The sequence below is a fragment of the Corythoichthys intestinalis genome, chromosome 1 (genome assembly GCF_030265065.1).
Source record: "Corythoichthys intestinalis isolate RoL2023-P3 chromosome 1, ASM3026506v1, whole genome shotgun sequence".
NCBI classification, from domain to species: Eukaryota; Metazoa; Chordata; class Actinopteri; order Syngnathiformes; family Syngnathidae; genus Corythoichthys; species Corythoichthys intestinalis.
In genome coordinates this window covers 11115751-11259929 of record NC_080395.1, presented here as the reverse complement: position 1 = coordinate 11259929, position 144179 = coordinate 11115751, and the positions used below count along the sequence as shown (strand labels likewise).

Sequence of the window (144179 nt, the reverse complement as noted above, 5' to 3'; positions counted from 1 at the left end):
CAGAAAATGACTAGATATCATTAGGACGTGTCCCCCAAATGTCCCCGATTGCATTGCCGCTTATGGGGGGTGATGCCATTGACGTCCATGGACGTCCAAACTTCCCATTCATTTCCAAAGGCATTTCTTCATGTTTGTTCATTATATTGATGCCAATGTACTTGGATTCCATTGACGCTTATGTAAGTTGATACCATTGACGTCCATGGACGTCCAAAATTTTTCCCATTCATTTTCAATGGGAATTTTTTTTTTTTCCCAAATCAACAGAAAATGACTAGATATCATTAGGACGTGTCCCCCAAATGTCCCCGATTGCATTGCCGCTTATGGAGGGTGATGCCATTGACGTTCATGGACGTCCAAACTTCCCATTCATTTCCAATGGCATTTCTTCATGTTTGTTCATTTTATTGATGCCAATGTACTTGGATTCCATTGACGCTTATGTAAGTTGATACCATTGACGTCCATGGACGTCCAAAATTTTTCCCATTCATTTTCAATGGGAATTTTTTTTTTTCCCAAATCAACAGAAAATGACTAGATATCATTAGGACGTGTCCCCCAAACTTCCCCGATTCCATTAACAATTATGAAAGGTGCCGCCATTGACGTCCATGGACGTCCAATTCTCCCATTCATTTCTAACGGCTTTTACTTTGTTTTTTGCCAATGACTGGCATTATGATCCATTCTATTGATAGACCTGAGTGGGGCTAAGATCTGTATCTCCACAGAGGAAAGACCAAGGTGTGTAATTTCTCCCGAAATTGCAGTTTCTAGTTATTATTATTATTCAATAATTCTCCGCGTTTTTTTGAGCCAACGCACAGCCCAAACCGTAGCACCGATCGGCACCGTTGAAGTATCGGCACGACCGGATTTTTCGCGTGACGATGGGAATTTTTCAAACCGCCACGAAAAATTTTCCGTTCGCCCGTAAACGGCAATTTTCCGAAAAATAAAAAAAGTTTCAAAATGTATCTAGTCCTACAATTTTTGACCAAATCACATAATTTGGGCATCAAAAATTCCGGGACGGTGAGGGGCATAAAAGTTGTATACAGAATTTGGCAAAAATTTACGGTTCCCCGGAAATTTGCCAAAAACTTTCCAATTCATTTTGAATGGAAAAAAAACGCGCGCTTCACAGCCCGAACCGTTAGACCGATCGGCACCGTTCAAGTATCGGCACGACCGGAATTTTTGCGTGACACAGGAAACTTTACAAATGGCCCCGAAAATTTTTCCGTTCGTCCGTAAACGGCAATTTTCCGTGAAAAAAAAAAAAGTTTCAAAATGTATCTAGTCCTACAATTTTTGATCAAATCAAATAATTTGGGCATCAAAAATTCCGGGACGGTGAGGGGCATAAAAGTTGTATACAGAATTTGGAAAAAAAATACGCTTCCTCGGAAATTTGCCAAAAACTATCCCATTCATTTCGAATGGGAAAAGTCCCATTCACTTCCAATGGGATTTCCAATGGAATTTACATTGCATTGATGCCATTGACGGCCATGCATGTCGAATCTACTGATGCCAATGTACTTGGATTCAACTGACTATATAGATGTCGATGCCATTGACTGCCATGGACGTCCAAAATTTTTCCCATTCATTTTCAATGGGGAAAAAACAAAATTTCCCCAAATCAACAGAAAATGACCAGATATCAATAGGACGTGTCCCCCAAACTTCCCCAATTCCATTGACGCTTATGAAGGGTGCCGCCATTGACTTACATGGACGTCCAAAATTTTTCCCATTCATTTTCAATGGGGAAAAAACTAAATTTCTCCAAATCAACAGAAAATGACCATATATCAATAGGACGTATATCCCAAACATCCCCAATTCCATTGACGCTTATGGGGGGTGCTGCCATTGACGTCCATGGACGTCCAAAATTTTACCCATTCATTTTCAATGGGATTTTTTTTTTTTTTTCCCAAATCAACAGAAAATGACTAGATATCATTAGGACGTTTCCCCCAAATGTCCCCGATTGCATTGCCGCTTATGGAGGGTGATGCCATTGACGTTCATGGACGTCTAAACTTCCCATTCATTTCCAATGGCATTTCTTCATGTTTGTTCATTTTATTGATGCCAATGTACTTGGATTCCATTGACGCTTATGTAAGTTGATACCATTGACGTCCATGGACGTCCAATTCTCCCATTCATTTTTAATGGCTTTTACTTTGTTTCGTGCCATTGACTGCCATTATGGTCCATTCTATTGATAGACCTGAGTGGGGCTAAGATCTGTATCTCCACAGAGGAAAGACCAAGGTGTAATTTCTCCCGAAATTGCAGTTTCTAGTTATTATTATTATTATGCAATGGTTTCTCCGCGTTTTTTCGGCGCGCCGCGCAGCCCGAACCGTACCACCGATCGGCACCGTTCAAGTATCGACACGACCGGAATTTTCGCGCGACGATGGGAATTTTTCAAACGGCCCCGAAAAATTTTTCGTTCGCCCGTAAACGGCGATTTTCCGATTTTTTACAACTTTTTCAAAACGCTACTTGTCCTACAATTTTTGACCAAATCACATAATTTGGACATCAAAAATTCCGGGACGGTGGGGGGCATAAAGATTGTATACAGAATTTGGAAAAAATTTACGGTTCTCCGGATATTTGCCAAAAACTATCCCATTCATTTCCAATGGGAAAAGTTCCCATTCACTTTCAATAGTATTTCCAATGGACTTTACATTGCATTGATGCCATTGACGGCCATGCATGTCGAATCTATTGATGCCAATGTACTTGGATTCATTTGACTATATGGATGTCGATGCCATTGACGGCCATGGACGTCCAAAATTTTTCCCATTCATTTTCAATGGGGAAAAAACTACATTTCCCCAAATCAACAGAAAATGACCAGATATTAATAGGACGTATACCCCAAACGTCCCCAACTCCATTGACGCTTATGGGGGGTGCTGCCATTGACGTCCATGGACGTCCAAAATTTTTCCCATTCATTTTCAATGGGGAAAACACTAAATTTCCCCAAATCATCAGAAAATGACCAGTTATCAATAGTACGTCTCCCCCAAACGTTCCGAACTCCATTGACGCTTATAGGGGGTGCTGCCATTGACGTCCATGGACGTCCAAAAATTTTCCCATTCATTTTCAATGGGGAAAAAACTAAATTTCCCCAAATCAACAGAAAATGACCAGATATTAATAGGACGTATACCCCAAACGTCCCCAATTCCATTTACGCTTATGGAGGGTGATGCCATTGACGTTCATGGACGTCCAAACTTCCCATTCATTTCCAATGGCATTTCTTCATGTTTGTTCATTCTATTGATGCCAATGTACTTGGATTCCATTGACGCCTATGTAAGTTGATACCATTGACGTCCATGGACGTCCAAAATTTTTCCCATTCATTTTCAATGGGAATTTTTTTGTTTTCCCCAAAATCAACAGAAAATGACTAGATATCATTAGGACGTGTCCCCCAAATGTCCCCGATTGCATTGCCGCTTATGGAGGGTGATGCCATTGACGTCCATGGACGTCCAAAATTTCCATTCATTTCCAATGGCATTTCTTCATGTTTGTTCATTCTATTGATGCCAATGTACTTGGATTCCATTGACGCTTATGTAAGTTGATACCATTGACGTCCATGGACGTCCAAAATTTTTCCCATTCATTTTCAATGGGAATTTTTTTTTTTTTCCCCAAATCAACAGAAAATGACTGGATATCATTAGGACGTGTCCCCCAAATGTCCCCGATTGCATTGCCGCTTACGGAGGGTGATGCCATTGACGTTCATGGACGTCCAAACTTCCCATTTATTTCCAATGGCATTTCTTCATGTTTGTTCATTCTATTGATGCCAATGTACTTGGATTCCATTGACGCTTATGTAAGTTGATACCATTGACGTCCATGGACGTCCAAAATTTTTCCCATTCATTTTCAATGGGAATTTTTTTTTTTCCCCCCAAATCAACAGAAAATGACTAGATATCAATAGGACGTTTCCCCCAAATGTGCCCGATTGCATTGCTGCTTATGGAGGGTGATGCCATTGACGTCCACGGACGTCCAAACTTCCCATTCATTTCCAATGGCATTTCTTCATGTTTGTTCATTCTATTGATGCCAATTTACTTGGATTCCATTGACGCTTATGTAAGTTGATACCATTGACGTCCATGGACGTCCAAAATTTTTCCCATTCATTTTCAATGGGAAATTTTTTTTTTTCCTCAAATCAACAGAAAATGACTAGATATCATTAGGACGTGTCCCCCAAATGTCCCCGATTGCATTGCCGCTTATGGGGGGTGATGCCATTGACGTCCATGGACGTCCAAACTTCCCATTAATTTCCAAAGGCATTTCTTCATGTTTGTTCATTCTATTGATGCCAATGTACTTGGATTCCATTGATGCTTATGTAAGTTGATACCATTGACGTCCATGGACGTCCAAAATTTTTCCCATTCATTTTCAATGGGAATTTTTTTTTTTTTCCCAAATCAACAGAAAATGACTAGATATCAATAGGACGTGTCCCCCAAACTTCCCCGATTCCATTAACAATTATGGAGGGTGCTGCCATTGACGGACATGGACGTCCAATTCTCCCAATCTTTTCTAATGGCTTTAACTTTGTTTAGTGCCAATGACTGGCATTATGGTCCATTCTATTGATAGACCTGAGTGGGGCTAAGATTTGTATCTCCACAGAGGAAAGACCAAGGTGTGTAATTTCTCCCGAAATTGCAGTTTCTAGTTTAGTATGTTGTTCTCTATTGTATTTTTATATTAAATTGCCTTTCAAGATGACATGTCTGTTCTATGTGTTGGATTTTATCAAGTAAATTTCCCCCAAAAATTCGACTAATACTCCGATGCGACTTGTATATGTTTTTTTTCTCTTCGTTGGGCATTTTATGGCTGGATCGACTTATACTCAGGAGCGACTTGTAGTCCGAAAAATACGGTACATAATTTTCTCTTGTAGTTTTCTACTTTTATAATTGATTACCTCCCAGGCCCATGGCTATTTCGAGCCGTGTGTCTCTACTATAGGCAACCATATTTGTCGGTTCTCTTCACAGCGTTATGTAGAAAGGCACGCATGTTTAATTTCTCGTTATGTTCTAAATTTAATATTTGCAATCTGTCCCTTTATTTCATTTTCTTAATATGATAACTTGGTCATTCCATTTCTATGTATTTTTTGGTAAAAATAAATATTTTTGTATATTTCCTGCTAGTCACCCTTGTTAAGTGTTCTGTCGTCTCTCTCTTCACAACGTTATTGTGAAAGAAATTAAGAAAGCTTTAAAAATAAAAGCCACCAGGGAATCTGATTTTTTTTTTTTTTAATTTAAGATTTATATTTCATTATGTAGACATGCCTCAGAAGGAGGTTGAGGGGTTAAAAAAAAAAAAAAAGCTGGATGAGGCTGTTAACTCATTAGCTCCCAAAAACGTATAAATACGTTCTATTTTTAATTATTATTATTTTTTTTTATAAAAGGCATCTTTAGGTTCCGATGTATCCAAGGTACAATGCACAAAGCTCAAAACCCATTTTAAAGCAATATAACTGACCACTGGAGCTCAGTAGCGCATTTGGTAAGAACACATCTCGGGCCAAGAAAGGAACTGAAGAAAAATAGGAAACGGAAGTTGGTGGGATCTCGTGAAGACACGTGAAAATTTGAGAAAAATGTGGAGAAGGATCGGGAAAAAAGGCAAACGACAGTGGAGTGTTTTGAAAAGAAAACGAAACCATCGTCAAAGAAGGATTCAAAAAAATCTATCTTGATGAGACAGACGGTGACGTCCACAACAGCGTCAGGTTCCACAAGCGTTCTGCAGAGCTCACGTTCTGTTACTCCTTAGCCCGAGGTTGAAACCAACGATGAAGATGATGAAAAAAAGTGAGACCGATCTTGATCCGGACTCATCAGATTACAGTCCTGGGAGTAGAGCAGGGCGGTAAACCGAAAATTTACCGGTACCGAAATTCTTTACAATGACCGACGTCATTTTGACCATGACGATAAATTCGGTAATTTAATAAAACAAGAAAATATAGTCTTTTCATCCCGCTTTGACGCTATGTTGTTCGGGTATGTTCATTCCCCTTTAAGAAAGCAGACAGTGTGCTTATGTATGGAGTCACGTGGTTACCAGGAAGCTAAACAAACGAGCCCGGTAGGCTAACGCTAGCGGCTAACGCTACAAGCAAACGTGATGGAGTGTTGCTTAAGGGAGGTTCGCCAAACTTTCACCCGACATTAAATAGACTCTTGGCGGCATCCAGACGGGCTTTCACCCGCTGTCCTCCCGATTTTCAAAGAGGATGCTTTAAATGCCTTCTACTGGTAGCCAAGCCACAGGCTAACGCTAGTGGCTAACGCTAGCGGTTAAAGCTACAAATGAACGTGATGGAGTCGGATAGCGGCTCTAAACTTGTCGAAACAGCTGAACTTAATGAGTGGATTGGTCTCGGACTAAATCTAGCAATTATGCTGCGTTCCAGAAAAGTGGGATGTCGGACTTTTCCGACCTCCGAGTAGGAAAATATCATTGGAACGCCACTCGAACGGGGAGGTCCAAGTCGCGAAGTCGGAGAAAAAATAACTACCCCGACTTCCAAGTTGTTTCAATCTGACGTCACTGGACAAAATGGCGCTCATGAAAACGTATTGAATGATATCACAATAATGAAGTAAATCAAGTTTATTTGAGACGCCATGTATTTTATTCCTCATACAGTGAATTATCTTTGTTGTGCTAGGTTTTTATATTGACGATCAGCAAAGGATGTAATTAAAAAAAGGTCGTTTTTCCTCTACTAATTGATCTCCTATAGGAAGGCAGGTTCGCTGGAGGTCAAAATGTCTTTGGCTGGCCAAAATAAAAAACACCTCATTGCGATCAGCCATCTTTGTTGTTTACATTTGCTTGGAACGCTTTGAGGTCGGAACTGGTACCATCTGAGTGGGATAAATCCGACTTCCCACTTCTCTGGAATGCAGCATTAGTTTATCACGTTATTGTGTATCTCTTGTCTGTGTGTGATTTCCCTGATAGCTTTTGTGATGGTAAAGCATTCAGCATAAAGTACAATCAAACAGTGAAAATTATAATGTAACTGTTTAATGGCCCCAGCTATTTTTCTGTATGTGCTTAATTCTGTGCCATTACATCAATGCAGCTTTAATGTGTGTGTGTTGTATGTATTAAAAAATGCACTGGGAAAAAAACCCCTTAAACCTTGCAGTAAACACTTGTGTTGAGTAATTATGTCACAGCAGCCATTAACAATAAGTTGTCTTTTTGAAGCGTACTGTTCAAGCTGTAAGTAATTTGTGTTACAATGACATGTTTGCACAGGCATATTGATTTTGACAATGTACATTGTTCAGGCCTTACAAACGGTTTTGAACGGTCATACTTGAATTCTTATTGTTTACAATAAATTTTTGTATACTTAATGTTTAGACTGCATGTACAATTGTTAAATATATTTAATTGAATGCTGGTAAATAAATCAACACTAAACGGTTAATCTGGGTTTCATGCATTGATTTAGATTTTCAAATTATATAACAGTCTGCTTGGGTGAATTTATCGTCATTTATCGTTATCGAGGTACATCTGCTCAATTTATCATGATACGTGCTTAAGGCCATATCGCCCAGCCCTACCTGGGAGCCACCTCATTCAACCGGGAGCAGCTAAGAGCCTTCCCCGTTGTTATGTGCGCAAATAGTTCAACAGTTCAATAGTTTATTCATTCATTCATTTTCCATGCCGCTTTTCCTCACTAGGGTTGCGGAGGTACTGGAGCCTATCCCAGCCAACTACGGGCAGTAGGCAGGGGACACCCTGAACTGGTTGCCAGCCAATCGCAGGGCACAAGGAGACATACAACCATTCACGCACACACTCATACCTACGGACAATTTAGAGTGTTCAATCAGCCTACCATGCATGTTTTTTTTGGAATGTGGGAGGAAACCAGAGTTCCCGGAGGAAACCTACGCAGGCACGGGGAGAACATGCAAACTCCACACAGGAAGGCCAAAGCCCGGGATTGAACCCTTGATCTCAGAACTGTGAGGCAGATGTGCTAACCACTAAGCCACCGTGCCGCCGTTCAATAGTTTAGTTATGTGTAAATTAGGGCTGTCAAACGATTAAATTTTTTAATCGAGTTAATCACAGCTTAAAAATTAATTAATTGTAATTAATCGCAATTCAAACCATCTCTAAAATATGCCATATTTTTCTGTAAATTATTGTTGGAATGGAAAGATAAGACAAGACGGACATAAACATTCAACATAATGTACATAAGTACTGTATTTGTTTATTATAACAATAAATCCACAAGATGGCATTAATAACATTCTTTCTGTTAAAGATATCTATGGATAGAAAGACTAGTTCTTAAAAGATAAATGTTATAGTTACAAGTTATAATAATTTGATATTAAAACCCCTCTTCATGTTTTCCTTTTAGTAAAATTGGTAAAATTTTCAATCAAAAGTAGAGTTGATATAATAATAATAATAAGAAGAAGAATAAAACTTACAATAATAAGAATAAAGTGACCAACGTCTGATTAAGTTTTATGTGTATTTTGCGTAGCTATTTTGATTGGGAATGCTAGTTCACTTTGCATTGTTGTTTAACTGTGTGAGAATAGGGCCTCATTACTACAGACTGAAGTGCTTTTCTTTTTGTGAACATTATTTTTTTTTGAGAGATAGGAATATTATTTTTGTTGTGCTTTCACTAAATGATACTTTTGTTTGTTGTGAAGGAGTTGCCGAAGCTTATGCCAATAAACGGCACGGTCCAAAGAACTGTGTCCAATCGCCTTTATAACATATACTGTATATCTCTATAGCTAAATATCTTACCCAAAATACAACAAGAGACACATAATTGCCACTAAAAGAAAGAAAACTTACAGAAATATGTGTGGAGCACAAATAGCACAATGCAACAGCATAAACGTCTCACAACTACTCATTCTCCCACTATTCGAAGGAATAACATTAGTATGGAACGGCGCTGCCCCCAAGCGGCCGGTGGCAATGTCTTCAATGTTAATGTGCATAAACGGCGATATTGTAATCTGTTTGAGGCAATGCTTGAGCGGGTCATTAAGTGCACGCGTTAATTGCGTCAAATATTTTAACGTGATTAATTTAAAAAATTACCACCCGTTAACGCGATAAATTTGACAGGCAAAAGGCAATGTTCAAACAAAACTTACTTAATAGGAGGGACTGGTACACGAGGACAATGACGCAACAAGGAATGAAAAGAAACTGGGACCTTATATACACACACGCAGACAAGGGGTAACGAGAAAACGAGGAACAGATGGGTGACACACAGGGATGCAGGTTGGCGGATACACTAGGAGGAGGTACAACAGGTGAAATCAATGGGCAATCACAGGGAAACACTCAGAGGGAACCAACACAAAACCTAACATGTTAAAAGTCCAAGTTATGTTTGAATTGTATGCTTTCACAAAAAGCTCAATTTCTCTGTTTTTTCATCAGAAATTGGAAAATTGCTCAAACTAAGCTATTTTCTAATGCAGATTTCTAAAGAATGGAAAAAGAAATGAACTAACCTTTTTTCTGCTGAAAGAAGAGAGTCTATTCTTTCTTTTGGTGGGTTCCATGTTTATATAACAATAGAACAGAATTTTCTATGGGCCTTGCAAAATCAGTCAAAATCCAGTAAAACGGCCGGGAGTGAAGGGCCTTGCTCCGGTGAAAATGACTTGGAGTGAATGAGTTAAAGGTAGATCCCTAATCAGCTGGGTGAAGAACACCATCAGTAAGAATAATACAGTTTGCAAGGATATTCAGGTATAAAATCCAACAATTACAAACACAATTACAATGTTATTGTTCTAAAACATTTTATATCATTATCATTAGGTGCTAGAGTTGTTAAATATGAATAATAATGAAGTAATACTTTTGAAAAAAACTGTGCTGATGTTGGCTCAGTGAACATCTCGTGGTTTGTTCTCAGATGAACAAGTTGAGGAAGTTTTGATATAGAGGTTGAAGGAAGAGGAAAAGACTGAGTCACAGCCAGAAAGTGTTGATGACAGTGTTGATTTCTATTCACTATTCCTACCACCCTCCCGTTAAAGTCTGTCACAGTCACAGCCAATTGTACTGCACAGCTGGTTAAACTGGAAGTTATGTTGTTGTAAAGTATTACATTCTTGTTCATGTACCCCTTTTGCATAAGCGGATTTTAAGAAGAGGTCAGGGGGGCCAGGCCCCCCCATCGTGGCCAAAAAGTGACATTGCATGTAATTGACTTTCCCATATATATAAAAGTTGTAAAGCAATAAAACTGTTACAAAAATGAATCAAATGAACAAAACAAAACAAAATTATAATAGGTCAAAATTATTTTTCGAACAGATCATGTGACTAGCACTTTAGACAGTCATTTTCTTTGCATATAATTTTTTTTAAAAAATTAGGGGAGGGCAATTTTATTTTTCAAATGATTTTTTTCTTTGATTGAAAATATTGATTGAAGCAACAGATTGAATGATTTAGACACAAATGCCTTACCCATAATATGGCCCAAACACGAAAAGGATTGCTTCAATCAATGAAAACTTTTTCAATTAAAAAATTAAGTGTTCAAATGCAAATTTTTCAATCTAAAATATTTTTTCGCATCCAAAAACTTTTTCTATGATTGAAATTTGTCTTTTTTTGATTGAAGTGATTTTTCTTTTTAAAAATATATATTTTTTGAAGCAACTAATTTTTTGATTGAATAATAAAGACAAAAATGTCCTAGCTAAAATGTGGCTCAAACACAAATCAACATTACTTCAATCAAAAAAGTTGCTGAATCAAAAAAAAAAAAAAAAAAAAACTTCAATCAAAAACAACAAAAAAATCAAAGAAAAATAGGTTTCACGTGCATTTTTTTGAGTTTCAAATTTATTTTTGCATTCAAACACATTTTTTTTTTGATTGAAGCGACTTTTTTTTGGTGAAAATATATATATTTTGATTGAAGCAGCTATTTTTTTTTTTTTTTATCGAAGTAACTTTTTTTTGATTGAATAAGACACAAATCTACCTCCATATGGCTCCGCCCAGTGGATACAATTTTTGACAGGGGTAACTACATTGGCATGACACCGGCGGGCGTACCATATTCAATGGATGACGATCTTGGCGTAAAGTATTGTCTAAGCAGCCTGATTTAGAATTCCCCTCAGGAATGATCAGAAACAAACAACCAAAAAAAAAAACGCTCATTTTCAACGTATTATTATAATTATTCTTGTAAGTTAATTTTATTGCTGACACTGCGTTTCGGGGTCATCAACATGTTGTGCCACCCCTGCCCCAAAAGTCAAACTCCGCCTATGCCCTTTTGTTCTTTTATTAAAGACCAAATGTGAAGTAATTTCATAAAATGCCAAATAGGGTCACAATTAAAGTAATTAAACATTGCCCAACAAATAAAGCATGAAAAAATAATTTATATGTTGTATATTTGACAAAATAATTGCGTTTCCGAAGTTTGAGCCTGAAAGGGGACGAACCCGGAAGTGATACGTCACACCGAGAACAGCGATGGCAGCGCTCCGTACGGCCACCATACAAAGCCCTTCAAACAATGATTCAAACAGCGATATAAGCGATAGATCGAGCGCAAGTGAGGAGATCCAAGTTTTTGAAGAGTTGGAGGAAGAGGAGGAGGTTGGAATTTTATGTTGGACCGTACATGTATTAGCCAGACGCTAATCAGGATGCAAACAGTGTGCCTAGACTACCTGACATGGAATGGAGACAAGACCCATCAAGATTACAAGATTGGTAAGATATAGGCTGTTATTATTTTTATGATTTGAATCATGTCAGGTAAATAAACCATCTACTATTGCCTTGGATAAAAGAAAAGTTATGACAAATCCCTGATCATGTTGTATAATGAACAGTAGAAGCAAGCGATGTTAGTTTTTATTTACCTGACATGTTTCGGCGAACACCTCCGCCTTCGGACCCTCTGACGAAGGCGGAAGTGTTCGCCGAAACATGTCCGGTAAATAAACCACCTACTATTGCCTGGGGTAAAAGAAAAGTTTTGGCGAATTTATAAGTGTAGGCAAAATGAACTCAATACAACTATGATCGGGATTGCCACGAGTTAGCTTTCGGCTAACGTCGCTAGCCTCTACTGTTCACTCCACAACACAATCGGGGTTTTGCATCGAGCTACCTTTCGGCTAACGTCGCTACCTTCTACTGTTCATTCCACAACAGCTGACAGCTCTGCTTTGACAAAGTCATCAGTCATCTATCCAAAAATCACACTTACTTTTTTGCTTATCCTTGATCATAAGCAGACCGGTTGAGGAACTAGGCATCTTCGAAGTGTTTGTAGCAGAGAACACTACTCGATGATGGCATGAAATTCATTCGCTTCATGCGAACAAAAGATGTCCATTTATGTGCCCTACTATCCTTTGGCCACTCATACAAGTTTCCTTTAGATTGAGAACAATACATCGCCACACACCGCCGTGGCATCTTACCGAGAAGCAATGCAACAATACTAAGGGTGCAACGGTACACAAAAATCTCGGTTCGGTACGTACCTCGGTTTTGAGGTCATGGTTCAGTACATTTTCGGTACAGTAAGAAAACAAAATGCAAAATATAAATGTGCTAGTTGTGTATTACACACTTTTGTGCTTTCAACAATAGGAACATTAGCCTATACAAAGCTAGAATTCTGCTCAAAAATAGAAAATACAATATTCTGAAATGTAGATATTTTGAAAAACAAAATAAAAATAAATAACATTGGCTAAAGGCCCAAGTACACTGCATGCGTGATCTTTGCGGTTCCGGTCCGGTTCAGTGTTGCCTGCGTGCCACGCAGTCCGTCAAAAACAGGCAAATCATACCCGCTGCTGCACGGCTGCAGTCCGCCAACCTCGTCCCCCCCGTGAGCTCTCGCGTGATCGCGCGCGATAATGTGCCATTTAAAACAACGAAAAACACACGGAGTCTATACTCATCAGAGAAGCAGAGAGAGAGAGCACATATTTTCTTTGCATATTGATATTTTAGTTAATCTGGAATTAAGAGACAGACATGACAGCATCATGATGAGATCAGGACAGAAAAACACACATAATAGGACACCTTGCAGCTTCCTTTTTTATATTGTCCTTATAGAAAGGATCTGCTGCATCATAAATGATTTTGTGGGTTTCCACCTGCATGATGAAGCGCTCATCAATCATCTTCGCTCGTGTTTAAACCGTGATTAGGCACCTGGGCTGTTACGTCCAGGCCCAGCTCCGCCCATTTTGTCGGATGCGTGTCCGGCAAAAATAGAAAATAGCCTATACCATCCGGCGGGCATGCGACACGCCGGAGGTGGTTCGCAGTCAAGCCGGAGCACTGACGTGGCCGGTATACGTTGAACAATAGGATATAATGGGAACGGATTGGCTCCGGCGCTATTTTTTACCGGAGTCGGACCGGAAACGCAACGATCACGCATGCAGTGTACTTGGGCCTTAAGACTTTTTCTTTAAAAAAATATCTGATGTGCAAAATTGAACAGTTGCAACACTGATCAGTTTCAAGTTTCTCATATTAACTTTATGACCACAGCCTCGAAAAGTAAGGGTGAGGTAAGGGCTTTCAAACGATTAAAATTTTTAATTGAGTTAATCACAGCTTAAAAATTAATTGTAATTAATCGCAGTCCAAACCATCTCTAAAATATGCCATATTTTTCTGTAAATTATTATTAAGACCGATATATACATTCAACATACTGTACAAAAGTACTGTATTTGTTGATTATAACAATAAATCCACAAGATGGCATTAACATTAACATTTCTTTTTCTCTGCAAAAACAAACACACAACAGAGCCTTAGAACAGTAACAAAAACAGTATTATTTATAATGTGTCCAAAGTGTTTGTAGTGTACACATAAATGTGGCCCTCTTCCCTACTCATCCTCTAACCAGTCGCTGAGGCAAACCAACTTATTTACATTTTCTGAGAGTTGTTCCATCTATATTCTTTTTTTAATTTGAATTCCCCACCCAGAGGGCCAACCTGCTTTTCTTTTCTTCCATGTTTACATTTAACTGTTACCCACGCTAAGCCTGTCGCAATATGCAATAATTCCATTTATCGCGCGATATATAAAAATGACGGCGGTAATTTTTCCGCTGTGATTTATCGCCTGCGGTAAACGGCAGACGTGCTGTTAAAAGTTCGGATTCCTCGTTACCAACTGCGCAAAATGCATCTTCGTTCCAGGTCCAGCAAAAACTAGCGCCGGAGCCAATCGTTTCCATTATATCCTGTTGTTCAACGTATACCGGCCGCATCAGTGCTCCGGAGTGACTGTGGACCATCTACAGCGCGCTGGTGTTGTTGACGTGTGGGCGCTCCCGTCAGGAGTGACATTTCACGCGGGTGGCTATTTTTCGGCACAACGCCAGATATTTACAACGAAGTCCGCCAAAACATTGTTACCGACTAGGCTGCTACGAACAACCTCGCTTTGACAATAAACAGCTGAATGAAATTAAGAGCGCTGTGTCATATGCTTGTGTTGTGTAGTAATGAGCAGACGTGACTTCAGCGGCGCTTGCTAACGTTTTTTAATGCGCGCACACACTAGATATCATGAAATGGCAAACTAGATGTGCTATGTTCCATGCCATTGGCTACGTGAGCACAGAGTGATTATGGGTTACGTAGTCCATATACTACATCGACGAATTCTAAACTGTCATGACTGAATGGAAGTTAAGAATGCCAAATCATTCCATATCAGTGACTATAGATAATGTTGCAAATATTGTTAATTCAGTACGTGACACAGATGGATTCGGACCACAAATAGGATGTCTTGCTCATGTCGTAAACCTAGCTGCTAAGAAAGCTGTAGCAATCAACAGTGTGCCTTGCCTCACTTTACAAACAGTAAAGATTGTTCTCAGCACTTTTGTACAAAAATTTTTCAGATCAGTAAGAAGTAAGCACATAAATATTATGCACTAAAATGCATGTTTATATGACGGCAATTTAATTTTTGCTCGCTAGCAAATAAATAAATTAATTAATAAAAAAAAAATATATATATATATATGTATATATATATATATATAAAATTGTTTTTTTTTTTTTTACAGAGCATTAAATGTATTGAATCGGATCGAAAATCGTGACCCCCGTATGAAAAATCGTACCGAACCGTGACTTAACTGTATCGTTGCATCCCTATGGAACAACATTGCAGAAGTTATGATGGGAAAAGTTTTCATTTGCCTAAATGCTTACGTTATTAAGTGCAATTTTTTTTTCTCTCTTTTTTTTTTTTTTTTAACACATTTTATTTATTCTGTGGTGCTGTGCGGTATCAATATTGTTGTTTTTTTACTTAAGAGGCATGGTCTATTGTTTTTAGTTGTGATTTCTTAAAATGTATTTTTGAATTTATTAATATATACTATATTCTCACTGTGTTATTGTAAATTGGTTAAAAAAAAATTGGGGGGGCGCAATAATATCGCATATCGCAATAATTTATGACTAATTATCGCCCACTAATATTTGTTATCGCGACAGGCCTAACCCACGCTGCTCACTGCACTTCTGAGTGGTGCGACGGCCCTGGCCGTGTAATTGATATCTTTTTTAAGACTGTCAGTCAGCTGATCGTGGCGTCCGCCAGCTGGCTGCCTCCCCTCCCAACGTTACGTACTCTGATTGACGCCGGACGGGCAGACGACGTCGCCGCCGCTGATGGGCCACCTGAGGAAGTGTGCCAACTTCAGAAACTCGCCGCTGTCTGCCATGTATCCATTGTGCAGCCCTTTGTTCACATTTGCGGCAATAACGACACTTGCTTTACGGCAGCTAAGCCGATACAAGGTAGTTTGAGCGCGCATCCCCGCGTGTGTGTTGTATTGTGCCTGAGTCTTGTTAACCAAATAAAGGCAGCGTTAACAAAAGTCATCTGACTGCTCGTCATTTTACAGTCAACACTCAGAGTTCGCATTTGACAGCATACAGTGCCCTCCATAATTATTGGCCCCCCGGTTAAGATGTTTTTTTAGCTTCTAATATTTATATATATTTTATTCAAATAATATGGGACCTTAATGGAAAAAAAGAGAAAAATCCAACCTTCAATACAAGTGCATCTATTCAGTGGGGAAAAAAATCCCACATAAAGAAATAATTATTTGACATCAAATAATGTGTGTCACAATTATTAGCACCCCTGGTGTTAATACTTTGTACAACCCCCTTTTGCCAACAAAACAAGGTCTGGGGACTGAGATGGCCATGGGATGAGCTTGATTTTGTGTCTGGTGAACCATTTCTGTGTAGATTTAGCCATATGTTTAGGGTCATTGTCTTGGTGAAAGACCCAGTGACGACCCTTCTTCAGCTTTCGGGGAGAGGGCAACAGATTTTGATTTAAAATGTCCTGGTATTTCAAAGCATTCATGACGCCATGCACCCTAACAAGGTTCCCAGGGCCTTTGGAAGCGAAACAGCCCCACAGCATCACTGACCCACCCCCATACTTCACAGTGGGTATGAGGTGCTTTTCAGCATGCGCATCTTTCGTGGCACGCCAGACCCAGATTGTTTGATTCCAAAAAGCTCAATCTTGGTCTCATCTGACCAAAGGACACGGTCCCAGTTGAAGCCTGGGAGGGCACTGTACGTGCCGCGTACCTCCTCGCTAACTGTTTGCTCGCCATTCCCCTGTGCCTTCGATCGCTATTTTGTTACAGTCCCGCTTTTTCAGTGAGGTATTTTGTGTTCATTCGTTATTGGATCGTTTTTTGTACACCACTGTAAATAAGAGCACCGCAGCGGTAGAGGTAAACTGCCGTTTTCGTTCAACCTGTTTTGTTTAGTGTAGAAGCCAGGGTGGTGGCTGTCTTTTTTTAATTTCCTTTTCAAGATCAGGGTTTTCTTAATGAGTGGGGGTTAAGTGTAGTTCCATTTTGTTTGTTGTTTTGGCCTGGGCTTAGGCTGACGCCAGCTCCTTCCGCATTTAGTATATTTTGTTCATTGCGAGTTTGACTGATTTGAATAAATTTGTGTCCACTTGCAACTTGTGTGTGTAGCTCGTTTTATGTTACGCCCTTAGCGAGCCGTCCGTGGGGCATAATTAACGGTGGGATTATGGGATGCATGAGCGGGCGTTCCGCGCTTGTGTTAAATGCAACAAATATCTTAACGTAATTGATTCAGAAAAATAATTTACCGCCCATTAACGCGCTAAATTTGAGAGCACTTTACATTACGTCAGAAACTCGTTCGGTACGCCTCCGTTCCGAACCGAGCACCCCGAACCGAAACGGTTCAATACAAATACCCGTTACACCCTTAAACAATACTGTTCTATGGTGGACTTCCGTCGCAGTTCTCTATGTGACGTAATTTCCGAGGATTGTCGAAGAAAAGCATTTTCGTTGTCAAGGGCGTTGCTATGGGTTAAACAAAAAATCTGGAAGGGTTGGGTTAAAAAAAAATAACGAAAATATGCTTATAATTGTTTAGCTATTGATATTATTCAAAAACATGGTTGGCCAACCTTACTTCAAATTTGGTCTTTAACAGTGTTGTCAGTAACGCGTTAGTTAGTAACACGTTACTGTAATCTGATTACTTTTTTCGGTAACGAGTAATCGAATGCGTTCATTTTTCTACACCAGTAATCTGATTAAAGTTAGTTTCCTTAGTGTCTCTGCGTTACTATTTTTTCATTGCCTCATAACATATGTAGAATGAAGAATATTGTAGTCATGTACGAAGAGCATTTTGAATAGAAAATGCTAAAATAAAAGGTTCCCGGTACGTGTTTCCATGACAACCTCTCAGCTGTTTCCTGTTTTGGTCTCGCGTCACGTGTTGTGGTACTGTGGCGGGTGGACATTCGCGCCGAGTGTTGAGACGTTGCGAGGGAATGTTGATCTGTGGATTTTCATGAATGAAGGTGAGTATTTTTCCTTCATTCTGGAGGGTATCAGCAAAAGGTTGGACCCCTTACATGCGCGGACGTTTCGTAGCTTTGCCGTAGCAACGACGGGCAGTCATCGCTCCAAGTTGGCAAGCTTTGTTTACATTTGTGCACATTTATACTGTGAGGTGATGTGTTCGTTTAGCATCTGTGGGATGTCTTGTAAGTCCGACTGAGTGTAAAGTGCTTAGTTGCCGCCACGTTTTGTGGCCAAATTGACCGCGTGTGTGTTGAGAGGAGTACTTCCGAGTTGTGTACGCGCATCCGCGCCCGTCGCCACCTTTGCAATTTTGTGCAGTCAGTTTGCATTGTTTTCCATTGGCACTGATATGCCATTAACCATAACCCAAAATTCAGAAGTTTTGACATTAGGCTTAATCTTAGAGTTAGCTGGGTTTAATTGGTCGGTGGAGTTGATTTCAACAAATTCCAAGCAGTTTGTTAAATATTTGTTAGTTTCAGGGTTCTGGAGTGGCTAAGCTAGCACAAAAATCTGATATACCCCTTTAAATTCAAGCATCGGAAAGTCAAATACATGTGATGACATTTTTCTGTTGTCATTCTTATGTTGAGGCAGCAAAGGGAGAAAAAAGGGTAAAAAAGTAACTGATAGAATACTTTAAAGTAACTTACTTTGTAACTTACTAAGTTACTTTGATAATGAAGTAATCAGTAAAGTAACTAGATTACTTTTTTGAGGAGTAATCAGTAATTAAATTACTTTTTCAAGTAATCCGTGACAACACTGGTCTCTAAATACTTTGTTCTTTCCATTGTTAAATATGCTGATAAAAAAGTCAAGACAAATGATCCATTAAAATCAATTGTACCAACCCATGGAGGCCTAGATTTAGAGTTATACTCAAAGACATTCCCAAGGAGTGACGACATCTGACGGATATGTTTAGTCTTTTTGAGGTTGCTGTGCGGTGGGGAGGCTAATCAGAAGGGTTATCAGGGCAGTGTCCAGGGGTGTCAGTCTTGAATTGAGCAGGAGAGTTCGTGACGGGAGTTACCGTGCCAATGAAATGCGACGCCATCTTTGAATGTTGTGATTGAGCTCTAGTACGTCTGACATCCAGGTTTGTTCCAATTCTATTTATTTTCGCACCAACCCGACAAGGGCGCGTACATTGTTGTCCTCACTGCTCTCCGCTATCTCGGCACCGTCCAGGCTAAGACACGTTTTTCCAATGGACTATGTCGCCGTCATTGCCCCCCGCCCCCAATTATTCCTCTCAGGCACTCAAATTTTAAATGTCTTCTGTTTATTAAAACCATAGTGTAATCAACAATCTTATTTTATGAGGTACTCCAGTAGTACAGGCAATAAAAGCAGGTGTGTTTAAGAATGATCGATGTTTAGCAGGTCGAGTAATTCTAAAAAAGTATTTTATAACGATTTTAAAGCTCTTCTCTGTTCAACATAAAGATCAACTTTTGACGAGAGTGTTATTTGGGGACATAGCTGATGTTAATTTCTTTTGGTATTTTCAATTTGTTAATTAAGTTTTTAATTACATATTTATCAGTTTATCAGTTCATTTATAGCATCGAATTTAAAAAATAAACATGAATAATGATTTTTTTAAAAATATATTGGCAGTTATAATCTGTATTTTTATTATCAGTCATGTGAAACAACCTGCTTTGAGTCGAGGCGTCTTGCCAACAGCGACCTCTCCTGGCCGTTCCTTCTCTTCGCCTCCACGTAGTTCTGCTTTGCACCCTTCTTCTTTCGTACTTTAGGAATGGTTAGCGAAGAACAAAAAAGTTAAATTAAATAAGCCTGAGAAGCTTCAATGTTTAAAAATGAAGCGAGTTCATTGTAATTGTTCCTTGAGTGAAGAAGTGCAGCGGAAGCAGGACAGTAAATTGGATAAAGTCAGTGTATACATTTCCGAAATATATTAATTCTGAGCCTTCAAATTGAGGTATTGATAGTGATGACTATAATTCGGATATGTTGATCATATTTGTTGAACATGTTTTGACTCAAGAGATGTAAAGTCTTGATGGAACTTCCAAACGCTTGATCATAAAACGCTGAAGTTTCAGCACCTGAACGTTTCTACTTCCGGTTCACATCACCTTTGTGTAACCATCCGAGGTTTGCTGTTCTTTCGTGTTCCCTTTTCCAAACCAAACGACCTCCATCAAAGCATTGTCATAGGGCAAGTACCGAAGTAAGAATTTAGTGGACTTAAAAGTCCCATTTTAACGGCTGTTTTTTTTTGTTATATTTAATGTATTTAGACCATTCTGAGTGGTATTAAGACAAATGTTTATTTTTTTGCATTCCTGGATACTTAAGAGATGATTAACAATTTTGTATTTCGTTGTATATTGCTATTCTGTACAAATTTGTGTTCAAATATGCTAATAAAATCCAGACATTTTTTCAAACTTTTTTTAGTAGTTTTTCCAAAACAAAGGTCTGAATCAGTGTAAATCTACTAAAGATAAGTGAAATTATTTGCCAGTGCTTCAAGTAAATTTTATGCAAATTTCTTGGAATAAGAAAAATAGCTTGCTCAAAATAAGCTTAACAGACTTATTTTAAGCAAAAAGCTTCTATATTTAATCTTTAAAAAAAACTTGTTCGTCAGAAATGTTCTTAATTCAAGAATAAATATTGTTCAAAACATTATTTTAAAGCATTTTTTCTTGATTTAGTTGAAAAATTACTTTTAGATTTTTGGGCTTAATAAGAACAAATGGTCATATTTACTAAAAGTAAGTGGAAGAATCTGAAAACTCAAAACAAGATGAAGAAAATTATTTGACTAGATTTAAGAAAAATTATCAGATTAACACGTTATACTGTAAAATGGCAGTGTGAAAGTACAAGTCAATACAGATTTATTTTGCATTAATCATTTAGCCTATCAATTAGTTAGGTTCTTATTGGTGAGAAATGTAGCCCTGACCGTCGTTCACCCAGTCTGTTTGGTCTTATTATTGTCCTGTCCCCAACAAAAAGTGTACGTTATATCGTCCCTACTAATATTAAGACCAAACCTACGCTAAATTTGGATTGAAACGGCTGTTTTTGGACAAGTTTAAAAAAAAAATTTTTTTTAATCCTCAGCACTCCCTGCTGTGACTTCCAGCGCCTCTGGCCAAGAAAGATACTAGTATCCATGTTTAAAAATTAAAGAGACTAATTGCAGCAAAAGATGTTGTACAACAAACCTTTATCATTGTCCCCCTCCAATAATTATTCTATAAAATTTTACTGTTTATTCTCCAACTGCAACTTTGAAAATGAATCTGCATCCCTGGCTGAATTGGATGTCCACTAGTGATATACTCATTGGAATTCACAGCAGAAAGATGAAAATAGCTTGGTTTTCTGTTTAGTACTTGCTTTGTAGAGCATCCTGGAATGATTTTCTGATAATTATTGTATCGCCATATTGTTATCATGAGCCTCACACCATAAGACAGACAGGCTAATTTATGAAATTACAGGCAAATTTTCTGAAACCAGGCCTAGCGCCACATAAACATATGTTCAGAACAAAGTAAAATTCAAATGAAAACCAAATTGAATGAAATCCGATTCACAGATCTGGCCTACTACATGACACCCCACTTGCTGATGCTACAGGGGAATATCAATTTCTGCTCCCTTCTTGCTGTACCACCAAGTTTTTGTGGTGTGGGTAGTTTTATACGCACATCTTCTCTAGGGATGACTCCTTCATCACTTTCTTGGAAAGTGGAGAGGTTCTTTCCATCCACAGACCTCTTATTACTTTGCCTTAGAAACGTGGCACTGATGTCGGCACCATCAGCCTTCTCAACCAATCCGATGTAGTTGTCGGATTTGGTTTTGCCTGCAAAGTTCACAATGACAAAGTCTCCAGCAGACAGATCCTTGTCAATGTCATCATTCTGCACATCTGAACTTTCATAGTCAGTGGTGTCGTTAAGTGGGATGGTAATGTTACTATCTTCTGAGCTACTGAAGACTGCCGCTTTCGTTTTAGGTTTGGTTGGTTTAGACCCTTTCAGAGTCCTTCTCTTTTTTTTTTAACCCCTTTCATTTTCTCTGCCGTGTGTGGTCTGCATGTCATCCTCTGCTTCATCATCGTCAGTGTTGTCATTAAGTGGAATGGCCACGGTGCTTTCTTCTGAGCGACTGTACACAACCGTTTTCTTCATTTTCTTGAGTTTAGTTTGATTTGATTGTTTTGAAGCCCTCTTCATCTGCCTTTCATTCTTCTTTTCACTTTCAGCCATTTTATCTTTTTCTTCTTCGGTCACGATTTTTGATTTTACGTTCTTTTTGACTCTGGGCCTTCTTGTTGTGGCTTTTGGCAAGGGAAGAATAGGTTCTGGAGATACATAACTCAAATGGGCAGAAGAACCAGTTTTATCACTTGAGGACTGCTCAGGATTTGGTTCTGGAGAAGTGGGTGACTCCCCTGGGTCTAGACCTGTGTCAAGACCTGTAGTTGGCCCCTCATATGATAGTCCAGGCAGGTCAGCAGGAGTACTAGTGGAGGGCTTCTCTGGGTTTGACCTGTCTGTTAGCATTGATGGGGCATAATCTTCATCTGGGAAGATATCCCTGTTGAATGGGAATATGTCCGTCACTCTGAAACCTGATGTAATGTTTCTGGGCGTCATTGCTGACATGAATGCTTAGTTTACAAGTCCTGGGATCTCATAAATTGTCACGGTTCTACCAGGATTAGTGCGCATCCATCCATCCACCGCCCTGTTGTAGTAAGTTTTTATGGAGTAATAGACTGTTTTGCCTAAAGGTTGCAAGCGGTGTGAGGTGTGGGGTGGCAGGGTGAGCATAACGACACCATTTTCTTTAGCAGTTGTGACTGCCTTCAGTGAGATGTGTGATTCATGGTTGTCCAGAATGAGCAGAACTGAATGATTGGAGGAGCAGTTGGTTTGACGGATGAAGTGCTTCATAAAGATGATGAAGGCTTCTTCATTCATCCATCCAGACCTCGTAGAATGACCTACGGAGCCTGCTGGTGACCCATTCAAGAACTGTTCTTTGAAACAAAACCGCAGGAAAACAAACATGGGTGGGATTGCATTTCCTGTGGCATTCACGGCACAGGCCACAGTGACAAGCTCTCCCCTTTCGGTTGATGTCACAGAACCCACTTGTTTCTTCCCTTTCTCTGTGACGATCTGCTTGGGGGTCTGCACCGTTGTCACACCAGTTTCGTCCATGCTGTAGATCTTGTGTGGAGGGAAGTTATACCTGAAATAAGATTAATGTTTTGTTGATCAGAGAAGTCTACAGCAGTTTTAGGTACTTGGATGTGTACATGTCAACTGCGCCAATGCTACTGCCTAGAGATGATATTCGCCCTCTCCTTCCCAAGCTTCCTGATCAATGTGTGTAAGAGAGAGGGAGGGAGAGTGTGTTTGTGAGAGAGAGGGTGAGTGTGTGTGTGAGACAGAGAGACTTTACAGGAGTCTTTCTCAGGCTGACATGTCTAGGCCATATGATTATTACCTGTCCATTACTTTAGATAGGTTATCAAAGAACTCATCCAAGTTGTGCCTGTTAAAGGCAGTAGCTCCACCAAGAGAGGTTGCCTCAGGAGTGTGGCATGACAAATGATGGCGTGTTTTACAGGCTGCAAACCAATCACGACCTAGAAAGATGAAAAGTTGATTAGAATTTTTCGCACATCTCTTAATTTGTCCCTTATTGAGGCATTGCCTTTACATAAGTTGAAGCTATACACTCTAAATAAGTACCCACTTTTGCTTCTCTGACTAACTACATGAGCATTTCCAGGGGAAATATTAAACTTCCCTTTTACTTTATTTTCCCCTTTTTCTTAATAAATGCACTCTTAAACAAACCTGCTTTTTTCTCTCTGATCCAGCTGACAGGGATAGGCCTATCGATGTCATTTCTTTGTGCATATTCAAAAGCAAGTTCACGGCATTTCATGGGACTTAGACCATGAAACATTGCTGCCAGTGCCTTTATATGTTCTACCAGCTCTTTCTCCATGTGTTCATCAAAGACTTGATTGGCAAGTCCAGTTCTTTTATATCCTGGTCTTATTTCTTCTCCATTTATCTTTTTCTTCTCCATGTATCGTTTTAATGTCATCCTGCATATGCTCATCTGCGTTGCCACCTGACGAATGGACTTGCCCCTCTCCACCTCTTTCACTGCTCTGTCCATGTCCTGTAGAGGAGTGGAAGTCCTGTCTGTCTTCCTCTTGTAAATTCGTGGCATGATAGTGTATTTCTATTTTTGGTCTAAAATTAAGAATGTCACCGTTTTAGTGATAAAATGTAGCAACAACATGCACAATTATAATAAATAATATGTTTAAAAATATTCAGAAGTGGGGTGAGTTGTACCACCGGCAAAACTTACCCCAGGCCCTGTGGCACAAATCACCCCAACCCCACCATTTTGGAAAAATTGCATCATCCATTAATTTTGAGCTAACATCATGCTAGCTGTACAGATTCATAGAGTAGCTTACCAAACCACTAAAACATTTGTGAAATTAGGCCTGCACAATATATCGTTTGAATAGTGCAATCGCTATGTGCCCATGTGCAATAGTTACATCGCAGGACATGCAATTGTTTTGTTTTTAACATATTATCTTGTTTTAGTTAATAAAAGCAGCACGTGTGAATATCCTGGATCCCTTTTAAATACAAGCCAGCCAGGATTAAACGGCATTTAATAAATTAGTGAGGTCCCCGATCCGATCACGTGATTGGAAATTGGGCCGACTGCACCATTTTTCAGAGGATCGGAATTGGGTGAAAAGGATCGGGTTTTTAATTAAAAATTATATTCATGTTTTGTACAGCACCACAACCTCTCACCCTCCCTCCTGCTAAGTAGTGCAACCAAACTGTTTGTCTTGTGAAAAATATGGGTGTGCCTACATTTTGTGTTGGTGCGCAAAAAAAAAAAAAAAAAAACACATTAGGTGAAAACAATGCAAAAAGTAAGTGTGGAGCTTTGGCAATATACACAACCATTCAAAAGTTTGGGTCCACTTAGAAATTTCCTCCTTTTTGTATTTTTTTTTCCCATGAAAATAACGTTCAATGAATTAGACAACTCACTATACATTATTAATGTGGTAAATGACTATTCTAGCTGGAAACGTCCGGTTGTAATGCAATATCTATGTAGTTTTGTTAAGAGGTCCATTTACAGCAAACATCACTCCAGTGTTCTAATGGTACATTGTGCTTGCTAGTTGCCTCACAAGGATAATAGATGATTAGAAAACCTTGTACAATTATGTTGGCACAGCTCAAAACCGTTTAGGTGGTTAGAGAAACTATAGGACTGATCTTCCTTTGAGCTAGTTGGGTATCTGGAGCATCATCTTTGTGGGTTTGATTAAACTCTCAAAATAGCCAGTAAAGACAACTTTCACGTGAAACACGACAATCTGTTCTTAGAAATGAAGACTATTAGAGAAATTGCCAAGAAAGATTTCCTATAACACTGTGAACCACTCCCTTCAGAGAGCAGCACAAACAAGCTCTAACCAGAGTTGAAAGAGAAGCGGGAGGACCTGCTGCACAACCGAGCAAGAAGACAAATACGATTAGGGCTGCAGCTATCGAATATTTTAGTAATCGACTGAAAATTCTATCAATTAATCGAGTAATCGGATAAAACATTTTTATTAGGTAAAGAGCAATTATACATATACATGAGAAAAAGACATTTAATCCAATATTGAACCATTTCCAGTCCCCCCACAAAAAATCACTGCTTTCACTCAAAAAACTTCGAGACCTTATGTAAAAAAAAAAAAAAAAAAAACGAACACATTTCTTACCTAAAAATGTAATTACGCTTAATGATAACACACATCACTTGAAAGCTATGTGTTTTTCCCACGTGTTTCAATTTAGTTTCCATTTGTGTCAAGCTATCTTTAAGTTAAGTTTGAAGTTAGTCTAAACTAAGTACTGGTAGGATTTTGAGTTTTTGCAGTGTTCAAAATAAATGTATGATACCTGCTCTATTGGAGCACATTTATTCAGCAATGACTACTGAGCTAAAACTGACAGTTAGCTTTATTATGTTTAAATTTTACACCCTCATAACTCTACAGCGCTGTGTTTTTACAGATTAAATAAAGCCTGTATGTAAGACACGTTAGCCACGCATCGACAATGGTCATAATCAATAGAAACCTAGCCCTCCGAAGGGCTAACGTTACGTGAGCGAGTGACAGTAACGTTATATTTATTAGCGATGAGAAGTCTGCTGCTTAACCCTCATGCTACACTGTCTACATTTTTTGTAAATTTTCGAATTTCTCACCTTTAAATCAAGGAAAAAGCATATTTAAAAAAACACCAGAGAGCTGCCATTTCCAGGGGGTGTCTAAAATGTCCTGAATTTCAAAATGCCACCTGCTGAGCTTTCTAAGGCATTGCAGCAATGAGATTTTAGTTTTGATACTGAAACATAGCATTTTTACATTTTTTGTAGCATAGACACCCATTATAATTCCAATTTTTAAATGCATTGTAAACCTAATGTGCAAAAATGCATTTCCCGCGATTACCACATCATTTGCTTTATTTACGCTTGTTCAGACGTATGCATGCCAAATTTTTGGGTTGAGAGCATTTACACCCCTTCACCGTTAGGTAACGCCAGAGGCTCGCAAATGATTTTGCCTTTTTGCAGCCGGCTCCAAAATTTTGCATCTGTGTTCAACAATTCCGGTCGGGACTTTAGTAGGGCTTGGTGGGGACCTCCAGAAATGACTGGCCGAGTTCTTTTTCAAAAAATAAAGTGTTTGTTTGAATTTTATACGTCTACGCAATACGCATGCGTGTGAGCGTCTTTGGTTCAAACGGATGTTCTGCATAGAGATTGGCTCAGATTTCGAAAGTTACGTTTTGAGTTGCGTTTTTGAATCTCAACTATGATTGGTCCGCCTCGTGTTTGAATTTATTAGCCCGCGATTGGTCAAGCTCCGATTGATAGAAAGAGGAGGTCCTCCTCTTATTACGCGGCGTCATCCTAGGGAGCGTCAGGATGACGGGAGTCATAATAGTCGGGTCGGATCCATCAGGCAGCGCCGATCATACTTATGGAACTCGGAAAACAAAAAAGCGATATGGCATCCAACCAACGAAGTGGCTGGACATTACGTCCCTGCGCGAATCCCCACGTTGTATGCAGTATGATGCTAGATGAGCAGTCGGGAGACGGCGTTTGCGTTATTTGTAAACCAGGAGATCGTCGCGAAAATAGTCGCATTGACCAACATCCAAGGGCTCCGGGATCGCTCAAGAACTGGTCTCCCCTCACGCCTCAAGAGCTGCGGGCGTATATCGGGCTGCTTATCCTAGCTGGAATGTACCGCTCCAGGCATGAAGCGACGAGCAGCTTGTGGTGCGTCAAGACCGGGCGTTCGACGTTCCCCGACGCAATGGCTCATCGGGGGTTCATGGAGATCAACCGAATGCTCCGGTTCGATGATAAGCTGCTTAGACCACAGCGGTACTATGCAAGCAAACTGTCGCCGATTTAAGATTTGTGGATCAGCTGGATTTTCCGGCTGCATGAAATGTATAACGTGGGACGTAACGCGTCCGTGGACGAACACCTAATTGCCTTTAGAGGACGCTGCTGCTTCAAACAATATATGCCGTCAAAGCCCGCAAAGTATGGCATGACGATTTGGGCCCTTTGTGACGCTTGAACCTCCTATGCATCAAAGCTGGAGGTCTACACCGGCAATCCTCCAGGGGACACGCGTCAACACAACGTGGGATTGCTTGTGGTGCTGGGACTTACTGACTGATTGCTTTATATAAATTCTGTTATAAATTCTTCATAGCTGTTGTGACTTTCCTTTTCAAGGTTATAGTGTATGGATAGCTCTGACTCCAGTGAACATTTTGAGTGGTTGAAAGTAAAAAAAATATTCATAAATGACTTCGTTATCACACCTCAAAACATTTACAATTATTGTAAAAATTGCGTGTTTACACAAAAATGGCCATCGCAAAAAATAGGCATGCATAAAAAAAATATATATTATTATAACTCATTGACCTTTTCAAGGCTCTAATTGTGTGATATGAAATGTTCCAATTCATGTTATATATATATATATGTATGTATGGGGTATTATACACAAAAATGGCCATCGCAAAAAATAGGCATGCATAAAAAAATATATATATTATTATAACTCATTGACCTTTTCAAGGCTCTAATTGTGTGATATGAAATGTTCCAATTCATGTTTTATATATATATATATATATATATATATATATATATGTATGTATGTATGCAGCATAGTTTGTTTTGGTTATAGCACAGTACTGCTTTTATTGTCCATAGAGGGCAAAACATTCAAATAAAAAAATAAAAACTATATATGTATGGATAGCTCTGAGGCCACAGAATCATTTTGTGTGGTTGAATGTAAAAAAATATTCAGAAATCACTTAGTTATCGCACCTCAAAACATTTACAATTATTGTAAACAACTGTATGTTTAGGGGTATTATACACAAAAACGGCCATTGCCAAAAATGGGCATGGATAAAAAAAAATCTGTTGTTATAACTCTTTAACCTTTTCAAGGCTCTAATTGTGTGATATGAAATTTTCCAATTCATGTTTTATATATATATGTATGCAGCATAGTTTGTTTTGGTTACAGCACAGTACTGCTTTTATTGTCCATAGAGGGCAAAAAATACAAATAAAAAAATAAAAACTATATATGTATGGATAGCTCTGATGCCACTGAATCATTTTGAGGGGTTGAATGTAAAAAAAATATTCAGAAATGACTTAGTTATCGCACCTCAAAACATTTACAAATATTGTAAACAATTGTATGTTTAGGGGTATTATACACAAAAACGGCCATTGCCAAAAATGGGCATGGATAAAAAAATTTCTGATATTATAACTCTTTGACCTTTTCAAGGCTTTAATAGTGTGATATGAAATTTTCCAATTCAGTTTTGTTTTATACATATATATCCAACATAGTTAGTTTTGGTCGTAGCACAGTGCTCCTTTAATTGTCAATAGAGGGCAAAAAATACAAATAAAAAAATAAAAACTATATATGTATGGATAGCTCTGAAGTCACTGAATCATTTTGAGGGGTTGAATGTAAAAAAATATTCAGAAATGACTTAGTTATCGCACCTCAAAACATTTACAATTATTGTAAACAATTGTATGTTTAGGGGTATTATACACAAAAACGGCCATTGCCAAATATGGGCATGGGTAAAAAAAAATCTGTTGTTATAACTCACTGACCTTTTCAAGGCTCTAATTGTGTGATATGAAATTTTCCAATTCAATTTTGTTTTGTACATATATATCCAACATAGTTAGTTTTGGTCGTAGCGCAGTGCTGCATTTATTGTCAATAGAGGGCAAAAAAATACAAATTAAAAATAAAAACTATATGTGAATAGATAGCTCTGATGCCACTGAACATTTTGAGTGGTTGAAAGTAAAAAAATATTCAGAAATGACTTAGTTATCACACTTAAAATACGTCTACATTTTTTGTAAAAATTGTATGATGCGTTATATATTTTTTATGATCACACAAGGGATGGCGGCTGTTTACTAACGCTGCCCAGACGCGGCCAAGTCTGTCATTTCGCATCTAGTCCTAAATGCATGCGATATCTATGAGACGCATCGGACACTACCTGCTACCAAACTAGCATCATGCGGGCGTAGTTTTTAGCAACGTCGGCGTAGTTTGTAGTGGCTGTCGGCTGCCGTAGGTTTTTTTTTTAATTGCTTCTTCCTCTACGCACGTGACGTCCGCGCGTTGTCCCGCATTAAAAGTAGTCGGGGCAAAACATTATGCTTAGAGCTGGCAAAATTAAACGATTCCTCGAGGTGAATAAAATTACTCGGATCAGTTTTTAAACTCGAGTTACTCGAGTTGCTAGAGTATTCGTTTCAGCTCTAAATACGATTATGGTTTGCGATACAAAGCTCACGATAACGATGATCTGACGATACGGCGATACAACGATTATCGAAACATTGGTCAGGAAATCATTCTCGGATATTCTAAAAACAACGAATAAACAGAAGAACAAGCTTCTGCTGTGAGTTGGAATGAATTTATCACTAGTAGACATCCAATCCATTTGAAGTGGGAGGGTGGCAGCAAATGAACATTTGTTCATTCGCTGCCATCCCTCCCACTTCAAACGAATTGAACGTCTATGGGCATCAGTAGCAGCCAATGCCAGACAATGTGGTAATTTTGGGCCATTTAAGGTCATCAACCTGTTGATTTTCAGTTACTTCCTGTTGATTTTTGGGTATTTTATGGGTCACTTCCTGTTCATTTTTTGTTATAAATGGTGTTATACTTATATGATGACCTGGGAATCACCCAAATGAATAGGCAGTGACTCAAACGCAACAGGAAGTGACCTGGAAATGCCCTAAAATGAACAGCAAGTGACCTATAAATGCCCTGAAAATCTGACAGAATGAACGAAATTTCCCAGTCTAATGGATTGGGTGTCGAGCACCGTCAAGGCAGCCTTAGAGTTAACTGAGACACTATGATGGTGCAAGATTTTGGTAGCAATTTGTTGCAATTTTTTTTTAAAGACATTGACACCTTTTTAACATGATATCTCGATTCTTGCAGGAGCATATCGATAAGCTTTTGGGATACAAAGTATCACGATAAATCACCATTTTGATATTTTGTCACACCCCTATCCTAAAACCATTGAGCTTTTGTGGGAGCAGCTTGACTCTTAGGTACACAAGTGCCCATCAAGCCAATCCAACTTGTGGTAGGTGCTTCTGGATGCGTGGAGTGAAGTTTATCCAGATTCCCTTAACGAATTAACAGCTAGGATGCCATAGGTCTGCAAAGCTGTAATTGTTGCTAAGCCAGGGATGGGCAAACCGGTCCTCGAGGGCCGCAGTGGGTCCTGGTCTTTGTTCCAACTGATTCAGCACAGACAGTTTAACCAATGAGGTTTCAGTGGAAACAAGAAGCACCTGACGGCAATCAACTGATTGCACTTGTAAGAAACCAGATTGGTGAAAAGCTGTCCTCATGATGGGTATGAACAAAAACCCGCACCCACTGCGGCCCTTTGTGGAATAGTTTGCCCACCCCTGTACTAAGCGAGCATTCTTTCATTAAAGCAAAGTTTAAAGGCGAAAATGATCATTTCAAATAAAATCCTTATTTCTAACCCTGTCAATATAATTGACTATATTTTCTATTCATTTTGCAACTCATTTGAAAAATAAAAGTGTGACTTTTGAAGGAAAACACAAAATTGTCTGGGTGACCCCAAACTCTTGAACGGTAGTGTATATCGCAATGTTAATTTTTTCTAATGTCGATCAGGCCAATCCTAAACAGAGCTATTCAAGTTATCTGGTGAAAATTCTTCTAGTTTTAATATCACAATATAATATCACAATATATCGCAACCTCCCCAAAAATCGCAATGAGAGTTTTTTCCAATCCCATTCAGGCCTATGTGAAATGTTTTCAAACTTGTCTATCACTGTTCGGATACAACAATAAAAAAACGTGCTCATAGAAATTTTACTTTGAAAGGCAAACAAATGTTTTTTAAACTTAAATGTGCTTACTTCTCATAATGAGGCTCTCTTCTTTTCAGGATGAGTGAAATGACTGCGTCTTCAAAAATGTGTGGTCACATGACCAATTTCTTCAATGGTTGCCTAGAAACATTGCTTGGCACAACTTTCCCACTGGCACAAATCAACACACTATGGGAATTTTGCCCTTCAGTCACAATCACTGATCATGGTCACATCAAAGCAAGTCTGAGATTGCAAGAAAGTAAAAGAACTAATGGCATGATCTTACCTTCATTTTTTTTTTTTTCAGTTGTTCGGCGTGGCCTGGATACCCTCTCCTCATCTTCCACCTCTCGCTCTCTTTATTATGATGTTCGGAATGGCGTACCGCATGCAGGCTATTTTTAGACCGTGACGTCGCATCGTAAAGCAGAAGTAAAGCCGAAGTGGGACATTATAGACCCGCCCTCGCATAGACCAGACGTAAAAAGTGCTACTTTTCGCCGGTAATCTTTCAAAAACGAACATGCCCATCATTGCTTTTTTGGAACTTGTAGAAACGACTCTAGACATTACGACCATGAAGGATGTTTTCTTCATACGTTCCTGGAAACCAAAAACTCGGGAGGAAAAAATGTGAAAACCGAATCAACTTGCGCGGACTTTAACATCAGCTCGACGAATCCATTCACGTTTCATATGCAGTAAACATTATGTTGGGTTGGCATGGTCTTTCAGATGACAAAGAGGTAAGCCATTTTTATAGTTTTACTTTATTTTTTTTAGCGTAACGTTGTGCCGTACTGCTTGTGTCTGACAATGAATGACCTGAAAAAAACTACGATGGTATCTGACTGCCACTGTTACCGTTTCTGTTATATATATATATATATATATATATATATATATATATATATATATAAAGCAACTTTAGTAAGGGGGAAGTGTAAATAAATTATAGGATTAAGATGTGTTATCAATGAAAAAATTAAAAGTGTTCGTTGGCTGTCACTGAGTAGCATTTGCGACCGCTACACAAAGCTAACTAAGTTACCCCCAAGAACGTTAAGAGACGTAGGACAACCAGAGGATATATAAGAAAGACAGGGCTGATGGTAAAGGATAGCTTGTTGAAACCGGAGAATGTCATTGTCAGTCGCGTCGATTAAAATAAAAACGAAACCTATGCTTAGGTCGGCTCGTTTTTTTCATCTTTTTCAGCCTTCGACGCTAAAGCCGTCTCTTTCACTGAACATTTTTATGTTCTTCCACATCTATGCCAGTCAATTTGGCACCAGGCACATCATTTTCGGAGAGAATTGGTAGGTTTAGCCCTGTAAACATCTCCTTCGTACACGATTTCCATTCATTTCCTATTAGGGACAAATGGTGGCTTGTCCTTGCATAGCAACCGTAGCTAATGCCATGAATATTTATGAGCGGAAGTGACGTGTTGCTTGCGGTACGCCATTGCGTTGGCCTTCAGTCCGTAGTATTTTGTCGCATCTTGAAGACAAGTCGAGAAGCGTCTAACAGCATTTAAAGCAATCACTCCAATCTTAACCGACATTCCCCCCCTTCAAACTAAATTTACAAATCGGAAGTGACATGAATCGAAATGCGTTCACGTGTCTTAGCTAGTGAGCTAAGCTTAACTAAACTAAGTTAGGTAAGCCTGTGAAGCTATTGCATAAAGCCAAACGACTGCCACGAAGCTTTAAAATTGGACGTTTTAGTCCACTAAATTCTTACTTGGGTACCCATCCGATGAGAATCGGTTCTTGTCTCGTGACGTTTCTAGCGCAATGCATTGTGGGTTTTCGTGTATTGCACAACAACAACAAGCCCGCAACGTGATCCTTTGCTAGGCATCCATTCTGCGTGGTAATCGTTGAAAATGGTACACTCGTGTTGTGTGAAAGACTGCCATTCTAGGTCCCATGATAGAAACGAATGCAAAAAGGATGGAATACGTTTTTTAGCATTCCCGCCTGGAAGAAAAAGTATGGAACTCAGATGAGTTGACCAAGAGGCTTCGAATGGTTGCAGCGGTGAGAAGAAAGGCCATCGCTTTTCATTTATCAACTGAAAACATGTCGGTCTGTTCCCTACATTTCCATAAAGGTAAGTAACTGGAAGTGTTAATGTTCTTCGGGTGCTGACACTGACTGCATTTGAACGCTTACGGCGTGTGGTTGTGTTGTTTACTTTGGCTAACCACGCTAGTGTCTTGGCTAACTGTAGCCCTACTGGCTAACTGTGCATAAGCCACAGGCGTTCACCGTATGGTACTAGTACACAAAAAACAGTTCAAAGGGAACAAAGTAAGGGTAGCAATTAAGATGTAACAGCACACCATGAATGATTATAAGTATGGAAGATGTGTTAGGAAAAAAATGCTATATTTACCTCCCGCTTAGGCTACTGATATGCTTGACCAAGCACTCTGTGGAGGAGACTACAGATCTACTAAATCGCCAGAAGAATCTTCTGCTTGTTTGTTATGCCTAATGATCAGTTAATCTGAAAAAACAAATTTAATCTGTTGCATACACATTAGTGCCATCTGAAGGCAGTTCCCACCAGTTTAGACGAACTACAAAGCTTTAAAATCCATTTTAAGTAACTAATGTTAACCTGTTGCATGACTGATACGACTTTTGTAAGTGCAGGAAAACCAGCATATGAAATGAATGAGGCAAACCCTGACTGGGCACCATCCTAACGCCTGGGACACACCCAGGTTCAACCCACCAACGTGGACCGCTCTTCTAGACGAAGTAGGTGTGAGCAATTGAGGATGGAGGAAGATGTTGGTGAGCTACAGGAGGAGCCTTCAGCACCCTTCAGATGCTCCCTCTGACATCCATGCGCCTGCGTTTGGACCTGCCTGCACTATACATTGCACACATATTCCATGTTTCCCGTAAGACTGTGCAGAGTGTTCAATGACATGGTGCCATTTTTACATGCTAACTTGTGACGAGCAATTGTTTGCCCCGACAGAGAAACACTCTATAAAACAATGCCTCACGGGTTTTTTGAGTCCTTCGGACGCAGAGTTGCAGTGATTATTGACTGTTTTGAAATTTTTACAGAGAAACATTCAAATCTTAAGGCCTCTGCGCAAATGTTTTCTAGTTACAAGCATGACTTCAACATGAAATACCTAATTGGAATCACACAAAAGGTGGGAATTTGTTTCATGTCAAAAGGTTGGGGTGGTCGCACAAGTGACAACATATCACCTTGAAAAGTGGTTTTCTTAATAACCTTTTGCCCGGGGACATTGTCTTGGCTGACAGAGGCTTTGATATTCAAGAACATGAAGGTTATTGTGGGTATGTTATGTGCAGAGGTCAAACTCCCTGCGTTCACTAAAGGTCGCTGTCAGTTAGCTGGTGGAGATGTGGAGGAGACGAGGAAGATAGCACATTTGAGGATCCATGTTGAACGGGTAATTTGTAATCTTTGCCAGAAGTATACGATCCTAACAGGAACTATACCTATTAACTTCGTTCTGCCATGTGACGGCGAATATTGCACATTGTTGTATAAGATTAAGGTTTATGTATGTGTATGTATGCGGTGCCCTTACAAACCTTTCCCCACCTGTTGAGTGTCATTTATTATGCTAACCGTTTGCTTTGTCTTGCATTTAAGAATGCTTTAGCAGTGCCTTTCAAACTTAGCTGTTATTGATCTGTTTTTGATATTTTGTTGTGACTTGATTGTACTTAATAAAACATCATATTAAGTCATCTTGAATCCTATTCTTTGTAAGTACAGCATTTGTGTCCGAATACTGTATTTTATATATATATATATATATATATATATATATATATATATATATATATATATATATATATATATATATGTATATATATATATATATATATATGTATATATATACAGTGCTGCTCGAAAGTTTGTGAACCCCACAGCGATGGTCAGATTTTTTGTAAAAAAAACTAAAATAACCTTATTAAATGTTAAGTTATACCCAAATCCACAATACTGACATTCCAAATAATGGACTGAAACAAAAGAAATAGTTATATTGTCATTCTTTATTTAACAAAAGTGGTTGATTTAAGAAAAACTCAGATATCATGTGTGCAAAAGTATGTGAACCCCTTCAGTTAATAGGATATTGCGCCTCCTTTTGCAGAGATTACCTCAACCAAACGGTTTCTGTAGTGACTAATCAGCCTCTCACATCTACTTTGGGGGATTTTTGCCCATTCTTCCTTGTAGAACGCAGTCAGTTGAGAGAGGTTTGATGGGCGTCTGGCATGAACTGCTCGCTTCAGGTCCCGCCACAGCATTTCAATGGGATTTAGGTCAGGACTTTGACTGGGCCAGTCCAGAACACGAATCTTCTTCTTTTTCAGCCATTCCTTGGTTGTATTGCTGGAATGCTTTGGATCATTATCATGTTGCATGATCCACCTTCTGCCAAGCTTTAACTTCAAAACAGATGGCGTCAGGTTATGTTCTAGGATTTGACAATATTCCTCAGAATTCATGATTCCCTGGACTATGTGGAGTTGTCCAGGTCCTGAGGATGAAAAGCAAGCCCAGATCTTGGCATTCCCACCTCCATGCTTCACTGTTGGGAGAAGGTTCTTTTGGTGGTATGCAGTGTTGACTTTTCGCCAGACATGGCGGTTTTGGTTGTGACCAAACAGTTCAATTTTGCACCTACATCAGTTGATGAAAACTCTTTTTAATTTAGTCTCGACAACACAACTGTTAAAAAAACAAAAAAAAACTACTGAATTGATTGATTAGGAAATCAGGTTGAAATAATAGAAAATTCCAAAATGTTGAGGGGGTTCACAAACTTTTGAGCAGCACTGTATATATATACATACACACACACACACACACACACACACATAATAATGTTTATACAAAGGACAAGACTAGTTTCCCACTTAGTTTCCCAACTTTTAATGTTGCCAAATTGTCAGTTAAAACATTACAAACTACCCATTACCACTAACTTAAGTGGAGCACAGCAGAACCAACACGTCTTTAGCTGTGTCATGCTGTAGACCCAACACAGGTCAAATGGTACCACATTATGGGGCAGTTCTCATTATCACACGCAACCATCATCTTTGGTCTCCAGACCACGGCAGTGGCACCATAACTGGCGTCATGACTGACAAATACCGATCTCTTGCTACTTTCTCAAGCTTCTCCACATAAAGAGTCTTGTCGTTCTTCCTTCTTTTTCCATTTTGATGTGACATTCGCGTGACTGCTTACCCGCAAAATTGTCAACAAAACAAACGTGACTGCGGGGGATGTAGTCCTGGTCACTGGGATACACAAAAGATGGCGGCTCAGGTGGTGGTGATGACGTAGGTGACAACAACCGATACTTTGAAGAAGGGTACAGGAAAACTGCAAATCTGACGAGGGTACACGGATGTTGCGTCAAGTGAACCGGAAGTAGAAACGTTCAGGTGCTGAAACTTCAAAGTTATGCTTTTAAAAAAATATTTTTATTATTATACAGCCATACAAACATTACAATATAAGTGTTTGTTACATTGTTAAGCCTAAGGAATAATCATGAATCATAAATCAGAATTTACAATCACAAATAACTAAATAAAAAAAAATAATAATAAAATTAAAAAAAAAAGAGAAAAAACAAATAAACAAAATAATAATAACATATAACAGTGTTGTTTTCGCCAACCATAGGCGGAGTTTGACTTTTGGGCCAGGGAGGCACAACATGTTGATGACCCCAAAACGCAGTGTCAGCAATAAAATTAACTTACAAGAATATTTATAACAATAAGTTGAAAATGAGTGTTTTTTGTTTTGGTTTCATTAGTGAGGGTAATTCTAAAATCAGGTTGCTTAGGACAGCTATACTTTTCGCCAAGATTGTCATCTATTGAATATATTACGCCCGCCGGTGTCATGCCAATGTAGTTACCCCAATCAAAAATTGTATCCACTGGGCGGATCCATCTGGAGGTAAACTTGTGTTTTCATTATTCAATCAAAAGAAATGTGTTTGAATGCAAAAATAAATTTGAAACTCAAAAAAATGCATTTGAAAGCTATTTTTCTTAGATTTTTTTTTTTTAAGTGATTTTTTTTTTTTATTGAAGCAACTTTTTTGATAGAAGCAATGTTGTTTTGTGTTTGGGCCACATTTTGGCTAGGACATTTGTGTCTATTATTCAATCAAAAAAATAAGTTGCTTCAGACAAAAAATTACATTTTCAAACAAAAATCACTTCAATCAAAAAAAAGAAACATTTCAATCATAGAAAAAAAGTTTTTGAATGCGAAAAAATATTTAAGACTCAAATATTTGCATTTGAACACTTAATTTTAATTTTAAAAGTTTTCTTAGATTTTACCAATCCTTTTTGTGTTTGGGCCATATTATGGGTAGGATATCTGTGTTTAAATCATTCAATCCCCAAAAAGTTGCTTCAATCAAAAACAATATTTTCAAACAAAGAAAAAAATCATTTGGAAAATAAAATTTTACATAAAATTAATAATAAAATAATAATTTAAAAAAATTAATAATATGCAAAGCAAATGACTGTTTACGGTGCTAGTCACATGATCTGTTCGAAAAATAATTTTGACCTATTATATATATTTTTTTCCGTTCATTTCAGTAATTTTTGTTGTTTGCTTTATTGCTTTAAAACTTTTATATACCAGTATATACCCTACCCACCGACGTCACAAAACCACGTGCTCGCTGTGTGGTTCCGCCCACTTGTCCGTCATTTTGTCTCTGTATTAGCATTGCTTTCAATTGATCGAGGAATTTAAAATGCATTTCATGGAAGACCCGGTGCTTTCTGATGCCGTAAACTCACTGGATGTGTTGCATAAAAGGCGTTATGTGGAAAAGCTTTGTTCTATACAGTCGCCAGATCCATATTTGATGCCCAAATCGATGTTTTTCGACCCACTGTCTTCGCCCTGTCTGCCTGACATCTGCTATGCTGATATTTACAATTATCTTGTCCACACAAAATCAGCCTATTCTCACGAAAATTTGAAAAACTTCAAGAGCTTGGAGGCTTATAAATACTTCGTTGCTGGTTGGGTGAAACAGGTCCTCGTCCACGAAAATTCGGCAGGAATCTATCTTGTGCTTGGAAAGGTGAGTTACGAAATTTTCAATTCAAAATCTTTTGTTATTGCTAACATCCACTGTCAAGTCTAATGTATTTCATGTGGTTTGTCAATGGAGTTAAGGCTTTTAATGTTTATATGGTTTAGCGATAGCACTCTCACTACATACATACGTGTATGTTGTCGGCGATTAGCCTAGCAATGATCTTAATTGTGGTTATTTGTCAGCCCCGTAGACGAGGCCAGTTTCTTTCACTTGGTACCAGCTAAATATTATTCAAAAAATAACGATGGTGGAAGAAAGGGAAGTCACAAACATCTTGAATTTGAAACTATGTCGTACTACGTCGTATGTTGTCGGCGATTAGCCTCGCAATGATGTTAATTGTGGTTATTTGTCAGCCCCGTAGACGAGGCCAGTTTCTTTCACTTGGTACCAGCTAAATATTATTCAAAAAATAACGATGGTGGAAGAAAGGGAAGTCACAAACATCTTGAATTTGAAACTATGTCGTACTACGTCGTATGTTGTCGGCGATTAGCCTCGCAATGATCTTAATTGTGGTTATTTGTCAGCCCAAAACCCTCTAAGTATATCTTAAATGCATCTTACCGGATATAAAATGACTACTACATAGTCTGTGGTGATTTTTTGGTGCCCAGTTTTCACGTCGAATTGCAGCCGTCCATTTCGCTCTCTTTGGATCCCTCGGAATACAGTAAAACTTCAAGTCTCTCCTTCCATCTTCTCTGTTAGTGCAACCAACAGCCACACACGCCTTCACCATTTTGATTATTAATGTTAAGGAGCAGAAAAACACGCCGTAAATCGGAGAAATGTACGTAGCCGTAACAGGTTAACACTATGTTTTGACGGACAAGTGGGCGGTACCATTCAGGAGAGCGGAGTTGTGACGTCACGTGGGTAGGGTCTATATAGGAAAGTCAGTTACATGCAATGACACTTTTCGGTCACCAGGGGGGCCTGGCCCCTCCTTAAACTCCGCTTATGTCACCAACGATGACTATGAAGAAAATATTTCGTCGACCAACAATTTTATCATGACAATGAGGAGATGATAACGAGCTAAAAACGTGTCTTGGGAGACTACAACGTAACATAAATGCGAGTTTTCATCTGACGGGACTAGAACGAGACGAAAATGTGCCATACTTTCTGTAACTTGCTCATAATGTGTGACATTTTATGTGTAGTTAGCCTGCATCAAAACAATATCTAGTTGTGTCACTCATGTCACGTGCTGCGCCCCCCAACTCACCCGCTAGTGTCCTCTCCAGTCTCCTCATTGCTTGTTTTGTGACACACGCTAAGATTTGTCTTATCTTGGCAAGAGAGAATATGCAATGTTACCTTAGCCTTTAAAGGTCTGTGCTGAGTGATCATCAAACACTAAATGTAACTCGAAGCATGAGCATAGCATTCATGTTTGCATTAGCATCAGGAAAGTTTCCTCTTAAACTCTCGGCCAACATTTTTTTACATACATTTCGTGGTGTCCAGGTGGGTATGATTTAAGTTTTTAATTTTACAGCCGAAAATATTTTTATTAAACGTCAACTAAAACTGGACGAAATTGGTCTTGAGTTTTGGTCAACAAAAACCAGACGAAGACAAACACATTTTGAGATGACTAAAATATGACTAAGACTAAAAAGTATTATCGTCCAAAAGACGTAAACTGAGAAAAAAATTAAAAGGGATGCCAAAAACAACACTGATATAGAATAATAATAATAAAGGAAGAATTTTAGGGTCTATCAGTCAATTCAAGCTTCTCAACAATCCTAAACAGTTTCAAAGCATTTTTCCCCCTTCATGTATTTCGGAGAAGAAAAATAATGAAATAATTGTGAAAAATATGACATTTTGGAAAAGATTTAGAAAATTTATTCTTATGTATGAAAACTTCACCAAGAATTATCATTGTGTTGATGGCTAAGTTGTGCGAGGACTCTAATGCAGAGATACCATATAAAACTTTTCTTTTGTGACGCTAGATAGATTAGCAATTTTAGTAAATAACCAGGCATACAAATCTTCCCAGAAAGTATTCACAGTTTTAGTCAAAAATAAATGGTCAGTTGTTTCAATGTTCATTACAAAAAATACAACTGTTGTGGTTCAAATTAAAATGGAGCCTAAAAATTCTGAAGAGGGGTATACTCTGTTCACATATCTATTGTCAGGGAAAACGCGGGCAGGTGGTTGTGTGGACCCAATTGCAGGGAAACAAAAGGCAGCCAAGGAGGTGGTAGTGATCTCAAAAACGTTTTAATAATAACTAACCAAAAAACAAAGTACCAACAAAATGACCGGGGAATCCAAAAAGTCTTAACAAACAAAAGTCAGGCTAACAAATCAACTTACTTCAAAAGCAGGACGAGGAAACGGGGAAAAAATGCTGACATGAACGTGGACATGCGCGTAGACAAACATTGACAATGACGCAACAAGGCGTGAACAGAAAATGGGAGCTTATATACACACACGCAGACAAGGGGTAACGAGACAACAAGGAACAGGTGACCACAGGAGGATAGACTAGGAGAAGGCACATCAGGTGAAATCAATGGGCAATCACGGGGACACACTAGGAGGAAACCAACACAAAACCTAACATTTATAATGAACTTCCTTTGCCTTCGGTGAAATAGTAAACTTCAAGAATTATTCGATTAGAATGATTTGAAGGCGCTCGTTTTGTTAGAAGAGTACACGAACGAACTGCAAGTCCCGAATGGGTACACAGACGTTGAGTAAAAACGTTTAGGTGCTGAAACTTCAGTGTAATATGTTGAAATGTTTCACATCAGTGGACTCAAAAAATATTTAATATGATAAACATATCCAAATCTGAGTCATAACAATCGATAATTCCAATTTTGAAAGTTTGGTCTTTCGCCAACTTACTGTACTGCTTCCGCTGGAATTCTTCCATCAGGGAACAAAATGTTGAACTCGTTTAATTTTAAAGCGTTTAAGCTTCTCAGGCTCACTTGGTAGTCCACAACTGTATCGGTTATCAAATTTGTTGGTAACTAAATTATTAATGGATTAGTAGCAGCCTTATTCAGAAACTAGTTAAGACAGATGTCTGAAAATTGTGGTTTTCTAAATAAAAAGCATATATTTGTTCATGTTCTACAACTGAAAAGTTATATGTTGTATAAATTTCAAGACTTTAGACAAATTTAAGGTGAAGGTGGTTCTAAATGATTAATTGGTTATCAAAATAGTTAAATTACTATGATTACTAATTATTCAATTAATTTGCTAATTGATTTATTGTTGCACCTCTATATTGAACAATCTCAATGAAAGCTATCACCAGTGTTGTTCATAACGGCGTTAGAATATAACGGCGTTACTAACGGTGTTGTGGCGCAGGAGTGGGGAAGACGCCGTTACAAACGTGAATAATACCTGACTGTAGCCATAGCCTACAAACTACGCCCACATGATACGGTAGATATCACATATTATAGAACTAGATGCAAATGACAGACACAGCTGCATTGGCAACATGTTTTAAGGACTACATGCGTTAGTAAACAGCCGCCATCTTAAAGCAGTAGACCTCTCAGGAATGCTCTGATGTAGAGATCCTTCCTAGCGAACCAAAGTAACTTTTTTTTTTCTTTTTTTAATCTAAAATGCTCCTAAATCGGCAAAATCTTGACTTAAATTTATCATTAAATGATGAAAAAGTTTTAAAACTTACACGTTAAAAGTAGACAGAAGCGAACTAATGCAAGAACGGGAGCAATTTTTACAACTTTAACGGTTTCACAACTTTAAATGACTTACACACATAGCAAAGGTTACTATCTACTTATCGCAATACCCTTGTGTCTAGTTAAGTGGAGGGTAAAGAATTGGGCTAGGGCCAGTTGTCCCCAAAACCCTTTAAACTTCAAATTGTGTGACTTTTTTTTTTTTAAGAAAAATAAAACCAAACATGAAAATTATCACTACTTTGCCAAGTAACTAATTACTCTTACATTCAGGTAACTGAGTTACTAACACAATTACTTTTGGGGAGAAGTCATTTGTAACTGTAATTAATTACTTTTTTAAAGTAAAATTAACAACACTGGATATAACACACTTTATTTAAAAAATATATATATATATACAACATGAATATTGGATAGTGGTGAAAAAAAAACAAGACCAGCAAAATCATTTAAACAACTTTGTCAAAAGAAGCTCATGAGAAACTGAAAAAGGAAATTGAAATGTTTTTTCCCACAGTAAATGTGTGGCAGGATTCAGAATATTTTTTCACACACTGCAATTCAAAGGTTTTTTTCCCTAGAGTGGCTTCCGAGCGATACTAAATGTCCCTTCTGAGCTGATCTTTTCAAATCTTTCACAAAAGGCTATTCTCGAGTGTGCCTATGCCTGCATCTTGTCAACAGATACTTCTGACAAAACATTTCTGTCACAAAAGGAGCAGGCGAAAGAATTCTCTCCAGTGTGTGTTCTTGTATGTCTAACTATCCCTTCTTACTGAATCTTTTATCACAAACTGAGCAAGCAAAAAGTTTCCCACCCCGACATTCTTTTGTCAATGATGACTTAAGCATTTCGAAGCATTTTGGTCAAAGTCAACATCCTATTCATCAGTTTTAAGTCAGAAGCGTGTGACATTACGTCGTCGCTGTCCGAAAGAGGAGCTAAGAGGCTGCCCGGTTGCGACCGCCCCTCTCCTTTTACTGTCTGGTGCTGAAATGAGCTGTCGCCCGAAGGTTGCGCTGATCTGCTCTCTACGTCATCTTCTTCGCTCTTCACACTGACAGTCATCGGAAAATTGGTGATTTCATCGTCCTGTTCTTCTTCTTTAATGCTGAAAGGACTAAGCGGAAGATAATGGATGGATGGATGGATGGATGGAGACTCTATCTCCGCCTCTTGTTTGATGTACGGTATCTCTAAATAAGACTCTTTTTCGTGGAGGGCAGCTTGCATCTCAGTATGAAGATCTTCTATGGTGACGTCTGTGTGACACTGGGTGAAAAAAAAAATCACGTGATTCGCCAAAGTCGTGATGATTTTTTTGTGGCATATTTTTTACAGAAACTCAGAACCCTTTCACTGTAGATACTAGGGGTGGGAACCTCTTGGTACCTCACGATACGATACGATTTGCAATACAAAGCTCAAGATAATAATGATCTCACGATTGGGCGATACAGCGATTATTGATTCATCGGTCAGGAAATCATTCTGGGATAGTCTATAAAAAACAAGCTATCTTCATCCTTCTGCAGTAAATTTATCACTAGTAGTGACGGCCCTTGGCCGTTTAATGGTTAATTTTCTGAGATTCTTCCACTCAGCTGATCGTCGACTCCACCAGCTGGCTGCTTCCCCTCCCACTGTGACGACAGCTGATCGACGCCGGACGGACCGACGACGTCGCCGCCGCTGATTGGCCACGAAAAACGGCGCCAAGCTTAAAAAACCTGCCGCTGTCAACGCTCTGGGAGGTCGCATTTGACAGCATTCTGCCGCGGTCCTCCACGCCAGCTGTTTGCTCGCCATTCACTCTCGTTTGCATTTGATCGCTAGTTTGATACACTCCCGCTTTTTCGGTGAGGTCTTTTGTGTTTATTCGTTATTGGATCTTTTTTGTTCACCTCTGTAAATAACAGCACTGAAGCAAGTAGGGGTAAGTCGCCATTTCTGTTCAACCCGTTTTCTCCTGTTTTGTATAGCGTAGGAAGCTAGGTTAGTGGCTGTCTTTTCTTTGTTCTTTTTCATGATCAGGGTTTAGTTAGCGGGTGGGGTTTAAGTGCAAGTAGATTCCTTTTGTTTGTTGTTTTGGCCTGGGCTTACCCTGAAGCCGCGCTTCATCCACATTTTGTACATATTCATTGCGAGTTTGATTGTTGTATAAATAAATTTGTGTCCACTTGTACATTTGTGTGGCTCGTTTTATGTTACGCCCTTAGCGAGCCGTCCGTGGAACGTAACACTAATAGACATCCAATCCATTTGAACTGGGAACGAATGAACACCTCCCACTTCTTTGGCATATATTTTCTTGATAGATTTTTTTAAATAAAACATATTTAAACAATAATGTATATATAAAGGGGAGGTTCAGAATTTTTCTACTTCAGGCCATAAGTGGATTTTAAGGGGGGGAGGGGGGGCTGGTGTCCGAAAAGTGTCATTGGATGTAATTCACTTTCCTATGTATATAAAAGTTGTAAAGCAATAAAGCTGCAATAAAAATGGATGAAAAGAAAAAAAAAAAATTTTTTTATAAAGGGTCAAAATTATTTTTCGAGCACCTTGGACGGTCATTTGCTTTGCATATAATTAAATATATATATATTTATATTAGAAAAAATATTTTTTTTAAATGATTTTTTTCTTTGACTGAATTTTTTTTTTTGATGAAGCAACTTTTTTTGGGATTGAATGATTTAGACACAAATGTCCTAATCATAATATGGTCCGAACACAAAAAGGATTGCTTCATCAAAGAAAACTTTTTGAATGAAAAATGCAGTGTTCAAATGCAAAATTTTCTATCTCAAATATTTTTTCTCATTCAAAAACTTTTTTTAGAATAAAATTTTTCCATTTTTGATTGAAGTCATTTTCTTTTTGAAAATCTATATTTTTTTGAAGCAACTTATTTTTTGATTGAATAATACAGACAAAAATGCCCTAGCCAAAATGTGGCCCAAACACAGATCAACATTAGTTCAATCAAAAAAGTTGATTCAATCAAAAAAAAAACTTGACTTCAATCCCCAAAAAACCCCCACAAACAAACAAAAAACAAATCAAAGAAAAATAGCTTTCAAGTGCATTTCTTTGGTTTCAAATTTATTTTTGCAAACACATTTTTTTTTTTATTGAAGCGACATTTTTTTCAGTTGAAAATATATATTTTGATTGAAGCAACTTTTTTTTTTTTTTTTTTTTAACTGAAGCAACTTTTTTTGATTGAATAAAAAAGACACAAATCTACCTCCATATGGCTCCACCCAGGGGATACAATTTTTGACTGGGGTAACTACATTGGCACGACACCGGCGGGCATACCATATATATTATAACAAAAGTCACTGTTAAATTTTAATAATCATGATGTAGCTGAAGAATGCACCAGGTTATACAGTATGTGACAATATTATCAATAAATTCATATTATTTTTAAAAATGAGTTTTATTTTTGTTTCATATTGCACGCTCTATACAATGTTGTAAGATTAGTCACCAATTTGTAAAGGCATACGTCACTATTTATAAGATTGCCAACGGCCGCGGGTTGACAGGTATGCGTTAGTTTCAGGGCTCCGGAGTGGCTAAGCTAGCGCGAGTCAATAAAACTTTACTGATTATTCTCCAACCCCAACTTTGAAAACGGATCTCCATCCCTGGCTGGATTGGATGTCTACAAGTGATAAAAATCACAGCAGAAAGATGAAAATAGCTTGTTTTTCTGTTTAGTACTTGCTTTGTAGAATATCCTAGAATGATTTTCTGATAATTATTGTATCACCATATCATTATCGTGAGCTTGATATCGCAAGACAGATCTGGAAATTTTGCCCTTTAGTCACAATCACTGATCATGGTCACATCAAAACAAGTCTGACATTGACATTGCGGCCTTTTTACTCCTGTGAAATAATGTAAATCAGTAAACCATCAGACAATAATTAAAATGGTGATTTGAACAGCAGGATATGGCTTACTTACGTTGTCTATATTTTTTGGTCGTCGTGCAGAAATAAGATCGCGTCCACTGTGGCGGGTTTCAGTGAAGTTCTTCGCTGATCCATTGTGCGGTCAGTTGCGCTAAAGACTTGCTCACGGCAGCTGCTGCCGCTTGCAGGGATGCACAACACAGATCTTGCCAACTTGGCAAGTTTCGGGTACATCTTGGAGTTTGTTCTCCACCAGCCAAGCAAATCTCGGTCATCAGCCATAGCATGCCTTTGACTAATGTACAGGTTAAACTCATCTCGAACGGGATCATCATCGTCATCATCAGCATTTTCCCACTCAGCGAAAAAAGAACTCCTTTTTCGTTTGGCTGACCTCGGTGGGGAAAGGGTGCTTTTGTGCGCCTTCTCGTCATTTTCAAAAGTTGAAGTGGTGGCTTCTAGTCCTTCATCTTCTTCTTTCATGAGTGTGCGGACATGTTCGTGCACCTCTGACACCTCTGTCGGTGTCATCATTTTGAGTTTGTTGAAGTTAGGCCACAGGAATAGTGCAATTTTGTGCAGCATATGTATTTTGAGTTTTTGATCCAAAAGTTCAGAATGTCTGTGGCGCACAAACGCCTGCTGTGGATTATCCGTAGGAGTGGGCTGGCAATGCTTTTTTAACTTCTCATTCCAGAGGCAAACTAGATTCAGTGTGGTATATTTATCTCCTCTCAGTTCTCGTAGTGCTGTATAGAAAGGCTCTAGAAAGGAGGTCAAAAAATCTAGCAGATCTGGCGCAATGTTGACCATACGCTCTTCCTCTTTGATTGCCTGTAGCTTCTCACACAACTCAGGATATATCTCGTGCACAGACTTGAGTGTCAAATAAACAGTGCTGAATTTTGTCTCACCCGTTTGGACCACTGTTTTGGATAGTTGTGCCGCCAAATCAGATTGTTTGATGTAACGGACAACACTCTTGGCCGCACTCATGGTTTCTCCGATATCTGGGGCGTTTACAGACAGTGCGTCTTTGTCCAACCCATGGCGAAGTACAGTGTTAATGACATGGTCAAGGCATGAGAGGCGTCTGTAAGGCTCCAAAGCTTTCACGATGTTACTCCCCTGATCTGTCACCCACACCATTTTGCAAAAAGATGAAGGTTCCAAACCAAATCTATTCACCAGAAGCCGCACCAGTTCTCTTCTTATATTCTTCCCAGTTTTGATTTCTTCTGCTGGAAATACAGCAGTGGTGAGGGTTTTGCCGACCAAGTTGAAGTCTGTTTCAGTAAAGTGACAAGTTATTGCAATATAACTTATCTTTCTGTAATCATCTGTCCACATATCGGTACTCATGGCGATGTCACAACCACTTGCTAGCACGCTCTTTACCCTCTCAATTAACAAGCTCCTTTTTACCTCAGCCTTCTCCATACACGCCTTTGACACTGTGGAGTAGTGGGGCAGGACCGAGTCGACAGGTAAGGAGCCAAAAGTTGACCCTACATTAATCAGTTCTTGGGCTAGACTTTTGAAACCTTCGCTGGTAACCACTGAAAATGGTCTAAGGTCCTGACAGCAAAAGTCAACGCACTTGTCTGTGATGTCCTGCTTAACACGAAGATGTGCGGTCCTTGAAACAAATGATAGATTTTTTTTGCCAGTACAGGTTTTTGAATGCCTGCTCATTGTCGAGGTGCCGGTCTTTCTGTTGTGGTATGAGAACAAAGCGCCACATTCGTCGCATTCAGCGAAGCCGACACAGGTTTCTGTAGTATCTTCAACTATCAATTTGAAGCCTTTCCACACCCCACTCCTACCGGTGCGTGTTTGCCTTTTCAATTCCCCCGTCTTCAGTTTGTTTTTCACTTCTTGCTGCTTCATATCGAAAGGGAAATCACAGGTCAAAAATGCAATGAATCCGGAGGGGAACTTGGGAAGATTAAAAAGAGGGTTAGCCACGGCGTTCACGTGCGTATGAAACGCTCTGTCCCTGCTTATGCTAAAGCAATCGAAATGCGTTCATGTGTCTTGGCTAGCGAGCTAAGCTAAACAAAAGGAAGTTAGGTAACCTTTCAACATAAAGCCAAACGACCTCCACTGAGCTTAAAGATGGGATGCTTTAGTCCACAAAATTCGTATTTTGGGTTTCTTACCCGATGAAAATGTTTTGAAGGAGCTCGTTGGCTTCGAAGAGAACGTGAAAGAAGTTCTTTCACGTCCCCTGCAAATACCGCATGCGGAAACAAAAGATGCGTCAAGTGAACCGGAAGTAGAAACGTTTAGGCGCTGAAACTTCAATGTAAAATGTTAACGCCTTCGGAACTGTTATATCTTTTGGCTGAGGTCACGACACAAACGATATCTTTCTTGTCTTCTTTTAATTCCTTATCACACAGACATTTTTAATATAGCCAGAGGGAACAAATGATTCTGAACAACTAAACAACAACTCTTGTGACAATTTTCATGCACACATATCACAATCCAATTGCGTCCTCTACTGGTTCAACACTGCAACATGCTAAATTATTCAGTTTACGACACGAACCATCACCACCTCAAATCGCTGGGCCCCCAAAATATTCAATAAATATGATAAGAAAAGATGATTAATTTGATAATTTTTCTTGAATCTAGTCGAATACTTTTCTTCATCTTGTTTCGAGTTTTAAAGGCCAGTTAACAGATTAATGTGTCAGATTCTTCCAATTACTTTTACTAAATATTACCATTTGTTCTTATTAAACCCAAAAATCTAAAAGTCGGTCATTTTTCACCAAATCAAGAAAAAAATTCTTTCAAATGATGTTTCTCATGAACAATATCTATTCTTGAATTAATTCTGACAAACAAGTTTTTTTTTTTTTTTTTTTTCAGATTAAATATAGAAGCTTTTTGCTTAAAATAAGTCTGTCTTATTTTCAGCTAGTTATTTTTGTTATTTCAAGAAATCTGAGTAAAATTTACTTGAAGCACTGAGTGATAATTTCAATTATTTCTAGGAGATTTAGACTGAAAACAAAGGAATTAAACTTTTTTTTTTTTTTTTCCCCCAGTTTTGAGGAGATGGGTTTTTGCTGTGCATACTTATAGGTTCAGGTAATACAACGTTCGATTCAAATCTTTGTTTTCAAAAACGACTAAAGAAACCTTTTGAAAACTTTTTATTAGCAAATTTAAATTGCAATATTTGAACACAAATTTGTGTATTAACATACACAGAAATACAAAATTGTTAATCATCTCTTCATTATCCAGCAATGCAAAAAAAAATACAAATTTGTCTCAATATTACTCAAAATGTTCTATCTAAATGAATTAAATATAACAAAAAACGTCTTAGTTTTTTTTTTTTTTTTTTTTTTTTTTTTAGATTAAATATAGAAGCTTTTTGCTTAAAATAAGAGTCTTATTTTCAGCTAGTTATTTTTCTTATTTTAAGAAATCTGCGTAAAATTTACTTGAACCACTGGGTGATAGTTTCTATTATTTATAGGAGATTTACACTGAAAACAAGGGAATTAAAGATTTTCTTTTTTTTTTTTTTCAGTTTTAAGGAGATGGGTTTTTGCAGTGCATATTTGTAGGTTCAAGTAATACACCGTTGGATTCAAACCTTTGTTTTCAAAAACGACTAAAGAAACATTTAGAAAACTTCCAGAATAAATGTCTGGATTTTATTAGCACATTTAAATTGCAATATTTTAACACAAATTTGTGTATTAACATACACAGAAATACAAAACTATTAATCATCTCTTCATTATCCAGCAATGCAAAAAAATAAACATTTGTCTTAATATCACTCAAAATTGTCTATCTAAATGAATTAAATAAAACAAAAAACGTCTTAGTCAGGGAATAACAGAAATAAATAAGAATGGAGCCTTCCTTCAGGAAAAAAAACTAGTTTTGTCCACATGCACAGCCAAATTCAACAAAAAATGAAAGCTCCTTTGGGCTACTTTAAGACCAAATAAGCAAAATAAAAATGAAAGCTGGGGAGAAGGGTGTAAACCTTGGTTCACGCCATTTCTTACAGCTGAGCAGTTTACTATATTTCTCAGTTTAATTAATGTTAACATAATAGAATACACATACAGGAGGACACTTCTCCTGAAGAAGCTTCCTACTCCGGTTAGTAAGTTCACAGTTTAATGTAATGGTAATGCTAAACTGTGATGCAGGTCGGACTCTCAGAAGCAAAATAAGTGGTGCCCACCGTTTCCCACCTTCACAACAATGAGTGTTCACATTACTTATAGTGGCTGCTGGCCGAAAAAAAACCCTTCTAATATCCCTCCTCTTCGAAACGGGCGGAGGAGGCGGCATGTAGACATATAACGTAATTTTGTACTGCATGTGGGTGAGGGGGTGGTCTAGTCATCAGCCAATCAAACGTGCGTTTGAAGAAAATAAACATGGACTGGCTCATTCAGCAAGTGATAAGGGGGTAAATGTAAGTCTGAAAATAATTCACTTAATAATGGTTGGGTCAATTCTATCATTACAACATATAGGAAGACAATCTACATTCCCTATATAACTGAACTTATTATATAATGCAAATAATGCTGCTTAAAAGTTGGTGGGGACAATTTGAGCATCCTGAAAAGTTGGTAGTGTTTTGTCCCTACTGTCCCTAAGCAAACCTACGTCCTTGACTATCAGTAACTTCAAGTTTGAAGGCTAAGAACTTTGTCCACAAAAAGTTGTTGGTATTTATCCAAATTACTGTATCGCTTCCGCTGAAAGTCTTTCATCAGGGATCAAAATAATGAACAACACAATCCATTTTAAAGCATTGATGCGTCTCAAGCTCACGTGGTTTAGCTCATCTAGCTAGCCATGAGACCTACTTATGCCAAAAATACGAAAAAAGAAGAGTGCAAGGAAAAACTGAGGCAAAGAGAAGGAACGGATGGGAGACGTTACTGCTGGCAAGAAGCCTCTACTCAAAGCAAATTGTTCCACATGACTTTGATAAATATACGTATATTATTATTGCTTAAATACATATTTTCAATGATAACTTATTTGTGTATTTTTTAATTCAATGATATACTGTAGATGAATTGATAAATTAATACAGTGTTAAGAAAAACTAATTTCATGAATTCAAAATAATGGTAGACAACGAGCTGCGAAACCCATTTATGCGACCTCAGCTGGAAGACATCTTGCTCTCCACCCAGTTTGCAGGCAGTCACTGACCAGTCCAACATACATGAAGAGTTTGCTGTCCAAGGCTTCCTCCAACCGATCTTCCCATGGGACCGTTAACAGCAGCAACGAGAGATCACTGTACCAGAATACCATTTACTACCCAAGGTAGAAAGACCCTACAAGAAAGTCACTGGAGGAGTTGAGTGAAAGCGAACTCCAATATGAAAAGAAATTGGAAAGTTTCAGCCCCCAATGTGAGACCGCTGGAATTGGCTCGGCTGCGATGAGACAAAAAAGGTTTACTGTGAGGTGTGCAGATCAATGCCCACATACACAGACAAGTTAAAGAAAAGTTAAAGAGTTTGAAACCTATGGTATGAACATAACGTGATAATTCATCTGCGTGTACTACAGAGAAAATAATATCACCAAAACGGTGCTCTGGCTTGAAAATCGTGAGTTATGAAGGAATCTGACCTCGCCAGACCACCGGAATCGCGCCAGCCGAACCCGCGCTGGCACAGCTCCAACGGGTCGCGTCTGCGGGACTCCGGCAATCCGGCCAGAAGGGCAAACTCTGCGCATTCACCTTCTCTTCTTAACCCTTTGTACTGACTCCATTTTGAAAGATTTAAAGAAGGCTCACTGAAAACAAGTTAACAATTTATTCAGATTGACAGAGATCAAAACGGCAAGGCAAAACAGAAACACTGAGGCGTGGAGTCAAGGTCACCCTATCATATGTCAACAAAAGGTTCCCGAGAAAAATGACAACGATTAACATAATTAAACATTCAGTCTTTTGAAGGCTCTCGTGGGGCGGGCCGTGGGCAAGAAGAAGTGTGTGTTTGGGATTATTGTCTGTTTGTCGATTGGACTGGAGGATTCGGGATTTACTGTTGTCCGGGCAACGAGGATGTAGATTTTGCCACCTCGGCATCAAAGGGGCTCTTGGAGTCTTGGTAGTCGTGTTATCAGTTGGCTATCGGGCGTTCTCCTGTGTTCATTGTGTCAGGACAGACCGTCCCGCCATTTTTGTGGACTGTCCGGGAGAACTGATTGCGAGACTTGGTGATGCAAACATGTGCTTGTCAGCGTCAATCTTGCTCAGTTAGTTGTATGACACACGCGCTGGGCTTCTGTGATAAGAAGGCGTTGTTTATCTCTTATTCCCTATATTCTGCTTGATTCCTTAAAGTGCATGGGACACGAAAAAGCATGTTCATTTCATAATACACGTGGTATTTTATGCTCCTGAATGATATGGACCGCTTGAATGTGTGTGGAAGCGATCGCTATATTTATTTAGTTTTTTGAATCTCGCGCCATGAAAATGAGTGACTTCCGGCTTCGGTCTTGCATTGAGGAGGAGGGCGCTGTGACATGTACGGTAGAAGGCGTCCTCTTCACTATACAGCCGTACTGTTGTGTATGAGGACTAAGGATTCAGCTGATTTTGCGGATTAATACGTTTATTTTTCGCATCACGCCAGCCAAACAGCTGCAGAAAAATCATTCTGTATGAGGGAGAGGCGTATGCGCCTTTTTGGAGTTTCTAAAGGTTCCCATTCACCGTGGATATTTACTGTGGGACCATTGGACTTACGAGGAAGTGAGTAAACATCTTGTTTAGTATGATGTCAAATACGAATACAGCGATTACAAAGTAAACACTAAAAACTTCCTTTAAATAAAGGACTACTTACGTTTGATCATTGATAGGCATGTAAAAAGCTCTCCTCATGCACATTAGCACGTTAGCTGCACAACAACTGCAGCCACCCTCCTCCGGGGAGCGAACTGTAAATTGCTCTCCGCCGGGCGGTTTGCCGATCCGCAAAGACAATCGACAACTCAGTCATCATGTCAAATAATCCAGGCGAGTTATGTGTGATTTTCCGCTTCGAAGACTTTGAAACATCACTCGGAACGGGTTAGCATGCCGGCTAGCTGTCACGCCTTTTAGTTTGTTTACATTCTCCGAAGCCGGGGAAGGGAAATGACATACAGTATGTCCAATTTAGGTGTCATAAAATATCGTTCGGGAGGTGCAACAGTAAAGGTGAAGTCGACAGTTTTGACCATTATGGAGTAATTTTGCCATGTCGTCCTGAATAAATGCATTTTTATTATTTCATATTCCATTTAGCACAAGACTGTTATTTGTCATGACCATGCCGTTTGTTTAGCAATTGGGGAAAATACTTGGATAGAAAGAATATCTTGTAAAAATATTGAAGTAAAGAGACAGGAACAATGACATTTTGCAGCTCTCTTCGTCGTGTTTTCCTTGTTGTGAATGGTTCCCCCTCGACGGGCTGACTGGTCCTTCTCAAGCCATTTATATAGCTATTGGGGATAAATACTTGGATAAAAAGAATATCCTGTAAAAATATTGGAGTAGAGAGACTGAAACAATGACGTTTTGCGGCTCTCTTCGTCGCGTTTTCCTCGTTCTGAATAATTCCCCCTCAATGGGCTGAATAGTAAAAGCGATGAGCCCAGTCTACCGCTGACGTCATCCACCTGTTGGGGACGCTAAAGCCCTATAATGGTAGGCGTGGCTAATCAGTAGATTAAAAGACTCATTTTTCGTCATCTGCGCTTTGCTAAATTGTTGTATATAGTCGAATCGTCTCAAAATATGATTCTAATTCACATAATAATGCCCTTTAAGACTTTTTTTCTCATGTCGTATGCTCTTTAAACTATGGTATAAGTACTATTTATTTTATATTGGGTATGGTAGAGCAATACAAACAGACGGTGCCTTCGAGAAAAGGTACCATCTCCTTCAGCTATAATTGCCTGAATCATCTCTTTGACTTCTAAATTGTTGCCACGAGAACCAAGCCAGGGGAGACTTCCAGAGGTTGGTAAGGTGAAGACAGGAAAGCTTCGCCGAGGTTCGGGACTCTCCCGCGGGCCCAGTTCCCCCTCGAGCTCCCAAGATATATATTTTTTGTGTTTCCCAAAAACATCATTAAAATATGTGTAAGTGGTCAGTGGAGTCGATTTGGGTTTATTCATGATACTGGTCGGGTTATTCGTGTTCCGGTTTGGTGCCAGAAGTGGGTAGAGTAACCAAAAATTTTACTTAAGTAAGAGTAGCGTTCCTTCAAAATAGGATTACTCAAGTAAAAGTATTCCAAAAAAAAAAAAAAAAAAAAAATTCTGAGCACAAAGTTATCTATATGAACTGTTGTTATAATTATACCGTGCAATAACCCATTACATAACCACATTAAGCCAAAAAAATCTATCCGTCCTGGGAGTGGATCTCTCCTGACTGTGGTACTCCCCAAGGTTTCTCATTTTCTCCCAAAGACTCTGGAGTTTCTGGAGTTTTTCCTTGCCAACATGGAGGGTCTAAGGATGGGGGATACCCAGGACTTGAAGTTTATTTAGTCATCTTTGTTGCTTCATTTGCTGTTTCTGATTGTGTAATATATTGCCTCTGCAAAGCCCTTCGAGACAACCTTGTTATGATCAGGGCTATACAAATAAAATTGAATTGAAATACACAAAAAGAAACAAGAACATTGTATTCCGACAAGAGAGAAAAAAAATTAAATAAATGAAGCATGATTCATCCAAAGAGCATGGGTGCCCTCTGGTGGAAAAAATAGTTCCTAGTTTGAATAGTGAAGAGTTACTTCATAACTACCATTTTGAAATTATAAGGATCATATCTCCGGTTTTTCGTGGTCAATCGGTGCCAATTAAAAACTAGGAGAGAGGTCAATATCTGCGCTTTCGAGTCATGTTGAAACAAATACTTCCTTTTTTACAGTGCTTTAAAGACGAGACATGATTGAACAGGCTGGCGTAAAGATATGATGGTATAATGGTGTTGTGTGATTATTGTTGCGACGTCTCATTGGTGAAATCGGTAGAGCTACTCTTAGCATCGCTAGCTAATAAAAATAATAAATCTAATATGTAGAATAAAGAGGAAACATTTAACGACTTATGTGGAGCCAAAAGTAGCTGAGTAAGAGTATCGTTTTTGTAAAAAGTATTGCTTAGTAAAACCACTCTTAGAAGTTCATTTTGCTCAAAAAGTTACTCAATTAAATGTAACGGAGTACATGTAACGCGTTACTACTCACCTCTGGTTGGTGCACCTCATAAAGTTGAAAACGTGTAAATGCTGATGCCACACGCCAGTTTGTTACATGCTGAGGTTACACAAAATATATATATATATTTTTAAACATTTTGCGCAAAAACTCCCTGGTGATATTACCCATGGACTCAAAATATGTGCGGTAAGACAGCACTCCACTGGCTGCATGAGTTAGGCTAAGCCTCGTTTGTCCTCCATACACCTGTTTGGAGCAAATGTCTGTTGAATATTCCACTTAAAACTAACTTCTTGTACACTGTGGGCTGTATCAGTGTTTGAAATGATATTTCTATTTTTATTAATATCCTGGGATTATTAGGATCCAATTTTTTAAATAGGATTATTCACTGTAGTCACTTGCTTTCAAGAGGGCTGTTTTGAGATGGTAGCAGTCAGGGCCCAGAAGCAGAAACCCTGGATACACTGGCTAGGTATTAGGGTGCAAAAATCAGCCAACTGAGGAGAAAATGGACGAAGAACTGGCTTTATTGGAGTGATTATGAAATGACATTTAATGCAATTTATCCAATGAAAAACATTCAAAAATATTGGATAGTTTTGAAAAGAACAGGACCAACAAAATAGTTTTAAAACCTTTTTTTAAACGGGCTGAAGGGAAACTGAATAGGTCAATTGAAATGCTTTTTTCATTGTAAATGCGTGGAGGTATCAGCCTGAAAGAGAAAAATGACATCAACCACATTGTTAAGGTGGCTGGCAAGATAATAGGCTGTCCACAGGTCTCCTTAACTGATATTTATGAGAAGCAGGTTAAGAAGAAGGCAAATGACATACTTGACTGTGCAGATCATCCCCTTCATTGTTCGTTTGAGGTTCTCCCTTCAGGCAGGAGATTCAGAGTCCCTTGTTTTAAGTCCAACAGGACAATGAACTCCTTTTTATCAAGTGTGATTAGGCTGCTAAATTTGCAAAACTCTTGCACCGAGATGCGAAGCTGTCTATAGCATTTTTTAAATTGTAGTCTTTGTTATTTTATGTGTTATCTGTTGTTGTGTTATCTGTGTGCTCACCTGCTGTTAAGATAAGTTTCCCCTCCTTAGGGGACAATAAACTTGAACTGAACAGGAATTAGAATATCTTGTCACACACTGTAATTCAATTGTTTTCCCTAGTGTGGCTTCTTCTTGCATTCGATACTAAATGACCTTTCTGAGCGACTTTTTTACCGCAAAGTGAGCAGGCAAAAGGTTTCTCTCCAGTGTGTGTATACTTATGCTTTTCTAAACAAGTCTTCTGAGAAAATCTTTTATCGCAAAGTGTGCAGGCAAAAGTGGTTTTCACAGTGTGGTTTCTTATGTGTAATCGTAAATGTCCCTTCTGAGTGAATCTTTGAGTATAAAGTGAGCAGGGAAAAGGCTTTTCTCCAGTGTGTGTTGTTGTGTGTGTGTTTAAAGTTCCCTTATGACAGAATCTTTATGACATACTGAGCAGGGATAAGGCTTTTCTCCAGTGTGTGTACGCATGCGTCTTTCTAAATCAGTCTTCAAAGAAAATCTTTTCTCGCACACTGAGCAGGAAAACGGTTTCCCAACCAAGCGTTCTTTTTTGTCTTTTTTCAATGATGACTTGTTTGAGGATTGTGAATCATTTTGGTAAAAGTCATCATCCTGCTCATCAGTGTTCAAGTCAGAAGAGTGTGACGTTACGTCGTCGCTGTCCGAAAGCGGAGCTAAGAGGCCTTCCGATTGTGATCGTCCCTCTCCTTTTGTTGTCAGGTGTTGAAATGAGCTGTCGCTTGTAGGGTTCGCTGCACCGCTCTCTTCGCTTGGACCTTCATCTTCTTCACTCTTCACAATGAGAGTCATTGGAAATGTGGGGATTTCATCTTCCTGTTCCTCTTCTTTAATGCTGAAAGTCTCTCTTAAAACCAAAACAGGCATGTTTGAGTCTCCATGAGCAGTGGCATAAAAAAAAAAAAAAAAATTCAAAATAGTTCCCTAATAAAATCCCAATTATTATTTTTTTTCTATATAAGTATAACAAATGGTAAATGGACAATACCTATAGTGCGCATTTATCTACTGTATATGGTTACCATGCCCAAAGCGCTTTACATTAGCACACATTTGCCCTTTCACGCACACATTCACACACTATTAACATGAAAAAATGGCTATAAAATTCTGAGATTTTTCACCAAATGCACAAAAATCACAAAATGCAGGGATAATCACCTACATTTTCAGGATCAATAGCAAATATTTAACATATTATGAACGATTTTGGCCGAAATAGCGACTTAATTTTTTTAAATGTAATACTTTTTCAACAGCTAACAAATCACGCATGCACATTTTGATTTTACCCAAGACAAGCAAAATTTGCATTTTTCTCTATACAATCACAACTCATTTGAATTAAATTCCGATGTCACTATTGCCTCAGCACGTCTTGCCGGCTATCTAGTGCTCGTCATTTTTAGATCGAAATGTTACATAAAATAAAACACGTAAAAGCCAAATTGTTTTTTGTATGGAAGCAAAAAAGTGTAAATTACTAGTTTTTTGCCCAAAAAACGGTCAGTTGGCAGAAAATTAGCCGATTATTTGAATGTAAAGCTATTGTTCATGGATACAAAATTTCTTCGTGTTTAAAATTTGTTACATGACAATAGATTGAACCCTTACATACTGGGAGCAGGGTTTATACACCTTTTTCATGGCCAAATTCAAGCACTTTTTTGAGAACTTTAGAGACCAATTTTCCAGTACCTTTTAATTATTATCCCAATAGGTTTTTATTGCGTTTTTTTCTTTTAGCGATGAGGCGAACTCATCATATGGCTCGGCCTGCCATGATAACAAATTTTAGTAAGCGATATATTGTCTCATAAATTACTCCCGATATTCGATATTGTTCGTTTTTTTATTATTTTTTTTAAACCAATTCAACCACGAATGTAGTGACAATACATTGTAATAAATCACCCAAATGCAATAGTTTTTCTTAACCCTTTAACACCCGAGCCAGAAATTGCATGCCTTTGATGTTGCCAGAACATTCACAGTCAGTTTAGTGGGCAACAATGTCTACGTTAGCTCACTGGCTGCCATTGACGGCGCTAGCCATCCAATTGATTTTGACTAGACTGGACGTTGAGTACCACTAATGGCACTGAAACCAGAGCATTCACAGCCTGTCATTTCAGGGCATTTGGAGGTCACTTCTGGTTCATTTTTTACAGGTTACTTCCTGTTGATTTTGAGTCACTTCATATTATATTTTGGGACATACTTGAGTCACTTACTTTTTAGTAACCCCAAATCAACATGAAGTGACCTATTAATGTCACAAAATCAACAGGACGTGACTTGTCAATGCCCCCGAAGAGGAAAAGTGACCAAAAATCAACAGGAAATGATGTGAAACGCTCCAAGATGAACTGCCTGACAATGGCGACTACTGACGGCCATAGATGGTCATTTCGTTTAAAGTAGGAGGGTTGGGAAAGAATAAACGACTGTTCATCTGCTACCACCCCTTCCAGTTCAAACGGATTGGACGGCTACTAGTGATGAACTCATTTAAATTCACAGAGGGATGAAAATAGCTTGTTTACTGTTCGTTACTTGCTTTGTAAAATATTCTACAAGGATTTCCTGACCGATATTTGTTGTGTAACCATATCGTGCGATCATCGTTATCGTGAGCCTCGTACAGCAAGTCAGCTATGAGATTTTTCTCTAACACTCACAATCACTGATAACAGTTACATTGAAACAAGTCTGATATTGCATAAAAAGTATAATAATTTCATAATCTTACCCTCATTTTCTTTGGTTTTGCAGTTGCTCGTCGTGGCCTGGATTTCCTCTCCTCAGCATCCACGTCTCGACTCTTTGGGTTTCAGTCAGTAGTATTTTGTCGCATCTTTAAGAAAAGCCGAGGAGCGTCTGAATAATTAAATATATCACTCTAATGTTAACCGAGCGACCCCCCTTAAAACAGAATTTAAAATTCGGAAGCGGCGTGAAGCTAAAGCAATCGAAATGCGGTCAAAGTGTCTTAGCTAGCGAGCTAAGCTAAACTAAACTAAGTTATTACATAAGCCTGCGTAACTTTAACATGAAGCCAAACGTCTTCAAAAAAGCATTTAAATTAGACATTTTAGTCCACCAAATTCTTACTTGAGTACTCACCCGATGAAAATATTTTGAAGAAACGTGTTTGGTTAGAAGAAGGGTACAGGAAAGAACTGCAAGTCTGACGAATGTACACAGGTGAATCGGAAGTAGAAACTTCAGGGTAATACGTTGAAGCGTTTGGAACCTAAACTACTTCAGATCACTGGACTCCAAAAATATTTAATAAATATGATAGACATATCCGAATTTGAGTCATAACTATCAATAACTCCATTTTGAAGGGTCACAATTCTGTCCATTAAAAGTTCGATCTTGACCATACTGCTTCTGCTGCACTTCTTCCATCAAGAAACATTACAATGACCTCGTTTCATTTTAAAGCACTGAAGCCTCTAAGGCTCCTCACTTGGTTTAGCTTTTTTCGCTAACCATGAGACCTACTAGTAATTATTCCAAAAGTACGAGAAAAAAAAAAGATTGCAAGGAAAAACTACTTCGAGGTGAAGAAGCCAGGATAAGTCGCTGCTGGCAAGAAGCCTCCACTCTAAGCAGGTCGTTTCATTTGACTTAGATAAATGAAATATATGATTGCTGATTTTTTTTTTTAATTTCATTTGTGTATATTTTTAATTATATGAAATAAATGAATTGATGAATTAAAGCAATGTGAATAAAAACTTGTTTAATGAATTCAAAATAAATGCAGAAATACACATTTGTATGTCACTTAGGGATATAGCCAAAGCTGATTTTCATAAAAATGTCACACATCTTGAAATGGACTCGAACATGATGTTCCCGAAATCATTAAGTGTTTTGGGTCTTTCAACATCAAAACAAAATACTTCCAAACTGCAAACATGTCAGCTGTGAGCCAGTAGTGTTAGTTAGCTCGTTGAGTTTCGGTGGCGTCATCACAAGAGGACTAAGCTTCTTCACACTTTTTGGTGGTAAACTTTCGGCTTTGTAACCGAAAATACAATTTTAGCCATTTTCGGCGCTCTATTTTCAGTCACATCTTTACTAAATATCCCTCCTGAGCGAATCTTTTACCACAAATTTAGCAGGCAAACTGTTTCTCTCCAGAGTGTGTTGTTGCATGTTTGTTTAAAGTTCCCTTCTGACGGAATCTTTTATGACAAACTGAGCAGGGGAAAGGCTTTTCTCCAGTGTGCGTACGCTTATGCTTTTCTATACGAGCCTTCTGAGAAAATCTTTACCGCAAAGTGTGCAGGCGAAAGGCTTCTCGCCGGTGTGTGTGCGTATGTGTTTGCTTAAATTTCCCTTCTGGTTGAAGCTTTTACCACAACATGTACAGACAAAAGGCTTTTCTCCAGTGTGTGTACGCATGTGTCGTTCTAAAACAATCTTCTGAGCAAATTTTTTGTTGCAAAGTGTGCATGCGAAAGGCTTCTCTCCAGTGTGTGTAAATGTGTGTTTTGTCAACTGAGACTTAGAAGAAAATCTTTTCTCACAAAGTGAGCAAGCAAATGGTTTCTCTCCAGTGTGTGTTGTTGCGTGTCTTTTTAAATTTTCCTTCAGACGGAATCTTTGATGACAAACTGAGCAGGGAAAAGGCTTTTCTCCAGTGTGAGTGCGTGTGTGTTTGTTTAAATCTCCCTTGTGGGTGAATTTTTTACCACAATATGTGCAGACAAAAGGCTTTTCTCCAGTGTGTGTACGCTGATGCCTTTCTAAATCAGTCTTAAAAAAAAATCTTTTCTGGCAAACTGAGCAGGGAAAAGGTTTTTCTGCAGCGTGTGTGCGTGTGTGTTTGTTTAAATTTCCCTTCTCGGTGAATCTTTTACCGCAACATGTACAGACAAAAGGCTGTTCTCCAGTGTGTGTACCCTGATGCTTTTCTAAATCAGCCTTCAAAGAAAATCTTTTCTCGCAAATTGAGCACGGAAAAGGCTTTTCTACAGTGTGTGTGCGCGTGTGTTTGGTTAAATTTCCCTTCTGGGTGAATCTTTTACCACAACATGTGCAGACAAAAGGCTTTTCTCCAGTGTGTGTGCGTGTGTGTTTTTTTAAAACTCCCTTCTCGCTGAATCTTTTACCACAACATGTGCAAACAAAAGGCTTTTCTCCAGTGTGTGTGCGTGTGTGTTTGTTTAGATCTCCCTTATGGGTAAATCCTTTACCACAACATGTGCAGACAAAAGGCTTTTCTCCATTGTGTGTACGTGTGTGTCTTTCTAAATAAGTCTTCAAAGAAAATCTTTTCTCGCACACTGAGCAGGAAAAAGGTTTCCCAACCAAGCAATCTTTTTTGTCACTTTTCCATGATGACTTGTTTGAGGATTTTGAATCATTTTGCTCAAAGTCATCATCCTCCTCATCAGTGTTCAAGTCAGAAAAGTGTGACGTTATGTCGTCGCTGTCCGAAAGCGGAGCTAAGAGGCTTTCCGATTGCGATCGTCCCTCTCCTTTTGTTGTCAGGTGTTGAAATGAGCTGTCGCTTGACGGCTTCTCTGTTCCGCTCTCTTCGCTTGGACCTTCATCTTCTTCACTCTTCACAATGACAGTCATTGGAAATGTGGGGATTTCATCTTCCTGTTCCTCTTCTTTAATGAAGGGGTTCTTTGGCTCCGCCTCCTGTTTGATCTTTGGCATCTCTGACTCCTCCTCTTGTTTAACGTGGAGGGCATCATGCTTTTCAGGGTGAAGATCTTCTATAATGACGTCTGCGGGACACTGGGTGGGGAAAAAAAAAAAATCACGTGATTTGCTAATGTCGAGCCATAGACTTGACTATCAGTTGACAGGAAACGGGGCTGCTCCGAGGAGGCCTATTTTCAAAAACTTAAAAATACAAGTATTTTCAAAACCAAAGCCCCTCACGACCTAAAACCAAAAAAGGCCCCTCCCTTAGGTATATATGAGTCTCCACGAGCAGCGGCATCAAAAACTTCAAAATGTTATAAAATCCAAGACAAGACAAAATATCTATAAAATTCTCAGATTTTATGCCAGATGCACAAAAATAACTAAATGTATATATATATAATCTATATTTTCAGGATGTATAGCAATATTTAACAAATCATAATCAAGTTTTTGCCCAAAATGGCGACTTATGTTTGTAGTCTTTTTTTTTTGTGTGCAACTTTGACATATGTTTTCAACAGCTAATAAATCACTCAGTTTTCACATCAGAAACTGTAAGACAAGGCCCCAAAGCCTTATATAAAGGAATGTTGTTTTTAACCTCATCAACTGACATCAAGCTGCAAGGTAACATAACATGTTTTCAAATCGGAATGTGTTGTTTTCAACCTTACCAAGCTGACTCCCAAAACATCGGCAACCTTACCAAGCTGACTCCCAAAACATCGGCAACCTTACCAAGCTGACTCCCAAAACATCGGAATGTGAACATAACATGTTTTTCTCGTCAACCGTGTGAAACATCTAATCGCACTCGAACGGGAGGGGAAGTTACGGGGCGCGGTACTTGCTATAAAGAAGCGACGGAGACAAGTACAATCAGAGTCTGCTGTGGGTTTACGCGCAGACGCCCAGCCTTGGTATTTCTTCGCTCACTATTACTGAGGACGCCCGGCTCTCCGTCCTTCCAGCACACGGTAATGAGATTTATGTTATTGCATGTAATCTATGAGCTGAAATACAATTGTTGCTTGTTTGCTTGTACACTTTATACTGTGGGTTAAATAAAATGTGCCGCTTGTTTAACGCAGTGAAGTGTTATTGTTTGCTGTCCATGTAAGTCGCCGACGATCCGCGATCCTGAAGTTAATAATAAGTCATAGCAATTGATTATGAGTTGTGACTATTATATTATTTGATACTGTAATTGATTATAAGCAGTGTCTACTCAGAGAATGCTTGTCTGATTGGATATAACAGACAAATTAACCCATTGTAGCCTGGTGATTGGGTATCAGCCTCGCTACTATTCATTTTCATTGATACTGTGATTGATCATAAGCAGTATCAGAATTGTTTCAAAACAGAAACTTAATACTTCAGGAAAGCATGCAGAATCATCTTAATTTCACTGAAGAACAGCAAAATTTTCATTTTTCTATATACATTCACAACCTATTTAGGTTGAATTCTGATGCCACTATTGCCTCAACACGTCTTTCCGGCAATCTGGCCCTCGTCATTTTTAGATTTAAATATTACATAAAACACATAAAAGCCTTTTTTTTTTTTTTTTTTTTATATGGACGCAGAAATGTCTACATTACTAGTTTTTTGCCAAAAAATGTAAAAACTATTGTACAGCTTTTTTGTGATGGTGGCCATGTTGCCGGCCATCACAAAACAGCTTTTTAAGTTGAAAATTCTTATGAATAAATGCATAAATCCTGGAATTTTTATAGATATAAACATAAAACAGTCTAGATTATTGGGTTAAAGCAAAAAAACGGGCAGTTATCATTCATTTGACGTAAATATTTCACGCTAAAGTTACGCAAATTTTTTACATTTATTTTTTCACATTTCAAAATGCATGCATGGTGCCATATTATCCGATAATAACCTTAAATCCTCGACCAAATCGCTCTTGAGACACTCCTGCCTTCTTGTATGTAGGGCTGTCCCAAACGACTAATTTCCTCCCGATTAGTCAGCCGACTATTTTTACGATTAGTCGATTAATCTAGTATTTTTTTTGTTTGTTTTTACTACTTTAATAATGATTTTTTTGTTCAAGCTTATTCACAAAAAACATTTTGGAACACCTAAATTCTTCATTAACGTATAAATAAATAACATAAATACTTAAAATAAATCACAAACAATGAGGTCAAATGCTGCTGGCATTAACTAGTGCAAAAAAATGTAAACGGAAACACTGTGACTTGAAAATGAATTGCAATGTCCCGGACAATCATTTTCAGAATACTTTGTGTGAGTTCAGATAATTTTTCCTGGTGTGCATGCCGCATTTTTGGGGGATGGGCAAAACTGTTCAACTTTTGTTTGTTTTAACCTGAAAATAGATAAAGTACAGGGCACACTGAACTATTACAACAATTATTTTGAATGAAAGGCACACATACCCCAGTGTTTCCCACCAATGAACGCCGCCACAGTCTCGTTTGGGCCCGCCACAGTCTTGTTTGCCCCCCCGCCGAAAAAAAAAAAAAAAAAAAGATAATAATCAGATGCGTCAGTCAGCCAATTACACAGCTGTAGCCCACTCCACTCTACGCTCGCGCGGGTAGTAGAGTAGCATTTTAGAGTAGTATCTTATTCATTTATTTTTAAGGCCGCTTCAAACTAGCGGCAGCCGAGTGCGAGGAGTTCAGCGGACACCTATTCATTGTGTATTGTAGCGTAATGTTCGTAACTATGCAGGCCCCTCCTTAAGAGACGCAAGGGGAACGAGTAGGAAGAATGGGAGAACGAGCGAGATTGCGAGAGATAGCGGTCGCATGTCGTAGCAGCCCGCTGTTATTTTGTTATTGTTTTTCTTTATTATTGTTACCACAATCAAGTGGGTAAGCAAATACAGACTTCTCTCCTTCTTCCCCATATCCGGGGCATTACAATAGTTTGGATCGGACTTTTCGGCGAAAGTGAGCGGTGGACGGCCGTCTTGGACGGAAAGCAAACTTTGATTGAACTTGCGCGGAGAGGCGGGGCCCAAAATAAAGCCTTGCTCTATTTTCAGAGCGTTGGTAACAGTAAAATATTTATTAGTTCAAGCAGAGTAAAATGATACATATTCACGGTACAAGAATGTTGTTTCCGTGTCCATCGATTGGTAAGAAAAGGCTGTTTGTACGAGTGACGTGTGGGCGCTCCCGTCAGGGGGGGACATTTCGCGTGGAGTGGCTATTTTTCGGCACAACACCGGCGCGCCAACTTCAGACAATTACGGCTGACGAAACTTTGATAAATGCCCCCCCCCCCCCCCAATTTCGCGAGCTCTGGGACACTCGAAAAATGACTCTCATACCTCTCCTTGCTAAGTTAATGGTACCTCGATGTGCGTTTGTGTGGAAATTTAGTTCACGAACAACGGGGAAAAAACTATTCACCTTCCCACTCAAGGTGGGCCACTCAAGCCACTCAACTCAGCGCTACCCACGCACTTTTCCAACTCACCGATCTCGCTCCCTCTCTCTCGCTCGCTTGCCCACTTTCTTCCACTTTGCTCAATCTGACAACGCCGGTCACATTGAAATAGCAGCGGCCCCCTTGGGGGTGCCAGTAACAACCGCTTGTATCGCGAGCGCCGGCCATTCTAAACTTTATCCGCATGTAATTTTTTTTAACCCGTCATTACCCGTCGACGGTATGTTTTGCCCGTCGACGCATTTACGTCATCGATGACATCGACTAGTCAGGACAGCTCTACTTGTATGCACTGAAACTTTCGTCCTGTTTCCACCTAAATCTGGTGTTAGAACGCAACGTGTGTTTGAGTTACCGCAGTGAAATCTGCCACCACACTCTGCCTGCCCCCCTTTTTTTGCAAAAAAAAAAACAAACAAAAAAACGGGCAGTTGGCCAAAATTACCTGATTATTTGAGTGTAAAGCTATTGTGTATGGATACAAAATCCATAAGCCAAGGGTTCTTGTTCTACTGTTGAGCAACTTGAGCTGTGGCTGTGGTTTTAGTGACTCCCTAAGTTCTATGATTTCCCCCAATTATATTTAAAATATTTCAGTCATCTAAACAAGTCTGATATTGCATAAAAGTATTATAATTTCATAATCTTACCCTCATTTTCTTTGGTTTTGCAGGTGCTCGTCGTGGCCTGGATTTCCTCTCCTCAGCATTCACGTCTCGACTCTTTGGGTTTCAGTCAGTAGTATTTTGTCGCATCTTTAAGAAAAGCCGAGAAGCGTCTGAATAATTAAATGTTATCACTCTAATGTTAACTGAGCGACCCCTCTTAAAGCAAAATTTAAAATTCGGAAGTGGCGTGAAGCTGAAGCAATTGAAATGCGTTCAAATGTCTTAGCTAGCGAGCTGAGCTAAGGTAAACTAAACGAAGTTAGGTACGCCTGCGTAACTTAAAAATAAAGCCAAACGACTGCCAAGAAGCTTTAAAATTGGACGTTTTAGTCCACTAAATTCGTACTTGGGTACTCACCCGATGAGAATATTTTTCAAGAAACGCGTTTGGTTAGAAGAAGGGTACAAGAAAGAACTGCAACTCTGAAGTGACACGGATGTTGCGTCAAGTGAACCGGAAGTAGAAACGTTCACGCTGAACCTTCAGAGTAATACGTTGAAGCGTTTGGAACCAAAACTATTTCACATTAAAGGACTTTAAAAATATTTAATAAATATGAACGACATCGCCCGATCAGCGTTATAACTATCAATAACTCAATTTTGAAGGGTCAGAATTCTGTCCGTAAATCTATACTTTGAAAGCTCTTTTTTTCCAACTTAATGTAGCCAACTGCTTCCACCATCAAGAAACATAACGATGATCTCATTTCATTTTAAAGCACTTAAGCCTTTCGGGCTCACTTGGTTGATCTTTTTTCGCTAGTCATGAGACCTAATTTTTTCCAAAAGTACGAAAGTAGAAGAGCAATGAAGGACTACTTGGAGCCTAAGAGAAGGAACGGCCAGGAGATGTCCCTGTTGGCAAGAAGCCTTCACTCTAAGCAGGTTGTTTTATTTGCCTTATATAAATAAAAATATACTAGAATATAACCATTCAAAGAAATGAATTGATAAATTAATGCAGTGTGAACAGGGCCGGAGTGGAACTCATTTTCGGCCCTGGAATTTCATGCCTCAGACCGGCCCACTCATTTAAAATTATGTCATTATGCATAGACGTGTTAAGTTCAGTGTTCTCTAAAGCCGTGTACTGTAATTCTGTGTATTCCAATTCAGTGCAGGTAATGGTTGTTTAACAAGGTGGCTTTATTTTAACAAGTGCAACACAACATATTTTGAACAAATTTAAAAATGGATTTAAAAAAAAACTATATTAAATGATACATTTGGAAAATAAATTAGACCTGTCAAACGATTAAAATTTTTGATCGAGTTAATTACAGCTTGAAAATTAATCGTAATTAATCGCAATTCAAACCATCTATAAAATATGCCATAGTTTTCTGTAAATTATTGTTGGTATGGAAAGATAAGACACAAGATGGATATATACATTCAACATAAGGTACATAAGGACTGTATTTGTTTATTATAACAATAAATCAACAAGATGGCATTAACATTATTAACATTCTGTTAAAGCGATCCATGGATAGAAAGACTTGTAGTTCTTAAAAGATAAATGTTAGTACAAGTTATAGAAATTTCATATTAAAACCCCTCTTAATGTTTTCGTTTTATTAAAATTTGTAAAATTTTCAATCAAAAAATAAACTAGTAGCCCGCCATTGTTGATGTCAATAATTACTTACACAATGCTCATGGGTGCTGAAGCCTATAAAATCAGTCGCACCCAAGCGCCAGCGGAGGGCGGCAAAACTCCATAAACACAATTAACAAGTGGGCATGTCATTGTACTGTCATTTAAATCTGTCTGAGCAGGGCATGTGCGTTAATTGCGTCAAATATTTTAACGTGATTCATTAAAAAAATTAATTACCGCCCGTTAACGCATTAATTTTGACAGCCCTAAAATAAATGAATAAATAAGACCTTTTCTGCAACATCAAATATTAACAAAATGAGTGTTTACAGATAAAACAAACATAGCAACATAACAATATGAAAAATAAAGAATACGTATTGCACATTGTAACAACTTCTAATGATACTATTATCCATTTTCCATTTCCACTTTAAAAACGCCACGTAATTGAATATATTCATTCTAATGTTCACTCGCTGAACGACATGGCAATCCTACCTTCCAGCTCTGCACCTGTGGTGTGTTCATTATGGCTAATGCTTGCTGCTACATATCCCTTGTGAGGTGCTACAAGAAGCCAAAGTTTCCACAATTACATATTGTCGTATCACACGGTGCAAGTTGCATTTTTTTCGCCATCCGGCCTTACCACTTTCGTTGTAATCCTCTGTAGTTTGAGGCCGCAAGGTCGTTGCATGAAAAAAATTAGCTATTTTCGCGCATTTTGCCGATTCTTTCACGAGTGCTTTTCTCTTTTTAATTCTTAATTTTCAGCGCCACCCTTGCTCTTTTTATCCATCCGAGCACCGAGATAGCAGCTAATTTGGCTCAATACAGACTACAATTAGGGGGCGGAGCTGCATGCTGTATTTTTCGTCTGCACACGTGAGGATGAGTCTGGGGAAAAAAATAATAGTTTTTTTTTTTTTTTTTTAAGACTGCCCACAGGGACAGCGGTAACAGAATGTAAGTTATACTCAGTGACACTGTCATAAATAAATACCAAACAAAAAATGATAACAGTGTAATTTTTTTTTTTTTTTTTTAATAAAACCCGGACCGGCCCATCTGGCCAGCCGGCCCTTCTGGAATCGTCCAGAAGCTCCCGATTAGTCACTCCGGGCCTGAGTGTGAATAAAAGCCTGTTTAATGAATTCAAAACAAATGCTGAAATACACTTTTGGATGTCACTTAGGGATATAGTGCATGAGACCGCCAGTACTGGAGGGGCCTAGCTCACCTAGTCAGCTCTACGCAATGGGATGGGAAACCTGCCCCTACGCAATAGCCATGATGATGATGATAAGGATGTAAAGCCAAAGTTGATTTTCATGTAGAACAGAGAGCAGCCCTAAAATGGTTCCCCATAGAGGAAGTTTAAAAAAAAAAGTCACACATCTTGAAAGACCCGAACACGATGTTCCTGGAATCATTAGGCGTTTCGGGTCTTTTAACATCAAAACAAACTACTTCCAAAGCATGGACATGTCAGCTGGGAGCCAGTAGTGTTAGCTTGTTGAGTTTTGATTATGTCATCACAAGACGACTAAGCTTCTTCACACTTTTCGGTGGTAAACTTTCGGCCTTTTAACCGATAACAGAAAATCCCATTTTAGCTATTTTCGCGGCCTAATTTTCAGTCACATGTTTACTAAGTATCCCTTCTGAGCGAATCTTTTACCTCGAAGTTAGCAGGCAAATGGTTTCTCTCCAGTGTGTGTCGTTAAGTGTCTGTTTAAAGTTCCCTTCTGACAGAAGCTTTTATGACAGACAGAGCAGGGAAAAGGCTTTTCTCCAGTGTGTGTGCGTGTGTGTTTGTTTAAATCTCCCTTGTGGGTGAATTTTTTACCACAACATGTGCAGACAAAAGGCTTTTCTCCAGTGTGTGTACGCTGATGCTTTTTTAAATCAGTCTTCGAAAAATATCTTTTCTCACAAACTGAGCAAGGAAAAGGCTTTTCTACAGCGTGTGTGAGTGTGTGTTTGTTTAAATTTCCCTTTTCGGTGAATCTTTTCCCACAACATGTACAGACAAAAGGCTTTTCTCCAGTGTGTGTACGCGTGTGTCTTTCTAAAATAATTTTCTGAGAAAATCTTTTGTCGCAAAGCGTGCAGGAGAAAGGCTTCTCTCCTGTGTGTGTAAATATGTGTCTTGTCAACTGAGACTTGCAATAAAAATTTTTCTCACAAAAGGAGCAGGCAAATGGGTTCTCTCCAGTGTGTGTTGTTGCATGTCTTTTTAAAGCTCCCTTATGACAGAATCTTTTATGACAAACTGAGCAGGAAAAAGACTTTTCTCTCGTGTGTGTCCGCGTGTGTTTCTTTAAATTTCCCTTCTCAGTGAATCTTTTACCACAACATGTGCAGACATAAGGCTTTTCTCCAGTGTGTGTACGCGTGTGTCTTTCTAAATCAGTCTTCAAAGAAAACCTTTTCTCGCAAACGGAGCAGGGAAAAGGTTTCCCAGCCAAGCGTTCTTTTTTGTCCCTTTTCAATGATGACTTGTTTGAGGATTTCGGATCATTTTGGTCAAAGTCAACATCCTCCTCATTAGTATCAGTGTCAGAAGAGTGTGACGTTACGTCGTCGCTGTCCGAAAGCGGAGCTAAGAGGCCGTCCGGTTGCTCTTCTTTTGTTGTCAAGTGTTGAAATGAGCCGTCGCTCCAAGGTTTCGCTGTTTCGCTCGGAGCTTCATGACCTTCAATCTTCACGCTGACACACATTGGAATCTTGGGGATTTCATCTTCCTGTTCTTCTTCTTTAATGTCGGGGGTCGCTGGCTCTGCCTCCTGTCTGATACACGGCATCTCCAACTCCTCCTCCTTTTTAACGTGGAGGGGATCGGGCTTCTCAGGGTGAAGATCTTCTACAGTGACGTCTGCGGCATACTGGGTGAAAAAAAAAAAATCACGCGATTTGCTAAAGTCGAGCCATACACTTCACAATCAATTGACGGGAAACGGTGCTGCACCGAAGGGGTCCTGTTTTTCGAGCTTTTACAATGATATTCAGGTTTCATATTTTGATAATATGGAGAGAAATACACAGGTCTTTCTAAAAAATATATATAGCATAGTGTGATAAAATTCATTACTTTCCACAATGTAATAATAAAAATTAAAATTAATTATGTATTAATAATTGTGTTAACATCATATCATGAGGTCATCGTTAATGTGAACCTTGTATCGCAAATCAGATATGGGCCTGTTGCCCTTCAGACACAATCGCTGATCATGTTCACATCAAAGCAAGTCTGATATTGCATGAACAATACAACAACTAATGTCATGATCTTACCCTCATTTTCTTTAGTTATTCAGTTGTTCGTCGTGACCTGGATTTCCTCTCCTCATTTTCCACGTCTCTACTCTTTGATGTTTGGGATGACGTTGGCCTTCAGTCAATAGTAATTTGTTACATCTTAAAGACAAATCGAGAAGCGTCTCATACAATTAAACGTAATCACTCTAATGTTAAACCATCGGCTTCAAACAAAACTTTATAAATCAGAAGTGGCGTTAAACCAAAGCAATCGGAATGCGTTAGCGTGTCTTAGCTAGCGAGCTAAGCTAAAATAAACTAAGTTAGGTAAGCCTGCGAAGCTTCAACATAAAGAAAAACGACTTCCACTATGCTTTAAAATGGGACTTTTCAGTCCACTAAAGTCTTACTTCGGCACTTACCCGATGAAAATGTTTTGAAGGAGATCGTCTGGTTAAGAGTAGAGTAAACAAAAAAAAACTGCACATATCGGATGGGTAAACAAATGTTGCGTCAATTGAACCGGAAGTAGAACGTTCAGGTGCTGAAACTTCAGTGTGATATGTTAAAGCGTTTGGACATTCCATCACTATTTCACATCACTGGACTCCAAAAATATTCAATATGAGTAACATATCGGAATTCTTGTAATCACTGTCAATAACTCAATTTGAGGGCTCAGAATTGAATCATGAATCGTAAATGCATAAGTTGAAAGTTCGTAATGTATCCAACTGACAGTACTGCTTCCGCCAGGAACGGCAAGGAGAGGTTGCTGTTGGCAAGAAGCCCCCACTCAAAGCAGGTTATTTCATTTGACTTAGACAACTGTATCATTGCTTATGTATATTTGTATTTTTTCACTTTTGATACGTGTATTTTTTTTTTAATTCTAAGAAATAATTTGATAAATCAATGCAACGTGAATAAAAAATATTTTAATGAATTCAAAATAAATGCAGAAATACACATTAGGAGTTCACTTAGTGATATAGCCAATGTTGATTTTCATATAGAACAGAGAATTGCTCTAAAAATTGTTCCCCATAGAGGAAGTTTAAAAAATAATAATAATAAATAAAAGTCACACATCTTGAAAGACCCAAACACTATGTTCCTGGAATCATTAGGTGTTTTGCGTCTTTCGACGTCAAAACAAAATACTTCCAAATCATGGACATGTCGGCTGTGAACCAGTGGCCTATACTACGAAGCCAGTTTTCTGGCTTAGCAGGGTAACTTCGACAGTAACTTCCTCACGTGCGACCTAAGTTCGCAGCTAAGCGAGACTACAAAAGGTGGATATGTTGGAACCGAGAAGTGTTGCCATGGCAACACACGCCACACGCCAAACCTGGTCGTCTCAGAGTTAGATCCTGCTTAACCCCAGAATTCTAATTAACCACGCTATAATTAAACAGCACTCCTCCGCGGACGTGTCCTCCTGACAATGACAGCGTACCTGGACGACCCATACGACATTGGCGCGCGGATTGTGAGGGGCTCTCTTCGGAGTGCCCGGGTTTTTGGAGACCGCCAGAATCCGCTGGCGTACCCGGAAGATGTTCTCCATGAAAGATGTAGATTTTCAGCTGAGGGAATTCTTTACCTGTGCCAACTTCAGCTGAGGGAATTCTTTACCTGTGCCAACTGATCGAGGCGGACGTCACTATAATGTAACCCGCCAAAGTCAGGCCCTCACAAACGGGCAGATTGTGTGCCTCTCCGTGCGCTCTTTCGCCAGGGACAATATATGCATTCCAATGGTGATGCTGAATATCTGCGTAAGAACACTGTATGCCGTGCGATTCAAAGTGGGGTATGGAAACGCTTCAAATTGATCGTTGAAATTGCTGAATGTAAACAAATGCGGAGCTTTGCTCTCATATACAAGAAATATATTTAACGGACTTTTCCAGCGTTATTTCGTTGTGTAAATGAGTTAATAATAATCATAGAAATATGTAGACTATTTAAACATTGAGAAAACTTGCGTTTTTTTCTGCCAACTCGAAGAGATTAAATGTCAAATCCACTGATAGGACAGACGCACAAATATAAAAGATATAAATGTTTATTGAATACTCATCTTAACAGTCTTGTTTAACTGTGAAAATTCGTTACAAAAGACGGGCTTTAATTCACGCAACAACGCATGGCATCCCCGCATTTCCTTCTTCTCCTGAGTCCTCACAAAGATAACATAAAATTTTGGAGGGGGGGGGGGGGGTGGTTGGGTCGGGCTCGGGCCTGCAAATCAAGTTAATTGATCGGGGTCGGGTCAGGTCGGGCTTGATTTTTTTAGGCCCAAACTAAGGAGAAAAAAAAAGGACATACGTATTCATACAGTCAATGGGACTAAACATACAATTATCCTGCTTCATGTGGTGATGCGCGATAAATTATTTCTTACTGTTAACGTACCAAATCTTATTTTATTGTCCTGACAGCAGGCTTTATTTCTTTGCATGGACATAAGTAAACTGGCATATTGACGGATTCACAAATCACACGATCTGTAAATTCGCTGTCAACAGACCCGTCGCGCTCTACTCGCTGAAACTGTGTTCGATTTCACGGTGAGGGTGGATTTTAATTCCTCATAACTCCGCATGATCATCGCGCATTCCTCCTCCGTGAAGTAAGGTGCCCATGCCATCGTCACAAGTAGTGTTTGACTCTGGTCTCCGCCCCCTTTTATGTGAACGCGCAGTAACTCTGACTGGGTTGACACAGGTTCGACTAATCAACCTCATAATCAGCGTCGTAGCACCGACTGACCACAAACTAGACAACCAGGTTTTGTCAACTCTGGTTACCCGCTGGTAAACTGGATTACTTCTGGGGAGGTTGAACTCAGTTCGTAGTATAGGCCACAGTAGTGTTAGCTTGTTGCGTTTCGATAACCTCATCACAAGAGGACTAAGCTTCTTCACACCTTCCTGTGGTATACTTTTGGCCTTTTAACCGATAACGGAAAATACAATATTTGCTATTTTCGCTGCCTAATTTTCAGTCACATCTTTACTAAATATCCTTTCTGAGCGAATCTTTTACCTCAAAGTTAGCAGGCAAACGGTTTCTCTCCAGTGTGTGTAGTTGAGTGTCTGTTTAAAGTTCCCTTCTAATGGAATCTTTTATGACAGACAGAGCAGGGACGAGGCTTTTCTCCAGTGTGTGTGCGTTTGTTTAAAACGCCCTTCTGGGTGAATCTTTCACCACAACATGTGCAGACAAAAGGCTTTTCTCCAGTGTGTGTACGCTGCTGCTTTTCGAAATCAGTCTTCGAAAAATATCTTTTCTCACAAACCGAGCAGGGAAAAGGCTATTCTACAGCATGTGTGCGTGTGTGTTTGTTTAAATTTCCCTTCTCGGTGAATCTTTTACCACAACATGTACAGACAAAAGGTTTTTCTCCAGTGTGTATACGTATGTGTCGTTCTAAAACAATCTTCTGAGCAAATTTTTTGTTGCAAAGTGTGCAGGCGAAAGGCTTCTCTCCAGTGTGTGTACGCTCATGCGTTTTTAAATGAATCTTCCGAGAAAATCTTTTGTTACAAAGTGTGCAGGCGAAAGGCTTCTCTCCAGTGTGTGTAAATATGTGTCTTGTCAACTGAGACTTACAATAAAATCTTTTCTCACAATAGGAGCAGGCAAATGGGTTCTCTCCAGTATGTGTTGTTGCGTGTCTTTTTAAAGCTCCCTTATGACAGAATTTTTTATGACAAACTGAGCAGGGAAAAGACTTTTCTCCCGTGTGTGTACGCGTGTGTTTCTTTAAATTTCCCTTTTCAGTGAATCTTTTACCACAACATGTGCAGACAAAAGGCTTTTCTCCAGTGTGTGTACGGGTGTGTCTTTCTAACTCAGTCTTCCAAGAAAACCTTTTCTCGCAAACGGAGCAGGGAAAAGGTTTCCCAGCCAAGCATTCTTTTGTGTCCCTTTTCAATGATGACTTGTTTGAGGATTTTGGATCATTTTGGTCAAAGTCATCATCATCAGTGTTAAAGTCAGAAGAGTGTGACGTTACGTCGTCGCTGTCCGAAAGCGGAGCTAAGAGGCCGTCCGGTTGCAATCGTCCCTCTCCTTTTGTTGTCAAGTGCTGAAATGAGCTGTCGCTCGAGGGGTTCACATCTCCACCCTCTTCGCTCGGACCATCATCTCCTTCGAGCTTCACACTGACACACATTGGAAACTTGGGGATTCCAACTTCCTGTTTTTCTTCTTTAATGTCAGGGGTCTCTGGCTCCGCCTCCTGTTTGATACACGGCATCTCCGACTCCTCTTCCTGTTTAACGTGGAGGGGATCGGGATTCTCAGGATGAAGATCTTCTACTGTGACGTCTGCGGCATACTGGGTGAAAAAAAAAAATCACGTGATTTGCTAAAGTCAAGCCATAGACTTCACTATCAGTTGACGGGAAACGGTGCTGCTCGGATGGGGGCCCATTTTCCGAGTTTTTGCAATGATATTCAGGTATCATATTTTTAATAATATGGAGAGAAATATACAGGTCCTTCTAAAAAAAAAAAAAAAATAGCATAGTGTTATAAAATTCATTACTTTCCACAATGTAATGATGAAAAGATTGATTATTATTTTATAATATATAAATATTAGGGCTGTCAAAATTATCGTGTTAACGGGCGGTAATTAATTTTTTAAATTAATCACATTAAAATATTTGACGCAATTAACCCACATGCCCCGCTCAGACAGATTTACATGACAGTGCAGTCAAATGCCCACTTGTTAATTGTGTTTTGTGGAGTTTTGCTGCCCTCTGCTGGCGCTTGGGTGCGACTGATTTTATAGGCTTCAGCACCCATGAGCATTGTTTAAGTAATTATTGACATCAACAATGGCGGACTACTAGTTTATTTTTTGATTGAAAATTTTACAAATGTTATTAAAACGAAAACATTAAGAGGGGTTTTAATATAAAATTTCTATAACTTGTACTAACATTTATCTTTTAAGAACAACAAGTCTTTCTAGCCATGGATCGCTTTAACAGAATGTTAATTATGTTAATGCCGTCTTGTTGATTTATTGTTATTATACAAAAATACAATCCTTATGTACCGCATGTTGAATATATATATCCATCTTGTCTTATCTTTCCATTTCAACAATAATTTACAGAAAAATATGGCGTTTCATAGATGGTTTGAATTGTGATTAATTACGATTAATTAATTTTTAAGCTGTAATTAACTCGCTTAAAAATTTCAATCGTTTGACAGCCCTAATAAATATATAATATATAAAAATAATATATATACATTCAAGCACTTCTTAAGAACTTTCAAGACCAATTTTCCAGTACCTTTTAAAACCTTGTCCAAATGGGTTTTTATTGTTTTTTTTTTTTTTTAATGATGAGGTGGAAATAATCATGTGGCAAGGCCTGTCATGATAACAAATTTTAGAAGGCAATATGTTGTCTCATAAATTATTGCCAACATGCGATATTATTGTCAGTTCTTTTAAACCAATTCAACCACGAATGTAATGACAAAACGCCCAAATAAATCACCCAAATGCAATAAATTGTTCTTCTTCACAAAACACAAACTGTATTTGGAAAAAAGCGAATGGTATGGTAATGCTATGAGTTACATTTATTGTATGATGATCACTCAGCAAAGACCTTTAAAGGCTAAAGCATGATAGCATACTTTCTCTGACTAAGAAAACAAATTCTACCGTGTGTGCACACCTTGAGATTGGAGGACACAGCACTGGTAAGGGGGGTAGGGGCAGACACTGCTACGATGCAGGCTAACTACACTTAACCATTGTGCATTTTTGTCTCGTCAAAAGAAAACTGGCATTAGGCTCGTTATGTTTTAGTCTCCCAAAACACGTTTTTAGCTTGTTATAGTCTCATCATCATCATGATCGTTGACCAAAAAATGATCGTTGACCAAATATTTTCGTTATCGTCATTGTTGATGAAAACCACAATGTTTTGTACACTATAATCTAGTGCTGCAACGATTAATCAATTAACTCGAGTATTCGATTAGAAAAAAACATTCGAATTAAATTTTGTTGCTTCGAGAATTCGTTTCATTAAAGTGGCGTTGTAATAGTTTATTTTGAAAGTGTTTGCGTTAAGTTTTATTGATTAGGGTGGATACACTGCCCTCTGGTCTGCCTCATTTCACATGGCTGAATCAGACTGCTCCCTGTTAAGACCAATATAAGCTAAGCTTTTGTTTGAGTTAGTGTTTTTTAATGCATTCGTAAGTTAGTTTTATTGGTATATTTGGCCGTTTTTGTGGGAATATGTGTGTGAACCATTTGTTAAGAACATTGTACAAAAAAAAAAAAAAAGCATTTTATAGCATTTAAGCTAGCGGACTTTTGTTATGTAAATTAGCCAATTACTATTTTGTTGTACATAGATTTATTTTTTTATCGTTTGAGGCTCAGCTCAGGTGTTTTAATTTTTCATGTTCCTTATCTGATTACTCGATTATTCGAACTAACTAGTTCATCGATTAATCGACTAGTAAAATAATCGATAGCTGCAGCCCTACTATAATCGAATGATTTCCTGGCCCATGTATTAATAATTGTGTACAAGATATGGGCTTGTTGCCCTACAGCAGACATGTCCAAAGTCCGGCCCGGGGGCCAAATGCGGCCCGTGGTCAAATTTCATCCGGCCCCCAGCCTCTGTCATAAAATCAATAACGTCTGGCCCGAACACAGACTTAATGAATAGGTCAGCAGTACTGCAACCAGCATATGAAGTAGCTTACACACAAAATGCGTCCCCTCATTTACCCACTAAAAGGCAGCTGCACTTTAACCCTTTATTGCCAAATGTATCACATTTGATACAACTAAAATTTCATGATTTTGAGACTAATTTAGAATTTTGACATTTCTTTTTGAGAAAAAAAGTGATGGATGCAAGTCAACACATGCATCTGCAGGTTCCATGAGGAAAAAAAACTCATGATTTAGCATGGCTTATAGATATAGAGCGCTTATTACACATATTCATTTTGACTTCTTTTACAAATTTGAAAAAAAGGTTTCATTAGGACCTTATTTTTCAAATTTAGGGATTCTCTGACAAATGCTTCATGTTGAATGTATTTAAGGGCTAAGCAACATTATTCCGTGTGACCCATTACTTCCATTTTCTAAAATGGTGACAATCAACAAAAAAAAGAAAGTTGACTGTGACGGCCGACGCTTCAAGGATAGGTGGAAATTAGACTATTTCTTCACTATAATACGCAAAAACTGTGTCTGCCTCATTTGCAAAGAGACGTCGCTGTTTTTAAAGATTTCAATGTGAGGCGATATTACCAAACAAGACACGCTGACATGTACGACAAGATTACAGGGAAGATACGCAGCGAGAAATTGAAGCAACTTGAAGCTAGTTTAATGTCACAGCAGCAGTATTTCGCAAGAGCCCGAGAGTCGAAAGAGAAAAAAATAATTAAGCAAATGTGACACACTGAATGGCTTGCTAAAATTTGCTTAAATATATTGTTATACCTAAAGGACATTGGCCAAGGTCGGCCCCCCACATTTTTACCACACCAAATCTGGCCCCCTTTGCAAAAAGTTTGGACACCCCTGCCCTACAGTCGCAATCACTGATCACGGTTACATCAAAGCAAGTCATATATTGCATGAAAAATACAACAAATGTAATGATCTTACCCTCATTTCCTTTTCTCTTTCCGTTGTTCGTCCTAACTTGGATTTCCTCTCCTCATTTTCCACGTCTCTACTTTTTGACTTGATGTTTGGAATTGCGTTGGCCTTCAGTAAGTTTCAATTTGTCGCATCCTAAAGACAAGTCAAGAAGCGTCTCAAACAGTACAATTAAATGTAATCACTCGCATGTTAACCGATCGAATTAAAACAAACTTTACAAATCGGAAGTGGTATTAAGCCAAAGCAATCGGAATGCGTTAGCGTGTTAGCTAGCGAGCTAAGCTAAATTAAACTAAGTCAGGTAAGCCTGCGAAGCTTCAACATAAAGGCAAACGACTTCCACTATGCTTTAAAATGGGACTTTTCAGTTTTAAATTCTTATTTCGGCACTTACCCGATGAGAATGTTTTGAAGGAGCTCGTTTGGTTAGGAGAAGGGAACACTAAAGATCAGCAAGTTGCGTCAAGTGAACCGGAAGTAGAAACGTTCACGTGTGATATGTTGAAGTTTCATCACTATTTCACATCACTGGACTCCAAAAATATTACATAAATATGATCAACATATCCGAAATTCTAGTTATTACAATCAATAACTCAATTTGGAGGCTCAGAACTTTGTCCGTAATTCTATATTACTTTGAAAGTTCAGACTTTACTGTACTCCTTCCGCTACCCTTCTTCCATCAAGAAACATTACAATGAACTCGCTTCATTTTTAGCATTGAAGCTTCTCAGGCTCAGTTAGTTTAGCTTTTTTTCTGCTCCAACGATGAGTCCTAATTATGCCCAAAAATACGAAAACCGTGCAAGGAAAAAACATCGAGGCGGGGAGAAGGAACGGCCAGGAGAGGTCGCTGTTGGCAAGAAGCCGCCGCTCAAGGCAGATTGTTTCACATCACTTTGATAAATTAAATATATATTTGATTATAACTAACTAACTAACTAAATAAATAAATAAATAAAAACACTACTCCTATTTCTTTTTTTTAAAATTTTATGCTATAGACGTGTAACACTCAAATGTGTCTCATGTTGATGACGTGCATAAGCGCGGGAGAGGAGTGCAAAAAGAGTTTTTTCTCTGATAGGCAATGTTTGGTATGTTTATACTAGTGACGGGATCTGTCGTTCACTTGAGTAAACGAATCCATTCCGGTTCGTTCAGTAAAACGATTCGTTCAAACGAATCGTTCAACGAATCGTTCGCCCCCCTCATCTCCCTCCCCACCCAAATGAATCGTTCGGTTAGTGAACGGGAAGTGACGTTGCTGAACGAATCACCAAAGACCGCTTCGCAGTATAACTGAACGGGAAGTGACATTGCTTGGTCCCTCCCTCTCTTGCACATTGACCACTCGTCGTAGTTTCAGAAATGAGTGACAGGCGATATCATTCTGCTCTCAGAGACAGCCTCGTCTCCCTCCCGCTGCTGCAAAAGCGAGGGAGAACTTCCGCGTCGTCTGTCCTAGTTCTATGGGCTCAAAGTCATGGCTCGTGCTTGCATTTCGAATTAGGACACGGTTAAACATTTTCCTTTTGAGGGGGAAGTCGGGGTTTGGGGTCGGGGGCGCACGGACTTTCTTTAGCATGATCTTGCTCACATATACAATGCTGCTGCTAACAGCCAACGCGGCATGCCTGCTGTCACGAAAATAAAAATAAATCGAAAGTTGAATTTCTAATTATGGAACGGCCAACACATCATATTAACCTCTCGCTCTGTTGTATTTTTGTTTTTATTATTAAGATGATCGTTTTGAATTTTTGCACTGGTATTAATAAATAAAATAATCCGGTCAGCTCCCCTGTCGTCCCCGCATCTCAGATCGTCAAATGCTGACGAGAAATAATTGTTTGCTTTATGATTTCGCCTTTCTACTCTCATTAGTCTGTTAAGAAAAATGTAGACATATTGCGACATCTCCCGTGTCCGCGCGCTTTGTTTTTGGGGCGCTTGAGTAGCACATGATGGACGGATTGACATAATTTGTCAAACCAACCGACACCCTCTGACACGGGGAAAAAAAAAAAAAAAACACTCGGAAAAAATTGACATGTATATACAGTTTCATTGCAAATCAGTATTATGGTGATCATACTAAATATTATTTTTTTTCTGTGCACATATGAGGTACATATCGCTGCCATGAAGCCTCCATATAGTGACAGTTCTCTGCCCGCTTCACTGCCGTCACGCGACCGCAGCTCAGGTTTTGCTTGCCTCGTAGGTACGCGTGTTTTAAATTACTGTAAATTTGATAGTATATCGTCATAGGCACAGTCCCGAGTCTGTTGAGAAAAGTAGAACACTAAACCATGCTCGCTAAATTTGTGTGGTGTTTTTGTCTTTTTGAGCAGCATTTGATAGGCTCCACGTTAACAAATATGTGACAAAGTCGTTTCCTTTCATTTTATGACTCGTTCACCGCATAGTCATTACTGGAAAGTCAAGTTAGCAGCAAGCTAGGTCAGGAACCGGAGGACCGAATCACTGAACGGGAAGTGACAAAACTCAGTCTTTCCCCCCTGCCTGCACGCTGGCTGCTTATTGGCCACACGTGGAAATGAGTGACATACGCCATGATTCTGTTTCCGCTCCCTCCCCTGCCCGCGATGAGGCTGGCGTCTGATTGGTCGTGTGCGATGTCAGAAGACGCTGCCGCTTGCTCAACGCCCTCCCACGCAGCGAACAAGCGCCACCAACTTCATAGAACGAATCAGTGCAGATGGTGATTAGTTCGGTCTCGTTCACCCAAACAATTCGTTCAAAAAGAACGAATCGTTCGCGACCGATACAACACTAGTTTATACCCCATGGCATATGGAGAAAAGTGGTCGCCGATGGAGTAGTTGGAGCCGTTTAGCTCTCTGCCCCTCGACTTTATCTTGGAGTCAACGGCTTTAACCTTAACAGGACGGGGCCGTGTTGGTCACTTTTAGCCCTCCATTCGGATTTTTCGATCATATTTACTGCATATTTTTGGACTCTAGTGATGTTAAGTATTGATGGAACTTCCAAACGCTTCAACATTCCACGCTGAAGTTTTAGCATCTGAACGTTTCTACTTCCGGTTCACTTAACGCAACATTTGTTTACCCATCCGGGACTTGCTGTTCTTTCGTGTTCACGTCTCCTAATCAAATGAGCTCCTTCAAAACATTCTCATCGGGTAAGTACCCAATTAAGAATTTACTGGACTAAAGAGTCCCATTTTATAGCACAGTAGAAGACGTTTGGCTTCATGTTGAAGCTTTGCAACCTTACCTTAGTTTAGTTTAGCTTAGCTCGCTAGCTAAGACACTTTAATGCATTCCGATTGCTTTGGCGTAACGCAGAACTGTCAACCCGAGGCCGTTGGCAGTAGGGTTGTTCCGATCATGTTTTTTTGCTCCCGATCCAATCCCGATCGTTTTAGTTTGAGTATCTGCCGATCCCGATATTTCCCGATCCGATTACTTTTTTTTGCTCTCGATTCAATTCCAATCATTCCCGATAATTTTTCCCGATCATATACATTTTGGCAATGCATTAAGAATAAAATGAATAAAACTCGGACAAATATATACATTCAACATACAGTACATAAGTACTGTATTTGTTCATTATGACAATAAATCCTCAAGATGGCATTTACATTATTAACATTCTTTCTGTGAGAGGGATCCAAGGATAGAAAGACTTGTGACTTTGTATATTGTGAATAAATATTGCCATCTAGTGTATTTGTTGAGCTTTCAGTAAATGATACTGTTGCCATGCCCCAATGCATGATGGGAAGTGGAACCATGACTGCGTAGTGCTACCAATTGATATATCTTCTCTGCGTTGGGAAATAAAATAAGATGCCAAGAAAAAGATCAATTGCTACCTTGCTTCCCCACATTGCTTCCCGTGATATTTCAAATTGTAGGGAGAGGGATTGTAACGCTTTAGCCTTTTAAAATAAGCCTCCAAAGGCTGCCAAAATTCACTCTGCTCATTTTGCGCTGCCTTTTATCTCTCTATATAGGTAAAATGGCGCCATTACAGATTGAGCGCGACAATGCGTGAGTGGGTCGTGCAACACATGCATTAATTGCGTTAAACATTTTAACGTGATACATTTTTGAAAAAACTTATTACCGCCATTATCGAGATAAATTTGACAACCCTACCCTAAGCCTAAACTAAAGACTCTGGATGAGTGTAACATATTATGCTTGTAACGTTAAATACAATTAGAAAACGATTTAATTAAAAAATATATATATATTTAAAAAAGGCATGGCCAATATTTTTTTGCCGATTCCGATACTTTGAAAATGACGTGATCAGACCCGATCGATCGGGAAATCTCCAGTTGGCAGTCTTACAAATAGTGACCTATGCCCTTCCAAATTGGTGACTAATCTTACAACGTTTTATGAAGCGTGCAATATGAAACAAAAAATTAAAATTTCAAATATAATACGAATAATATTGAAAATAATAAACTCAATTTTTAAAACATTATGAATTTATTGTTAATATTGTCCCGTATAACCTGGTGCAATCAAAGAACAATATTTTCAGCTACATCATGATTACTAAAATTTAACTGTGACGTTTGTTATATTTGTATGTAGCACTTTTGGCAATTTCTATCATGTCTTTTGATGGCTGCACTTCATGGCACTTAAACTCATAGGCGGGGTTTGACTTTTGGGGGCAGGAGGGACACAACATGTTGATGACCCCGAAACGTAGTGTCAACAAAAAAAATAACTTGCACAAATATTTATAATAATAAGTTTAAAATGAGCGTTTTTATTGTTTCCCATCATTCTTGAGGGGAATTGTAAATAATGCTACTTAGGACAGCTATACTTTTTGCCAAGATCGTCATCACTTGAATATGGTACGCTTGCCGGTTTCGTGCCAATGTAGTTACCCCTGTCAAAATTGTATCCCCTAGGCAGAGCCACTGTGCTGCACTGATTTGCTTGATTTCCATGTTTTGGTGATGTAGTTATCTACGAGGTTTTGTAAGGTGCTGGTCACATGATCTGCACGAAATGTAATTTTGACCCATTATAGAAATCTTTTTTCATTTTTTTTTTTTTTTTTTTTAAGTGTTTTTCAACTTTTATAAACAATATCTTACAGGAAAACTCCCTACTTTTTAAATCAATATATAGGGAAGTCAGTTACATGCAATGATGCTTTCCGTAGTATATCTACATAGGACAGAATTACAAATCAAATTACTTCTCCCAAAAAGTAATTGAGTTAGTCACTACCTAACGTTTTTTTTCTTTTTAAAAAAAAAACAAAACAAAAACAAAAAAAACATAGTAACTAGAGATGTCCCAATTTAATTTTTTAAAAAATGTATCAAGTTAAAATATTTAACGCAATTAATGCATGCGTTGCACGACCCATTCACGCATTGTCGCAAACAATCTGTAATGGCGCCGTTTTATCTATATAGAGAGATAAAAGGCAGCGTAAAATGAGTGGAGTGAATTTTGGCAGCCTTTGGAGCCTTTTTTTAATTGGCTAAAGCCTTACAATCCCTCTATCCTTACAATTAGAAATATCATGGGAAGCAATGTGGGGAAGCAAGGTAGCAATTCATCTTTTTCTTAAAACCTTATGTTATTTCCCAACGCAGAGAAGATATATCAGCTGGTAGCACTACGCACAGTCATGGTTCCACCTCCCATCATGCATTTGGGCATGGCTACAGTATCATTTACTGAAAGCTCAACAAATACACTTGATGGCAATATTTAGTCACAATATACAAAGTCACAAGTCTTTCTATCTGTGGATCCCTCTCACAGAAAGAATGTTAATAATGTAAATGCCATCTTGAGGATTTATCGTCATAATAAACAACTAAAGTACTTATGTACTGTATGTTGAATGTATATATTCGTCCGAGTTTTATTCATTTTATTCTTAATGCATTGCCAAAATGTATATGATCGGGAATGATTAGAATTGAATCGGGAGCAAAAAAAAGCAATCGGCTCGGGAAATATCGGGATCGGCAGATACTCAAACTAAAATGATCGGGATCGAATCGGGAGCAAAAAACATGACCGGAACAACCCTAATAGTAACCTTTGCTTTGTTTGGAAGTCATTTAACGTTGTGACTTGTGAGTCAACCGTTAATGTTGTTAAAATTGATTCCGTTTTTGCGTTAGTTCCTTTCTGTCTACTTTCGACATGTGAAAGTTTTAAAACTGTTTCATCATTTAAAGATAGATTCGGTCAAGATTTTGTCGATTTTGTAATATGTGAGATAAAACGTTACTTAGGTCCGCTAGGAAGGTTCACTACAACAAAGCCTTTCTGAGAAGTCTAGTGCTTTAGGATGGCGGCTGTTTACTAGCGCCGCCGAGTCTGTCATTTCGCATCTAGTTCTATATGCATGTGATATCTAGTTTAGCATCAAGTGGGCATAGACTGCTGTGTGCAGGTACGCTCGACTTTGTGTGTAAATGCGCCCTTACTCGCAAATCTCGCGTGCGGAGGTACTATCTGCTCTACGCTTCCTAAGGCAAAATAAAAGCATGCATCACAAAACAAAAGTCAACATTATTTAAAAAAAAAAAAAGACTGGAGACTAGCGTCGTAAAGTTGAAATCACGTAATCACGTCGGGTATGTTGTAACCCAGGGACTACATGTTTTTTTCTTCATATCTGTGACGTCAGCAAATCATGTGATTTTTTTTTTTTTTTTTTTTCACCCAGTGTCCCACAGGCCTCACTGTAGAAGATCTTCACCCTGAAAAGCACGATCCCCTCCACATTAAACAGAAGCAAGAGTCCGACATGCCGTGTATCAAACAGGAGGCGGCACCAAAGACCCTCGACATTAAAGAAGAAGAACAGCAAGTTGAAATCCCCAATGGGTTTCCAATGGTTGTCAGTGTAAAAAGCGAAGAAGACGAAGGTCCGAGCGGAGCAGCGAAATCTTCGAGCGACAGCTCATTTCAGCCCCTGACATCAAAAGGAGAGGGACGATCGCAACCGGACGGCCTCTTAGCTCCGCTTTCGGACCGCAACGATGTAACGTCTTACTCTTCTGACTTTAACATTGATGAGGAGGAGGACGACATTGACCAAAATGCTTCAAAATCCTTAAACAAGTCATCATTGAAAAAAGACAGTCAAGAATGTGCGGTGAGGAAAGCTTTTCCCTGCTCACTTTGTGATAAAACATTTTCTTGGAAACGTCATTTAAAAACACACATGCGTACACACACCAGGGAGAAGGCTTTTTGTCTACACATAGTGTGGTAAAACATTCGTCGAGAAGGGACGTTTAAACGAACACACAAGCACACACACTGAAGAGAAGCCTTATGCCTGCACACTTTGTGATAAAAAATACTTCACGAAGGCAAATTTAAACATTCACACAAGAACACACACTGGAGAGAAGCCTTTTGCCTGCACACTTGGCAAGAAAGGATTTGTTTGGAAGACTGATTTAGAAAAGCATAAGCGTACACACACTGGAGAAAAACCTTTTGCCTGCACACTTTGTGATCAAAAATTCTTCAAGAAGGGACATTTAAAAATTCACACCAGAATACACACTGGAAAGAAGCCTGCACACTTTGCGATAAAAGATTTTCTCAGAAGGCTCATTTAAAAATACATAAGCGCACACACAATGGAGAAAAGCCTTTTGCATGCTCACTTTGTGGTAAACGGTTCGCTCAGAAAGGAAATTTAGTAATGCACGAAAGAAGCCACACTGAGTAAAAACCTTTGAATTGAAGCGTGTGAAAAAATTTGATTCCTGCATTTACAGTGGAAAAAACATTTCAAGTTCGTCATTCAGTTTCCCATGAAGCCACACTGTGTAAAAACCTTTGAATTGCAGCGTGTGACAAAATACAGTGGTACCTCGACATATGATCGGTTCGACACACGATCTTTTCGAAATCCGACGTAAAATTTGACTCGCCATTTGTTTCTACATCCGACGACATCCTTGAAATACGACATGACATCACCGCAGACGAACGCACAGTGGATTTTCTTGTGTGCGAAATCAACACAAAAGGTTTCAAAAAGGTTGGTACAGGTGGTGAAATAAAGAAAAAGGTGACGCTTAGTCGCTTACCTTTTAAATGGAGTTGCAAATTATAGAAAAATGTGAGCGTGGGGTGCGCATCCATGAACTGGCTCTCCACGGTCCTCCTCCGACCACTGTTCGCCAGTCATTTATCAATTAAACCGACAGTTATTATTGTGGTAACATCACAAAAGAAATCGTCAGCTTCGCCACGTTTTTATCATTTATATCACAACTTATTCAACCCAAAATGCCTACCGTCTGCCGCAATGACGGTGTTCTCAAGAAAACATTGAAAGTGAGAGTGAAAATCTCAAGCTCACCGCGCTGTCTCTGGCACGTCAGCCCCGCGGTGCGTTCAGGCACAGCAAAAAACGTCCGCCACATTAGAACCCGATTTGTTACATTATTACAGGAATTATTGTTCTTATTATTATTATTCTTTTTCTTATCATACTATTCCAATTTTTATTTATAATTTATTTGTTTTGCTATGTGTAATTGCCATTTGTAATAGTACCAGCAGTATTTTTGAAGGATTTAGTGTAGGTTTTTGGGCTGTGGAACGAATTAATGGAATTAAAATGCATTTCTATGGGAAAATCCTGCTCGACATACAACCATTTCGAGTTACAAACAAGGTCCTGGAACAAATTAACTTCGTATGTAGAGGTACCACTGCATTCTGATTCCTGCATTTACAGTGGAAAAAACATTTCAATTTCATTATTCAGTTTCCCTTGAGCTTCTTTTGAAAAAGTTCTTGAAATGATTTTTCAGCTGCTGTTGTTTTTCACAACTATCCAATATATATGGTGGAAAAACACAAGGGTGAAAAAGCAGTTCCTGCTCTTGGACCCTTCTTTTCAAGAAACTGTTCTATTTTAAGCCAAAAGAACTCTTGTGTTTGATAGAACAATATATGTCTATATGCTGTCATAGCAGTTTCATGGCATGGCATTATGCCTCCAGACTAGTTTTAATTTTTCCATTTTACACTGGAGACCCTTGTTTACAGACACCGAGCGCCCGATTTAGTGTCATTCCTTCATTTGTTTCGTTGCTGCTGCTATACTTGCTGTGGATAGTCTTCTGTTGCGTTTGGGAAATTATGTCACATGTCCGGGTTTGGGAAAATAAAAAAATTAAAAAAAAACAGATCATCTTTGCATTTACGCGTTTGAAATGACATGGTTGTTTCGGCTAACCTGTGCAACTCAAGTAATGTAATGGAGTAAATGTAACGCGTTACTACCCACCTCTGCCAATATGTGTGGGTTTAATCTATTGTCATGCAACACATTTTGAACACAAAATATGCTTCTCATACCAGCATCAAATAAAACATGAAGTTAGTAAACTCATGTATGTATACATGTAGTCCCCTGGTTACAGAGAAATTTGTGACTGTAACTAATTACTTTTTTAAAGTAAGATTAACAACACTGCACCCCACTCACCAGTGCAGTGACCTCCAATCTCAAGGCTTGCACACACGGTAGGAATTGTTTTCTTATCTTGGCCAGAGAAAATATGCAATGTTGCTTTAGTCTTTAAAGGTGTGAACTGAGTGATCATCACACACTAAATGGAACTCGTCGCGTTAGCATATCATTCGCTTTTTTTTTTTTTTTTTTTACGTACAGTTCATGGCGTCTAGTTCGGTATAAATCATTGAAAAAAATGTACTGTTTTCAGGGCCGTTCCTGACCAATTTGGTACCCTAGGCAACATATTTGCTGCCCCCCAGCTATTTTTACCACAAATATTTAAATACTCACACTGAAAAAGCACATAATCTCTTTGTATTTTATTTTATAAAAACAACTACAACAAACAAGTGCAGACATGAAAAGAAAAATGCTCCAATAAATTTTCAAAAACACACAAATAAAATACGATTATTATTACAATATTAATAACAACCACCCGCACAAACCTATATTAACACACACAGAATGCAACTTTTTTTTCCACCTTGACTTATAACCTTACTCGCCTTGTCTTTACTGATGCAAAAGCATCTATTGCACATATACAGTGGGGCAAATAAATATTTAGTCAACCACTAATTGTGCAAGTTCTCCAACTTGAAAATATTAGAGAGGCCTGTAATTGTCAACTTGAGTAAACCTCAACCATGAGAGACAGAATGTGGAGGGGGGAAAAAAAATCACATTTGTTTGATTTTTAAAGAATTTATTTGCAAATCATGGTGGAAAATAAGTATTTGGTCAATACCAAAAGTTCATCTCAATACTTTGTTATGTTGGCAATAACTAATGGAAGGAGATTTTCACTCAAAATCTCTCGATACATGGCCCCATTCATTCTTTCCTTTACACAAATCAGTCGTCCTGGTCCCTTTGCAGGAAAACAGCGCCAAAGCATGATGTTTACACTAAAGATACACGATAATATCGGTGGCCGATAATTATCGGCCGATAATGGCAATTATGACGTCACACAGATAATCCAGATAATAAAAAATTCAACCGATAATGTAATCCGATATTTATATACTTGATTTAGCCTCCAAATGTGCACAACCGAAGAATTCAGCACGCCGCCTCCTCAACCCCTCCCCTCTCTGAAGCCCCTGAGGGAGGAGGGGTTGAGGAGGCGGAGTTACACGACAAGAAATAGTTGAATATTATGGCGGCTGTTACTAAAAAAACGACGCTCTCGCCATTTGCGAAACATGTACCGCAGAAGTTCCAAGAGGCCGAAAGAAAGCGTCCTCATTCAAAATCACTAACCCAGCATCCATTTAAAACTGCATCACAAAGATTTTTGGAACGAATGCCAGGCTGCTGCTGCTAGCGGGAATGCTAAAGCTATTGTAAACACTAAGTTAAACTAGGGGCTTGTGACGATTCAGAGTCGGGTTGTTTGGGAAAGCAGCCCAAGGTGGGTGGTAAACTCGCATCTAAGGCTAAACACCGGCACGACTGGAGACCGATAGTCGGCAAGTAGCCGTCTTCCGACGGAGCCCGCCGCTCTGGCCGGTCCGGCAGGCCGCCGCCGCCTCGCCATCGGCGGGGCGGGCAGAGCCCGGTTCCCCGGCTTCAGGACCTCCGGCGAACACCCCGGTTTCTCGAGCGTTCCCTCACGGCGTGTGAGCAGAGCCAGGCCCCGAATACGCCGCGGCAAACCGGCCGGTGCGGGCGGATTATCCGGTACGAACGTAGCCGCCGCCGAGACGAGACACGATTTTTTTTTTTTTTTACCGAAATGACCCGAGAGCCAAAGCCCTGGATAAAAAAATAATGCAGTTTATACGACCACCATTCTTCATGAAAAACATGCCAATCGCATTTTCACCACTACATTTGGAAAAGTGATGTCCAGTAAGCAAGCTTATCATGACGGCACAGTGTTTAGATGATAATTTAAACATGGAGAAAACGAAGTCAGCCCGTCAATAATACATACAGTATGTAAAATGACGAGTGGCCAGATGACTTTGTAATGCCGCCTTTATTTTCGGCTTAACAAAACTCAGGCATAAAACAACACGCACGGAGATGCGAGCTCCAACTGCATCCAAATAGTACTGCCGTTTATCAGTTTAGCTGCTGTAAAGCGAATGTCGCGACTCGTGAGTGCCGCAAATGTAAACAAAGCGCTGCAGAATGGGTACATGACATCTCGCTCTTTTGAGTTAATCATTTTCACAGTGTGCAACAAAGCATATAACATTAGCAATCACTTTTCAAATTAATTTAACTTATTTGTCTGCTCAATTACAGTCACAGTAGATAATCTAAACTTATTGGCACTTATTAACACTTATTAATTTAAATATGCACATTCCTGTTGTAATGAAACAACAATAATATTCTGTAGCCACAAATATTCAAAATCTTTTCTTCTTCCAAGTTTTTTTTAGGATTAAGTATAATAATGTATTGCTTAAAATAAGGCTGTTAAGATTATTTTCAGCTAGCTATTTTTCTTCCAAGAAATCTGAGAGAAATACACATGAAGTGCTGGCAGATAATTTCACTTATTTCCAATAGATTTACACTTAAAACTGACTAGTTTTAAGGAAGTGTGTTTTGCAGTGTATTAATGTTATGTTAGAAATGGCTTACTTTTAAAGGCATTTTTGTGCAACTTAGGTATTTACTCTGTAAGTAATTGTTGCCAAAAGTTTACCATTACACAATGTCAGACAATGTCATTATTTAGATGTTGGAATTGACGACTTGTTCATATTTTATGTTGGAAAAAAAAAAAAAAGCAATAAATTATATTTTTGCACAGTAATATTTTCTTTTGTTTAAAATTTTACATAAATCTTTTAATAGAATTATCGGCTTGACATTATCGGTTATCGGTAGGAATGAGGAGGAAATTATCGGTTATCGGTATCGGTTGAAAAATGTATTATCGTGCATAACTAGTTTACACCCTTATGCTTCACAGTGGGTATGGTGTTCTTCGGATGCAATTCAGGATTGTTTCTCCTCCAAACACGATAACCTGTGTTTGTAGCAAAAAGTTCTATTTTCATTTCATCTGACCATAACATTTTCTCCCAGTCCTCTTCTGGATCATCCAAATGCTCTCTAGTGAACCGCAGATGGGCCTGGATGTGTACTGGCTTCAGCAGCGGGACACGTCTAGCAGTGCAGGATTTGAGTCCCTGGTGGCGCATTGTGTTACTGATAGTAGCCTTTGTTACTGTGGTCCCAGCTCTCTGTAGGTCATTCACTAGGCCCCCCCCCCCCCCCGTGTGGTTCTGGGATTTTTGCTCACCGTTCTAGTTATCATTTTGACGCCACGGGGTGAGATCTTGCATGGAGCCCCAGATCGAGGGAGATTATCAGTGGTCTTGTATGTCTTCCATTTTCTAATAATTGCTCCCACAGTTGATTTCTTTACACCAAGCGTTTTGCAGATTCAGTCTTCCCAGCCTGGCGCAGGTCTACAATTTTGTCTCTGGTGTCATTCGACAACTCTTTGGTCTTGGCCATAGTGGAGTTTGGAGTGTGACTGACTGAAGTTGTGGACAGGTGTCTTTTATACCGATATTGCGTTAAAACAGGTGCCATTAATACAGGTAACGAGTGGAGCCTCGTTAGACCTCGTTAGAGGAAGTTAGACCTCTTTGGGAGCCAGAAATCTTGCTTGTTTGTAGGTGACCAAATACTTTTTTTCCACTCTAATTTGGAAATAAATTCTCTAAAAATCAAACAATGTGATTTTCTGTTTTTTTTTTTTTTTCACATTCTGTCTCTCATGGTTGAGGTTTACCCATGTTGACAATTACAGGCCTCTCTCATCTTTTCAAGTAGGAGAACAGTTGGTGGTTGACTAAATACTTATTTGTCCCACTGTAGCTGTTTTGGAAGGTGCACTTCTTTCTCCACTGGCAGTTTGTGTGTGGGAAGGTACTAGACTTGGTGCTTATGTGAATAAGTTGGCTGTAAAAGATAGCCCGGGATTTACAGGTGGAAGGAAAATATTTCAGAAGAACATCTATAAAGAGAATAACGTGGAATGTTACATTATATTAGTCAAATAGTTGTTGATTGAGAAACCAGCATGACATAACCATAATTGCGCCTAAATTCTTACAGGCTACTGTACCTGGCTCGATCAGAAGAATAAAATAAATTCATGAAGCACTGAACTACACCAGAGATTTGTTACTTTGGTAGTAATAGCTTAATGAAGAAACACTATAGAGAATGGGGGGAAAAATTAAATCATTATCATTTTACACAAAACTCAAAAAAATGCTCCAACCCCCCCCCCAAAAAAAGTCAACATGATTAAAAAAAAAAAAAAAAAAGACTGCCGACTCCAGCGTTGTAAAGTTGACATCACATCCGGGACAATCTGTTTTTCTCTATATCGCCAATGTCAGCAAATCATGTGATTTTTTTTTTTCACCCAGTGTCCCACAGAGACTATAGAAGATCTTCATCCTGAGAAGCACGATCCCCTCCACGTTAAACAGAAGGAGGAGTCCGACATGCAGTGGATCAAACAGGAGAAGAAGCCAGAGATCCCAGACATTAAAGAAGAAAAACAGGAATTTGAAATCCTCAAGTTTCCTATTGGTGTTAGTGTAAAGAGCGAAGAAGACGAAGGTCCAGGCGATGAGAGCGGAGCAACGAAACCTTCTAGCGACAGATCATTTCAGCACGTGACAACAAAAGGAGAGGGACAATCGCAACTGGACGGCCTCTTAGCTCCGCTTTCGGACGGCGACGACATAATGTCACACTCTTCTGACTTTAACACTGATGAGGAGGATGATGAGCTTGACCAAAATGCTTCAAAATCTTTAAACAAGTCCTCATTGAAAAAAGACAGTCAAGAATGCGCGGTGAGGAAAGCTTTTCCCTGCTCACTTTGTGATAAAACATTTTCTTGGAGATGCAACTTAAAGGCACACCTGCGTACACACACCGGGGAGAAGCCTTTTGTATGCACGTGTTGTGGTAAACGATTCACTCAGAAGGGACATTTAGTATCGCACACAAGAAACCACACTGGAGAGAAGCCTTATGCCTGCACACTTTGTGGTAAAAGATTCACCGAGAAGGGAGGTTTAAACAGACACACAAGCACACACGCTGAAGAGAGGCCTTACGCCTGCACACTTTGTGATAAAAAATACTTCACAAAGGCCAATTTAAACATTCACACAAGAACACACACTGGAGAAAAGCCTTTTGCCTGCACACTTTGTGGTAAAAAATTCACCGAGAAGGGCGGTTTAAACAAACACACAAGCACACACACTGAAGAGAAGCCTTATGCCTGCACACTTTGTGATAAAAAATACTTCACGAAGGCAAATTTAAACATTCACACAAGAACACACACTGGAGAAAAGCCTTTTGCCTGCACACTTTGTGGTAAAAAATTCATCGACAAGGGAGGTTTAAGCAAACACACAAACACACACACCGGAGAGAAACCTTATGCCTGCACACTTTGCGAGAAAAGATTTATTCAGAAGACTGATTTACAACAGCATATACGTACACACACTGGAGAAAAGCCTTTCGCCTGCACACTTTGCGATAAAAGATTTTCTCGGAAGACTAATGTAGAAATACATAAGAGCAAACACACTGGAGAAAGGCCTTTTGCATGCTCACTTTGTGGTAAAACATTCACTCAGAAGGGACATTTAGTGTGGCACACAAGAAACCACGCTGGAGAAAAGAAGCCTTTTGCCTGCACACTTTGTGGTAAAAGATTCGCTCAGAAAGGAAATTTAGTAACGCATGCAAGAAGCCACACTGAGTAAAAACCTTTGAATTCTGGCATGTTACAAAATACTGTATTAGCCCGAATATAAGACGGTGTTTTTTTGCAATAAAATAAGACTGAAAAAGTGGGAGTCGTCTTACATTCGGGCTCTAGACATTGTACCCATTCACGACGCTAGATGGCGCCAGATTATCATTGAAGCGATGTTCTGTCACGACAGATCTCAGCTACTCTCAAGTTTAACCAGTTTGCATTATTGTATTGCAATGTTTTTCCTTATTCAGAATTGTTTCAAGACTACAGTTACAGTTAGACTTAACTTTGATGGTTAATGCAGTCATTGAAATTTTGTTGTTTTATCACAATAGACTGGTTTATTTACATTTCAAAAACCAGAAGCCATTCATTTACGAATGTGATTGCACTTAAGTTTACATATTTAAATGTTCAGATATTAAGATTTGAATGAGGCAAAATAACATGCTTTTTCTCTCAAATATATTGTTATAATCATTTGTTTCAGATGTACTGTAATTATTTTCTGTATAAAAATAATTTTGTGTTTAAAAAGTTTTTTCAAACTTGAGTCTTGAAAAAGAGGGGGTCGTCTTATAATCAGGGCCATTACGGTATTCTAATTCCTGCATTTACAGTGGAAAAAGCATTTCAATTTCATAATTCAGTTTCCCTTGAGCCTCTTTCGAAAAGTTGTTGAAATGATTTTTCAGCTGCTGTTCTTTTTCACAACTATTTAATATATATGGCGGAAAACAGACACAAGGCTGAAAAAGTAGTTTCTGCTCTTACACCCGTCTTTCCAATAAACTGCAGTATTTTAAGCCAAAACAACTGTTGTGTTTGATAGAACAATATGTCTATATGCTGCCATAGCAGATTCATGGCGCATTAAGCCTCCAAACTATTTTTAATTTGTCCGTTTTACCCTGAAATTGCCCGTTTACAGACGTCGCGCAACTGCTTTTGTTTCAAACCAGCTATAAAAAGAAGGTAAGTTTCAAGTTTCAAAATGTCTGTCATTTTTATCTTAGAATCATTCATTGAGGTCTAAATTTTAGTTTTTAAAAAACTACTTTAAAAAATTATTCACTCATATATTTTAAACTTTTAAACAAATTACGTCACAATGGAAAAAAATGGCGTTTGTAAAAAAAGTCACGGATATCTACCTCATAACTATCGCTTGATTGTATTTTTTTTTGGTACTGTCGCATTTTCCCCAATATGTTAGGATGATAAATAATCGATCCAAACAAAAAAAAAAACAATTGAAAAATAACGTTTAAAAGGGTAACTATATGAAAAGGAAAATTTCAACCACTCCTTGTTGTCTGAGATTTCTGCACCGCGACCCTTGTTATATCACCATGTTTCACCCATTAAAAAAAAAATCCGGCTGTGGCCATTCACATCTGTCTTGACACTCGGTGATACATGCTATGTGGAGTTTTTGGATCGAAACAAGGTAAGTACGCGATAATAACTCGTTAAAATCGTGGCGTCTTTAATTCTGCTCTCGCGTGCTCTCGCCTCCAATTAGGGTTTTGCTGTTAATTTTTTTGTTTGTTTCAAAAATGCCCTTCCTGTTCAAAAATTTTTTTCCCCCAGAAAATTGAGATTTTAAGCTTTCCAATGATGCACATGCATTTCGAAAAGTTTTGAAAGTTGGCCAAATTAAGGATCTCAGAGCGGAACTTCAAGTCATCTGAGTGTTTTCCGCCATATATATGTATAACTCGGTGTAATTCTTCCTTGCGCTCTTCTTCTTTCGTACTTCAGGAATGGTTAGCAGAGAGAAAAAAAGCTAAATTAAATGAGCCTGAGAAGCTTCAATAGTTAAAAATGAAGCGAGTTCATTGTAATGTTCCTTGATGGAAGAAGTGCAGCGGAAGCACTCCAGTAAATTCAGAAAGTCGGTGTATAAGTTTACGAAATATTTAAATTCTGAGACTTCAAAATTGAATTCTTGATAGTTATGACTCAAATTTGGAAATGTTTATCATCCTTATTCAACATTTTTGGAGTCCAAGGATGTGAAGTTGTGATGAAACCTCCAAACGCTTCAACATATTACACTGAAGTTTCAGCACCTGAACATTTCTACTTCCAGTTCACACGACGCAACCTCTTTGTACCCATCCGGGGCTTGCCTGTCTTTCGTGTTCCATTCTCCAAAACAAATGACCTCCTTCAAAGCATTTTCATTGGGTAAGTACCGAAGTAAGAATTTAGTGGACTAGAAAATATATTAAAGCATAGTGTAATCGATTTGCTGTATGTTGAAGCTTCGCAGACTTACCGAACTTAGTCTAGCTTGCTAGCTAAAAGCCGCTAACGCATTCCGATTGCTTTGGCTTAACGCCACTTCGGATTTGTAAAGTTTCTTTTAAGAAAAAGTAGATCGGTTAACATGAGAGTGATTACATTGCATTGTATAAGACGCTTCTCGATTTGTCTTGAAGATGTGACAAATTGCTACTGACTGGAGGCCAACGCAATCCCTAACATCAAAGAGTAGAACGTGGAAAATGAGGAGAGGATTTCCAGCTCACGACGAACAACTGAAAAACAAAAGAAAATGAAGGTTAGATCATGACATTAGTTGTTTTATTTCTCATGCAATATTAGACTTGGTTTGATGTGATCGTTAATGTCGGGAAGTATTTCTCAAATAGTGGAGCGCGCCCCCCAGAGGGGCGCAGAGCGATGCAGTGGGTGGCGCATGTGACCTCGGGCAACATACTTTTTGCTGTTCTAGAATAAAGTGTATTTGCACATCCACTCCATTGCACCATTGCATTCTTATTTTCAGAGTGTGTGCAGTATTTTTGAACCACACAAGAGCACAGAGCTATGAAGAGCTGTGCGCCATTTTTTTTTGGCAGGGCTCACGCAGCGACCCCCTGTCTTCTCCGGTTCTCACGTGTCCGCCCGAGGAGCGCCATGTTCGCCTTGGGATTTTCACAACAACCCCCCAGTCCCCGGGTTAGGAACAGTTCCATTCCTACACTGGAGATGTACCGTAATTTCCCGAAAATAAGGCGCACTTTTTCCCCCCAAATCCACTTGTAAAATCGAGGGTGCGCATTATACACGGGTATGTGGATGGAAACAGAAATAAATACATATAAATATGTATATTTTAAGACTTTTTCTTTATTGACACGGCCATGTTGTGTTGAAGATAACGCATACGGTGATCTGTTGCCGCTATTACGGTATATTACGTCACCGTTTGTTTTGGTGATACTTCACTCTGATTGGTCGAATGACTTCCGTGAGTTCGTTTCGTCTGCACTGTTATGAGCTCCTTTCGTTTTGCCACTTCAGTCGTCACTTTAATTTTACAGTATAATTCCAAGGAAGATACATTTGCAGTATTTCATGATGATGAAATGAGCAAGCTACACGGCAGCCTTCAAAAGGAAAGTAATTTCCGTATCTGAGGAAGCTGGAATTCGTGAAGCGGCAAGACGGTATGACGTCGGAGAATCGAGTGTGCGAAATTGGAAACGAATGAAGAAGCAGCTGGAACAAGCAAAGTCATCAGCAAAAGCAATTGGTAGGGGCAGAAAAGCACTTATAAGAATGCTTTAGATGTTCATGTATAATACAGATATGGCTGTTTGTTTTCTCACGGGTTCTCTTAAGTTGGAGAAGTTGTTAAAGGTTGTTACAGTAATGTTTTGCACTACCGGAACGGTAATTATCACTGTGCTATGCTTGTGCTGTGTTATGTCTGTTTATAATTTGTGAAATTAAAATGACATTTCTGTATTTCTACACAAGCTGTTTTCTTGTATTCTACCATATTTATTGGTGCTAAAATTAGGGTGCGCGTTATACACGGGTATAAGAATTTTCCCTGGATTTTGCAGGTAAATTGGGGGTGCGCGTTATACACGGGTGCGCCTTATATTTGGGAAATTACGGTAACCCAAATTTCTGCTTAAGTCGGAATTAACTAGGGCTGCAGCTATGGAATATTTTAGTAATCGAGTATTCGACTGAAAATTCTATCGAATGATCGGATAGAACATATATTTTTTTAGGTAAAGAGCAATTATTAAATATACACGAAAAAACGAGATATTTCACCTAATATTGAACCATATTCAGACAATGTCTTTTTTTTGAGATGTACATTGTTGAAAACAGCAAATAGTTGCATCTCAAAAGTGACTAAGAAAAAAAAAAAAATTTAATGGCTTTTACTCAAAAAGCTTCTAGATCTAATAAAAAGAAATCTTATTTCCTACCTGAAAATGTCATTAAGCATAATAACACAAATTACTTAAAAGTTAGGTGTTTTTCCAATGTGTTTCAACTGAATTTCCATTTATGTCAAGCTATTTTTAAGTTTTAGTTTTAAGTTAGTCTAAATTGTAAGTAAAGCTGCAACTATCGATTATTTTAGTCGTCAATTAATCGATGAACTAGTTAGTTCGAATAATTGAGTAATCGGATAGGGAACATGAAAATTTTAAATACCTGAGCTGAGCCTCGAATGGTATTAACAAAAAAAAAAAAAAGAATATGTACAACAAAAGAACAATGGCTAACTTACATAGCAAAAGTTCACTAGCTTAAATGCTATAAAATTATAAGTTTTTTTTTTTTTTTTTTTAAATACAATGCTCTTAACAATTCTTCAGACGCATATTCCAGCCCAAAAAAAAAGGCTAAATAAACCTATAAATTACATTACGAATGCATTGAAAAAAACATTAGCTCAAACAAAAACTTGGTTTATGTCGGTCTTAACATGGAGCAGCTGGATTCAGCCATGTGAAATGAGGCAGACTAGAAGACGGTGTATCCACCCAAATCAATAAAACTAAATGCAAACACATTCAAAATAAACCTTTTCAACGGCACTTTAATTAAACGAATACTCGAAGCAGCTAAATTTAATTCGAATCCTTTTTCCTAATCTAATACTCGAGTTAATCGATTAATCGATGCAGTACTAGAACTAACCCTTTAACTACCGCCTATATCTCGAAATAACTATCCAAAAACACGTAATACGCCATTGTACTGCCCTCGCCAAGATGTTGGAGATAGGTCCGTGTGGTTTTCTGACTTTATTCAGCTGCTCATGACATCAACACTTGCAGAATGAAGTGCAGAGAGCATCACGAAGACCAGTTCAGTTTCATCGTCAATAACGGCAATTAAAATTTCAGTTGATAAATTGCTGCTGATACAGCAATAACAATGAACACAAACAATTAGCATGTATCAGTTAGCGTCCGCACATCATTTAAAAAAAACAACGCATCAACAAGTATTCAACCACAAATGGAAAAAGCACAAAAAAACACTACAAATGATGTTGGCTCTGGATGCTTCGAAAGTAACAAATGTGCGCGCAGGGTCTTTCCTCTCTCACACTCGGCCTCCTTGTGTGTATGCATGCGCTCACCCTAGGGCGAGCAAATACGTTCTTCGTGTGTAAATGCGCTCTGAAGTTTTGAAAGTCTCGCGTGCGGAAGTGCTACCTGCCCTACGTTTCTTACGCCAAAATAAAAGCATGCTTCTCAAAATAAAAGTCAGCATTATAAAAAAAAAAAAAAAAAACACTGCAGACTCCAGCGCCGTGAAGTTGAAATCGCATCAGTCGGGGATGTCGTAACCCGGGGACTACCAGTTTTTCTCTAAATTTCTCCGACGTCAGCAAATCAAATGATTTTTTTTTTTTTTTTCCACCCAGTGTCCAACAGATGTCACTGTAGAAGATCTTCACCCTGAGAGGCACGATCCCCTCCACGTGAAACAGGAGGAGGAGTCTGACATGCCGTGGATCAAACAGGAGGCGGAGCCAGAATCCCCTGACATTAAAGAAGAAAAACAGGAAGTTGAAATCCTCAAGTTTCCAATGAGTGCAACTATAAAGAGCGAAGAAGACGAAGGTCCAAGTGATGAGAGCGGAGCAGCCAAACCTTGGAGTGACAGTTCATTTCAGCACCTGACAACAAAAGGGCAGGGACAATCGCAACCGAACGGACTCTTAGCTCCGCTTTCGGACAGTGACGACATAACGTCACACTCATCTGACTTTAATACTGATGAGGAGGATGATGACTTTGACCAAAATGCTTCAAAATCCTTAGACAAGTCCTCATTGAAAACAGATGCAAAAGAATGCACGGTTGGGAAACCTTTTGCCTGCACACTTTGTGGTAAAAGATTTACTCGGAAGGGACATTTAGTATCGCACACAAGAAACCACACTGGAGAGAAGCCATTTGCCTGTACACTTTGTGGTAAAAGATTCACTCAGAAGAGACGTTTAGTATCACACACAAGAAGCCACGCTGGAGAGAAGCCTTTTGCCTGCACACTTTGTGGTAAAAAATTCATCGAGAAGGGAGGTTTAAACAAACACACAAGCAGACACAGTGGAGAGAAGCTTTTCGCCTGCACACTTTGCGATAAAAGATTCGCTCAGAAGGTACATTTAGTGTCACACACAAAAACACACACTGGAGAAAAGCCTTTTCCCTGCATATCTTGTGGCAAACGATTCACCCATAGGGGAAATTTAAACAGACACACAATCAGACACACTGGAGAGAAGCCTTTCGCCTGCACACTTTGCGATAAAAGATTCGTTCAAAAGAAAGATTTAGAAAAGCATAAGCGTACACACACCGGAGAAAAGCCTTTTGCATGCTCACTTTGTGGTGAAAGATTCGCTCAGAAAGGAAATTTGGTAACGCACGTAAGAAGCCACACTGAGTAAAAACCTTGGAATTGCAGCGTGTGACAAAATATTCTGATTCATGCCACACATTTACAGTAGAAAAATCCCTTCAATTTCATTATTCAGTTTCCCTTGAGCCTCTTTTGAAAAAGGTTTTGAAAAGATTTTTCAGGTGCTGTTCTTTTTCTCAACTCTCCAATATATATGGCGGAAAACATTCAGGTGACTTGAAGTTCCGCTCCGAGACCCCCAATTTGGCCAAATTTCAAAATTGTCCGATATGCACGTGTGATACATCATTGGAAAGCTTAAAATCTCAATTTTCTGGGGGAAGAAAGATTTTGAAAAGGAGGGCCTTTAAAACATGTTTTTTTAATAAACAGCAAAACCCTAACTGGAGGCGAGAGCACACAAGAGCAGAATTAAAGACGCCACGATTTTAATGAGATATTATCGTGTACTTACCTTGTTTCGATCCAAAAAGTCCCATGTAGTGTGTATCACCAAGTGTGAAGGCACATATGTGAAAGGCCAACGCCGGATTTGGGGGGATTTTATGAGTGAAACATGGTCATAAAGCAAGCGTCGCGATGCAGAAATCGCAGACATCAAGGAGTGGTCGAGATGTTCTTTTTCATATATTTACCCTTTTAAACGATTTTTTCCGATTTTTCTTTGTTTGGATCGGATTATTTGTCATCTAAAATATTGGGGAAAATGTGACAGTGATAAAAAAAAATACAATTAAGCGATAGTTACGAGGTAGATATCCGTGACTTTTTTAGACGCTAATTTTCAAAAGTTTAAAATATGCGAGTGAATAATATTTTAAAGTCGTTTTTTTTTTTTACCGAAATATTAGACATGAATTAATTATTCAAAGCTAAAAATGACAGACATTTCAGATAATAAATATGATTACTTACCTTCTTTTTATGGCTATGTTGAAACAGAAGCGGTTGCAGGACGTCTGTAAACGGGGGTTTCCAGCGTAAAACGGACAAATTAAAAATAGTTCGGGGACTTGATTCGCCATGAATCTGCTATGGCAGCATATATACATATTGTTCTATCAAACACCCAACAGTTTTTTTGGCTTAAAAAACAGCAGTTTATTTTAAAGAGGGGTGCAAAAGCAGAAACTGCTTTTTTCAGCCTTGTCTGTGTTTTCCGCCATATACTAAGCTTGAGAACGATAAACCGATACGACCAGATATCCGGTTTTACAGGTGAGCGATACGGCGTTATCGATAGCAAACTAACCAATCGATAGTAAATTGCAAGTAAACCTGAAATGTATCGATAGCAGAACAAGGATTCGGCTATTGCGAGAGTAAGAATCGGTTATCAGCGGCCATACCATTGCATTGCTAATTTTATGTATCAAGCGATGTGTGGAAGAATGACAATTAGCATTTACTTCTTTCATGCTGCGCTGTTCCTTCCACACTGCTCAGTTCGCAGAAGTCGGCGCTCGAAGCTTGCAACTGTAGATTCTACGACGTGCCTGTGATTGGCCCCGAAATGTAGACCGCTCCCCGCCTTTTTTTCGGCCGCGACCAATCGGCTCTCCTCGCCTAGAACTGTAGACTCTAAGACACGCCTGTGATTGGCCCCGAAATGTAGACCGCGGCCCGCCTCCTGCTTTTGCTGTAGAAAATCCGACATCGCAGTTGGCCAAAATGTAGACCACGGCCCGCCTCCTTTTTTCGGCCGCGGCCAGTCGGCTCTCCTCGCCTAGAACTGTGGACTCTACGACGCGCCTGTGATTGGCCCAAAAGACGCAATCGGCGAAAAGACCCACGCTCCCCCTTCAAGCTGAACAGGTAAGTATTAGGCTTGAGCGTTTACGTCACAGCAATTAGGGATTTTGAGAGATTTCGTACAATTTGACAACAGCGCAGCCATGTTGGAAGCAGGTCTGGATCGTGGGACATTTAAACTTCAAACGGCATATACAATTCAACTACGAATGCCAAAGATGGAAAAAAAGGAAAACTTGCCAGTTCGATACAGAGACAAACTCGTTACTAAGGCGAAGGACGGATATCTGATCAAACTTTTTTTTTATTTAAGTGTGTGTGCGTAAACATGTTGTACTTATTTGTGCCCACCAGATCGAATTGGAAGGATGGCAAAAAAATTGGGAATCTGAACCTCATGGGCTACCCGCTGCGGACATAAAGTGGCTGAAGGAGGACAGTGAAAAAGGCTTGTTTGAAAAAGAGGTCACCTACGTGTACAGACGTGGGGTGACAAAGAGGTGGCGTTTCCTCAAAAATGACATGTGGTTTTACCCCCCTGAGCCACCTGGCGTAGCCAGAGCAGGAGGCGTACTTTTGGCGGACTCCTTCTTCCGCAGCCGTGTGTTTTTCTGGAGGCCTGTGGGCGTGTGGGGTTACAGTGTACGCTGTCCGCGAAAAGACTGTCCCGCACGCGAATTAAAAGACGTCTTTTTGTCCCACTGCGGGTACTCCAAGACGGTGCGGCAAATCTGTGACCTCTCCGGATGGTACTCCATGCTGACCGAGGTGCTGGCCTGCAACGCCTGCAGGAAAGCAGCCCAAGACTCTGAGGAGCATTCCATCGGCCGATTCCTGTCATGGGACAATGACATATTGTCCCAGCTCTCTCCCGGCCACCGTGAAATATTCCCGGCAGTCTTGGCTCCGCAGTGAGTAAAATGTTGATATACAGTATATTCAAATGTGCTGTTAGTGCATTGCTACACGCCACACAACAGACCACCAGATTCAAAAGGCATATTACTGATGTTTTCTAAATTTCTCTGATATCATCAGATGCGGTGTGGACAAGCAAGTCCTGTCCTTGATAGAGGACTGTGCGGAGGGGAACACCATGACAAAGCTCCATAGGCAAATTCTGGAGAGGCACAGTGCGGAGTACCTGCACAGGCTAGATCTCTACACCACCCTCCTCACCCAAATCAGCAAAGCGGGCGGGATTGTAAGTAAGTGCAATTCCGTTGAAATGTTACAACTACAAAAAAACGGACAGACATACACAACTCCCTCCGTCCCTATCTATCTATAGCTCTAATCTTCTCAGTTTCCCTCTTTGCAGGATCGATGGGCGCCCAGGAATTCCAGCCGCCACGAAGAAAGCTGCCACCTCCCAAACTTCTAAGGAAGGTCTTTCTTATCTCACAGCTCGACAAGATCGAGGACTACCGAACCCAAATTATGTCCACGTTTGGTCAAGTGCTAAAATTCGACTCCACAAGAAAGGTAACGTATTACTCTTCATGTACAGAGTTATGTTTATTGGCGCGAGCCTTTGTCTGATGGTGGTTCACATGCAATGAGGATCCACAACACCATTGCAACTGTTTTCTGTTTTTGACTCTTACCCACTTAACCACTCTTTTCCACCAGATCTGTAAGAAACTATCAGGAGAGGGAAAAGGCACGGCGGCTTGGTGCACCAACGTGGGGAACGAGCAAGGACAGATCCTCACGTCAGTCCTCACTTGCGCGGAGTCCCTGACCATGTTGCGGCCGATGGCGCTGGGTCTCATGGATCGCTATCAGAAAGCTGGGGAGGCAGCCCCCGAGCTCATGTACGTCGATCGCGGCTGCTGCCGTAGCCGCGGCCTGTCTGCCGTAGGACAGCTCTTTGACAGTTGGGCGGACAGTGGGATGATCGTCCGCCTCGACGCCTTCTATTGGATCCACAGTTTCGACGCGGCACTCCTGACGAACCACCACGCCAAGTACAGCCTCTTCAAATCGGCTCTCTCCGCCGCGGTCTTCGCATACAACAAGGACGACATGGCTCTACTCGTCGAGTCAGAGCGCGCCGGCCATCACACCGGCTACAGGACATTGACGGACATCGAGGTGGTGGAAAAGCTGCTCCGAAAAGACCACCTCAAGCACTACGTGCGGAGGATAACAGTCGGCGCGCAGGAGACCTTCAGACGTGTGCAACGTGCCATAGACATCTTGAAGGGGCCGGCGGGGAAGGATGAGAACCAGATCCACCTTTTCAAAGACGCTGCCGCCATCGACCACGTCTGGGACAACCAGCAGAAGCACCTAGAATGTCTGCAGGACCCACCGGGCCGTGACATGTACACCGTAGTGGGCTACGCCATCCGCAATGGTGTGAGACTGCCCCGCTACCGTTGCGTGAGGAGCAGCAACAGCCTGGAGGGGTTCCACGCCTTCATCCCCGGAATGATCCCGGGTCCTCACTGCGGGGCCGTACCTTTTCAGGTTTACCTGCTGAGCGGCATCGCACGCTGGAACGCAGACCGAGAGGCGTGTAACATCAAAGGCCAGAAGGGGCGAGTTCACCGCTTGTACTCAACTCCCCTGATCCACCGCATAAACAAGAGGTGCCAGGAGTTTTTCCATCGGATAGAGGAGGTCAATCACCGGCTCCCTGTTCCCACCCATGATGAGCGACTGGGCTTGGAGTACCTGTTGGCCCAGTCCACGGACGAGTTCAACGTCAGGGAGCACTACTCCAAGGCCAGCGCCACCATCCTGGCCACGGAGGACCACGATGACGAGTCGGAGGAGGAGGAGAAAAAGGAGGAGGCTATCGAGGAGGACGACGATGCCGGTTACAACAGCGACCGCGAGACTCAAGGGTCGGCCCCGCTCGGTCAGCTGCTGCAGCTGACTGAGCGGGCCGTGGCCTCGGAGCTGGATCCCTGCGCCGAGGATGTGTGCAGCCTTCACCATCTGCCCGGCTACCAGCACGTCGAGACACTGAGCAGGGTGCTGGTGGAGATTGCCTTGGAGGAGGGGAAGTTGAGTCTCACCGATTCAGTCAGGCAGCGGGTCTTGGCTGCGTGGAACCAGCTGGACCTCCATGATCGCCAGATACAAGAGTTCGACAGCCTCTACGCATCTCGCTGGGGACACTCCCTATTCGGCCTCACCAACGGCGACCCAGCCAGCGCTTCTTTGGTCCAGAAACTCAAGTTGTCTAAGCGCTATTCGCCTGCCCACCTGCTGGACTCGCGAAAGAACCGCCTGATGTATTGCGTCATCAAGCAGTTGTGGCTCCACCCAGGCTGTGGCGCCGCAAGACAAGGGAGCCCCGTCAGGCAAGCTGTCACCCGGATGTACCAGCGCGCCCAGCAGCGGGTGACGGTGGATGACCTTGTGCTCAAAAAACTCGGCATTCCCTTCCTGAAGGTGAACAGCAAGTGCGTCAGCGATTTCATTAGGAGACAAGAAGCCATGTCAGCCAACAAAGTGACAGACCAAGGCCTTTCTGTCCTCCAACGGCCACAGAGCTTGTCTGACACCAGTCTGCCCCCCGCTCTGGAGCTCCCCGACATCAGGCCCCAAACTGACCGGCCCCAGGTCTGTTTTAACGTCGTGCCCTCCATGGCCGGGACACGGCAGCTCAAGCGCAGGTACATAAATTTACCTATAGCGCCCCGCCCCTCCACGTTCCCTTCTACGCCGCTTGCAGGCGGCTTCGCCGTGGTGCCTCCCCACTATACTGTCACCACCCCTCCTTCGCAGACTCTCGTTGTTGTACCTTCGGCGCCGCTTGCGGTACACGGTCACGTGCCACCTCCCAACTCCACAGCCGCCCCCACCGCTTCACAGACTACTGACACTGCGCATCTGTCTGGCGCCCCACAGGGTCCCGCCAGATCCACTTACTACAAACGGCTCGCCAATAACAAACCTGCTTTTGCTGTCAACAGTGTGAAATACTACAACTGTGCCCTGTGTGGTCAATCCACACAGGGCCACAAAAAATATAAAAAAAAGACATACTGTGAAACGGCCAGGGCCTCCACGTCCAAAGGACTTTCTGGCAGGTCCTTTGCAAATTTTGTCAATTTTAAGGGCGCAGTTGATGACCTTTTGAAATAAAACATTGATACGTACTTCATGTCTCAGCTACCTTATTTTACACACTCCCCCCTGCCCCCAGTCCTGTATATTGTGCACTTACTCAATGAGTGCAGAAGGAAGATTTAAAACCAAATCCTTATTTCTCAACAATACCTGCAAAAACTTGCTTATCATGAAACTTATTTAAGACTCAATAAAGGTTGCTTAACTTTTACTGTCTACTATATCTCCTTTATGTAATTAAATACAAGAAAAAAAGGCTGGAATTTCAGTTGAGTATAATAAATACATTTAAAGAAAACAGACATTTTAAAAAATCCAAATGCCCTTAACTGCAAGTTGGGGGGGGCTAAGAGCAGCTAAAACACAGTAATGAAGAAATCCTATAATGCTGCGCTTCGGACTGCGACGCTACTTGAAGAAAACATCGTCGAACATTTGGTCCTGCCCTCCCGCAGCCTCTGAACAGATGCTCAACCACCCTGCAGACTGGAAGGATGCCAAGACCACCCATAGTTACTTGTTACCTGCTGGGCAGAATGACACCCTGAAGGAAAATTTAAAACCTAGTGACTTATTTCTAAAGGCAAGGCAAATTTATTTATATAGCACAATTCAACACAAGGCAATTCAAAGTGCTTTACATCACATGAAAATAATAAAAATCACATTAAAATCAATACAACGTAAAAAAGAATCGAAATAGGAAATAAAATTATACATAAAAATCGCATTTAATCACGAATACAATATAAAAAAAAAAAACATACTACTACTACTGCTAATAATTGAAATCAGCATTGGAGATAAGCACAAGAGGAATAGAAAGCAAATAGATTGACATACATAGACAGTTATGGATATGCAGTGTTAAACAAAAGCGATTTTAGCCCTGATTTAATGGAGCGAACAGTTTGAACATACTTCAGACCATCAGGTAAGTTGTTCCAGAATTGAGGAGCATTACCCTGCTTGGTTCTTGTTCATGGAACATACAGGAGACCGGTTCCAGACGACCTTAGGAGTCTAGATTTTTCATAGGAATCTAACAAATCAAGCATGTATTTTGGTCCAAGGCCATTGTGTTTTGTAGACAAGCAGTAGTATTTTGTAGTCTATCCTTTGACTCACTGGAAGCCAGTGTAACGATTTCAAAACCGGTGAAATGTGGTCCAGTTTCCTTGTATTTGTGAGGACTCTGGCTGCAGCATTCTGTACTAGCTGCAGCTTCCTGGCTGATTTTTTATCAAGACCTGTAAATATACCATTGCATTAGTCCAGTCTGCTGAAAATGAATGCATGAATAAGTTTTTCCATGTCTTGTTGAGTTGGAAGCCCCTTAATTCAGGCTATATTTTGTAGGTGGTAATAAGCAGTTTTAGTGACGGACTTTAGATGGCCATCAAATTTTAGGTCTGAGTCAATAATTACGCCAAGGTTTCTGACTTGATTTGTAGCTGTAAGTGACATTGTTCAAGGGTGCCTGCTAATCTTTGATCTTTCCTTTTTTGGCCCAAAAATTATCACTTATTTCTTCTCCACATTTAATTGGAGATTCATTGATTTGATGAATGCATTTACTCAGGGAGACTAAGGGACTAAAGTAACATTGGTTTCTCAACACTTCTATGTATATCTGATAAACACTTGCATATTGTAGTTTGCTATTAGCCTAGTTCAGGAGACGGCTATCTTTCTATTTATTTCAACATCAACACTCTACCTCCTTTGTACACTGCCTAGTTTGAATGTATTTTTAGGTACTTCTAGCATAAGTTATTTATTTATGCATTGACATTAATTCATTGTGTGATGCACTGATAGGGAGTTGCTATTTTTAAATATTGTACTAATTAAATGACAAAGCCTATTCCAAAATTCAAACTGGGCCTGCAGTGCAGTACGCAAGCGGAATTAGTGCTCATTGTTTAAATACTTTCAACTCATTCATAAACTGTTTTACAAACTCACGGCTGCCACCCTAAAGGGGATGCTCAATCTGAGTGGGTTCAGTCACAGATTGCAGACCAGAAGGACTGACCAATCGGAGCAGGGTTGGGGTGCCACCCCACAGTCTGGACTGATGACCAATCAGAGAAGGCGTCTTTAACTGTAGGGCAGAATGACAAAAATCAGTCAACATTTCTCGATTTGAAGATAGAGGCTGCATCGCTCCAGACCTTTGAACCTTGACCCTAAACTTTGACTCCGGGCATCAACGTTGCGTGCAGGAGTCGCCACAGTTGGATTGCGCTTCACGCGGAAGGAGGCCCCCCTATAATGGTAGGCGTGGCTACCTGGCAGATTGAAAGACTAATTTCTCATCATCTGCACCCGCTGAAAATATTACTCAAATTTGCATAATAATGCTATTTAAGACTTTTTTTTTCTACTGTCGTACGCACTTTTAAAGCACACATGCGTACACACACCGGGGAGAAGCCTTTTGTCTTCACATGTTGTGGTAAAAGATTCAGCAAGAAGGGAAATTAAAGAAACGCATAAGCACACACACTGTAGAAAAGCCTTTTGCCTGCTCACTTTGTGAGAGAAGATTTCGTACGAAGCATCAAGTGACAAGACACATGCTTACACACACTGGAGAAAAGCTTTTTGTCTGTACATGTTGTGGTAAACAATTCTCTGAGAAGACAGCTTTCAACAAAGACTCAGAAAATTACATTGTTTGATTTTTAAAGAATTCATTTGCAAATCATGGTGGAAAATAAGTATTTGGTCACCTACAAACAAGCAAGATTTCTGGCTGTCAAAGAGATCTAACTTCCTCTAACGAGGTCTAACGAGGCTCCACTCGTTACCTGTATCAATGGCACCTGTTTCAACTCATTATCGGTGTAAAAGACACCTGTCCACAACTTCAGTCAGTCACACTCCAAACTCCACTATGGCCAAGACCAAAGAGCTGTCGAAGGACACCAGAGACAAAATTTTAGACCTGCACTATGCTGGGAAGACTGAATTAACAATAGGTAAAACGCATGGTGTAAAGAAATCAACTATTGGGAGCAATTATTAGAAAATGGAAGACATACAAGACCACTGATAATCTCCCTCGATCTCTGGCTCCATGCAAGATTTCAACCTGTGGCGTCAAAATGATAAGAACGGTGAGCAAAAATCTCAGAACCACATGGGGGGGACCTAGTGAATGACTTACAGAGAGCTGGGACCACAGTAACAAAGGCTACTATAAGTAACACAATGCGCCGCCAGGGATTCAAATCCTGCACTGCCAGACGTGTCCCCCTGCTAAAGCCAGTACACGTCCAGGCCTGTCTGCGGTTTCCTAGAGAGCATTTGGATGATCCAGAAGAGGACTGGGAGAATGTGTCATGGTCAGATGAAACCAAAATAGAACTTTTTGGTAGAAACAAAGGTTCTTGTGTTTGGAGGAGAAACAATACTGAATTGCATCCGAAGAACACCATACCCACTGTGAAGCATGGGGGTGGAAACATCATGCTTTGGGGCTGTTTTTCTGCAAAGGGACCAGGATGACTAAAGGAAAGAATGAATGGGGCCATGTATTGAGAGATTTTGAGTGAAAATCTCCTTCCATCAGCAAGGGCATTGAAGATGAGACGTGGCTGGGTCTTTCAGCATGACAATGATCCCAAACACACAGCCAGGGCAACAAAGGAGTGGCTTCGTAAGAAGCATTTCAAGGTCCTGGAGTGGCCTAGCCAGTCTCCAGATCTCAACCTCATAGAAAATCTGTGGAGGGAGTTGAAAGTCCGTTTTGCCCAACGACAGCCCCAAACTATCACTGCTCTAGAGAAAATCTGCATGGAGGAATGGGCCAAAATACCAGCAACAGTGTGTGAAAAGCTTGTGAAGAGTTACAGAAAATGTTTGGCCTCCGTTATTGCCAACAAAGGGTACATAACAAAGTACTGAGATGAACTTTTGGTATTGATCACATACTTATTTTCCACCATGATTTGCAAATAAATTCTTTAAAAATCAAACAATGTGATTTTCTGTTTTTTTTTTTTTTTCCACATTCTGTCTCTCATGGTTGAGGTTTACCCATGTTAACAATCACAGGCCCCTCTTATATTTTCAAGTGGGAGAACTTGCACAATTAGTGGTTGACTAAATACATATTTGCCCCGCTGTATTCAGATTCCTGCGAAGCATTTACAGTAAAAGAAGCATTTCAATTTACTTCTTCAATTTCCCTTGATCCTCTTTTGAAAATGTTGTTGAAACAATTTTGCAGGTCCTGTTCATTTTCACAAATATCCAATACAGGTAGTCCCCGGGTTATGACGTACAGGACTTAAATGATTTCAACTTTACGACGCCTGAGTCTCGTCACTGTTTTGTTTTACTTTGTTTTGCTCCTTTATTCCACTGTATTTTTACGGACTGTAACTTCGCCTGCTAATTCCCACTAGCAGTTCTGGGGTTCCTGTCTATCCGTCCTGGGAGTGGATCTCTCCTGACTGTGGTACTCCCCGAGGTTTCTCATTTTTCTCCCAATTGACTCTGGAGTTTTTGGAGTTTTTCCTTGCCGGCATGGAGGGTCTTAAGGATAGGGGATACCCAGGACTTGAACTGTATCTATTCATTTTTGTTGCTTCATTTCTGTAAAGCCCTTTGAGACATTGTTGTTGTGATTTAGGGCTATACAAATAAAATTGAATTGAATTGAATTTTAATTTTTTTAAATGTTGACTTTTGTTTTGTGATGCATGCTTTTATTTTGGTGCAGGGAGCATAGAGCAGGTTGTACTTACGCACACAAAACCATTTACACACCCGGCCACCCCACACACAGCAGTAACAGCACACGCACATATGAGGAAGCAGCCGAATGAAGAGGGGACAATCTGCGCACACATTTGTTGCTTGTGTAGCATCCGGAGGTGACGGATGTACAGTGCCTTGCAAAAGTATTCGGCCCCCTTGAACCTTGCAACCTTTCGCCACATTTCAGGCTTCAAACATAAAGATATAAAATTTTAATTTTTTATCAAGAATCAACAACAAGTGGGACACAATCGTGAAGTGGAACAAAATTTATTGGATAATTTAAACTTTTTTAACAAATAAAAAACTGAAAAGTGGGGCGTGCAATATTATTCGGCCCCCTTGCGTTAATACTTTGTAGCGCCACCTTTTGCTCCAATTACAGCTGCAAGTCGCTTGGGGTATGTTTCTATCAGTTTTGCACATCGAGAGACTGACATTCTTGCCCATTCTTCCTTGCAAAACAGCTCGAGCTCAGTGAGGTTGGATGGAGAGTGTTTGTGAACAGCAGTCTTCAGCTCTTTCCACAGATTCTCCATTGGATTCAGGTCTGGACTTTGACTTGGCCATTCTAACACCTGGATACGTTTATTTATGAACCATTCCACTGTAGATTTGGCTTTATGTTTTGGATCATTGTCCTGTTGGAAGATAAATCTCCGTCCCAGTCTCAGGTCTTGTGCAGATACCAACAGGTTTTCTTCCAGAATGTTCCTGTATTTGGCTGAATCCATCTTCCCGTCAATCTTAACCATCTTCCCTGTCCCTGCTGAAGAAAAGCAGGCCCAAACCATGATGCTGCCACCACCATGTTTGACAGTGGGGATGGTGTGTTCAGGGTGATGAGCTGTGTTGCTTTTACGCCAAACATATCGTTTTGCATTGTGGCCAAAAAGTTCAATTTTGGTTTCATCTGACCAGAGCACCTTCTTCCACATGTTTGGTGTGTCTACCAGGTGGCTTGTGGCAAACTTTAAACGAGACTTTTTATGGATATCTTTGAGAAATGGCTTTCTTCTTGCCACTCTTCCATAAAGGCCAGATTTGTGCAGTGTACGACTGATTGTTGTCCTATGGACAGACTCTCCCACCTCAGCTGTAGATCTCTGCAGTTCATCCAGAGTGATCATGGGCCTCTTGGCTGCATCTCTGATCAGTTTTCTCCTTGTTTGAGAAGAAAGTTTGGAAGGACGGCTGGGTCTTGGTAGATTTGCAGTGGTCTGATGCTCCTTCCATTTCAATCTGATGGCTTGCACAGTGCTCCTTGAAATGTTTAAAGCTTGGGAAATCTTTTTGTATCCAAATCCGGCTTTAAACTTCTCCACAACAGTACCTCGGACCTGCCTGGTGTGTTCCTTGGTTTTCATAATGCTCTCTGCACTTTAAACAGAACCCTGAGACTATCACAGAGCAGGTGCATTTATACGGAGACTTGATTACACACAGGTGGATTCTATTTATCATCATCGGTCATTTAGGACAACATTGGATCATTCAGAGATCCTCACTGAACTTCTGGAGTGAGTTTGCTGCACTGAAAGTAAAGGGGCCGAATAATATTGCACGCCCCACTTTTCAGTTTTTTATTTGTTAAAAAAGTTTAAATTATCCAATAAATGTTGTTCCACTTCACGATTGTGTCCCACTTGTTGTTGAGTCTTGACAAAAAAATTAAATTTCATATCTTTATGTTTGAAGCCTGAAATGTGGCGAAAGGTTGCAAGATTCAAGGGGGCCGAATACTTTTGCAAGGCACTGTATATAACCGCTTTTGTACTGTTTATTGTGCATTTTCAATTGTGGTCGAATACTTGGGCCAAGTTCATGTGATTGTCTTTGATGATCTTTGGACGCTAACTTACTAACTACCATGCTAATTGTTTGTTATTGCTGTATCAAAAGCTACTTCTAAACGCATATTTGAATTCCTGTTATTGACGATGAGACTGATTTATTTTAGTTTCATTCTGCAAGTGTTGGATGTCATGAGCAGCTGAATAAAGTGAGAAAACCACACGGACGTCTGACAGTCATTTCTGAGCTTAGCTCGCAGTCTAGCTAGGACAGAACAATGACAAATAGATTAGACTAAGGGGGTCTTTAAGGACCTCGTTCGTAACCTTACAAACGAGTTCCCTTCCTCTGCTTGTGATGTAACCCGAATAGCCTTATAAATCAGAATTAACGTACGTTGTTTTCGGCCGATATCGTTGTGAGCGTCTCTTTACAGTCTTACCACCGCTGCTGAGTCATCTCACCAGTGGCGCCTCCAGAAATTTTTCATAGGGGTGGCCAGATTGGGCCACTTAAAATCTTGGGGTGGCACACCAAAACTAAGGTGCCGTTTACTTGGTGACTCTCCGAGAATACGAAAAATTTCAAATTTGCATTTGCATTTGCGTCTCCATTTGAACAATGTCGCAATTTTGCATGAAAACGATGTAGTATTCATGCCAGACCCTAGGGTCAGTGCAGATTTACAGGGCGACAGAGAATGATGCACTTTGACCCCACCAAGCTCCCTCAGCCCGGAAAAAAATATGCCCGCCCACTCGACGCAATGTCATTTTTCTTTTGTTCAAAAAGGCAAAAAATTTGAAACGTTCAACATATTTAATTTAAAGCAGTAAATCAAAGCTGACATTCCACCATATTTGCTGTTTTTAATGTTTAGTAGCACCACTGCGCACGCCCAACGTGACGTGTACGAGTGCTGACGTTACGGCGCGGTGTCACGCCGCAAGGGCCTTTGATATGCATGCCGAGGAAGCCCCCCACAACCGGATTCTTCCATTTTGGAGGCAGGATTCAGAATTTTTCGTCTTCGCCGACACCATATGCACGCGAGGCGAGTCCGCTACTCAGTCATTGCGTCTTTGTGTCGCAGAGTCGCCATGTAAACTGCCCCTAAAAGCCATAATTTCAGGTTTTCATTATATTATTGCAGTAAAAAGGTCAGGGGAAAACTATCAGAAAGACTTAAGGACACGGCTACTGATATACTTTGGTGTATTGTGTAATATTTGATGTTACTAATGATTTAATGTGCATTGTCCATAACTGTCCAGTCAACATTTTGAGTTCCACAACAATTCTGTTTTATTGTGTTATGCATATATTAGGAATAAGGTGTACATTTAACAAAACAAAATAATTACTGGGGAAAAGCAGGTGCTGGCAGATTTGCATTTGGGATGAAATGCATAACTGATGCTACAACAATCTAACGATATACTGGCAAGCGGGGTGGCCAGTGGGGTGGCCAACAAATTTATAGGGGTGGCCGTGGCCACCCCCTGGGGGCACCACTGCGTCTCACCACCCTGCTGTCATGGGCCGTTCACATGGTGCGCTCCAAGAATATGACAATTTCATGTTTGCATTTATATGGTTCCGTCTCCATTCAAACAATGTCGCAATCCCGCGGGAACACAAAGAAGTATTCATGCCAAGAGGGCAGTGCAGTTTTACAAGGCGACAGCCAATGATGCACTTCCTTGACAACAACATCCTCAGCCCGGAAGACAACATGAAGCAACTCGAAGCTCTGTCCAATGACACTGTCTTTTTTCTATTCATTTTTGTTTTTACGGTCAAATTGTTTGGCATATTGTCCTCACGAGTTAACGTAGCTAATCAATTTGAATGTTTAATTATTTATTGATTTTTGAAAATGTTATTTATCAGTATCAATTGGTCAAAAAATGTATCTTGAGTGTATTTTTACAGGATGAGAGTGTCCCCTTGGGACATAGCCAATGTGCATTTCTGTATTTTCAGTTTTTTAAGAATATTGTATTAATTCATCAATTCATTTATAGCATAGAATTAAAAAAAGAAACATGAATGATTTTTATCTTTTACATTTATAGACCCTACCCACGTGACGTCACAACTCCGCTCTCCTGAATGGTACCGCCCAATTGTCCGCCAAAACATAGTGTTAACCTGTTACGGCTACGTACATTCCTCCTATTTACGGCGTGTTTTTCTGCTCCTTAACATTAATAATCAAAATGGTGAAGGCGTGTGTGGCTGTTGGTTGCACTAACAGAGAAGATGGAAGGAGAGACTTGAAGTTTTACCGTATTCCGAGGGATCCAAAGAGGAGAGCGAAATGGACGGCTGCAATTCGACGTGAAAACTGGGCACCAAAAAATCACCACAGACTATGTAGTAGTCATTTTATATCCGGTAAGATGCATTTAAGATATACTTAGAGGGTTTTGGGCTGACAAATAACCACAATTAAGATCATTGCTAGGCTAATCGCCGACAACATACACGTATGTATGTAGTGAGAGTGCTATCGCTAAACCATATAAACATTAAAAGCCTTAACTCCATTGACAAACGACATGAAATACATTAGACTTGACAGTGGATGTTAGCAATAACAAAAGATTTTGAATTGAAAATTTCGTAACTCACCTTTCCAAGCACAAGATAGATTCCTGCCGAATTTTCGTGGACGAGGACCTGTTTCACTCAACCAACAACGAAGTATTTATAAGCCTCCAAGCTCTTGAAGTTTTTCAAATTTTCGTGAGAATAGGCTGATTTTGTGTGGACAAGATAATTGTAAATATCAGCGTAGCAGATGTCAGGCAGACAGGGCGAAGACAGTGGGTCGAAAAACATCAATTTGGGCATCAAATATGGATCTGGCGACTGTATAGAACGAAGCTTTTCCACATAACGCCTTTTATGCAACACATCCAGTGAGTTTACGGCATCAGAAAGCACCGGGTCTTCCATGAAATGCATTTTAAATTCCTCGATCAATTGAAACCAATGCTAATACAGAGACAAAATGACGGACAAGTGGGCGGAACCATACAGCGAGCACGTGGTTTTGTGACGTCGGTGGGTAGGGTCTATAGCCATCTTTAACATATTGTAGCGGACCGTGTGGGTTGCTGTGGGCACACTCTTCGTGGTAGACAAGACTCAGTAGACTTGTGCTCTTTTGGGCGAAGCCGTCCCGACTCTTTATTGAACCGCCAACCACTCAATAACAACCACTTTTTCCCTCTCTTTTTGCACTCGACTCCCGCGCTTGCGCACGTCATCAACATGACACACATTTAACCGTTACAGGAGTCTCCCCTCACAAAAAGAAATGTCCACATTTCGATGCAAAATACAATTTTTTTTTTTTTTTTTCCCACTCAGATAACAAATACAATAAAACATTGGTACATAAACAACAACAAATCACACACAAAAGAACATGTGAAAACAGACCAACAGAATTTTTTGTTTGTTTTGTTTTTGTTTTTTTTTTGTTTTGTTTTTTATATAACACAGTCTAAACAAACACAAGGCCCAGCAAAGGCACAAATTAGCCCCACAAATAATCCTTCGACCAGACAGGGGGTCTTAGCAGCCTACCGGTCCGCGATTGACTTGGACCTGAGTCCGCTGAGGCAGGAGCGACATCGGAAGTCGAATCGGGATTGAAAATGCTGTAGGAGTCCCCACCAGATAGGTGACCGCCAGTAGGACTACCTGGTGCAGTAGTACCCCCTGGTGGTACCAGTGAAGGGGAAGGGGAGGGACACACTGCCTCTGAAATCCCTGCGGGGACGGCCACCGGCAGGCTGTAACGCCGCAACCGGTCATAATGAATTGTTTGCAACGATTTGTCCTCCCCAAATGGACTACCAATTACATAAGTGACTCCAACCTCATCATTCTTATCCATACGACGCTTAATCACGAAAGGTCCCTTCCAATGAGGAGCCAGCTTACGTCGGAATTCTGGAGGGTCATTTAGCCAAACGAGATCCCCAACCTCATAAGGTTCATGTCTCAACTTGGCGTCGTAAAAGGCCTTTTGCTTCTCGCTCGCAACAATATTGTTATCTTTAGCTCGGCAAAAAGCAGTCTCTAAACGCAAGAGGAGATGTTCAACAAAGTCTCCATGGGGCCCATCACCTAGTCCCCTATGCCCTGACGCCCCAAGCACCACATCAACCGGTGTACGGGCCTCCCTGCCATGCGTAAGGAAGTAGGGTGTGAAACCTGTGCTCGAGTGCACGCTCGTATTGTAAGCAAACGCTACTTGTAGCAGGAACGAGTCCCACTCCCCTTCACAGGACAAAAGGATTTTTGCCAATTGATCAATCAGTGTCCTATTGAACCTCTCAACCATGCCGTCAGATTTTGGGTTGTAGGGTGTGGTATGCGTTTTCTTCACCCCGAGCCTACAACACAAATTCCTCACCACGTCTGACTCAAATTGTCTCCCCATATCCGTGTGTAATGTTTCCATCACCCCATGTTCCAAGATATAATTTTGGAAAAGACAGTCAGCAACTGTGGTGGCCTTTTGATCACACATGGCATAGAGGTTGACAAATTTAGTGAAGTAGTCCTCAACAACCAGCACATATCGATTACCCCTGGATGTTATTGGCAACTCGAGTATATCGGCCGCCACTCGTTGGAAAGGCCGTTCAGCCTGTGAAGATCTCATAGGAGCATGATGTTTGGGAACAGGTGATTTTCTCTGCTGACAAGCATAACACTGCTCACACCACGCTTTGATATCCTTAGACATGGTGGGCCAATAACAAACACTTCTGGCGCGCGACACTACACGTTCATAGGCAAGGTGAGCGGTTAACGGAGTGCCATGTAAATGCTTGAGGACCTCGGGAACTAACACAGTGGGGACAACTACCTGAGAAGTCTGACCCACCTCAGATAGCCACACGCACCTGCACAAAAGCCCGTCGATGGAAGCCAAACGGTGGAATTCACGCCACAGCCTCCTCAAAGACTGCGAGGCAGCCTTCAACTTCCACCGAGGGGGTCTCCGGCCCTCTGCCAGCCAGCCCAAAACCTGGCCAATGTCAGCGTCACCCTGTTGGAGCTCCTTGATATTCGAGCCATCATGGGACAAAGTATAAATTAGAGACTGATCCCCAGAAGACGGGGAGATTGAATTTGGACAAAGACCGGGACTCAAACAGGGATCCGCACCAGGAGCAGTGGTAGGAGACTCCACACCGCACACCGACCCACGGGTGTTTACACTCTCCGTCTGGGTACCTGAATCGACAAGAATGTGGGTCGCAGCATGAGTATTATTTTCATTCATCAATTCTGAACCAGGGATGGGTCTACGTGAGAGACTGTCAGCATTAGTATGTTGAGCGCCCACTTTGTGCACAACTACCCAGTCATAGGGATCAAGTTCGAGGGCCCAACGACTGCGACGCCCAGTTTGGTCATGATCAATAGGCAGTCGCCGAAGGCCCACAAGTGGCTGATGGTCTGTTATAATGGTGAAAGGACTAAAGCCAAGATAATGCCTGAAATTACGCACTGCCCAGACTATCGCCCACAACTCTCGGTCATACGTAGACCACCGCCGTTCGACGGCCGTGAGAGAGCGGCTAGCGTACGCCACTACTCTCTCACCACCATCTGTATTTTGTGCTAACACAGCCCCAACAGCCACCTGAGACGCATCCGTATCCAGGAGGAAACGATGTGAAAAGTCGGGGTGCCTCATAATGGGCTCAGCACAGAGAGCGGCTCGGAGGAACTCAAACGCCTCTTGACACTCCGTGGTCCAATTAAATGGGACATGTTTACCTGTGAGCTGACTGAGGGGAAAAGCGTGCTGGGCAAAACCTTTCACGAACCTCCGATAGTAGGAACAGAGTCCTAAGAACGCGCGGACCTCCGTAGCCGATCGAGGCACGGGCCAAAACCTCACTTTATCCGTATTTCTGGGATCCGGGCGAAGACCTTCTGCCGACACCACATGACCCAGGAAGACGACATGATCGCGAGCTACAAAGCACTTTTTCGCGTTTAACCGCAGGCCAGCAGCTCCAACCCGAGAAAATACTTCATCCAGCGCGGCAAGATGTTCTTCAAATGACCTACTGAAAATGAGAATGTCGTCAAGATACACCATGCAAATGTGCCAAGGCAGCCCCTTCAACACCAATTCCATAACGCGCTGGAATGTTGCTGGGGCATTCGTGAGCCCCATTGGCATCGATTTAAATTGGTATAGACCCTGGCCTGTTGTAAAGGCAGTTTTTTCCCGATCCCACCGCTGCCACCAATGTAGCGGACCGTGTGGGTTGCTGTGGGCACACTCTTCGTGGTAGACAAAACTCAGTAGACTTGTGCTCTTTTGGGCGAAGCCGTCCCGACTCTTTATTGAACCGCCAACCACTCAATAACAACCACTTTTTCCCTCTCTTTTTGCACTCGACTCCCGCGCTTGCGCACGTCATCAACATGAGACACATTTAACCGTTACAATATGTTTAATCAAATTGATGTGAAAAAAACCTGCTTTGTGTGGAGGCTTCTTACCAACAGCGACCTCTCCTGGTCGTCCCTTCCTCTCGCCTCGATGTTTTTTTCCTTGCACTCTTTTCGTATTTTTGGCATAATTAGGTCTCATGGTTGGAGGAGGAAAAAAATGAAAGTGATAACTAGAATGCGGATATGTTGATCATATTTATTGAACATTTCTGAAGTCCAGTGATGTGAAGTAGTGATGAAACTTCCAAACGCTTCGACGTATAATGCTGAAGTTTCAGCACCTGAACGTTTCTACTTCCGGTTCACTTGACGCAACTTGCTATCTTTCGTGTTCCCTTCTAACCAAAACAAGCTCCTTCAAATCATTCTCATTTTGTAAGTACCAAAATCTTGTGGGTTAAAACCTCCCATTTTAAAGCGTAGTGGAAGTCGTTTGGCTTGATGTTGAAGCTTCGATGGCTTACCCAAGTTACTTTAGCTTAGCTTGCTAGCTAAGACACGTTAACGCCAGTTCCGATTTGTAAAGTTGTGTTTTAAGTCGATCGGTTAACATGAGAGTGATTACATTTGATTGTGTAAAACGCTTCTCGACCTAGGATGCGACAAATTACTACTGACTGAAGGCCAACGCAATCCCAAACAATAAGTCAAAGAGTAGAGACGTGGAAAATGAGAGGAAATCCAGGTCACGAAGAACAACTGGAAAACAAAAGAAAATGAGGGTAAGATCATGACATTGTTGTATTTTTCATGCAATATCAGACTCGTTTGATGTGATTGTTATCAGTGATTGTGACTGTAGGAGCCCATATCTGACTTGCGATACAAGGCTCATGATAACAATGATCTCATGCCATGGTGATAACACAATCATTAATAAATGAGCTGGAAATTATTTGGTTATATTGTACAAAACAGTGTTGTTTTCGTCAACAATGACGACAACGAAAATACTCCGTCAACGAACACTTTTTTTCATGACGATGACGAGACAATAACGAGCTAAAAACCTGTTTTGGGTGACTAAAACATAACCGGCCTCATGCCAGTTTTCGTCTGACGGGACAAAAATGCACAATGATTTCGGTCACATGTTCACAATGTATGATATTTACAGAGGTACACACGGCTTTAATCGTCATTGACACACAAAACATGACAACGAAACTGCATTCGATCGGGCCATTGCAGATCGATCCGCGCTTCTCTCTCTTCTTTAGAAATTACAGAGCAAGTTACAATGTGCACTACACATATCATACAAAATAGCAGGGATATAACACGAAGCACAGTGTCTTGAGAGATTAAAACATAATTAGATGGATGCCACATGTCGTCTGACCACACGAAAATGAGATAAAAATTCGCCATAGGATTCCGTCATAAATTTACAACGTGTGATGTTTTCTTTCTGGATGTGTAGTCAGCATGCATTTAGCAGTGTTTGGTCTTGTCACTCATGTGACGTGCTGCGCTTCCCCTCCGCCCCCGTCCCGCACACACATGCTTACTCACCAGCCAGTGAGTAAGCCTGTGCCCATTCCAGACACCTTTTGTGAAACATATGTGTCAGGTGCAAAATATTAAATGTGATGGTTCACTGATTGTCACTGTTTGCATACTATCCTCATTAAAATACGAAAATCTGTAAATGTTTGGGTGTTTTTAGTTAAAGCAGACACTGTTTTTTTATCTGTGTGATTTTGACAAAGATCAGATCACATTTGATACGAAAGCGAACCAGACCGGATTTGAAATGGTCCACTTCTATGCGACCTGTCGCATTCACACCATCAAGTTAATGCCTCACTCGAGTCGGAAAAACACGAAAAAATCATATTCGTGCATTAAGACCTGCAGTGTGAACCTAGCCTTAGTTAATTCATCTATGTACAAGTCCTTCTCATAAAAGGCTTGAACTACAAACGTTGTGTGTTTAATTTTTATCAATATATTATTAGGGTTGTTCCGATCATGTTTTTTTGCTCCCGATCCGATCCCGATCGTTTTAGTTTGAGTATCTGCCGAGCCCGATATTTCCCGATCCGATTGCTTTTTTTTTGCTCCCGATTCAATTCCAATCATTCCCGATAATTTTTCCCGATCATATACATTTTGGCAATGCATTAAGAAAAAAAATGAATAAAACTCGGACGAATATATACATTCATCATACAGTACATAAGTACTGTATTTGTTTATTATGACAATAAATCCAAAAGATGGCATTTACATTATTAACATTCTTTCTGTGAGAGGGATCCACGGATAGAAAGACTTGTGACTTTGTATATTGCGACTAAATATTGCCATCTAGTGTATTTGTTGAGCTTTCAGTAAATGATACTGCAGCCATGCCCCAATGCATGATGGGAAGTGGAACCATGATGGGAAGTAAAACCATGACTGTGCGTCGTGCTACCAATGTATATATCTTCTCTGCTTTGGGAAATAACTCAAGGTGTTAAGACAAAGATCAATTGCCACCTTGCTTCCCCACATTGCTTCCAATAATATTTCTAATCATAGGGAGAGGGATTGCAAGGTTTTAGCCAATTGAAGAAAGGCTCTAAAGGCTGCCAAAATTCACTCTACTCATTATGCGCTTTTATCTCTCTATATATGTAAAACGGAGTCATTATAGACCGAGCACGACAATGAGTGAGAGGGTCGTGCAGCGCATATATTAATTGCGTTAGACATCTCTATATATTATATCACAACATGCTATTTTTGGAGAAGGACCTGATTATTTCTGTCCATATTATTAAAAAATGCAATCTGAATATCATGGAAAAAGCTCAACTAGCAAATCAAGTGATTTTTTTTTTTTACCCAGTGTCCTGCAGATGTCGCTGTAGAAGATCTTCCCCCTGAAAAGCACGATGCCCTACATATTAAACAGGAGGAGGAATCGGAGATGCTGTACATCAAACAGGAGGCGGAGTCAGAAACTCCCTACGTCAAAGAAGAACAGGAAGATGATATCTCCAAGTTTCCAAAGACTGTCAGTTTGAAGAGCGAAGAAGATGAAGGTCCGAGCGAAGCAGCGAAAACTTCAAGCGACAGCTCTTTTCAACACCTAACAACAAAAGGAGAGGGACGATCGCAACCGGACCGCCTCTTAGCTCCGCTTTCGGACAGCGAAGAAATAACTTCACATTCTTCTGAATTTAATACCGACGAGGATGATGATGACTTTGACCAAAATGCTTCAAAATCTTTAAAAAAGTCATCATTGAAAAGAGACACAAAAGAATGTGTGGGTGGGAAACCGTTTGGCTGCCCACTTTGTGACAAAGGATTTTCTCGGAAGAATCGGTTAAAAATACATTTAAGAATACACACTGGAGAAAAGCCTTTTGTCTGCACATGTTGTGGTAAAAGATTCACCGAGAAGGGAGGTTTACAAAAACACACACGTACACACACTGGAGAAAAGCCTTTTGTCTGCACATGTTGTGGTAAAAGATTCAGAGACAAGGCAAATTTAAAGAAACACATCAGGACACACAGTGTAGAAAAGCCTTTTGTCTGCACATATTGTGGTAAAAGATTCACAGAGAAGCAAAATTTAAAGAGACACGAAAAAACACACACCGTAGAAAAGCCTTTTCCCTGCTCGGTTTGCGAGAAAAGATTTTCTTCCGAGGCTGATTTAGAAAAGCATCAGCGTGCGCACACTGGAGAAAAGCCTTTTGTCTGCACACATTGTGGTAAAAGATTCACCGAGAAGGGAGGTTTAAAAAAACACACAAGCACACACACTCTAGAAAAGCCTTTTCCCTGCTCAGTTTGCGAGAAAAGATTTTCTTCCGAGGCTGATTTAGAAAAGCATCAGCGTACACACACTGGAGAAAAGCCTTTTATCTGCACTTATTGTGGTAAAAGATTCACAGTGAAGAAAACTCTAAACATACACACACGCACACACACTGGGGAAAAGCCTTTTGGCTGCACATTTTGTGGTAAAAAATTCACCGACAAAGGAAATTTAAGCAAACACACACGCACACACACTGGAGAAAAGCCTTTTGTCTGCACATGTTGTGGTAAAAGATTCAGCGACAAGGGAAATTTAAAGAAACACATAAGGACACACACTGTAGAAAAGCCTTTTGTCTGCACATGTTGTGGTAAAAGATTCACCCAGAAGGGACATTTAAACAAACACACACGCACACACACTGTAGAAAAGCCTTTTTCCCTGGTCAGTTTGCCATAAAAGATTCTGTCAGAAGGAAACTTTAATCAGACAACACACTAGAGAGAAACCGTTTGCCTGCTGAATTTGTGGTAAAAGATTCGCATTAATTAACAATCGCATTAACAGTAAAATAAACCTTTCAATGTCCTTATTCAGTTTCCTATGAGTCTCTTTTGAAAATCGTTTTTTTCAAACGATTTTGGAGGTCCTGTTCTTTTTCACAACTATCCAATACAGGTAGTCCCGGATTACGACGTACCTGGCTTACACGATTTCGACTTTACAACGCCGGATGTTTTTTTTTTTTTTTTTTGGTGTTAATTTGGACTTTTGTGTGATGCACGGTTTTGTCTTGGCACAGTAAGCCTAGAGCAGGCATTACTAATGGCACGCCAATAAGGGAGCATGTACACACAAGAAGAACGTATTTGCACACATGTAGACAAGTCCATGGGCACATGCAAACATGAGGAAGAGCGCATTTGGTTTCTGCGCAGCCAAGCAAGAGAGAGAGGTGCAAGCCTGCGTGACATTTCGTGCTTGTGAAGCATCCACAGAGGCTGTATGTAACAATTTTGTATGGTTTATTGTAGGTGTTTTACGAAAAAGTCAAGGTTCGCAGTGAGTCAGCAACAGGCACACTTTTGCTTAATAGACAATGTTTATTGATTAGAAATTGCAAATAAAATGAATAAATGAAGTTTTATTGATTACAATCCCACAAAAGCAAGCAAAAACAAGCATAACACAGAATAACCACAACGCTAGGTCGAGATTGTCCGTCTAAAAACCCCCACGATGCAGTTAAAACACACAAGCACAAGAAACAATGACGCTAGATAAATCAGTTGTCGAAGTTAAAATACCCCCACACCAAAGTTAAAACGCAACGAGTTCCCCGATAATGAACCAAGCTCCTACCTGTCGACAATGAACGGAGGGCCACACGTTCCTGGTCTGAGCAATCAGGGAACCACTGCCGAGTGATTGACGCGTAAAATCCTACGACCGACCCTGGTGTGGCCCGGAAATGTCCGCTCTTTAGCTAAACTGCGCCAGAGTGGCGAGAATAACCTGATAAGAAGTAACAGTCAGTCCAAAAGAATGTGTGCACCTAGAGCACACAGCTAGTTACTCTTACTCTCAAAGACAGTTATTACTAGTCATACAATATATGTGCAGTTATTGCTATATGTGTGTAGTCATATATGTAGAACACAATTCGGGTCATTAAAAAGGTCACAAAGGTCATACAAGTGTTTTTTTTCTCCATTCAGTAGGGGTGTGACAAAATATCGAAATGGTGATATATCGTGATACTTTGTATCCCAAAAGGTTATCGATACGCTCCTGCCAAGAATCGAGATATCGTTTTAAAAAGGTGTCAAGGGCTATTTGCAGGCCATGACATTGACTGGATGAGTCTTTCTCCAAGGAAAGCTGTCTATAATTTCAGTGTAAACTTGTGCATTTATTGAAGATTTAACCACAGCCATCTCCCCAGTGCCTTTGTCCTGACATGCGGCCCCATATCATCAAGGACTGAGGGAATTTTGATGTCTTCTTCAGGCAGTCATCTTTGTAAATCTCACTGGAACGACACCAAATAGAAGTTCCAGCATCATCACCTTGTCAACAGTCAAGAATCTGTATTGGACAAGGTGTCAAGAATCTACATTGGACAAGGTGATGATGCTGGAACTTTTGTTTGGTGCTGTTCCAGTGAGACCTTAAATGGCCCCAAGTTACCTAGCATTGACTGCCACTGACAGCCACCATAGACGTTCAAATGGATTGGACGTCTACTAGTGATAAACTAATTCCAATTCACACTAGTAGCTCGTTTTTCTGTTTAGTTGTTTGTAGAATATCCTAGAATGATTTCCTGACCAATGTATCGATAATCGTTGTATCACCATTATCGTCAGATCATCGTTATCGTGAGCTTTGTATCGCAAATCGTATCGTATCGTGAGGTACTAAGAGGTTCCCACTCTTAGTTTATTGTGCATTTCCAATTGTGGTTGAATACTTTAGGCAAGTTGATGTCATTATTTTGGATGATGTGCGAATGCCAACTGATACATGCTAATCGTGTGGCTTGTTATTGATGTATCAGCAGCTAGTTATAAATGCTAATTTGAATTGCTGTTATTGAAGATGAAACTGACGTTATTTCATTTTTATTTCAGTTACATTCTGTGTGAATGTTATTCGTGCTTATAAAACACATAACTGCTGTGTGTGTTCGTGTGCTCTATTTCTTTGAACATAATACAAAAGAGTTTCTGTAAACTGTCTTATCAGATTTTCACTCCCTTTTCATGCCAGCTACAGCTAGTTTTCCAAGGTTGTAATTCACGATGTTTTTCGGTGGAAAACCACCAGAGTTGATACCAAAGTTTCACTTTCGTTTTCGTTGGTATCGTTTCACAGTAAGCATCCTTAGGTAACGCCCTTTCAACAGTATAAATGTCCAGCCTCTATTGTACTCCTGCGTGTTCACAGCACCTGGCTGGAGCACACTGTTGTACCCTGGATATATATCCTGTTCATAAAGTCTTCGAAGCAGGCAATCCTTGGATGTTTGATTCATTATTCTAATTTTGAGCTATTTGTTGATACTTGTCTCGTAGTTCAAAATTGAATTTCCCTGACATTCTGCAAGTGTTGATGTCATGAGCAGCTAAATAAAGTCAGCAAACCACACGGATGTCTGTCATCAATATTTCGGAGCTTAGCTCGCTGTCAGCTAGGACTTTGCTCCAATGTCTGGGCGAGGACGGTACTATTACGTAGAATACATGTTTTTGGATAGTTATTTTGAGATTTGGGGCATATTATACAGTGCTCTCCATAATTATTGGCACCCCTGGTTACGATGTGTTTTTTAGCTTCTAATAATTTTTTTTAAAAATTCAAATAATATGGGACCTTAATGGAAAAAAAGAGAAAAATCCAACCTTCAATACAAGTGCCTTTATTCAGTGGGAAAAAAATCCCACATAAATAATTATTTGACATCAAATAATGTGTGTCACAATTATTAGCACCCCTGGTGTTAATACTTTGTACAACCCCCTTTTGCCAACAAAACAAGGTCTGGGGACTGAGATGGCCATGGGAGGAACTTGATTTTGTGTCTGGTGAACCATTTCTGTGTAGATTTGGCCATATGTTTAGGGTCATTGTCTTGCTGAAAGACCCAGTGACAACCCATCTTCAGCTTTCGGGCAGAGGGCAACAGATTTTGATTTAAAATGTCCTGGTATTTCAAAGTATTCATGATGCCATGCACCCTAACAAGGTTCCCAGGGCCTTTGGAAGCGAAACAGCCCCACAGCATCACTGACCCACCCCCATACTTCACAGTGGGTATGAGGTGCTTTTCAGCATGCGCATCTTTCGTGGCACGCCAGACCCACTTAGAGTATTTGGTTCCAAAAAGCTCAATCTTTGTCTCATCTGACCAAAGCACACGGTCCCATTTGAAGCCTGGGACTACCTCGGGTAGTAAAACGGTATTTTGACTACAGCAAGAGATTGGCAGTTACTGGTGGACCTCAGACGACAGCTGAAGTTTTCCAGCCACATCGCTGTCACCACAGTGTCCACCAAGCAAGCGGTGTTGCTGAATTTAAAGGTCCAATGGGAAGATCAATTGGCGAAAGCCTTTGATGGAATGTCTTCCAGTTGAGGTCGAATTCAGGGGTTTCACTGCCCGTTTTTTAGCCAGGCCCTTCATTATTTTAGGCATCAAGGGAGAGAGGAAGAGGAGAGGCATCCGCTGTATCACCAATGTTGGCAGAGACTTCCTCAAGTTGCCTGTGGCTCAAAAGAAAAGAGCTGTGGTGTCATAGCAGCGAGCCATCCGGATCCAGGTCGGGGTCTGATCACCCCGGGTTGGGTCAACTGAGGAGAATTTATGATGTTGAAAGACCTGTAACATCTAATGATTCCAGGAAGATCAAGTTCTTTCAAGATGTGTGACTGTAATTAAAAAAAAAAAAATTGTTTTGTTTTTTGCTTTTCTCTGTTCGATATTAAAATCAACTTTGGCTATATCCCTAAGTGACATCCTAATGTGTATTTCTGCATTTATTTTGAATTCATTCATTAAGTTTTTATTGGCATTGTATTAATTTATAAATTTATTTCATAGACGATAAACAAATACACAAATGAATCAAAATTTAGAAAAATATATCAGCAAATATGATATAACTTTTATCAAAGTCATGAAACAACCTGTTGTAAGTGGAGGCTTCTTGCCAACAGCGACCTCTCCTTGCCGTTCCTGGCGGAAGCAGTACAATTAATAGGGAATGGGACGTACTACGTCATTGTTTGGACGCGCCTCCATGCTGGCAATATGATTCACTTCCGGTTCAGCAGACTCAATGCGGATTGTAACGTGTGGTCGTGCTAAGCTAACTCTTTCGGTGTTTTAGAAAGAAAATATGGGTGCTTATTGTTGCGTTACCGGGTGCAACAGCGTCTCCTACGACAAAAAAAGGGGCTAGGAAAAATTGACTCACTTTTCACCGTTTTCCTGCATGGAGGACCAAATATCAGATTACGAAGGTACGACAGATGGCTGGATTGCAGCGGTTCGTCGGAAAAGCATTTCTTATGATCATATTTCTGCTGGAATGAGAGTGTGTTCCTGTCATCCCTACTCTGTAAGTTGAACGATTTATCCACTTTTGGTTTAAATACGTTTTTTGTTTGTTTGTTTTTTTACACCGTTGTGTAAATCTGCCTCGGTAGCAATGCTCGCCTACTACGACTCACCTACCTGTTGTGTTCCTAGGTAAACCTGCTGACAACACATCCTGATTGGTCACCATCTCTCTTCTTGGATCATTTGACAAAGAAAATTTGTTCAATGGAGTGGTTCCATTTGTCCTGTGTCGGACTCAAACAAGCCCCTGCAGCAGACGCCATCTGGGTCTGCCCTTCTTGTTGATGAACTGCGGGCTTTTAACTTGTGAAAATGCAAGGACTTTAATGCACATATTTATTCTGATTGGCTATTTAACTATGGCCAGTGACGCGTTTTTTTGTTTTTTTTTAACCACTTTGACAAAGACACGTTTCATTGTAATGTTTATATATTCTATTATTATTTTTAATTTATAATATTCTTATTTGCTCTAATGTAGACTTTAGACTGTCAATTCAAATAGTGTTGGAAAAGTTGCAATACCTAAAATAGAAATGCAAGAACTGTAAAGTACATATTTATACACCTTTATTTACCTAAGGCCACTGGATGTTTTTTAACTGCTTTGAAAAATACAGGTTTTGTTGTGATCTTGTATTTATATAGTATATAGCTTTTTATAATGTATTATATTATGTATTATAATATTTGCTGCCCCCTGCCAGAGTGTGGGCCATTTTGTACTAAAATGGTTTTAAACTGTTAGTTCAAATACTGTGTTGGAGACTAGTACTTGCAATACTTAAAATGGAAATGCAAGAACTTTAAAGCACATATTTATCCTGTCTGGCAATTTACCCAAGGCCAGTAAATAGTGTTTTAAACTACTTTGACAAAGACACGTTTATTGTGATCTTGTATTTGTGTATTACTTATAATTTATTATATAATATTTGCTGCCACCGTCAGAGGGTGGGCCTTGTTTGCACTAATTTAAAGATATTAAACTGTCAATTCAAATATCGTATTGGAGAAATTGCATTACTTGAAATAAATCTATTGCAATTTATCAGTCCCAGTTTTTGTCTACAACACTGTCCAAAAATTGTCAATGCATACTCCAAATAGAATAACAAAATTAAGTCACCTGACTTTGTAATTATTACACCTGTTTATTATGAAGACCTGAAGTACACAACAAGCAGTTACAGTTTGTCAAGAAGTTGTTCAAGTCATGTTTTGGTATTCATATTTTATTGACTTTTCACAACAATACTTGGGCTCGTGTTTGTAAGAGCAGAGCAAACTGAAGTTTCAGCGTGCACTCTTCGCCTTTCCAACCTCTCATAACGCTCCGATGTGGTGCGCTTGACCTCAGAATAACCCAAGACGAGATATGGTGACCAATCGGGATGTGTTGTCAGCATTTCATATGCAGGTTTTCCTAGGAACATAACAGGTAGGTGAGGAGGAGCAGTAGGTTAGCATTGCTACCGAGGCAGATTTACACAATGGTGAAAAAAAACAAAAAAAAAAAAACGTATTGAAACCAAAACGGATAAATCGTTCAACTTACAAGAGTAGAGATGACGGGAACACACTCTCATTCCAGCAGAAATATGATCATAAGAAATGCTTTTCCGACGAACCGCTGCAATCCAGCCATCTGTCGTACCTTCGTGATCTGATATTTGGTCCTCCATGCAGGAAAACGGTGAAAAGTGAGTCCATTTTTCCTAACCCCTTTTTTTGTCGTAGGAGACGCTGTTGCACCCGGTAACGCAACAATAAGCACCCATATTTTCTTTCTAAAACACCGAAAGAGTTAGCTTAGCACGACCACACGTTACAATCCGCATTGGGTCTGCTGAACCGGAAGTGAATCATATTGCCAGCATGGAGGCGCGTCCAAACAATGACGTAGTACGTCCCATTCCCTATTGGATCAATTTCGAACTTTCAACGTATACATTTACGATTTGCGATTATTTAAATTCTGAGCCTTCAAATTGAGTTATGTACAGTGATGACTAGAATTCGGATATATTGCTCATAATTAATATTTTTAGAGTCCATATATGTGAAGTACTAATGGAACGTCCTTACGCTATAACATATTACACTGAAGTTTCAGCTTCGAACGTTTCTACTTCTGGTTCACATGAAGCAACAATTGTTTACATCCGGGATGTGCAGTTCTTTTGTTTACTCTTCTCCTGACCAAACGATCTCTTTCAAAACCTTCTCATCTGGTAAGTACCGAAGTAAGAATTTAGTGGACTGAAAAGTCCAATTTTAAAGTGGAAGTTGTTTGGCTTTTTGTTGAAGCTTCGCGCTAACCTAACTTAGTTCAGTTTAGCTTAGCTCGCTAGCGTTATCTGGCTTAACGCAGTGCTTCTCAATTATTTTCTGTTACGCCCCCCTCCCCAAACTCTCTGCCACCACTGTAAATAGTATCATTTGTCTATAAAATTACTATTATTATAAGTACACCTCTGCCTAAGATTGTCCCTTTTTCTATTAAAGAAAAAGTCATACATCAACTAGCAATATAACTTTATTAACATTGTTTTGTTTGTAACAGAAAATACCGAAGGCACATCAATTTGCCTGATAAAAACAAAGTCCTGAAGCGGGTTGCTTGTTAAGAGTCTTTATTGCTCGCTCTGAACTCTCGTACACTCTCTCTCTCCCGAGCCGGAACGCGCACAGCTCTTTATAATGTCTGTCACGTGACTGTGACGCAGCCGGTAACGCGCTCGGCCAAACAGACAAGTACAGTGGGTGAATTGTGTCTAACTAAGGGTCACCACAGTCCCATCCAAACTAAAAATACACTCAATGTTCATTTTTGACCGTTTGATATAAAAAAATAAAATATAATAAAATAAATTGATAAGAAATTAATATTGATTAGCAACATTAACTCATGAGGACAATATGCCAAACAATTTGACCGAAAACACAAAACAATGACGAGAACTAAACGACCGTCATTGGACCTAGGGAAAGCTTTCATTTTTGCTGCTCGCAGTATCAGCTCTTTTGCAATGGTGTGGTGTTATTTAGCACTGAGTTTACTAAACAGTGCTCGCTGGTACTGATAACACTGACAAAGTGGGATGATTCTGGGCAAAATTCGGCACGTTTTTCTCTGAAAAACAAGCAAGGAGCTTATCAATGATATTTGGGTCTAATGTCTTTAGGTGACGTCTTAGTTGATTTGGCTTCCTGATGTCCGCTACAAACATTTTTAAACACTGAAAACAGAGTCGTCTTTCCTCATCTCCCACTGTATTAAAAGGCAAAGCCAAACGACCCAAAAACCTGGCATTCTCGGCGGCTTGGGCAGAATCGGAGGTGAGGGCAGTTGTCGTAACGCTCCCAAGCGGAACACGGCACCTCTCAGGCGTACAGGTGAGAACCGGAGAAGACGGTGGGTCGCTGCGTGAGCCCAGCCCGAAAAACGGCCACAGCTCTTCATATCGCTCTGCTGTGTGCTCTTGTTTGGTTCAAAAATACTGCGCACACTCTGAAAATGAGAGTGCCACTGCCACCCACTGAGTGGATGTGCAAGTCCACTTTATTCCAGTACGCAAAAAAAATCTTTTTTATTTTTTTATATTTATTTATTGGCATACTCCACTATTTGAGAGGTACTGGCTTATCACCACTTCCAATTTGTAAAGTTTGTTTTAATTCAATCGGTTAATATGAGAGTGATTACATTTAATTGTACTGTATGAGCCGCTTCTCCACTTGTCTTTAAGATGTGACAAATTACCACTGACTGAAGGCCAATGCAATCCCAAACATCAAGTCAATGAGGAGAGGAAATCCAGGTCACGACGAACAACTGAAAAACAAAAGAAAATGAGGGTAAGCTCTTGACATTAGTTGTTGTGTTTTTCATGCAATATCAGACTTTCTTTGATGTGATTGTGATCAGCGAATGTGACTGTAGGGCAGTGCTTCCCAATTATTTTCTGTTATGCCCCCCCCCCAGGAAGACGTAAACGTTCCGCGCCCCCCCAACTCTCTGCCCCCACTATAAATATACTGTAGTATCATTTGTATATAAAATTCTTATTATTATAAGTACACCTCTGCATAACATTGTGTTCTTTTTAATATTAAAGAAAAACGATTATAGATCCATTTACAATAAAGTGTAAAAATAAAATAATTAAAAATAAATACATAAATAAAACATCCATACTCTAAAAATACACTCAAGACTCATATTTTGACCGTTTGATACTAAAAAATAAAATCAATAAATAATAATAAATTCAAATTGATTAGCATATTAACTCACGAGGACAATATGCCAAACAATTAGACCGGAAAAATAAAAATTAATAGAATAAAAACAACAGTTTGATTGGACAGAGGAACAGTTTTTTTTTTTTGTTTTTTTTTGTTTTTTTGCTGCAGGCAGTATCAGCTCCTTTGCTATGGTGTGGGGTTATTTTGCACTGAGCAACGTGGTATATCATCTAAAAAGATGCTAAAAGTGCTAGCTGGTTTACTGATGTCACACTGACAAAGCGAGAGGATTGCTAGCAATATTCGGCACATTTTCGCTGAAAAAAATAATTTCTGCTGTCCGCTGTGAACATTTTTAGACAAAATAAACAGACTAGTCTTTCCGCGTCCCCCACTGTACTAAAAGTCATGGCCAAAAGCCAAATGCTACATACGCTTCGTCATATTTCCATGTCTTACCATTTCATATGTCCAGTGCTCTTTGCTGTGTGCTCTTGTTTGGTTCAAAAATACTGCGCACACGCTGAAAATGAGGGTGAAAACTTAGTGGATGTGCAATTACACTTTATTTTAGTACGGCAAAAAGTAGGTTTCCCAAGGTCACATGCGCCACCCCCAGCATCGCTCTGCGTCCCCCTAGGGGGGCCCGCCCCACTATTTGAGAAGTACTCCTGTAGGGCAACAAGGCCATATCTGACTTGCGGTACAAGGTTCACTATAACGATGATCTCACGATATGATGATAATAATTTGTCAACAAACACTTTTTTCATAACGAGACGGTAACGAGCTAAAGACATGATTTGGGAGGCTAAAACATAACGAGCCTGATGCCAGTTTTCGTTTGACGAGACAAAAATGCACAATGGTTTCCATCACATGTCCACAATGTATGCCATTTTAATGTGTAGTTAGCCTGCATTGTAGCAGTGTCTACTTATGTCACTCTTATAATGTGATGCCCCCCCCCACTCACCAGTGCACTGTCCTTCTAGGCTTACACACACGGTAGGATTTGTTTTCTTATCTTGGCCAGAGAAAATATGCAATGTTGCTTTAGCTTTTAAAGGTCTGTGCTGAGTGACCATCACACACTAAATGTAACTCGTAGCGTTAGCATAGCATTCGCTTTTGTAACATATAATAATACAATAATCTAAATATAATTTATTTAATATTGTTTGTGTTTTTATATTTTAATCCGTAGATGCATAAGTGGGTCAAAAATGACCCGGTGAGGTTGTTTTCTTGAAATACCTTCAGAATGAAAAATTGTTAACAATTCAAATTTCAGGTATTCCTCAAAAAACATGTTCTTGATATAATGCCATTCAAATTTTTGATGAACTTTTAATACATTTGAAAGAATTGTCATTTTTGTATTACTACTCTAAGCTTCCACAAGTAGGTCAAAAATGACCCACATGCGTTTTCTATGGAATCCAATGGGAATCTTTGATTCTTTTTAACTTTGGCTGTCAGGAATAAATTTACCATGGACCACACAGACTAGGTATGTAAAAGTGACATCCCTTCAGAAAATTATTTTACACAGCAAGAGAGCTGATACGTGTACTGTAAGTATCATGTCCATATAATATTTTGTGTGTGTGTCTTTCATGACTATTTTTATCAACAAATTAACCTACTTCATAACTAGCTAGCTAACTAAGGCTAGGTTCATACCGCAGGTCCTAATGCACAATTCCGATTTTTTTTGGTCAAATCTGTTTTTTTGGCGTACCCGTTCAGACTGCCTTTGTCCATTGATTCTGTTCAAGTATCACACACGCGCTCTAATTCGCAGTCCAAGATGCGCTGAGCAAACTAGCCCACATGCGCAGGAGCAGTGGAGCAGAGAGAAAACCGAGCATTGTCAGGCTTATTCTGAACCCATTTAATTTTTTTATGACTTGTCAAGCCCGCTTCTTCCCCAAAAACCGCGTTCAAGCTAGGCGCTAACACTAAATCACAGCTGCACTGCCACCGTAGCACCCTGTCTCTCTCGCTCTTTGCTGATGTTAATTGTTGCATGAATTCCAATTTGGGGGACTTGACAGTTCGGACCGCAGCAACATTCTGGAAAAATGTGGCCCGGATGGGTTTTTAACCACATACGAAAGTGACCTGGATCGAATGTGAAAATGGTCCACTTTTATGCGACTTTTCCCGTTCAGTCGAGTCGGAAAAACACGAAAAAATCAGATTTGTGCTAGATTTACAGCTGAAATGATCCTATAGATGTTGGATGATGGAGAGGCAGTGACGGGGTTGGACTCAAGTGTCCGAAATTTCTGATGATGAGGACCCAGACTATTGTCCAGGTGGCAGTTGTCCACCTGGAAATCCAACTGAACAGGATCAATGTGACTCATAAGATTCCAATTATGTGTCCTCTGAAGAAGAAAGTGTCCAAATCATGGCCAACAGAATGAGTTGGTAGGGTTCTTACTAGAGAGAATTACCCCCCACCCAGGGCAGAACACAGAGCCACAATATCCTCAGAAATCGGTCAGTGCCTCCACAAGGGCTTAGCACCGCTGTCTTACCAAAAAGAATCATGGGAGCTCTTCATCATTGATGATAAAATACAAGGAAGGATAAAGTCTATTGCTGTTTTTTGTTCTGTTTTTTTCTTTCAAAAAATTTTAATTGAATCATAAAGATATTTCAAGCATGAAATCATTCTTTTGTGGCCATAAATATCAAGTTAATTTATATAAAAGTGATTATTGTTCACCAAAATGGCATAAACACACATTGGTTCTAATATGGGTCATTTTTGACCCACTTATAGAAGAGTGTAGGATCCAGTAACTTGTGCATCAAAGGGTTAATAATAAACATTTATTGCATTTGGGTGATTTATTAGGATGTATTGTCACTACATTCGTGGCTGAATTGGATCAAAGAAAATTAACAATATCACATTTCGGCAATAATTTATGAGACAATATATCGCCTACTAAAATTTGTTATAGTGACAGGCCTAGCCATATGATGATTTCTGCCTCATCGTTAAAAAAACCCTCAATAAAAACCCATTGGGATGATATTTAAAATGTACTGGAAAAACTAGAAAATTGGTCTCAAAGTTCTTCAAAAGTACTTTAATCTGGCCAGGAAAAAGGTGTACGAACCCTGCTACCAATATGTCAGAGTTCAATCTTTTGTCATGTAACAAATTTTAAACACCAAGAAAGACATACTCCTAAGCCCAGCATTAAAAAAACAAGAAGTTAGTTAGTTCATCTATGTACTCGTCCTTCTCACAATAGGCTTGATCTACTAAAGTTGTGTTTAATTAATCTAAAATATATGAAAGTTTAATTTTTATCATTACATTGTGCAAAGTAATGGATTTTATCACACTTTTATTTTAGAAGGACATGTATATTTTCTCTCCATATTATAAAAAAAATATGCATCCTGATTATCATTGTAAAAGCTCATCTGTAGACTTCACTATCAGTTGTCGAGACGGCTCCTACAGAAATTGCACCACAGCTTCCCGTAGGGGGCCGGGCCAGGCAGAGCGTCGCGGAGCTTTTACTGCGGTAACTTGAACGCACGGCGCGTTCGAAACTGCATTTAGGTGGAAACAGGACAAAAGTTTTAGTGCATACAAGCAGGCAGGAGTGTCTCAAGAGTGATTTGGTTAAAGATTCAAGGTAATTATTAGATAAAATTGCACTATGCATGCACTTTGAGACGTGAAAAAATTTTGCGTGAAATATTTACGCCAAATGAAAGATAACTGCCCGGTTTTTTGCTTTTAGCCAAGAATCTAGACTGTATACCTTCATATCTATAGACATTCCGGGATTTACGCATTTATTTATAAGAATTTTCCATTTAATAAGCTCTGTTTTGTGATGGCCGCCATGTTGGATTTTGTATCCATATACAATAGCTTTACTTTTTTTTTTTTTTTGCAATACAACGAAGAAAAAGACGTGCTGTGGCAATAGAGACATCAGAATTCAAGTTAAGTTCTGATTGTATAAAAATGCAAAATTTGGTTTTGTTGAGTAAAATTAAGGGGATTCTGCATGGTTTCGTTAAGTATTAAGTTTCTGATGTGAAAAGTGAGTGATTTATTAGCTGTTGAAAACTTAATTAAAAAAAAAAAATGAAGTTGCTATTTCGGGCAAAAACTTATATGAAATTTTAAATTGGATCCTAAAACGAGAGGTGATTATCTCTGCATTCGGCCATTTTGTGCATCTAGCGTAAAATCTGAGAATTTTATAGCCATTTTATGTTTTGTTGTACTTTTATAAAAAATAATTAATCGGGATTTTATTAGGGAACAACGTTTTGAATTTTTTCAACACCACTGCTCATTGAGACTCAAATATTCCTAGGGGAGGTACCTGTTTTGGTTTTAGGTCGGTAGGGCCTTTGGTTTTGAAAATATTAGAATTTTTAGAAGTTTTTTAAGTTTTTGAAAATACGCCCCCTTCGGAGCGACCCGGTTTCCCGTCAACTGATAGTGAAGTCTACGGCTCGACTTTGACAAATCAATTTTTTTCACCCAGTGTCCCACAGATGTCACTGTAGAAGATGTTCACCCTGAGAAGCCCGATCCCCTCCACATCAAACAGGAGGAGGAGTCTGAGATGCCGCACATCAAACAGGAGGCGGAGTCAGAAACTCTTTACATTAAAGAAGAAGAACAGGAAGATGATATCTCCAAGTTTCCAAAAACTGTCAGTTTGAAGAAGGAAGAAGATGAAGGTCCGAGCGAAGCAGCGAAACTTTCGGGCGAGGGCTCATTTCCACACCTGACAACAAAAAAAGGGGGAGGACTGCAACCGGACGGCCTCTTAGCTCCGCTTTCGGACAGCGACAACGTAACGTCACACTCTTCTGACACTGACACTGATGTGGAGGATGTTGACTTTAATGAGAATGCTTGGAAATCCTTAAACAAGTCATCATTGAAAAGAGGGACAAAAGAATGTGCGAGTGGGAAACCGTTTGGCTGCACACTTTGCGACAAAGGATTTTCTCAAAAGAATCAGTTAAAAATACATATAAGAATACACACTGGAGAAAAGCCTTTTGTCTGCACATGTTGTGGTAAAAGATTCACCGAGAAGGGAGGTTTAAAGAAACACTTCTGGACACACACTGTAGAAAAGCCTTTTGTCTGTACATATTGTGGTAAAACATTCAACCAGAAGGGATATTTAAACACACACACACGCACACACACTGTAGAAAAGCCTTTTCCCTGCTCAGTTTGCGAGAAAGGATTTTCTTCCAAGGCTGATTTAGAAAAGCATCAGCACACACACACTGGAGAAAAGCCTTTTGTCTGCACATGTTGTGGTAAAAGATTCACTGTGAAGAGAACTTTAAACATACACACACGCACACACACTGGAGAAAAGCCTTTCGCCTGCACACATTGTGGTAAAAGATTCATCTATAAGGGAGCTTTAAACATACACACGCGCACACACACTGTCGAAAAGCCTTTTCCCTGCTCGTTTTGTGAGAAAAGATTTTCTTCCAAGGCTGATTTAGAAAAGCATCAGTGTACTCACACTGGAGAAAAGCCTTTTGTCTGCACATGTTGTGGTAAAAGATTCACCATGAAGAAATTTTTAAACATACACACACGCACACACACTGGAGAAAAGCCTTTTGTCTGCACATGTTGTGGTAAAAGATTCACTGAGAAGGGAAATTTAATCAAACACACACGCACACACACTGGCGATAAGCCTTTTGTCTGCACATGTTGTGGTAAAAGATTCACTGAGAAGGGAAATTTAATCAAACACACACGCACACACACTGGCGATAAGCCTTTTGTCTGCACATGTTGTGGTAAAAGATTCGGCGCCAGGGGAAATTTACAGAAACACATGATGACACACACTGTAGAAAAGCCTTTTGTCTGTACATATTGTGGTAAAAGATTCACCCAGAAGGGACATTTGAAAAAACATACACACACACACACTGTCGAAAAGCCTTTTCCCTGCTCATTTTGTGAGAAAAGATTTTCTTCCAAGGCTTATTTAGAAAAGCATCAGTGTACTCACACTGGAGAAAAGCCTTTTGTCTGCACATGTTGTGGTAAAAGATTCACCGAGAAGAGAACTTTAAACATACACACATGCACACACACTGTAGAAAAGCCTTTTCCCTGTTCAGTTTGAGAGGAAAGATTTTCTTTGAAGGCTGATTTAGAAAAGCATCAGGGTACACACACTGGAGAAAAGCCTTTTGTCTGTACATGTTGTGGTAAAAGATTCACTGGGATGGGAAATTTAAAGAGACGCAACAACACACACTGGAGAGAAACCGTTTACCTGCTGAATTTGTAGTAACATTTTTTGTATATTTTCTCACACCCTGTTCTGTCCCTTAAAGTGCGGATGACACCAAAAAGCATGTTTATTTCATATTTCACGGGGTGTTTTATGCTCCTGAATGAAATGGACCGCTTGGATGTGTGTGGAAATGAGTTACTTCCGGCTATAGTCTCCAGTTGAGAAAGAGTGACGTGTACGGTAGAAGGAGTCCTCTTCACTATCCAGCCGTACTGTTGTATTAGAAGGACTAAGGATTCAGCTGATTTGGCGGATTAATTCGTTTATTTTTTGCATCACGCCAGCCAAACGGCTGCAGAAAAATGTTACTACACGAGGGAGAGGTGTGTGAGCCATTTTGGGGTTTCAAAAGGTTCCCATTCACCGAAGGATATTGGCCAAAACAAGCCCTACTACTGTGGGACCATTGGACTTCCGAGGAAGTGAGTAAACATCGTGTTTGTATTATGTCAAGTACTAGGATCATTTTATCACGGAGGTGGCTTGCATTTTGTGGCTGACATGCTACTTGTCCACTCGGCCGACAACTGGTGGCGGCATGTCGCACATCCCCCACGCCGGGAGAGCACGATACTCGGCTTATTGCCCTCTTCATGTGCCCTGTGTTCTGTCAAATTTTCCACCTGATCAATAATTGCCATTTTGGCTCTAAAATAGCTGCGAATACTTTTGGCTTAAAAATAGCCGGGAATGTTTTTTCACATTTAGCGCCACACAGTGTTTAAAACGTGGTGCGAAATTTTTAGAAACACTTTTTTTTTTGCACATTTACAACATTATTTAGCAACTTAAATATTCATTTTGAAATAAGTTTTGTACCTGAATGTTTAAATCCAAAGCTAAATATTTAATTTAAATTTATATCCTAAATGCTAAATCTGGAAACAATTGGAACTAAATATTTAGCTTAATATGCAAATTCACATGACTGGAGACCGGAAGTAACAAAATAAAAGCTGGAGCACACAAAATACTCTTGAAATAGTTTCTCCTAAATATGTATTTTACCTATATATTATTATCACAATGACTCATGTCTAAGAGCAGACTGCCACCGTTGAGTAGGTTTTATTCATTTTCAAGCAACGTAAAAAGACAGTCTGAGCTGCACCACCAGCTTTTATTTTGTCACTTCCGGTCTCCAGTCATGTGAATTTGCATATTAAGCTAAATATTTAGTTCCGACCGTTTCCTGATTTAACATTTGGGATATAGGATATAAATTTAAGATTTCAATTAAATATTTCGTTCTGGGAGTTAAAGAATCAGGTCCAAAACTTATTTAAAAATAAATAAGTTGCCAAATAATTTTGTAAATGTGCAAAAAAAAAAGTGACTCTAAAAATTTCACACCATTTTAAACACTGTGTGGCGCTAAATGTGAGAAAATGTTGTTGTCATTTTCAGCATGTGCTGCTTTACAAACGGTGCCCCACAGTATTCCCGAAAGTGAACAAAATACTCCATCGACTTGTTTTGAAGCGACGGGTATTTTGTTTGGAGATTACATTTAAGCTTGCTTGGCATCATGTCGCTGTTGGATAGCCGCTCATGTTGCGTTCAAGAACTGCTCTGATTGCTATCCATCAGCCACCTTGCTGTCCTCGCCGATGTGTTGGAATAAAACGGGGAGAGGATTGATGGTCGTCACATATGGATAAAATGGAAAAAGACACTTTAGTGTGTATCAGCACTTGACGAGTTTAATGAAATGATGTCAAGTAGACGTGCTGGGATCCACATTGTCAGTGACTGCCAGCAAGCTGGGCGGAGAGCAAGATGTCTTCCAGCGGAGGTCAGATGCAGGGGCCCGTTCTCTAGCCTGGTTCTTCAATATTTTAGGCCTCAAGGGAGAGAAGAAGAGGAGAGGCATCCGTTGTATCACCAACGTGGCAGAGAGCACCTCAAGTCGCCTGTGGCTCAAAAGAGAAGAGCTGTGGTGTCATGGTAGCGAGCCATCCGGATCCAGGCAGGGTTCTGATCACCCCGGGTTGGGTCAACTGAGAAGAGTGTATGATGTTGAAAGACCCGAAACATCTAATGATTCCAGGAAGCTCATGTTCGGGTCTTTCAAGATGTGTGACTGGCAAGGGGGTATGTTTAGTCTCAACATTGGTAGGGACGCTATAGATACATATACAGGTTTTGTTGGTGACGGTACATTAATTACACCAAACAGATTGGGTGAATGGGGGTCAGGGCTACATTTCTCACAAATATGCTGATGTGTTGCCTACGTAAAAATGAAAAGAAAAAAAAAAAAAAAATTAACTGTTTTTATATAGGAAATTTACAGTGGTTATGTTTTTCTTTGTTTTTTTGGGGGGGGGTTAAAGAAATGTCTTCATAGGCTGCAAATAAGATTAATTTTAAATGAATGATGGAGAAAATAATTTTAATCAATGAATAAATGCGCAGTTGAATCAACTTTAACAGTAGAAAACACATACAGTACAGGAGGACACTTATTTCTAAGCTGCTTCCTACTTGAGTTTTGCAGGTTAGCAAGTTCACACAGTTTAATGTTATGCTAACTGTGAAGCAGGTCGGACTTTCAGTAGCAACAGTAGAAACACAGGTTCTCATGTTTGGAGGAAAAAGAATACTGAATTGTACCATGCCCACTGTGAAGCATGGGGGTGGAAACATCATGCTTTGGGGCTGTTTTTCTGCAAAGGGACCAGGACGACAGATCTGTGTAAAGGAAAAAATGAATGGGGCCATGTATCGAGAGATTTTGAGTGAAAATCTCCTTCCGTCAGCAAGGGCATTGAAAATGAGACGTGGCTGGGTCTTTCAGCATGACAATGATCCGAAACACACAACCAGAGCAACAAAGGAGTGGCTTCGTAAGAAGCATTTCAAGGTCCTGGAGTGGCCTAGCCAGTCTCCAGATCTCCACCACATAGAAAATCTGTGGAGGGAGTTGAAAGTCCGTGGTGCCCAACGGCAGCCCCAAATCATCACTGCTCTAGAGGAGAGCTGCATGGAGGAATGGGCCAAAATACCAACAACAGTGTGTGAAAAGCTTGTGAAGAGTTACAGAAAACGTTTGGCCTCCGTTATTGCCAACAAAGGGTACATAACAAAGTATTGAGATGAACTTTTGGTATTGACCAAATACTTATTTTCCACCATGATTTGCAAATAAATTCTTTAAAAATCAAACAATGTGATTTTCTGGGTTTTTTTCCACATTCTGTCTCTCAAAGTTGGGGTTTACCCATGTTGACAATGACAGGCCTCTCTAATATTTTCAAGTGGGAGAACTTGCACAATTAGTGGTTGACTAAATACTTATTTGCCCCACTGTAAGTCTGAACATAATGAAAATACAGTAATTCACTGAATAATGGAAGGGTCAATTCTATTCATACAACATATGGGAAGACATTATAAATTATTATCATTAGTAATTATCATCAATTATAATCATTATATAATTCAAATAAGGTTGCTCAAAAGTTGGTGGGGACAATTTGAGCATCCTGAAAAGTTGCTAGTGTTATCTCCCTACCGTCCCTATGCAAACCTACGCCCTTGGTGACTGACTTTTTTTTTTTTTTTTTTTACTTCCTCTATTAGGGAACCATTTATAGTGCTCTTCTCTGTCCGATATGAAAATCAACTTTGGCTATATCCCTAAGTAACATCCTAATGTGTATTTCTGCATTTATTTTGAATTCATTCATTACGGTTTTATTCACATTGTATTATTCATCAATTCATTTATTTTGTAGAATTAAAACAAATACACAACTGAATCAAAATTTAGAAAAAATACATAAGCAAATATGTATTTTATAAGCTTGAGAACGATAAACCGATACGACCGGCTATCCGGTTTTACAGGTGAGAGATACAGCTGTATCGATAGTAAAGTTACCATTCGACAGTAATTAGCCATTAAATCTTCAATGAGCCGATAGTAGAGATATAATTCGGCTGTCGCGAGCACAAGGATCGGCTTCTAATGCCTAGTTCAATGCATTGTTTAATATGATAATAATTTAGCTTTTACCTCTCATGCTGCGCTTGAGTCATTCACCACACAGCGCACTTAGATGGTGACCGGCGACCGCCGTCGTGGTTGCCTTAACTTCCCATTCATTTAGGCAGAACCGCTGGTAGTCGCCGTCATTACTCGATCGTCACCGGCGTGTCATAACAACGCGAGAGCTAACAAAACCACTGTAACACCCGCTCCGTGGCGTTTTCTTCACAGCCCAAAACGAAACTAGTAGTGGCAACGAAGCACCATGCTAAAACAATGGACAGTTTGAGCACCACGCCACCGGCGTGCAGCGATTGATTTTCAACGCACCCAGGAAAACAAAAGTCGGACTTTGAAGTGACGAAGGCAGCCAGATCTGTTCGAATGGGACAGAGCTAGTGTGAAGCGGTACAGACATCGTGAGTTATTAACCCTGAAAAATAACCCACTACAATGGTGGAAAGGGCGGCATATTGTTTCCACGAA

At 39.8% G+C, this 144179-nt stretch overlaps 7 protein-coding genes across 10 annotated transcripts; 4 read left to right on the top strand and 3 right to left on the bottom strand.

Moving 5' to 3' along the window:
• Nucleotides 1-61019: 61019 nt before the first annotated feature.
• Nucleotides 61020-67164, bottom strand: LOC130921528 (gastrula zinc finger protein XlCGF57.1-like). The gene is made up of 3 exons (XM_057845543.1): nt 67049-67164; nt 66673-66777; nt 61020-62662 (listed from the first exon to the last, which is right to left on the bottom strand). Exons 2-3 carry the CDS (start codon nt 66676-66678, stop codon nt 61157-61159), a joined length of 1512 nt encoding a protein of 503 aa, XP_057701526.1. The 5' UTR covers nt 66679-66777; nt 67049-67164; the 3' UTR covers nt 61020-61156.
• Nucleotides 67165-67942: 778 nt separating this feature from the next.
• On the bottom strand, nt 67943-72095 carry LOC130921530 (gastrula zinc finger protein XlCGF57.1-like). 3 transcript variants are annotated; one of them, XR_009064372.1, is made up of 3 exons: nt 71986-72063; nt 68949-71187; nt 67943-68866 (listed from the first exon to the last, which is right to left on the bottom strand). XR_009064372.1 is itself a non-coding variant. In XM_057845563.1 (3 exons), exons 2-3 carry the CDS (start codon nt 71603-71605, stop codon nt 69988-69990), a joined length of 1206 nt encoding a protein of 401 aa, XP_057701546.1. In that variant the 5' UTR covers nt 71606-71722; nt 71986-72095; the 3' UTR covers nt 67943-69987. The 3 variants fall into 3 exon arrangements, 2 of the variants coding, with proteins under 2 accessions (XP_057701546.1, XP_057701536.1); XM_057845563.1 differs by adding an exon at nt 71600-71722 and having other exon boundaries at nt 67943-71187; nt 71986-72095; XM_057845553.1 differs by having other exon boundaries at nt 67943-71187.
• Nucleotides 72096-72563: 468 nt separating this feature from the next.
• Nucleotides 72564-79664, bottom strand: LOC130921542 (gastrula zinc finger protein XlCGF8.2DB-like). Its single transcript, XM_057845576.1, has 3 exons — nt 79653-79664; nt 79260-79389; nt 72564-75917 (listed from the first exon to the last, which is right to left on the bottom strand). Exons 2-3 carry the CDS (start codon nt 79263-79265, stop codon nt 74889-74891), a joined length of 1035 nt encoding a protein of 344 aa, XP_057701559.1. The 5' UTR covers nt 79266-79389; nt 79653-79664; the 3' UTR covers nt 72564-74888.
• Nucleotides 79665-81031: 1367 nt separating this feature from the next.
• LOC130921521 (gastrula zinc finger protein XlCGF57.1-like) lies at nt 81032-95443 on the top strand. Its single transcript, XM_057845529.1, has 3 exons — nt 81032-82428; nt 85983-86414; nt 93227-95443. Exons 2-3 carry the CDS (start codon nt 86064-86066, stop codon nt 94592-94594), a joined length of 1719 nt encoding a protein of 572 aa, XP_057701512.1. The 5' UTR covers nt 81032-82428; nt 85983-86063; the 3' UTR covers nt 94595-95443.
• A 1222-nt stretch (nt 95444-96665) lies between these two features.
• LOC130927717 (uncharacterized) lies at nt 96666-108204 on the top strand. 2 transcript variants are annotated; one of them, XM_057853703.1, is made up of 7 exons: nt 96666-96783; nt 97038-97159; nt 100292-101032; nt 103402-103958; nt 104086-104255; nt 104369-104532; nt 104680-108198. In XM_057853703.1, exons 2-7 carry the CDS (start codon nt 97154-97156, stop codon nt 107149-107151), a joined length of 4110 nt encoding a protein of 1369 aa, XP_057709686.1. In that variant the 5' UTR covers nt 96666-96783; nt 97038-97153; the 3' UTR covers nt 107152-108198. The 2 variants fall into 2 exon arrangements, with proteins under 2 accessions (XP_057709686.1, XP_057709694.1); XM_057853711.1 differs by lacking the exons at nt 96666-96783; nt 97038-97159 and having other exon boundaries at nt 100882-103110; nt 104680-108204.
• A 12179-nt stretch (nt 108205-120383) lies between these two features.
• Nucleotides 120384-126659, top strand: LOC130926563 (gastrula zinc finger protein XlCGF57.1-like). The gene is made up of 3 exons (XM_057851506.1): nt 120384-120582; nt 120804-120929; nt 123047-126659. Exons 2-3 carry the CDS (start codon nt 120924-120926, stop codon nt 124430-124432), a joined length of 1392 nt encoding a protein of 463 aa, XP_057707489.1. The 5' UTR covers nt 120384-120582; nt 120804-120923; the 3' UTR covers nt 124433-126659.
• A 4440-nt stretch (nt 126660-131099) lies between these two features.
• Nucleotides 131100-142825, top strand: LOC130926554 (gastrula zinc finger protein XlCGF57.1-like). Its single transcript, XM_057851497.1, has 3 exons — nt 131100-131332; nt 132851-132959; nt 137891-142825. Exons 2-3 carry the CDS (start codon nt 132954-132956, stop codon nt 139523-139525), a joined length of 1641 nt encoding a protein of 546 aa, XP_057707480.1. The 5' UTR covers nt 131100-131332; nt 132851-132953; the 3' UTR covers nt 139526-142825.
• Nucleotides 142826-144179: the final 1354 nt, after the last annotated feature.

Bases quoted from the DNA above. Each gene is read 5' to 3' on its own strand.
- LOC130921530 (XM_057845553.1), bottom strand. From the start codon at position 72,051: ATGTGCAGTTTTTTTTTGTTTACTCTACTCTTAACCAGACGATCTCCT. The intron at 71,188-71,985 runs GTAAGTGCCGAA...TTTTTCACCCAG, and splicing joins CTTCAAAACATTTTCATCGG to TATGCCGCAGACGTCACTGT.
- LOC130921521 (XM_057845529.1), top strand. From the start codon at position 86,064: ATGCCGTGTATCAAACAGGAGGCGGCACCAAAGACCCTCGACATTAAA. The intron at 86,415-93,226 runs GTGAGGAAAGCT...TTTTTCACCCAG, and splicing joins AAGACAGTCAAGAATGTGCG to TGTCCCACAGAGACTATAGA.
- LOC130927717 (XM_057853703.1), top strand. The intron at 101,033-103,401 runs GTACATTTAGTG...TGTGCCCACCAG, and splicing joins ATAAAAGATTCGCTCAGAAG to ATCGAATTGGAAGGATGGCA. The intron at 103,959-104,085 runs GTGAGTAAAATG...TGATATCATCAG, and splicing joins CCGGCAGTCTTGGCTCCGCA to ATGCGGTGTGGACAAGCAAG.